A 133,522-nucleotide genomic window follows, 5' to 3' on the forward strand; every position below is an offset into this window, starting at 1 on the left:
CCGCCTCTTAGACACATCTTTGTTAGTCTGTATCCTCAAAAAGAAGAACAGGAGTACTTGTGGCACCTTGGAGACTAACAAATTTATTAGAGCATAATCTTTCGTGGACTACAGCTCACTTCCTCGGATGCATCCGAAGAAGTGGGCTGTAGTCCACGAAAGCTTATGCTCTAATAAATTTGTTAGTCTCTAAGGTGCCACAAGTACTCCTGTTCTTCTTTTAACTTATACTGTATGTCAAGCAGCTTTTAAAAGGCATATATGGCAAAGCAATATATGGAACAGATTGCTGCGTATTTTTAAAATAGTTAATTAAAATTACACCCCCGCAAAACTTTAAATGTCACTTTAGAAATGAAAAATAGAAACACCACATTTAGGAATGATTTAAAAATGTAAATATGCTTTTATCCAGTATCTTATTATTCATCAGGCTAAAACTATAAAGCATCATTAAACCGACGTACGCTATACTACATGGGAGTTTGCAGGTCAAAAGAGGGGTCAAGGCAACCAATATGAACAGTTTTCACCTATATACAAAGAAAGCATTAAAAGAAATGCAGGCATGTAAATTATTTGAGCTACAAACAGTTTGAAGTGGGCCTTTTACTACTGTTTTCCATCAGCACTTTTCAGTGAATTATCTTCCTTTTCTTCAGGAATGAGTAATTAACACTTGGGAAGAATGCTATTAATAAGTAAGACAATTACCCAGAGAATCCAGTCCCTGTGACGAGATTGGATGGCAAAAATGGCCAGGATAACTTTGACAGTCAATGCATTTCAAATTAAAGGCCTAAGGTGGCAGTCCTCATTTAAGCACAACTTCCATTCATTCCAATGGGAGTTACAAGACACCATGATCAGGCCCTAAGTTTTCCCCCACATATAGAAGTGAAGAGTATTGGTGCCACATAAGAGAGGAGTATTTTACAATTATGGAATGAGACGTATGTAGAATTATAGACATCAGCCATAGGAAACATCGGTTAGCTCCTCCAGTCCTACCCTTTACCAATGCAGAATTGTTCTCTACAGTGCATTTATTAGTACTTTGTCCAATTTAGTTTTATATCCTGCCTCTGCACAGGGGGCTGGACTGATCTCTCAAGGTCTCTTCCATTCTTACATTTCTATGATTCTATGAAAAGATGGGACTTTCCCTTAGGAGACTATTCAACAGCTAATACACCCTCAGAGTTAGGAAGTAATGCTTGATATTCAATCTATATTTTCCTTTTCTTAATTTCATCCTCTTGCTCTTAGTTATTCCTCCTCACTCCCCAAATACACCACACTCAATACTTCCTTTCCCTCATCAATGTTATTACGAGAGTGAAATAAATTACAGTGCATCAGCTACAATGCTGACAGCTTCTAGTGCATAGCGTTAGCAGTAAGAAATCAAGTATTCTAAGGTTTATAATTAATTTCCCCTACTTATAAGCTATAGATCAATTAGCAAGAAGTGAAATTGCAAGAGTGAAGCTTTTAGATTATCATACTTAAGGTTGATTTGTAGCTTTCTCTATACTTCCCTAGCCATCATTTTTATAGTATATAGAAAAGGTCTACAAAGCACAAATTACATTTTTTTTAATTAACATGGAATTTTTAAACAAAGATTCAGGTCAGAATAACCAGGATACTGGTTATTTTTAGGATATCAAAGCAGAAAATGTATTTTGCAGATCTTGGAGAGTTGTGATAACATGGAACAAATTCTCTGCATAGTACATACATCTGCAAACCTGCATTTCACTAATTCACCCCCATGATTGGCACACACAAGACACCAGACTTTTCCCTCTTTTCAGCACACTTTTGATGGCAGAGGGCCACTTTATGCATCCGTACAATGCAGCTGAGAGGCATGATTCCCAGCATGGGCAGACAGACTCGTTCTAGCTCTGCTAGCGTGGGCTAGCCATGCGAGCACAGACCATATTCTTAACACGATTACTTTTACAAAACTAAGCAAAAAACAAAAAGACCCCTTTAAAAAGATATTGGGAAACAGCCTTTTTTTTTTTTTTTTTTAAACTGTAATCTTCTTTCACCACTATTTTAGTGGGCTGCATGGCTGGAATGAATTATAGTGCACAGCCAGGGTTTTCAGAAAAGGCCCTTCCGCCCAAGGAAAAGTTCAGTTGCATTCTGCTTTAATAGCATTTGGCAAGCTTACACTATTGTTTTTGTACAAACAGAAGTAAATTTGATATGAATAAAAAACTGCATTTAATGTGAATGAAACAAAAAGCAAATTCTGTAATCTTCAAAAGAAATTATATACTTGAATGATTAACTATGATGTATTTATAAAACTAGAATAATTGAAAACAGGATTTTAAGGTGATTCATGTAGACTGTGCTGAAATATTTATTATTGCAAGTCCAGAAGATCTGTCTGGGTTTTGTCACTGGAAATGTCTAAACTCAGTGTCCAGATGTTTATTTAAGTTGCTCCCACATAGTTCTAATGTCAATTACCAGAGGTTATCAGAGAGCATCACTGTGTATCTTCCTTGACTAATATTCTCATTTCTTCTGCATCTTTGATGTTTTCTTTCATTAAAATTCCTGGCCTACAGCCACAAAAATCTGCCGTGCTAGCAAAAAAATGGTCTGCAGACATGACATATGATGATGCCCTATGTCTGTGCAAGGATAATATTTATCATCAGCTATCATTTAAGTAGTATTATAATCAGTACAGTGCCATTTTGAAACAGCTAAGCTGAATAATATGAAACTAGGGGCTGAGAACTTATAACTAATATGAGACAACATAAGTCAGTAAAGAAAATATTATTTCACATAATGAGGATTTGGGGAACCCATATATCTATCTTTTTCCTTATGTGGGGGGAAAAAAAACAGCTGAAGACAGAGGCATTTCACACATAATTAGGAATGGCTCTGATGGCTCTGTAACTCCAGAAAACACAATTGCGCCAAGAAGCTCTCCTGAGACACTTAGGAAACTGTGGGACTTTCATAGTAACCAGGAGGCAACAGAGCATTCCTAATCTAACAGAGACTTAAACACGGCTGTCATCTTACACACAGTCCTGAGGTCTTTCCTAAATTCAAATGCAAATATGAATAATTACTGTCTTGCTGGCTAACAGCTTTCTTTGAAACCTCATTTATGCTCTTCTTCCCCTTGGAGTTCAGCCAGCTCATGTGAGTTATAAATAAGACCTTATCAAATTCATGGCAGTGAAAAACGCGTCACGGACCCTGAAATCTGGTCTTTTGTGTACTATTACCCTACCCTACTCAGATTTCACAGGGGAGACCAGCGTTTCTCAAACTGGGGGTCCTGACCCAAAAGGAGGTCATGGGGGGGGGGGTGTTGCAAGGTTATTATAGGGGGATCATGGTATTGCCATCCTTACTTCTGTGCTGCCTTCAGAGCTGGGTGGCTAGAAAGCAGTGGCTGCTGTCCAGGCGCCCAGCTCTGAAGGCAGCACCGCCAGCAGCAGCACAGAAGTAAGGATGGCAATGGGCGGCCGGGGAGTGGCAGCTGCTGGCTGAGGGCCCAGCTCTGAAGGCAGCAGCACAGAAGTAAGGGTAGCAATACCATACCAGGCCATCCTTACTCCTATGCTGCTGCCGGCAGTGGCGCTGCCTTCAGAGCTGGACTCCTGGCCAGCAGATGCCACTTTCCAGGCGCCGAGCTTTGAAAGCAGCACTGCCACCAGGAGCAGAACACAACAATACCACGACCCTCCCCTACAATAACCTTGCAATACTCTCACTACCCTCTTTTGGGTCAGGACCCCTACAATTATACCACCATGAAATTTCAGATTTAAATTATGACATTTATAATTTTCAAAATCCTCTGAGCATGAAATTGACCAATGGATTGTGAACTTGGTAGGGCCCTAGTTATGAAAAATGAATTGCAATTAAGGCTGTCAAGCAATTAAAAAAAATTAAACGTGCGATTAATCATGCTGTTAAATAATAGAATACCATTTATTTAAATATTTTTGGATATTTTCTACATTTTCAAATATATTGATTTCAATTACAACAAAGAATACAAAATGTACAGTATTCACTTTATATTTATTTTTATTACAAATATTTGCACTGTAAAAAACAAAATAAATAGTATTTTTCAATTCATCTATTACAGGTACTGTAGTACAATCTCTTTACTGTAAAAGTGCAATTTACAAATGTAGAATTATGTACAAAAAACCTGCATTCAAAAAAACAATGTAAAACTTTAGAGCCTACAAGTCCAATCAGCCCTACTTCTTGTTCAACCAATCGCTCAGACAAACAAGTTCATTTACATTTGCAGAAGATAATGTTGCCTGCTTCGTGTTTACAATGTTACCTGAAAGTGAAAACAGGCATTTGCATGGCACTGTTGTAGTTGGCATTGCAAGAAATTTACATGCTAAATGAGCTAAAGATTCATATGACCCTTGAGGCTTCTACCACCATTCCAGAGAACATGCGTCCATGCTGATGACAGGTTCTGCTTGATAACAATCCAAAGCAGTGCGGACCGATGCATGTTCATTTGCATCATCTGAGTCAGATGACACCAGCAGAAGGCTGATTTTCATTTTTGGTGGTTTGAGTTCTGTAGTTTCCACATTAGAGCGTTGCTCTTTTAAGACTTCTGAGGCATGCTTCACACCACTTCCCTCTCAGATTTTGGAAGGCACTTCAGATTCTTAAATCTTGGGTCGAGTGCTGTAGCTATCTTTAGAAATTTCACATTGGTATCTTCTTTTCATTTTGTCAAATTTGCACTGAAAGTGATCTTAAAATGAACAATATGTGCTGGGTCATCATCCGAGACTGCTATAACATGAAATATATGGCAGAATGCGGGTAAAACAGACCAGGAGACATACAATTCTCTCCCAAGGAATTCAGTCACAAATTTAATTAACCCATTATTTTTTTTATTGAGTGTCATCAGCATGGAATCATGTCCTCTGGAATGATGGCCGAAGCATGAAGAGGCATATGAATCTTTAGTGCATATGGCACATAAGTTTGTTTATATTTACGAGTGTCGCAAGATATTTGTTTCTCTTAGCGATTGGCTGAACAAGAAGTAGGACTCTATTTTACATTGTTTTCTTTTTGAGTGCAGTTATGTAACAAAAAACCTACGTTTGTAAGTTGCACTTTCATGATAGAGATTGCACTACAGTACTCGTATGAGGTGAATTTAAAAATACTACTTTTGTTTATCATTTTTACAGTGCTAATATTTGTAATAAAAATAATATAAAGTGAGCACTGTATACTTTTCTAAGTCCCATTCAAAGTCAACAGGATTTAGGCTTCTAAATCACTTCAGCACTTTTGAAAATTATATCCACAGTCCCTATGACAAGGAGCTTACAATCCAAAGCAAGTGACAACTGCAGGGACAGGGATAAATCACATACAGACTTTTTTAGCAAAAAAAAATCTTAAACTATCATCATCTGCCCCTCAATCTGTGCTCATCCACTTCACAATCGAGGAGTTATTGGAGCTCTACATGGCTGCCACAGAACATCAGCTCAGGCCATGGCTGTTGCCAGCCTTCTGCAGTCTGGCTCAGACCCTCCCATCACTGCCAGTCCTGGAAGGACAGAGCTTTACGCAGCTGCCACGTACTCCCCCAGCAGCTGGACGCTGTCTATACAGGGACCTTGAATGTCAAGCCTTAGTAGGCATAAATTTCTCCTTACTCAGGCCTTTCACACTGCACTTCCAGGGAGGACTCAGCAACGTATTATGAAAAAAAAAAATCACCAAATCATAAATCTAAGTAACATTGTCATGGAATTGTGGATTTCCTGCCACAGAATTGGAATTTGTGTCACAGATTAGATAGGGCCTGCGGTTTTACTGTAGCAGTGGGGGAGATGGTAGAGCTGCAGTTCAAATATTGGTACAGAAGAGGAGATTATGTTATAACCAGCTCTAGGCTAATCCCATCGCCACTGGGCAGTCTTTTAATAAAAGGGTATGATGTCACTACCATGAGGGTTTCTCTTAAAAGACATTTTATGATAGACAGCAAAAGTATAAACAGAAATATTTCAACGAGATGGGCAGTCAGCAAAAGTATACAAAGGGAGTCTTATAAAGTGTTCATCTTTAGACTAAGGTTAGATTTTGGATTGCAACTATTTAAGTCTGTTACAAATACACCATTATATTGACACCTTGATCTAATAACTAACTACATTAATACCATCTGTGTACACAGAGAGGGAAGAAATACAAATATCTAAATTAAACATTATGGACTTCAGTGATCTCAGTGATTACTTCAATGAATATGCACTGATTTACACTATGTGAGGACCCAGTCCATAATGTCAAATTTTAAATGTAAGCTGGAGGGAAACTACTTAGTACAAATTCCTGTAACTTCCCATGGTAAGAAATAACTCTCACCTCGTACTGGTATCAACCATGCCAGTTGTATTTCGCAGTTTTAAATATGAGTATTTCCATTTTCCTGGTGAATTTTGATCCCAAAAAGACAAGGTGGGTTAGGTAGTATCTTTTATTGGACCAACTTCTGTTGGTGAGATACACAAGCTTTTGAGCTTACAGAGAGCTCTTCAGGTCTGGGAAATGTACTCTCTGTCACAGTTAAATACACGGTGGAACAGATTGTTAGATTCTTGTAACAAGCCAGAAATCCAGTGCGTCTATTCAGTCCATGATTTTTAGTATCTAGCAAAGTTATGAATTTAAGCTCCTAGGCTCATCATTTGAAGGTGTAGTGCAGGTTTCCTTTGAGAACGAGGTCTGAGAGGTCAGATGTAGAGTTATCACTTTGTGAAAAATGTGTTCACCCAGAGGTGATCACTCAACATCTGGCCACTCAGACTCAGAGAATGAATCTGTAAGGGAGGAAGTCAGCCTGGTCATGGGATTTCAGCCAGAGACACACCACAGCGCAAGAGCAGGACCTGAGGAAGTGGATGTTGAGGGTAAGCCAGGCTAGGAGTTGGCAGAACAGACCTTGTGATGGAAGAGAAAGGAGCAAAAGAGTCAAGGGTGGAGGAGCGTGAAACATGGAGAGAATCAACAACCATATCGACAAAAGAAAGGGATGAGAGGACAAGGAGGAAAGGGCTGAAAGCAGACGAGAACTCATTAAAGCTGATGGACTGGATATCTCAGAAAGGCCAAGAGACAGGGCACACTGGAGGAACTGATGGGTGATGTGAGACCACCAGATGCTGATTTCCCACATGATTATCAACAGAGAGATCAGAGCAAGAGCACTGCTAGTTGAAGACCTAGGTAAGTCAACGGCCTTTTTAGTGAGTGAGAGAATTGAACCAGGGCTGCATGGTACAATGAAGAGAGGAGGGTGAGGAAACTTCCAGATGAAGAATCAGGTGGGTCATCAACGTGGAAGCTGAAGTCACTAGAGAGAGATAACAGGAGTCAAAATCAGAGAAGGAAGCTGATGGGGAAGAATTGGGTGGATGGTAGATGACAGCAACACAGAGGGAAGAGGGAAGAGTCAGATGCAGGGTTGTTCACAACAGAGAGTGGGAAGTAGTGAGAAGTTGGAAGCAGCAGGCACAGAAGGGGAGAAACTCAGCTCCCTCACCATGTCTGATCCAGGGCAGGAAGTCAGGCCTCTATAGCTACGTCTGCACTGCAGCCGTGGTGCGATTCCCAGTGCTGGTTGAGACTTGCGCTAGCTCAGCTCAAGCTAGTGCACTACAAATAGCAGTGTGGATGTAGTGGCATGGGTGACAGCTTGAGCTAGGTACATGAACTTGGACCAAGGGGGTCAGGTGGGCTTAGATTCGGGTGGCTAGCCTGAGTTTCGGCCCATGCTGCAACATCCACACTGCTATTTTTAGCCACTTGCTGGAGAATGAGCTTGTGTGAGTCTGTCTACTGATGCTGGAAATCCCAGCTGCAGTGTAGACATACTCTAAGAGAGGGCAGCTGCAGAGCCAGTGTCAGGTGAAGGATTCTGGTCTCTGTGAGGGACAGGAGCCTGGAGGGAGCAAGGTATGGAGAGGTCCTAGATGGCTGTGATCTTTTTAGAGATGGAGTGGGTGTTCCAGAAACAAGAAGAGGAGAGAAGAAGTAGGATAGATGTGAGGTTAGGAATGATTGACTAGAGGGGCAGAGTAGTGGTACAGATGTGTGTGGGAGCTGGAGAGGATGAGGAAGGACCAGAGCTGGAGCAAATCTCATCAGAGATGAAGAGGCAGAGGAGTGAGTGGACGCGAGAGCTGGATTGGTGCTGGTGGGAAGAGGGGCAGGGAGAAGAGGAGCAGGTAGAGCCGGTAGAAACTGTAGACAGGTGATGGTAACAAGGATGGGGAACTGGAGGCAGTGGGGCAGGGGGTGAGGAAGAAGGATGCTATGATGCAGAAGAGTGTGATGGGAGCCTTGGGTGGCAGATGGATAAAGTTACCAAAAAATAAAAATAAAAAGATACGGGGGGAGATACTGGGCCAGGAGAGACTCCCTGGTGCTTGCAGCAGCTCTCCCTTCCAGGCAGCTATATTGTGTTGCCCAAGGGAGGGGGAAGAAGGCAAGCCTGTTGCGAGCTGCACAGCTGGGAGAGTCAGGGAGGGACAGTGGGGGTGAGGAGTATACTGGGACAGAAGCCTCTTCATAGTGCAAATACTGAATAGGGTGCAGCTGAGATTTAATAGGTTAAACTGAGAACCTGAAGTGACAAATATTGTATCCAACAGAAACTGAAGAGGGACTTCAGATATGCAAAATCTAACATCAGAGCATCCTTACTCTTAAGAGAGACCTGAGATCTACATTGACTAAGAGCTTGACATTTGGTGTTTCTGAGCACCTGCTACACCTCATTGACTTCAACTGAGGTTGAAAAGTTTTAACATTCTGAAAAATCAGATGTTAAATGGTCAAGACTACGGGATGTCCCACCTAAAAGATGAAAACTTCAGCAGTATCCCTTAATAGCACAGTCAGACATTGATTCATGAATGAATGAGTGCCACTTATGAGCCGCCAGCACTTCCTACACCACCTGGCTTTGTCCTTGGGAGATTCTCTGCCTGCCCCCCGAGTCAAGAACTGAGCTTAGAAAAAGCAAACAAGATCACAGTTTAAAGTGGTATGGTTCCAAGAATCACCAGAAACTAATGCATAAGTAGGTTTAAGATTAGTGTGGGTAGGGCTTACATAATTAAACAGGAGCAAAATTCAAACTCTTCTGGCAAGTTTGCTCTTAAAACCCACAGGGTCACAAATTAGACATGCTTCCACAGTTCCATCCCTTTAAACATGAGACACTGAGGAGCAGAGTGTCTGTTATTCAATCTTTCAATATACAGGATTCCCCAACTTTTAAACAAATATAACCAATTTTCAGTCAGTTTGCATTCTAATATAATCTTAAAAACCTGAAGATTCAATATATGTTTTCCTAACCAGTTCAACTGGGTTATTCGTGTACTAAAGTCACCAGCAGAATCAAATTTTAAAAGCATGCATAACAGAAGTCAAAATGCTGAAAGTTTTGGATCTAATCGGATGCTTCATTATTCCAGAATGTACAAAACAACTATTCTCACTACATCCTGCAAGCCAAGGCCCTTTTCAATTAGCATGCTCCAGTTCCCTTAAACAGCAACACAATTTCAGAATTATCCTTTAGACAATCACCTTGCTAGCTATGATTTAGCTTGTTACTTATGTTTGGAAGCTAGAAAGAAATCTGATGTTCAGGGTCACATATTTGAAGGACACAATGCTTGAGGCTTCAGCAACATGCATCTGTACACAAGACAGGTAGCTATGTATGATTTGCACAAAGTGTGTTTTATGGGTGTGAGCATACTTTTACAAGTATGGCACTTTTATGGAAAGGCCCTTAAGTTTCCAGATGTCAGTCATTCAAAGCAGACTACACTATAAGTATGTTTAACGCTAGTGGACGAACGAAAGTCTTTTTACCTGCTATGGCTTGAGTTCTCCGACAACAGCTAATGCTATTGCCAATAACTAAGTCAGCAGCAGGGAGCTGTATTCCTTATGCTTCAGAGGAATCTCAGAACCCAGGTCTTGGCAAGTAAAATAAGGAATTTTCTATTATTTTTCATCTGAGCTGTATTTCTTTGTAATTAAGAAAAGCTTTTCACTGGTGCTCTCCACCTTCAAACTTCAGTTGAAACAAAGAAAACGCTACTGTGTTTGAGAGATTTTTGATCTTCAATGGTTGGATAGTTTGCATTACTGAAAAAACACGCAAGACTTTATTTCCTCTAATGAAACTAGAGGAAGGATCTGTTCTATTAATTTCAGCAGACAATGGTATTCCAAAAGTTTAATCAATGTACAAAAATAGTATGGAGGAGAAAAAAAAAAACACCAAGGCCTTTAATAGAAAATATTAGTCTTCAAATTAATTAAATCTCTAGATTTGCTTAACAAGGGTCACCATAACTGGAAAGAACGTCCCTTAGAGCCTGAAGAGGATTTGAGTTATTTTATAACTCAGAGTTCTTATCTATTCACAATAGGTTTAAGGGTGGAAAAATATATTATTCCTTTTACATTCATTTTTCCTCCAACTACAAGCATCTTCTTGTAGGCACTTTGTCACTGCTTACCACAGTATGCTGAACAGCTACTTTAGCTGAGCTATATAAAGCCCATTGGGCAATTTTCAGAGGCACTGAGCACATTCTCAGTCTATGAAAATCAGGCCACAAACACCAATATCGTTTGTACTCAAACTATTAATCCCTTCCCAGAGCTGCAGTGCCACATCTCCTCTAGCAAACACAGCAATCTACATGGTCAAGAATCCTGGTTATCGAGTTTTTAGAAGGGTAGCACAAGAAATCAATTACACTGTCCATTGCCAGATATTTTCCTTTTTGAACTCAGTCTTCCAATGAATGGTAGTCTTCCTCATCCCTCACTTCTCTGTATTTCATTGAAGTTTCCCCTTCAGGTTCATACCTTACCATTTTAATATTCAACATTTCTGCTAGTTTTTGCGCAGCAAGTTTGGCTTGTGTTTCCTAAAACAAACACACACAGGAAAGAAAGACACAAGTTAAACTACAATTTGTTATTCATCCTGGGTATCAAGAAATCTACTAGCTGAAAAATAGAAACATTACAGAGTAACTCGCATGATCACATTAAGTCTCATCCCAGCAATTCCTAATATTTGCAAGAAACAGTGGACATTTCCTTAAAATATCTTTAATATTTTGATTTAGAAATTATTTCATTTTATTACTTGAGCAGCAGCTTCTCATGCTGCAATTCTTATGTAAGACCTGCTTCCACTTGAGCAAGATCAGGCCTATGTAGAGATGTGGCCTACTAGAGTCATCACATGACTGAGAAACAGAACTCCCATGTTCCAAACCCAGCTCTGACAAAAACTGTGGCCTTTGGCAACTCCCATAATTTCTCCAGTTCCAGTTTCCCCCTCCGTAAAAAGGGGAAATAACATTTACCTAACTCTCAGGAATGCTGAGATTATTAATTAGTAAGTGCTTATAAAATATTAAGCAGTACCGCATTGAAATTAAATAGCCCAACACCAACAAGTTTTAACTAGCTGTCCAGTTTTAAACATTATCAGTCTGTCATCATATGGAATTCAATGCCAAAATCCAGTGCCAGATCTCTGTTCAAAATGAAACTTCCTTAACTTCCAGTGACTACAAAGAACTTGGTCATTGCCAGTTACTGTGGGAAGAAAATCAACTGCAATTACTTGCACACATTTCAGATCTATAACACTGGGTACTTCTTTTGCCTTCATTAGTATGAATGGGGTATCCAGCATACGCTAGTGACTGGTATGCTAGTTACTGAGTATACTTTTTGAGTTCAAATCACAGAAGTGACAAGTAACACTGTAATGAATTGATCATTACTATATGCAAAGAATAATGCTAAATTTTATTCACTGCTTGATAAACAGCCCTAAAGAATGAATTTGGAAAAAAACCAAAAAGCGGACAGAATCAAATAGAAAAATTAATCTGACCTTATAAAGAGTCTAGAAGTCTCAACTGACTAACATATGAAAGGCATAGCCTTTATACTGTGGCTTCCCAGAATGGTCCCAGCAATATAATTACATTTTCCAGACCAAACAGTACCACTGATTCATACCTCATAAATTTCTTTTTGCTGCATCTGAATTGCTATTGATTCTTCTATGGATAACAATTGGGTAGGTGCATGATGAAGTGGTGGCAGCCGGGCTGCTGTGATGTCATCCAGATGTTTCTTATCTCTAAGACATCTTTCTTCTTCAGAAATCGAAGACCCAAGTCTCCTAGGTGAACGACTAGGTGAGGAATCATGAGATGAGCCACTCCACTCAGCTGGTAATCTAAAAGAGATCAAATGTGAAGTTGCGACCCATATTTGCAATGTGAATTTAAGACAGTTTTTAATTCTAGAAAATAGTCATTTCTGATACAGAAAGACTAAGAAAGAGACAGTATAAATCAGGTCAGATTATAATGTACCACATAAGTGAACAATAAGCCAAACTTTCATAGTGCTTCTTCATGTAAAAAGGTAATTAATTTTCACAACACTTTTACAAGGAAGAAAACTTTACCAATGATGAAAAATTCATGGAGAGGTTAAGTGACTTCCTCGAGGCCACACAGTAAATCACTGCTTCAGCAAGGATTAGAACAGGGGTCAGCAACCTATGGCACGCGTGCCAAAGACGGCACATGAGCCGATTTTTAATGGCACGCTGCTGCCTGCCGGGGTCCCGCTCAGCCCGCTGCTGAACCCCGGCAGCAGGCTGAGCGGGACCCCAGCAGGCAGCAGCGTGCCATTAAAAATCCTGCCCGACCCAGCCNCCCGCTTCCAGCCTAGGATTCCGTTCACCTAGGCCGGCAGCGGGCTGAGCGGGGCTTGCAGCTGGAACCCCGGCTAGCAAGGGGCCGGCAGCCAGAACCCCAGATCGACAGCTGGCTGAGCAGGGCCGGGGGCCGGGACCCCGGACTGACGGGGGGCTGAGTGGGGCCAGCACCCCAGACCGGCAGCAGGCTGAGCTGCTTGACCTGCTGCTCTTTTCCCCTCCCTCGCAAGGGCCATCGGCGGCAGGGAGGGAGAGGAGGCGGGACTCGATGCAGCATGCTGGGGGAAGTGGCGGGGGCAGAAGCAAGCTTGGTCCTGCTGGCTGCTGCTGTACAGCAGGCTCCACCAGCAGCCAAGCTTCCTCCTCCCCCGCCTCTTCCCCCAGCATGCTGCATCGAGTCCCGCCTCCTCTCCCTCCCTGCCGCCGATGGCCCTTGCGAGGGAGGGGAAAAGAGCAGCAGGTCAAGCAGCTCAGCCTGCTGCCGGTCTGGGGTGCTGGCCCCACTCAGCCCCCCGTCAGTCCGGGGTCCCGGCCCCCGGCCCTGCTCAGCCAGCTGTCGATCTGGGGTTCTGGCTGCCGGCCCCTTGCTAGCCGGGGTTCCAGCTGCAAGCCCCGCTCAGCCCGCTGCCGGCCTAGGTGAACGGAATCCTAGGCTGGAAGCGGGCTGAGCAGGCCGGTGGCTTAAGATCAGCATTTTAATTTAATTTTAAATGAAGCTTCTTAAATATTTTGAAAACCTTGTTTACTTTACATACAACAGTAGTTTAGTTATATTATATATAGACTTATAGAGAGAGACCTTCTAAAAAACATTAAAATGTATTACTGGCATGTGAAACCTTAAATTACAGCGAATAAATGAAGACTCGGCACACCACTTCTGAAAGGTTGCCGACCCCTGAATTAGAATGAAGGAGTCCCCAGCTCAGCAATGAGTCCATTACAATATGCTGCCTCTCTCAATCTACTGAACACTATCTACTTCAATTAACTTCCCTGAGGTTGAGGACATTCATTTTCTCACAGGAAATGCTCCAGCACATTGAAGGATTGTGCCCTACTTAAGTACAATTTGTCTCTACACACAGGTTTCGAATACTAACCATAAAAATCACATACTACACAGACACCTGGAGTCACTCTTTCCTGACTTACTCTGTGATATCTGAAGTTTTTAATCAATGGAAAAAAATGAACTAGTGATTTCATACAGCTTGTAATCTTCTAATACTTTCAATATACTTTGTAGTGATCTGCAGCTACAATAGGCCCATCTTTTCAATTACATGAAGACACTGTGATGATGCTCCATCATGCATATCAATTGTTTCCAGTATGGCACCTAGAAAAGGTGCAAAGCTATCATATCACCAACTTGTAGCAAATATTCTTTTGGGGGGAAAAAAAATCTCTGCCAGAAGTTATACTTCTAGTTCTCTGTTTCTGCTTATTTTCTGCCCATAAAAATGGCAATGGCTGGGAGTCAGGGAAACTTCAGGTAGTCACTGTTGAAGTTTCCAGACAATTTTGCCAATACAGAAATTAAAATTCAGAGTGATCCTGAAAAGCCACCTGCTATTACAGTTCAGTTGTAATCCTAAAGGAATATTTGCCAGTTAAGTAATAGCTTTGTAGCATGGACCAAAAAAAACCTTTAAGGGTTGATGATGATTATTTATTACTTATTTATTACTTGTGGAATCAGGCGACTAAGTGACACATTTTAAGATAACTTTTGAATCAGGATTTTAGCCCCAGTCCCCAGATGTGGGGGACTAGCACATTAAACTAGCATGCCACTAAATGCCATATGTCTTTTTGATCATCTAATTCTGTCAAAACAAAGCAAAAAGCATTTACAGTCGCCAATTTTATATAGAGAATAGTTAGTCCCGCTATTTATGAGAAACTTCTATATTCTGCAATACTTACACGTTGGTTTTAAATTTATTTTTAGATCTTGGGTTCTTAGCTCTTGATTCTAGAACTTCAATATAATGTGGTTTTTTTGGTGTCACGGTGGGAAGGCTTCCAAAGGGATTATTCTTAAATTTAGCAATGTTCTGTTCTTTTTCTGATTTTCTTTCACTGTTATTCCCATCTCCAACTGCAACTCTTTCAAAGGCATCAACCAGCATGTCACCACTGTTGCCTGAAGCATCCACTGCACTTTCTGTTTCACCCAGAGAACTGTATTTAGGTATCTGCTGATCAATTTTCATCAGGCTGATTGAGGATGAATTCAAATTGGATTTACTTTCCTGAGATTTTGCATGGTCTTCTATCATACTCTCTATTTGATCACGTTTTTTATAGCCCTTTGCAGAAGCCGTATGTGTGTCTCTTTTCTCAGTACATTCAGCTTCCTTGTCTTGCAAAACAGTTTTAGAAGCTTTGTTTACATTAGTAGCAGAGTTTTCATAAATAGATGAGAAAACTTTATTTGTTGATTTGTGCTCACTCAGGGCAACTCTTTGCTTGTTTGTATTAATCTCCTCTTGTTTTGTCTGAAACTCTAATCTAACAACAGACAACTGATCAGTTGTCCTCCTTAATTCTTCCTGTTGTGCTATGGCAAGCTTCAGCTTTTCAACAAAATCAGAGATCTTTTTACCTTTATCTGGAAGTCTATAAATAAACGTCCTAAAAATAAGAAAGAAATAGTTACGTGACAAGCCTCAAGTCTTATTTCTGATATTCACATATGTAATATCAGATGGATAAATTTAATAGTTTCATGAAAATATTAAAACATTGCTGGTTCCATGACATAAAACATTCTGAAAACATTAGATTCTAAAGTTTGCATAAATGCATGACATCTGTAGTTTTATAAGTTCATGACTATAGCAGAAAAAAAGTAATTATTTTGCCAAACAAGTGAAGATTATTCTGAGCTGAATTAATGGATAGCAAATATTTTACAGTGATTTCATTTAAAAGATCACAGAACTGGGAGGGGAAACATACAAGACAGAAATGAACTGTGCTATAATTACTGAAGATATTTATCAATTGACTTTAGAACTGTGAACATATGTAAAATTTGAGTATACTTCTTAAACTGTTGTCTTGACAGCCTTACCCAGAATACTCTTCACAACTCTATTATGTTATCAAAGCTATCTGTAGCAAATTAATCATAGAAGTGTATGTGTCTGAAATTCAACCTAGAAATTGATGCGATTCTGACACAAATGAGTAGCATCCACAACCAGTAAATTGGGTCCAAGGAAGTTTTACTAACTTACTAACAGGTAAGCAGCGCCGGGCCGGAGCCCAAACTCCTCCTGCACCCCACACCACAACTCCCTGCCGCACCCCACCTGCGCCCAAACTCCCTGCCCTGAGCCTCCTTGCCCTGAGCCGCATGCTGCACCTCGCACCCCTCTCTGCACCCTGCCCTGAGCCCCCTCCCGCACTCCACACACCTCCCTGCACCCCTGCCCTGAGCCCCTTCATACACCCCAACCCTTTCTCTGCCCCAACCTCTTGCCCTGAGCACCTTCCTGCACACCGCACCCCCTCCCATCCCACACTCCCTCCTGCACCCCAACCCCCTGCCCGGGTTGCAATTTCTCCACCCAGATGTGGCCCTTGAGCCAAAAAGTTTGCCCACCCCTGCCTTAGAGAATAGGGCTAAAATTGCACATTTGTGCAGGATGCATGTTTGTTCTAGTTCTTCCTTTTCCCCACTCTTTAGTCTTCCTTCCCTGGAAGGGGGAAAAAAAGAAAAAAAAAAGATATGTCTTTTTACTAAGTTAGCTACCTCACTGTCATTTTTTAGAGGGGACCAGGCACTGGAGTTTTTACCTCAACATAGCTAGTCGTAATCAATCATAGCCCCACTAATTGGGGTTTACCTCAACTAGCTATGCGGAGGTATAAAACTACTTGTGTCTTGTCTCCACTACAATTTTACATCAAACTAGCTATCTCGATGTGAAACAAGACATCTTTTTTACAATGAAGACATAGCCTAAGATTAGATACACCTCTCTATATTCCCCCCATAAATTGTGTTCTCCTCCCCACTTTGGCCTTTACTCATTAACTCACACACACACACACCTTTTATTGAAACGAGACTAGAAAGCCTCCTTAAAAACAATGGAATTCTGTAGGTAACATGTCAGATTTGCAAATCATTAAAGCCTTGACCCCGCAAACATGTAAACATATGGGGTGGTTTTACTCATGTGAGGAACCCCCTTGACTTTGAATAGAGTCACTCATGTTTAAGTGCTTGCAAGATCAGGTCCTACTAAAGCAAAAGCATCATTTATCTATTGTTCTTCACTGGTTCTTGCTCCCAGGCTCAGGAAGGAATTTTCCCCCAGGTCAAATTGGCAGTAACAAACTTTTTCACCTTCCTTTGCAGTGTGTGGGTGCAGGTTACTTGCCAGGATTAGCTGGGTCTACCTAACAATCATTTCCCTGCCACTGTAGGTGCTTTGGGCATTCGTGCACCTCAGTCCCACCTATTCCCTGCCTGTGGCACCTATCAGTCTCGTTTCCTGTAGACTGTAATACTTTGGTCACTGGTATAGCGTGTGGGTGCTAGGAGGTGGTGGTAGCTTGTGATATGCAGGAATCAGACCAGATGATCCGGTCATCCCTTCTGGCACTGAATTCTATGACAGTTTGATCCTGTAGTGCTTGGACTCCCAAATCCTTCTGTCCCTTATCACTGCACTCGCTGTACTTGGCACAGCCCCTGTGAGGTGGCCCTTTCAATAGGGGAAAATCCTTATGACTATTGGGCCTGTTCTGCCCACTGAGTCCGATCTGTGACCTGGTTGTTATCCCTCTCGGAAGGGCACAGCTCCTGTCACCGTGGTATCCACCGTCCAAAGTGACAGCGGGGGGGACGGGTGCTCATGCAAAGTCATGGGCAGGATCAGGCTTCACTGTGTCATGTCTGCATGTGTTGGAGGTGGTGGTGGTTGGGAGGGGCGGGGGGGAACAGGAGACAGGCAGCTATGTGTGTGTGCACGTGTTAATGTAGGGGGGATGATAGCAGTGTGTTGGTCTTGCGGTAGCGGTGTCTCTATCTGTGTGTATGTGTTGGAGGTGGTGGAAGCTAGGGGCTAGGGGACAGGACACAGGACAGCTGTGTGGGGGGGGCACATAACAATGATGTTGGGGTAGCAGTGTGTCTATCTGTGTGCTGGAGGTGGTGGTGGCTGGGGGGGCAGGAGGCAGGGCAGCTCTGGTGTGTGCACGCAGGTGTGGTGGGGATGACAGGTGTGTTGGGGTAGCAGTGTGTATCTCTGTGTGTGTGAGCATGTGTGTTGGAAGTGGTGGCTGGTGGGGGCAGGAGGCAGGGCAGCTCTGTTGCGGGGGGAATGAGAGCAGTGTGTTGGTGTTGGGGTAGCAGTGTGTGTGTTGGAGGTGGGAGGGGCAGGATGCAGGGCAGCAGTGTGTGTGGGGAAGGAATGACAGCAGTGTGTTGGGGTAGCAATGTGTCTCTCGGTGTGTGTGTGTTGGCTGGGGGGGAGGAGAAGAGCACGTAAGGAGGCAGGGCACCTGTGTGTGTGAGGCGGGGTGTTGGGGTAGCAGAGTGTGTGTGTTGGAGGTGGTGGCTGGGGGCAGGAGGCAGGGCACCTGTGTGTGTGGGGCAGGGATGACAGCAGAGTGTTGGGGGTAGCAGAGTGTGTGTGTTGGAGGGGTGATCGGGAGGGCAGCTGTGTATGTGAGGCGGGGTGTTGGGGTAGCAGAGTGTGTGTGCTGGAAGTGGTGGGGGGGGGGGAAGGAGGCAGGGCAGCTGTGTCTGTGGGCTGGGGATGACAGCGAGGTGTTGAACAGAAGATGCACGAGGGCAGCGGTGAGTGTATTGGGAGCGGGCAGTTGGTCCCCGGCGGGAAGCAGTTACGCCGGTTACCGCCCCCCTCTGCCGCGCGGGACCGTGCGCGGGGCAGGACGGGCTCAGCTCAGCCCAGCCCCGGGATGGTCTCGCTCCCCCCGACCCCGGGCTCACCGAGCGGCCAGCAGCCTCTCCTGGCGCCTCAGCATCTCCTGCAGCTCTTGCAGGCTTCGGCCCCGCAGCTCCCCGCCTTCCCCTGGCGGCAATGACATGCTGCCAGCCGGCCGGGAATGGGCACGTGCCACTGCGGGGGGTTCCCCAACACCGGCTCCGCCAGCTGCTTCCGTTGCCCACAGGAGACCGCCATGTTACCGGAAGGGACGGTACGGCAGCGGGGTCAGAATTTGTTGAAACGCGGGTGTGCGCGCTGCTGAAGGCACCGCCCCTTCCCTAGGCCCTTAGCCTGTCGTCCCGCCCCTCTCTAGGTCCCGTTCTTCTACCACGTGCACACCCTCCCCTGGCCGGATGGGCCCCGCCCCCCCCACATCCCTGGCGCCTTCAGTGCTTATCGTCCACAAACCATCACCCCACCCGTGTCTCTCCCGCCCCCCGTCCTTCCCACCATCCCAAACGTGCCCAATCCCCCTCCTCTGCCCCTAAACCTCCGCCCACCTCCCCCCTGCCTGACCAGACACCCCCCTCTCCATAAAACCCCTGCATCCCCCGTTAGTCCCTTCCCCCACACAAGCCCCAGGCTCCTCCCTCCACTAAACTCTCCACACAACCGTTCTCCAAACCCTGATCGCCTCCCCCTCTACATGACCCTTGCTGGATCCCATATACACAAATATACCAACTCCTGAGCAAGCCTCACGCACCTCCTCCTCCTCCCAGGCCCCCTTATCTCTACCCACAACTACTTTGGGGTCTAATATCCCACGTCCCTGCCAACTGCACTCCTGCTTTGCACAGAACTTCACACTCACCTTCCAGCTAACCTTGTATAGAGTCATGCATTATAATGCAAATGTACTGTTTTTCTCTACCATAGATAAAACTTTGTGGAGCACTGTATCTTAAAAATAAACGTCACAGATGATGTTGGAAGCAAAGCCAGTTGTGAATGCAATCCTCAGTCACCCAATTGTGTTCTATCTGTTCAGACCAATGATGCCGCCAGCTTAGGGTCTGCAATATTTTTTCTACTGAGATCCTGCTGTCTCATTTTTCAACCTAGACAATCAACGATTAGATATTCATGTAGTGTTTTAATTCATTAGGGACAAATCCTGTTCATTCCTCCATGACTGCAGGAACGAAGACATAGAAGAATCAGTGTGGTGGTTTCACTGCTCAGAGGGCAGGATCAGGGTGGTTACCCAAGTCTGAATTGTGGGGACTTTTACAAGTCCCTCCACCTCCCAAATTAGCTTCTGGTAATGGCTTAAAAAGCAAAAAAGATGGGAAAGGACAGCATCTATACCCTCCCTTCTGCACTCTTAGCAGCCCACATGCATCAAAGTGGAAAAGTTGCTCCTTTCACTCCCCCAACCTTAGTGCTTCTGCAGTTAGAAAGCAGACCCCTACAGCTGGATAGAAAATTTCCTCATTCCTGAAGCAAGTCATTTTGTTAAACTTTCTAGTAGTACTTTAAATAAACAAACAAGAATAATAAAAATTAGCTGTCTACCACCCCCAGAGCAACATTTATATAATGTTGTCATATTCACTCAATTATTGTGCAATGGGGCACCCCTTGTAAAGTGACTGGTGTCAGAGAACAGATACCAGGATGAGACTCAAAATGGCAATTTTCAAATACATCTCTATTCCCCCAAAACATTAACACAAGACAACCAGCAAAATAGGAGAAATGCACTCAAGACTACAGGGAGTGGGACTTAAACAGCAGGAACCAGGAAGAGAGGGGTGGATTGAGAGGAGAAGGAAGGGAATTGAATGAGGATGGTAGGGTGGCGCCAGTTTCCTATTTCAAGCTGAGCGGTGCAGATGTTTGAAAAGATCTGTGGCTTGTGAACCACAGGTTGCTGACTTCTGCACTAAATAAATCAAGCGACCCAATTGAGGCAAAGGGCCCTGAGCCCATCAGAGTTCAACTCAAGATGGATCCCCCGTGTCACAAAGTCTGCATTCTTGAAAGTGGTCATTATGTTCATTGCAAGAAACGCATTTTGAAGTAAGCTGGATGAAAGAAATGGTAGAGAACAGAAGCAGATACTTGTGTCTGGTGTTCAACAATCAGTTTACTGAGAAAGTAGTGAGGGTCTAGATTTCTTACAAAAATTGATTATTTGCATTTTTCACTGGTAAAAATCTAGCCATTTCCATTTGTTTCAATGGACATTATCTTGTAGCTGACTATAGGAACTTATTAGGACTCAAGATTTTTAATTGTCAGGGATTGCTTAGTAAGGGTAAAGGTGGAGATTACAGGGATTTTTGCAAATTGACATTTTCTATTGACTATTTTTAGTTTGGCCACAAATTTACATTTTGAAAATACAGGTTTTTATAAAATGTAGTGACAATGGATACATTTCTACCTTTTAAAAAAAATTCCCAAATGAGAACAGATGATTTGAAGTAAACAAACATTCCTCTTCACAATGCAAGAGCTAAACCTTACAACACTAAAAAAAACAGAAGTGAAACTGACTCCATTGACTTTCAAACAGAGAAATGCAAAATCTAAACAAAGAACACAAGACAGTGTCCTTGTTATGTCAAACTTGTTTTAAAATATCTTTGTGCATAATACACAAGGTAAATATAGAACTTCAGACTCCATTGGTTTGCTTATTTTGTTTTTTCTCAACTGGTTGTTATGAATGCCATGATCTTTATTAAATCCACTCCATCTAGTAGAAATAATAAAGCCATTAGCTGAATGGTGGTTCCCAGGTGGCAGATTTGGGTCTTTTAAAGCTTATCCCAATAGAGGCCGCTTGGTCCAAGTACTAGTAAAGAGACACATTTCTCAGAGATTGTTAAAACAGTTGTTTTATGAACAGGATGAACTAAAGGCCAATCCCAGAGGGATTGGGGGAGGAAGCATGTTAAAATGACTATCCACCCCTTTGTTTGCTCAGCTGGAAGGTGAATGGAAAGGCTGAGGGCCAGGGGAAATGAGATTAATCAAGTCGGCAGCTACCCATTGGAAAAAAAAAACACACACACATGATCAGGGTGAGAAAAACCCAACTAAGTGACTATTGAGTGGATTGTATCAGTGCCTGCTGCCCCCAGCCCAGATCATCCCCTCCTGCAGAAAATCTTACAGGAGAAGGAAAAAAATCTCTGTTTGCCCCATTTCTTCCTGATCATTCTGTCAGGGGAGGCAGGTTTGGCTCTGACAAATAGGCAAGAATACTCCCCCTCCCCAATTTAGATGATCCCATGGAAGCTGTAATAGGCCAAATGAAGGCTCTATTCCCCTGCATCTGCTCTGAATTCTAGCCCCTCCTCTGAACAACTCCCAGTAACCCTTTAGACCTATAAGTGGAACTTTTTTAACTTACTCTTTACACAGCCAGAGGCAGGATGATGCATATCCCTCAGCTCACCCCCTGCTGCCCTATCTCTGCCTCTTCTCCTTGTGCAAACCACAGAGAAAGAGGTGGCAATGTCATGGAAAGAGAATGCCTCCTTTTTCTGTAGGGGAACAGGGAGACACACATACAGAGGGTTCTTTTCATGCACAGGTCTAGCCGGGATGATCTATAGGTCTATCACTATTATACATTGAGTTGCTGCTGTGTAACTTCAGTTCAATCATTATTACATGTGCAGAAAGGTAATAGCATTTACAATTTATATTTCTAACTCTAAACTGCAACACCACCATGCAACAGTAGGAAAAACGGTGATGGAGATGAAATCTCATGTTGCAGATTACCAACATGAATCATCAGCAATGACATGCTGGATACAAAACATGTGAGAGTTCTCTTATGGCATCACTCATAAGGATAATCACTCAGACTGTGACATTCATCTGTCTTTAGCTATCATCATTAGGAAGAATACTGAATATATGATGCCTGTATTAGGATAAGATTTAGAATTCCCTTTATGGTTTAAGTATGATCAGCAATTTAGGTGAAGGTCATCAAGTGATCCAGCTATAGAAAAGAATAGGGTGAATATACATTCCTGGTCGAGTTTGATCTTGTCACTTATTCAGCAGAAGCCATTATGGATGCCTAGGAAAGCAGACGCAAATGCTCAAAGGTAGAAGTGGATCTGAAACCCCCTCCTCACTCGTACCCCTATCTCCCTGCTATGAACTGGCATTCGGAGCAATTGTGGGGAAGGGGAAGATCATGCATTCTCAGGCCTTGCCAGCTGAGAGTACAGAGAACTGTTTTGCAGGAACGAAATGCCCCAAACAGCCTTGTTTTGAAGACAAGTAGATGTCATCAGACTGAACATGGTCAGCCTAATACAATCTAGGGACTTTGGCCACTTCTTTTTCTACTGGGGTTCAGAAGTAGCATATTTACATTGCACATGAGTAGGGGTGCCAATTTTGGTTGGACGTATTCCTGGAGATTTCATCACATGACATAATCTTTAATTCCTGGAGACTCCAGGCCAATCCTGGAGGGTGGCAACCCTACATATCAATAGTATTTTCACAGCTTGTCTTGAAGAAAGTTTTCTTTGTATTAGAGCATGTTTTGCCTCCACATTAGAGGGGAATCTTCCATTCACCTACTATTTTCTTGAACACTTTGATCAGCACTCATATAAGGTGCTTAGTATTTCACAGGATTGGTCCCTTTGTTTCTTATAGTGGTAGACTTTACTATGCTCCCCACTTTGGTTATTGTCCCAAGAGAGGGTACTATCTAATAACAGCTGACAGAAGGCTATAGTCTGTTTTCCATCATGTCTGAAGTCAAATGCAATTTATTCCTCAATAGTATAAGAACAGTTGCTATGCAATTCAGTATTGTTTGTATGGCAAACATCTTGGAACCTACAAGAAGATCCAATTATAACAAGAGCAAAAGAGAAGAAAATCCACTCTTCTGATAAATAAATTAGAATAAATGAGGTGACAGATGAGACAAGGATAGGAGAGAGGAATATTGCTCTTTATATAGGGAGACTAGGCTTTTAAGTAATTAGGCAATGTATCCTAAAGTATATTGTTTGACATATTACCGATATACAAGTCATTGGGGACATTCCGATAGAGATAGATATTTGCATGTGTGAATTTTTAATACTTCTGGAAGGTACCAGACTGAAGCTCTCTCTCTATCCACACCAAAAGATTTTGTGGGGGGGGGGGGAAGGTGGGGGAATATATAGGAAAAAGGCTACAGCATTAAAGCTGGTCAACGTTTTTCAACTAAAAGTTTTATCGGAAAAATGCAGATGCATTGAAATTTTTGATTTACCAACTGGGAAGTTCTAAAAAAATAAAAAAGCATCTTAATTTAAACTGATATTTCAAAGCAAAACTAAAAATGTTAAATTTTGACTCAAAATGCCATTGACTTTTGGGTTTTGGAAACAAACATTTTAATTTTCCATTTCTATTTTTTTCTGGTATCTCCTACTTAAAAAAATTAAAATAGATGTTTCCATCCTCCTCCCCCGCTGGTGTATGTTCCTACACTGATGATGGTGAGATCTCCTGAACAGCCTATGGGCTTAGTAAAGGGCCAAATCCTACACTCCTAACTTTGTATACTTTTTACCTGCCCATCCACTCATAAAAACTCCCAAATATCAAATCAGGGACTTAACCCCCCTGCTCCCCCCAAAAAATCCAATCCCCCACTCAGAAAATCCTGGAATTCTTCATGAAAGCTTAGAAGCATTAAAACTTCCAGATATTAACAAGATTTTATTAGTGCATTTTGGCAATTTACAGGAAAACCAGAGTCCAAGTCTGAGAGGCACCCCAAAGCTATCAAAAATGCCCATATAAAAGTACACCTAAGAAGGTATTAGCTAAGCTATAACACTTTGCTTTCTTAAGATGAGTTCTGTAAACTAATAACACTGCTCATCATTGATTAGTCCCTGGTTCTAATCTTCGCTATTGCTTGCATATTTATAAGACTTTTTTGATGCAGTCAACATATTATTTGCGTTATTTAAAATATGTTTTTAGAAGACAATATACACATTAATATGTCTGATTAATAATGGAAATTTAAGTTATAAAAAATGGGCCAATTTATTCTAGTGGTATAACTCCAGTGATGTCAATGGAGCATCATCTCTGATGTACTCGGGAATCTATCTTCATCTGCCCTCGGTTTAGACAACAGAATGGATAGTCATTTTTAAAACAGGTTTTTTTTGTGTGTGTGTTTGTTTTTTGAGGGAGAAGGGACCACTATGCCAGTTGTTGTGTATCCAAAACAAGTCTACAGTTCTCTTTTCTTTAATAAGAGCCTCATCTACTTGATCCTTAGCTCAAAGAGCAGTTTTCAGTCCTAAACAAGGGAGTGATTTCCTGTTCTCAAGAGTACATCTGCCAAAGGAAACATTAACAAGAAAGTCCAAGAGCCAAACAAATCACTTTCAAATTCATACATGTTTTGCACCTAGAAGGGTTTGTAGGATAAGTTGTTTCTATGATTTTTATGGTAAACTTCTGTTATATTCTAATTAGTGTTGAGAAACTAGAGTTTAAAAATTCATATAAAATACACAGTATTTATTGCATTTATCCTTTTCAAATCCTACATACCATAGATATTAAAATGTACAATGTAACTATTATTTATACAGTGTATATGCAAACTGAATCCCCAAATGCTTTTCTGAGTTAAATACAAGACAGCTGACAACATGGTTTAAATTACAAAAGAATATGGGGTATGAACACTGTTTTGTGATCTAAATCAAGTGATATAATTTACTCTTACATATTCAATGCACTTTATAGGACCTAGCTACATGGATCTCACTGACTATTCCAGAAACCCCCTAATTTCCAGTGTTGTAAGACACATGTATCCAAACCAGTGTTGACAAACAGGATATTGAAATATGAAAACACTTTTACAGTTTGACTTAGGTATATATACTCAACGGCCAGAAGGACCCACTGATCATCTAGTTTGACCTCCTGACAGTGGAACTATGCTGATTTACACCAGCTGATGATCTGACCTTAAATCTTTAACTGTTCTCTGAGTAACAAACTTTTTTCCCCTCTCCCTCCTTCGTCATCAAGACCACACAGTATCCATCAATCAAGTCTGAACAAAATTCAATTATAAAATCCTTGTCTATTCTTTTAGTCAGTGATTTCTATGCAGCATATCAGATATCAAGATGTCCTTAACTAGTACATAATTTCTTCAGTCCTTCTCATTTGGTTTAGAAATTAATCCATATTTCAAATTATTCTATAAATCATAATATATTTTTTAAGAGGAAACTTCTACAAGGAAGACCCAAGATCCAGTTGCTCTGAAGCAAGCCCAGTGCACTTTCACAGTCAGAGTGGTTGATTTTTTGCTTTACTCAGAGTTAATGAAGCTTGTATGACATTTTCAGAAGAGATTCCATTGAACCTTTTGAAAGCATAATGAATTTCCTTTTGATATTTATAATAAAATACAGCCCAATGTTTCCCCCATTCTCTCACAATCTCCAAGCAAAAGCCATTTGCTGAGAAACTCCAAAAAATGACTGTTGTTTCTGAACCTTTGCCTATGTAACTAACTGCATTGGGCTCCATTATGACTTAGGGGGGAAAAAGCTTAACATCTTTTGTAACCATGCACCTTTCACCCATCTTTTAATTCAGTCTTCATCCAGCCACCTGAAGTTTAAAGATTGCTCCCATATAATAAACCAGCCTCATCACATGATCAAGATAAACTGCTTGTGGAGCCATCTTGCCATGTAAGATGTAAAGAGATGCTTGTGTAATGAACTATGGCTGCGTACCCATGAGGACACTAGAATCACAAGTGGGATTCAATTAAAAAATCTTCAGCATCAAGATCACAGGCACCTCTCACTTGAACAAAGTAAAAACAATGAGGGCCTATCGACACTTGAAACACTAGAGCGACATAGCTGCAGCGTTGTAGTATTTCAGTGTAGGCACTACCTGTGCGGATGGGAGGGATTCTCCTATAGGCGATCCACTTCCCTGAGAGGCAATAACTGAATTCCATCAGCCTTGCATTGTCTACACCGGGGTTAGGTCGACTTAAATACATCTCTCAGGGGCGTGGATTTTTCATACCCCTGAGCGACTTAGCTGGGTCAACTTAACTTTTTAGTGTAAATCAGGCTAAATTATAGTCTGAATGGTTGCTGCTATCAGCCACCAGAGGGAGTCATGATCACATGCACTAGGCAAGCATACCATATATGCACTGGGTATACAAAAATCAACCACCATCAGAAGAGTTCTGTGTAGCTCGAAAGCTTGTCTTTCGCCAACCAAAGTTGGTCCAGTATAAGATATTGCCTCACCCACCTTGTCTCTCACTATCATCTCTGGCACATATTAATGAATTTGAAGATCCTGCCAAGTTTCACTTCTCATTTATAATTCTGATAAACTTCAAACTGGCTGTAACTCAAACTGGAATCCCAGTTCAGCCAGCTTAGTCTCTCAGAAACCACCAGGGCACCAAGTCTCAGGCACCATAGTGTAATTCAAGGAAAGATCCTCTACACAAGGTTAAACAACAGTTACCACTGATGTCAGGGTGTGAGTAGTTTCAGTGTACTTGCTACCTGGTCACAAGACAATTCCTCTGGTTTGCAATATAAAAATAGCTCCTCATTTCAGGGGTCTATAGAAAGTAACCCATTTTAATCAAAAGTAGGGGGCCTTGTCCTCAGGCCCTTTCCCAGTGGAGCAATTTCTATCCTTTTCACTAGGAGAAAGATTTATGCCTTCACTGGTATTAATGCAGAATCAGTATTTTAGGATTTTTTTTTAAATTAAACATTTAAGAGCTACTTCTATGGTAGCACAGATTATAATAAAACACTTTAGATAAGCAGATACTATACAGATCTCCATCCAACTGTATCTGAAGTAATTTACACATTCCTTGATTTTTTTGGGTGGTGGGGGTGGGGGAGGAAACAAACAAACAAATACTTTGAATTTTGAAAGTAGTATAATACTGAACTTTGCTTTTTAGAAAATGAACATTTTCAGTGTTCAGAAGTTGAAGTCCAGGTTCACTAGGCCCTAAATCTGCAGATTCACACACACAGTGAGATCTACTGTGCATATGAACTTGCAGAATTGGTGCCTTAGTTGATATTCCATTCCATTGCTTTGATCTCTTCGAACAATTAATGTTTCTGCAAGTGTTCCAAACTATCCACACCAGTGCAGACACTTGTGATTCTGTCCTGAAAAATGTGCTATTTTATTTGCCAGTTACAAAGTGCAATTTCAAGACAAACTTCTCTTACAAGCATCCAAAAACATGAAAAACTTGGGAGTAAGCAAGGCATTTATTAGATGTAGATTATTGATCATTTTAATTAAAACACGATCTCTTACTTTGTTTCTGCAGCTGGTGCCAAAGTTTAAAATCTTGGGTTAAGGTTGGGGAACACATTCATATTGTGAGAAACCCTGAGGCATGCCTAGTGTCCTCCAGTAATAATATGAAATGCTAGAGCAACATTAAGTAACAGTACATTTTTTAAAATAAATGCAGCTGTGACTAATATAAAGTCACTCTTTTTAAAAACTCATTTTAATAAAACCATAAGAAAACATTTAAAAATAAAATTAGCATTATTTTTTAAACTCTGGGATTATAAACAAGATCTGAAAAATCATCCCTGTATTCAAATACTCACATGTAGAGTAGATAGAGTAATTTCTGCTGGCACATGGAAGTTGGGCATGAGATGTTAAGCCAAATTTTGAAGAAATAGGCTTCTGAATCAAAATCCAAAATCACATAATAGAATAATGCAGCTACTGCCCTTTGAAGGCAAAATTCTGCTCTGTAGTTAACCATTCCTCTTTCCATGGCAAAATGGACCAAGAACAAATCCAAATCCAAATGTAGGGCCTTGACTACAAGACTTGGTCCTGATTCTACAAACATTTATCACTGAATATAATTGCTTACAGCTAACTAGTACAAACCAAGGTCTCAGTCCAACAAAGCAGTGAAGCTTTAGTGCTTACTACTGAGTAGTAAGCAATATGTTCACTAGCAAATGTTTGTAGGATCAACTTCTTTGATAGTTACCTAAGGTACACAGCTCCGCTATAAACATTCTGCAAAAGAATGTTGGATACTAGTGCACCTTTTTGGGGCAAACAGAACCCTTAGGACTGTAACAGGTGATCCATCCAAGAAGAAAAGAGGTGGCTTGCAAATCAATTCCCTTTTACAGGAGAATTATAGATTATATTAGATTGAAAATAAAATAAATTACAGTTTAATTTTACAGAAAGAATTACAACACACAATCAGAAAAACTATACAACTGTACAACAGTCTCTCCTTCAATGTGTTTGAAATATGACAAATTGCACTATATAGCTTCCTCTCAAGAAGCAATACATATTGCATTTTCACGCTGCTCTTCTTCCACAACCCCATGCAAAACACTGTCGTCAGCAGCAACTTCAGATATGGAGCTACTAAAAAGCTGCACACAAAAAATGTTGAGCAAAACTCTCGGCTGCTGGTCTTCTCTGTGGCTGCTTAGCTTAATTCTTATAAGCTGCAAAAGGCACTTGCTTATTTGTAAGGAAAGCATTGACTTGTGTGTTTAAGATGTATTATTCTTCACAGTAAACTCCAGGACTCTCTTGAATGGGGTGTATGTCCTCACAGGTCTTGAAGTTTCAGGAGACCCTCTGCTGTCGATGTTTGTACTACTAAGAGAGGAGAAAGACATTTTAACTGTCAAAGTCTGTGGTGTTCAGCTTGTTTTGCTTGACATGTCATTTTGCGCAGCTAGACTGTAAACTTCACTGCAAAGAACTTTTGTCTTGAAGGTTCTTTTTGATACTGGCTCTAGAAGCTATAATGCACGTTAGATACACGCCAGATATCTTTTTAAATGTCACAAAGAACTCTTGATAATCTTATGCCAGATACTAGCAAGTTTGAGATGTGAGCATCAACAAATCACGTATTAGACTATATAGCAACACAGGTGCTCTAATTTAGCATGCTTGAGTCTCCCTAAAGCCATAAAAACTAATAACATGGAATTAAAAAATAAAATTGACTGTAAAATGTTTCATAAAAACTAAACTAGGTAGATGTCACGGATAAGTTTCGAGAATGGGAGAAATCTGATAGCTATGCAAAGGCTGCTTTGAGATCTAAAGGGGCCTCAAAAAGCACCACAAAGAAGGGTTTGTCAGCTTCATGGTGCCATTAAATTATGCTCTAGCTCAAAGTTGCCAAACAAATTGAAAAACGGACATGGTAGTTTTTATATTAGGAGGGCAAATTATATTATACAAGATAATTTACTGATTTCATGTGTCTACCTGCATTCCTCAAAATTAAATATTTATTTTGCAGGGCTGTTAAAATGGATTAATGTACTGCTGGGTGTTTTAAAAATGGCAAAGCTATTGGGGTTTATTGTTCATGGACAATTATTACTTTTTAAGCGAGTTTTATCCCCCTCCTAATGCAAGTGCACAGAGCCTTGGTTATAGCAGAACAAACATGGTTCCACTGAAGCATGTAAGAGAGAGAGTGTAGCCCATACAAATGGGCTGTGAAGACACCCTGCCCCTCAAATCAAAGAAAGCAGTTTAGATAAAGGCTCAGGAGATAAAACATAACTACGCAGATCCACTGGCCAGTCCCCATGTAGGGCTGGGAGCATGTACAATAACTACAGCAGCCTTAAAAGGAACTCTACTGCCACTACTCAACTTTTAGAAGGAGTCACCACTTTTTCCTCCCACCCCTGAAGCTTGTATTAGTCAGGCTTGGAACAGGATTCACCTAGTTACACACACGTAGTTCAACAGTTAATATGTTAATAGTTATATTGTAATAGCTTTCAGAGGCGCTCTTACAGCGAACAGTGGTCAACAATATGTTATTTCCTATATTAGGTTCCTGTAGTATTTCAGATAATATCTAGCAATTTGAAGCAAACACTGACTTTTTAAAATAGTGATGGACCATGTATGTTTTGAACACACAACATTAGCCTAATTTGAATTATGGATCAGCCAAATTCCAGTACTGCCCAACATACTAGATACTTTATGCAACCCAACTGAAGTGCTAAAGTTATGCTGCTATGTTCTGCTGCACTCACAGTAGGAAAACTTGAATGCTATTTTTCCTATAGGTCACAAGAACAATGCTTTGATATCCCCCAAAAGGTGGAACTCTAGGGGTCTATGTTTAACTCCCTGCTCATTTCAACCTTTTGTAGTTAAATACTCGAGGAGTCTCTATCATGCTCCATCATTTAAAAGAAAAAAACATGTTTGTTGTAGGTGTCAGAAATTAAGTCAATGGTAAATATCATTTCTATGCTACACACCACTCTGTATGCTATGAAGAAAAAGATCATTAAATAAAGGTACATTAACTATTAGACTGCGGATAAGTTCTTGAGAAATTACTGTTGGTAGAGATATAAACTATTGTTCCAAATCCACATGCTGTTTTAATGGATAGGTTTATTGACAGAGTGATTTTCTGCAGAGAACCCTTTCCAGTAAATTAGTGGAAACTCTGAATACCTGGATGGAAGATCACATCCTACTCCGATCTCTCTTGTTTCTACATTAGTCCTTGGGTGGGTTTCCATTAAGTAGTCCAACCTGTCTTGTAATTCTTTATTCTGGAAAAGAAGGATTTTCTGCATGACCTTTCAAGTTGCATTTTCCGAGAAGACAAATAAGTTTAAATGATTTCAGCTCATTAACATTGTATTCTCTCTTTTAATTTATGAAGTCCAGTATAAGGCTTTCTTCATCAACATTCTAAAAATATTATTTAGAATACACAAAATTTACTTATTTTTGGAAAATAAAGTTACTGTGACTGTAAAACATAAGTCAATCAATGACGTTCATATAGAATGCTAGATTTTTTTAATGTCTCTATAGTGTAAATGCATAACTATGTTACAGAAGTTCAACATGAATGTAAAGATTATTGTTTATTACATGCACTCATGATGATCCTGATGTCACAACTATTTCTGTTTCCATATTCAAGACCAGTTACTACATACAGTGAATTTACATAAAGAAAATATCAGACAGCATGGTTCTAACTTTAACAGTTCTTGTAAATCACATCAAAACTATTTTAACCCTTAAAAGATTAAAGCTAATATAAGTCCTTACCTCGCATTCTAGGAAAGAGATTTTTTCTAGAAGCTGCATTATAAACAATTCCTTTTGCATGATCTTTTTCTTCAGTATTTCGATCTGTGAATGAAAAAAAATAAGGAAGATCTTAAGGCAAAGAGGTAAAAAAAAAAAAAAAGAAGACTTTATTCCATAAACAGAAACCAAAAGTCATTGGATTTCAGTGTGCAGCCAATATTGTACTTTCTGTTCTAGAATGTGTATATATTCCAAAACAGCTTGAATTCAAAAGGGTCAGCTTGGATGGTTTATACCATGATCACAGACGTGCACTAACATGTCTTATGGCAGATGCCATGATCATACATGTGTACTAACATGGCTTCTGACACTTCGTGCATTTTTAGAATATGGAAAGTAAACAAAAGTTTTCAAGTAACAGCTAGCTGATATAAAAATATGTAACAAAATGAAACAGGAACTCCATTACGGGGTTCAGAGAACTCTGCTCTCAGGGGTTTTGAACTCACCCAAAACTTTTATTATATGGTTGCTAATCTCTTGCCCTTTTTGGGGGCATTTATTTGGCATAGCATGAAAATTAAAATATTTCTATATGAAAACTTTTATATTTCATAGTTGGGGGAAAAAGTCATTACCAACAATTGCTTGTCAGAGTGATGATAAAATAACAATAAGAGGCCTCCTCAATAGTAGTGTGACATTTTCTGTGCTCTGTAGGGAACATTAACTGATATAGTGTTAATAACTTAAGATTCTCCCCTTCATTAGGGCAACCTTTCACCACTCAATTTGTGCAAACTTGTCCTAAAGCTAATTTACCTAGCTACAAGACTATTTCCCTTGAGTAGTGGGATCCTTGCATATTCTAGAGCCACTGTAGCAATTTTTATCACACGTCCCTCCCAGCCACCAATGCAATGGATGTGGCCAGAGAAAGATGGGCATAGCCAGGATGCCACAGAGCTCCCCAGTTGCAGTACCAGTCCATTGGTAGCTGGCTCAAGGCTGTTCTTAAACTGGGGGGCTGGTTTGACTCAAGTAGCCTCTGAAAGCTTCTATTGTCCCCCCTTTTGTCTATCTGCCAAGTTGTGCTGATGCTGCTTGCCTGCAGCTGAGGTTCTGGCCCAATATGTGCATTTCTGTCTCTTGTGAAGGAGTATTTTAAGAAACCTGTTGACTGATTGCTTAAGTGAGTTCCACTGAAGTCGATCTGAATGTTGTTTAGAACAAAACACGAGTAAACTACTCCATTTTGTGTTTTGAGCTGACAAGATTGAAGAGATGAGCACTGAAGGCTTTGCAAAAGTACATTCTAAAAATCTAAAGGAGAAAAAGGAACGCTGCTTGTTGTGCATGTGTGAATATGAACTGAATGATGTAGTTTCAGGCACGAGAGAGACAGAGACACAGCATTAAGAGTGACAAAAGATAGCCCAGGTTACAACGTACGTTACAAAAACTACACTTTTCAAGAACAGTTTCAGATTAACTAGTTGTGCCACTACAGTGGACCTGTCATAGCTTTAAAACATTGTTTTAAAACCATTCATGATACGGCTGAACCGTACTAGTCGTGATGGTTGTTAGTACACAGTTTCTGTAGTATAGGCTAGTACAAAGAGGGAATTTTGGAGGGAGGCCTGAGAGGAGCAGCAATGGACATTTTCCAGTATTTACTACACGTATGTAAGAAGTGATACCTGAACACTGTACATAGAGTGCTGCAATGCAAAACCAATGCTACATTCAAAGTATATGAATTACTTTGTTGCTCCAGATTTGTATGTTGTTTTAAAAGGGCCATTGTCTAGACTTTAGGCCTGAAATTTAGGTTATTAGTAATACACTAATATGTATTAGTAATAAATGACTTAATACACGAGACTGTACCCCTTTAAGAACAAAATGACACTACTTAGTTATTCATCCTATTAACAAATATTTTAAAATTAGTTTTTAAGTTATTAGTGATATTTTCTAAACTGTTTAAGGATTCCTTAATGGTGTGGATGAAGGGACACGGACAAGTTTTATGTTACTAGAACCATTCCCCTATATTATTAAAACTGAAATTTCTTTTAAATCTAGTTTTATTATTTGCTATATATACTTTGTTTACTTAATTTTTTTTCCAGCACAGAGAATAATGATGAAGTCAGATTAACTTTTAGGTAAAGCTCGTAGAAATTTTTCAACGAAAAGATTTTTGGGTGCAAAACAAACAAAAAATAATTAGTGACATTTTTTCACGGGCTCTGCTTTCAGCTTCTGAATGCTGTAATGTTTTGCTTCCACTGCCTGGAAATACTTAAGAACAACCTTTTCTAGTGGTTTTCGGAAAGGTCACATTTCTGTTTACATCCCAACTATATTTTGGAATTTGAGTCAATGGTGCCCCTCTAATATAAAATACAATTGTTGGTATAAATATAGCTTTTAATCTAAAAAGAATATATTTTAAAGGCTGCAAGTCATGTCCAATGTGCAGCAAAAGGGCCGATAGCCAACAGCATTTACTGGATTCTGCACTCTGTATGAAGCTAAATCACGTCAGGACTTAAACAATTAAGTTCCGGTCCACCTTTACTGAATAATCAACCACTTAAAAAAAAAAAAAAAAATCAAAAGATCACATTAACAACTGGAATCTGGTTTCACTGAAGTCAGGATGAATTTTGATGTTGGATTTCCATGGAAGCAGAATCAGACATCAATTTAGATTTTTAGCAAACCTAGGCCCCATTCCTGCCTACTTCTGCATTTAGTATGTCCTCCTGCTCATGGAGTGCCCCATTGACATAAGTGATTTTACTGTTAACCACAGATGCTGGAATACAACATATGAAAAAAAGTCATGCATGCAGATTCTTCTTTAGACCGGCTATACTAGTATACAACCTAGCACTGTGCAGATGAAGGAAGGGGAATGCTACAGGATCTGCCGCACAGCAAAGCTGGATATGCCATAGCTCAAAAACCTAAACATTCCCCGCCCCCCAATTAATTCAATAGTTTGGGCTGTGAGCCAAGAAAAATTACATAAATACCTATAACTATGTTGCCATAAGAAAATTATACAAATACCCATGAGTAATAAAAATAGGTATTTTCTATAAAATTCTCATTAAACTAAATGGATTTTACCCTGTCAGATTGCTGAATGGCCATGACCTTTACATATAAATTTTTAAGGTAAAAAACTATTTATTCATAGAAGTGCAGTAAAGTTTTATTTTAATTAATTAAATTAAAAAAAAAACAACAGCCAATCAGAAGGCAATGGAAGTTCCAAATAATTCAGTTTCCCACTTATAACTGTCACTGTGGTACACTGGAGAGAAGGTGTTTGAGGTAATATCATTAACATGCATCAGAGTAAAACAATTTCCAAAAGCCTGGCCAGCTTTCTCTCTTTCTTCATTTCATCTTTATCCCTTTTTAACATTATTTTTTATTAAACTGTTTTTTGCAATGAAAAACACCTTTCTATGTAAAACTCTCTAACATATCTGAAAATAATCAATAAAAAAAGTTTCAGAGAAAGAGGAAAAGAATCTGAAAAATTCAATTTAAATATTAAATACAATGACCATCACTTTCACAAAATATCCATTGCAAACCAATATAAAAAAAAAAAATCAATGAGTGCAAAAAACCCCAAAACAGTTCTAAAGAGAAAGACCTGGAAAAGGTTAGAGTAAAACACAGATGAACAAAAACAAAAACAAAAATGCAAAGAACTTAAAGCATAAGATTTGTGAAGACAATAATAAAAAGAAGTACAGCCACCATGGGTATTTATCTTAATAAAAGTGATGTGTCTAATTTGTATTTTTAATCATTTATTTTCAATAAACGTGTCATAAAAAGAGGTGCCAATTCAGTTATTATTGAAAAAAAGGCATGAGTAAATTCCATACTGTAAATTTTTCAACTAAATGATAATGATAAAATACATAGCAGTAAAGAAATGCTATGATCAACTCATCCATTTCTTTGCAAATAGGGGGTTTATTTTCAGTTCAAGCTAGTGCTCCTTCATCTGTCTTTCACTTTAAATAGCAGACTCTTCTCTGGCTAAAATATAGTTCCATTAGCATTGTCATTTAAAACTAGAATTTAAGTGATCTTTTCAGCTTTCATATCTTCATAGAAAAGTAATGTTTATAGCACCTGCAGACACTTGACAGCTATTGATCCTGGTCTTTAATTATTGCTGTGTCTAACACTATAATTATAATTATAGTTCAGCCAGCATTCTTATTATAAGTGGGTTTAGTCTTTTCACAGTTTTGAAAGTGGACTATATGGTGGTATTTGGCATTAATATTCTGTTCCCCGGCCATGCACAGAAGGAAATCATTTTGGTATCAGAGATCTGTATGTGTAGCGAGAGCAGAGGTTCAGCTTGAAACCAAGTACAGCTGTGTAATCAGAGGACAATTTTACCCTTACTGAGGCAGATCCTGTTACTGGAGATATTATACAGTAGTTGGTGCCAATTCTGATTTGTAAATTAATTTGGAAAACAAATGTTTTTATTTAGAGTAGTAATCTAATTAGACACCAATAAACATTTTTGAAAGCGAACTAGGGCCTTACATCTTTAACTTTTCATAACAGCTTATCTTACTGGTTTACATAGAGTGATTATAATTCAAAAGCTTTATACCATGAAAGATAAAATTGAGCAAAGAAGCTGGTTCAGTATCACACAGTTAGGTACAAGTAGATGTAGTCTGATTAAAATGGAATCAACGTATATATTCATATATATTCCACATCTATTCAGAGTTAACACTGTATATACAGATCTGAATGATCTGAAAATGGTCTCGGGAGATTACATCTAGAATTAAAAGGAACATATTGAAATCCAGAATGGAACATCAAAATGGAAAGCTTGATGGACTCTTCCACCTCTCCCCAACATGGTATTCTATGATTTGGCATCAGATTTACTGCATTTGTGTTTCAACGCAGGAGCCACTAATGGCTCTGGAGACTGAACTAAACACACCAACAGCAATATATCTTGGCTCATTTTAATATGGCTTTATGGCTGCAGTTCAATTCTATTAATCCTTTTCTTCAGTTCCTTTGGAGGACTGTGCTAAAATTACAGGAGTACTTGTGGCACCTTAGAGACTAACAAATTTATTAGAGCATAAGCTTTCGTGGACTACAGCCCACTTCTTCGGATACATATAGAATGGAACATATATTGAGGTGGGACTCCCACCTGTTCATGCTCTCTGTATGTGTGTATATATATCTCCTCAATATATGTTCCATTCTATATGCATCCGAAGAAGTGGGCTGTAGTCCACGAAAGCTTATGCTCTAATAAATTTGTTAGTCTCTAAGGTGCCACAAGTACTCCTGTTCTTTTTGTGGATACAGACTAACACGGCTGCTACTCTGAAACCTGTGCTAAAATTGTAGATGAGTAAATATACAAGTGTACAAGAAAAGCAAAGATTCCTATGGCCTAAAAGCATACTTGTTTATATCAGTAAAAACAATATGGGGTAAGATCAATAGAGGATCTGATTGGACCATGTGGATTACACTTGCAGTGAGTTGTTACACAAAATACCTAATTCCTCAAATCCTATAACACTGATATTTTATATATTATATATAAGTAACACTTAATTCAACCCAAGATTTTAGCTATGTTGACTAAAATGATCCTAATCCAGTAGGGGCGAAATACACCCAGCAGTGGACAAGCCACAGACGTCTCTCCACGGTGCAGGGAGGAGGACAGAGGTACAGAGGGACTTTGCACCCCTAACTGTGGCAGAGCTATTCTCTGTGCCAAATGCACAGAGGCCAGCATGGAGGATGAGCAGAAATGTAGCCAGTGAGCTTGCAGTTATTCTGACCCTTTGAAGGGGACAGTCAGGTCTTGGCAACTGCTGCAGTCCAGGACCTGGAGGAGCCACGGCCACCACAAAGGGGCTACAGAGCTGCTGAAGCCTTGTCCATGAGCTGATAGTGGATTTAGACCTCCACATCCCCTGGGTAGAATTCTCCACTAAGAGGCCATTCACTGAATCTTTGGATAAAAGGTGTTAAATTCCCACCCTATGGCCTTTCATGTTGGGAAAAGCCATTAAGAAGCAATCAAACCTGATTGTATAAAAGCTTTAGGGGACTATGATACCCCTGATGAGGAGATGCTACATTTAAAAGGAAACATGAGAAAGGAAGCAACAACTTTGGATGAGTATAAAAGATATATTAAATAAAGCATTAAATTAAACACAATACGTAGGTACAGTACATTGACATAAGTAACATTGCATAAAGTGAAAGTGTGATCTTCACTATGTGAGGAATGTAACAAGGATATTGGCTCAAATACGCACTCTTTCTGGTAAAATGTTTTTAAAATAACAGCAGTAATACTTCAATCTTCCATAGTGCTTTACATTTTGCAAAGAGCTAGGCAAACATTAACTCACGGAAACTAATCTAAAACACACACACAACATCCCAACACACAGAAAAAGAAGGTATTTGGCATGAGCACTGGCAGCGTAAAACAGACACACAGTATGTGGGGCAAAAGACCAAAAAGCTATGAAGTCAGAGTCTTAGGTTAGGTCTAGACTACCCGCCTGAATCAGCGGGTAGAAATCGATCTCTCGGGGATCGAATTATCACGTCTCGTCGGGACGCGACAATTCGATCCCTGAATCGACGTTCTTACTCCACCAGCGGAGGTGGGAGTAAGCGCCATCGACGGGGAGCCGCAGAGGTCGATTTTGCCGCCGTCCTCACAGCGGGATAAGTCGGCTCCGATAGGTCGAATTCAGCTACGCTATTCGCGTAGCTGAATTTGCTTATCTTAAATCGACCCCCCCCCTCCGTAGTGAAGACCTGCCCTTAGAGTAGGGATATCTTGCAGAAAGAAGTGGGTTTTAAACAGCCTGTTCAGGGCATAGGTGAATATGTATGGGGAGAGAAGGAGCATGACAAGTTACAGATAATCAGGCTGAGAGCCTGACAGGAAGGATGGCAGAATTATCCACAATGAAAGGTGTGGGTGAGAAGTGTGGAGCAGTTTGGGACAAAAATAATCCTCAAACTCTTCTCAGCCTCACTCCTGGATCCACTGCAATCTGGCTTCTATTCTCTGCACTCCACTGAAAGTGTTATCAACAACATCTAAAAGGACACCTTTCTGGCTAAGACTTGGAGCCTCTAATCCATTCTTATTCTTGATCTTTACTTAGCCTTCAGTACTGTTGGTCACTCCCTACTAGACATCCTGTCCTCCCAGGTGGTTTTCATGGGATTGTTCTCTCACCATTCTCCTCCCCCTCTCTGACTTATTCCAGTTTATCCCATAGCCCCTCTCTGGTGGAGCCCCAGAGGGCTCTAACCTAGCACTTGACACTATTCCCTTTACACCTTCTCTCAGCTGTTCTTATCTTTTCTCACAGGTTCCACAAACATCTCTACACAGAGTCACAACTGTTCCTCTCTTCAGACCCATACTAGCCCATCAAGCATATCTGACTATTTCTCCAACACTGTGATTTGTATTACAGTAGAGCCTAGAGATCCTAATCAGAGCTCAAAGCCTCACTGATGTGCATCCCCTAAAACATTCTGGATGGCTAGTCATCAGCTCAACTTTAATATGGCCACTCTAAAGCCCTTTCTTCTTCTTCTTCTCAATGCTTGCCATCTTACCTCATTTTCTGTTGTCATTGACCACACACCCATCCTCCCTGTCCTGCAACGTCAAGGTCATCTTTAACTCTCAATCTCTCACCACACATCCAGATCATCATCAAATCTTGTATTGTGTCTCTCCACAACGCTTAGAAAATCCAACCCTTCCATTTCATCCCATCATTGAAGATGCTTGACCATGCTCTTCTCTCTCACCTTAGATACAATGACTCCTCAAATTCCCTTCCTTGCTAAAACAGACTGTCAATCCTCTCTTTGAAAAATTGTTCCCCTGACTTCTCCTGGCCTCGGCACTCAAGTTTAAACCTTTCACTTTTTGCTTCAAGGCTCTACCAAACTTCACCCTGGTCTACATCTTGGAACTCTACTTTGCTCTCTTTCATGTCAGCAAAGATGCTGGTTTTGACATCTACTTAATTTCTTTTGCCCTCTCCTGTCCTTTTCTATACTGCCCTCTGTGCATGGAACAAACTCTCAAATTAAGTGCATCAGGCTCTCACTCTCTCCTCTTCCCAATGTCTTTCACAGACCCACTCTATCTGAAGCTTCAAACAAGGTTGAGAATATTTTAAAAGAAACAATCTAATACAACTCCTTCCCCTGGGTCTCCCAGAGCGCCCTGTCTGTACTGAAAAGTTAATATTAGTTTTATACAATTCGATCTTGAGATGGTAAGAGACATCTGAGAGGAAATAGCCAGAAATGTAAGGTTAATGGTGGAAAATTTGATTTGGGCATCATTACCATAAAGCTAGGTATCTGAACCCATGAGAGTGAATAAGATCATTAAAAGGAGAAGCGAAAGCAAAGAACATTGCCCTGGGAAAAAGATGTGGGGAAGGAGCAGAAGAAGATCTGCAAAAAGAAATGTTGAAGGAGTTAACAGTGAAGTTAGAGGAGAATCAAGAGAGTACAAAGCAACAAAAAGCCAAGGAAATGAGAATGACAAAAAAAATATTTAAGAGAATGATAAAATCATGTCAATCTTTGCCTTTTTTTTAAAAAGGGATTATGTAAATGGCACAACTTTTACATTTTCTTTTTGACTAAATAGAATCCATTTTAGAGCTGGAGGCTTGAACATGTGTATTGATTTATCAGGCTGGATTAGATCCAGCAGTTATTTAAATTCACCCAAGATTTACCACATGATGATATCATCCAGTTGAAGTTATTTCTCAGTACATCACATTGTACATTTACATGAGTATTGTATATTATAAAAGCCATTTATATTTTACTGTTCATCTGCCATTAGTGAATCTGACAGCAGTAACATGGTGATACATGACAAACAAAAATGGACAAACCAGTTATAAACATGACGAAACTTATTACATTACAAACAATGGACTAAACAATACAGGACCGACAAGACATTATAACATTGACTAGAATGCTCAGCCTTTGTCATCTTTTTAGGAAGACAGTTGCTGTACAGGAAAGACCAGATTTCATTCTAGAGTCTGATGCTTCATTCAACTTTAATTTTTAAATAAGCCATGTTTATTGTATTCTAGGCATAAGAGCTGAGATTTTTTCAAGGGGCTCTATCAAAAATCAATAAGAATGAGCATCTTATTCCCTCCAGACTCAGATAATATCTTATACTTTTTTTAACGTCACAGTTTTAATTCTCTCTCTCTCTCTGTCTCTCCGTGTATATACATATATCAGTAAAAACAGATTTAACATAGTTGTAGTAACAGATATTAATACTCAAACTAGGTTTAGTGTAAGTTATTGCACTAATTTAGAAAGTCCCTAGGATGTTGGACTGTATAGCTTCATTTCTTAGATTCACTGAGGAATTCCAAATGTTTATGATTCTCTGCCATTTTTGCTTTGCAGTTGCTCTTCTTAAGCCATGTTCCCATATGGCTTTTCTTTCTATGTGTGGGCTCCTTTGTTGAAAAATATATAGATGTTGTATCCCACACAAGTATAGAGTTTTGTTAATAAAAATACAGCATCCCAGTTTGGATGGTGACTCCACCTTCCATGTTTCAGTGCTGCTTCTTTTGCAGTCTTAAAAGTATTTCCATATTAAAACCGGCGATACCATGTAATATGCCTGGAGCTTCTGAAATGTCTTGATTAAGCAGTTTTCAGCTGGTTATATAGCCTTTTTTGTCAAGATTCCTTCTCTTTTCCATTTGTGCAATATAATGTGTATCTTCATTATTCGGGGTAGGATTCACTCCTTAGCAGATGGTATACAAATATTCTCCCTTTCATGCCAATATCTGCTACAATAAAAAAAAAGGATATAGCTTCTTTTTCTTATGCCTGGCCGCCACTTATTTTCCAATGAATCTGAGACTAAATGTGGAGAACAGCTCGTGTGCCATGACCTGGAGACAGTTCAATTCAGTAGGTTAGGGGAATGTCATTCAAAATTTCTATTCTGTAGATAATTTCTTGCCAAGGAAAAAAACCAATTATTTCCCCTTTAAATCTCTCTTTCCCAAAATGCTCAGTTTCAAATTTCAAATTTATTCCTCTCAGTGATGAAATGCTTTATTATGTCTAATAAAGTCCCTTGTGTAATGAAAAGGTGATCTTGTTTTTATAGCATAATAATCAAAAGCAAAGGAAAGAAACTTCAGATCTTTTAAATTTCACCAGGTTGAAATTTAGCACATAGTCACTCAGTGTTTGTTTTAAAAAACTAAAAATAATTTGATTTAAATTTTTATGTCTCATTTTAAGTTCTTTTAAGTTGTTGTTTTTTGTAACTTTAAGTCCCTGAATGAGGTTTTTTGGGGGATGAAGGCAATTACATCTATCCTCCACCAATACAAGAGAAATAAAAGATCACTTTAAAGAGCAAGATTTCACCCAGGTCCCTTAGACACCTCTTTCAGTTTTTAAGTAGAAAAAAAAAGTGAGACAAAAGTTTGGCAGCAACACCATTATCAGGTCAGAAGCACTGCTATCATCTTGCCTCAGGTCTCATATGTTTGCATCTGCGTGCCCAGTTCTGTGTCATCTTATTGGTGGCTGATCTCTCCAGTGAAAGTGTTTTGAAGAAAATATTTCTGCCCACTTCAATGTGACAGTTTTGCCTAAGAGTTTCATCACCTTTGACCTTTCTTTCACTGCATTCAGGAGCCCTGTCTGGCTAATAACCAAGTGGTTATTTTAAGATGTATACACAGGAGAGCAAGAAACAGACTATTGATAAGAGTCTCTCAATTTTCCCATATTAATGCTCACTTCGATGTATTCACCGAGATCCAGATGATCCACCTTCTCTGACAGTCTGTCTCCTTTCACTTCTTTTCCTAAAAGCACCTGCACTGTAAACTTCCTAAAGTTGGTACAATTTCTTTTTTAAAATACGAATATGCCATGCCACCAAACATTGAGATTCTCCACCTGCCATGGTGGTGGGGTCTTTCACATGCAGCCATTGGCATGGTAAGTAAAAAGGAAGTACAGTGTATTGTGTGAGGGGGCAGGGCCAGAGGACTATAGGAAAGTAGTGAGAAACAGGTATGTTAGCCCCAGGCTAAACAAATCCCTGTTACCATGGTAAGCAAATGGTAGTTGCTCCAGGTTAATCAAGACACCTGGGGCCAATTAAGATATTTCTAGAAAGCAGTGGAGACAGCTAGGTTGATTGGGACACCTGAAGCCAATAAAGGGCTGACTTGAACTAGTTAAATGCCTCCCAGCTGTAGGAGGAAGCTGTGCTGCTGGAGAAACTGGGCAGGACAAACCCTATCAGGCACAAGGAAAGAGGCCCTGAAGTAAGGGTGAAGTAGATGTTGAGGAAGTGGGGGCTGCTGTGGGGAAGTGGCCCAGGGAATAGTACTTGTCCTGTTTCAAAAAGTCAGCTACAAATAGCTACTACTATTAGGGTCCCTAGGCTGGATCCTGGAGTAGAGGATGGCCCCGGGCTCCCCCCCTCCTCCCTGATTAATCACAGAGACTGAGAGACAACAGAGACTGTGTTGCTTCTTCCCACCTCCCTTGCTGGCTTATGATGAAAGTGGCTCAGTAGGCTATGACCCTTCTCCCTAGAGAGAGAAGGACTACATGGAGGGTTACAGTGAGCCTCTGAGGCTAGTGTAATCTGCCTGGAAATGTGGGACCCACTGAGACAAGTTTGGAGGTTTGTCACAATTGGGAACACATTTATTTAACAAGTAAGTTCTGCTTTGAGAAAATCTGTCAGTGTTAAATCATCTGCAATTCTTCCCTACTTATAACACCAGACTTTATTAATATGCAACAACAGCTGGCAAGAAAGTTCTCTAACCAACAATTATCTTTTTTGTGTCTCACACAGTAAAGAAACCCTATTAGGCTGCAAAATGGCTTTGTGTGGGATCAAATGCAAAGAGATGTTGAAGGTCACAGACTCCAGTAAACTTCCATTTCATCTCTAATTTAAACATTTATTTTCCTCTCGCAGTTTCTGTGCTTCTGTTTAATTTATGTCTTGAAACTACTAGTAGTTTGTCTAGCTCAAGCTGACCAAACTTTTTACTAAAGCATGTAAGATGAGGGTTTATTTTAAGATAGGGAGAACTTTGGAGAAAACACTCTCTTGGCATGTCAACACAGAAGTTGATCTCGGGCTTGATCTTTGGTCCTATTGAAGGCAATGGCAAAACTACCATTGAATTCAATGCCAGCAAGACTGGGGCATCTGTGAAGAGCAGGGTTTAATAGCATTATTTTATGGGACTCCTTCTGCATCAACTCTTAGTCACTTTGTTCATCTTCCCTCACTGCTTTCCTACATCCATGCTTCACTTCTGACTGCTCCTTTTGGACATGTCTAGACTAGGGTTGACCACAACCTGCTAAAACTTTCTTTTAAATCTTGGACACTGTCTACACTTGTGTTTAAAAACGTATTAGGGAAAGTGTACTAGCTAGCATATTTCCTAATCTAGACAGCGTCTCCGTCAGCCCCTTCTAGTTTCATGCAACCCTTCACGCTTGTAGCATCCCCTTCATTATTGTTTGCCGAGTGCCCTCAGGCTCCTCCTACAACAGAACTGAAAATCTACCTATTATGTGGAGCACTCTAGCCATAAAAACTCCTTTCCAGTCAGTGCTTGCTCAGTTTTGGATGCTTCTCTCTCATTTATTTGGCACCTTCTACAGGTGGGACACAGAATACACCTCTACCCCGATATAACGCGGCCTGATATAACATGAATTCGGATATAAAGCGGTAAAGCAGCGCTCCAGGGGGACGGATCTGTGCACTCCGGCAGATCAAAGCAAGTTCGATATAACGTGGTTTCACTTATAACGCAGTAAGATTTTTTGGCTCTCAAGGACAGCGTTATATTGGGGTAGAGGTGTCTATGGGATTTCACACAAACTCTTGGTACAAAGGTAAGGGCTAGCACAAAGCTGCCTCTATATAGGAATAACAATGGAGCTAGGCTGAAAAATTGTACTTTTTCATACAGGACAATCTTATGGCAGAGGGAACAAGAATTGGGGAAAATAGGAAAAGAAATTGGGTAGAGGGGTCTAAGTTTTGATATTTGCTTCTCAAGGTCCCTCAAATCCTGGTGTGAACAGTGAAAACAGATCCCCACAGGGTTGATAGGTCTGGTGGGAAGACTGCACTCCAACTTTGGGGCACCTGGTACCAGATCTATCTCCTATTAGAACCTACAGGAATTGGATCAGGCAGAGATGAGGCACTACCTGGCTGACTAAGCTGTACAGTCTCCTGGGATCTAACAATCATCCAGTTGGGATGGTGCCATATTAAAATACTTCTATGGCCCCCATTACGAGGGTGTCTGAGTGCCTGACAAACTTTATTGTATTCATCCTCACAGCACACCGGTGATACGGTCATAAAGATGTTCAATTCAGACCTCAACTATCCCTCATTTTAAAGGACACCATTCATCTTAACCTCTCGCCACTTATATTCCACACAGATTTGTTGCTCCTTCACTTTTACTGCTGAAAATAATTTATCAGAATAAATTTAAAAAAAACCTGAGTTTATAGTGTTCTTTACACTGAAAGAATGAATCTCATAGCATTTAAGTCTACATTTGGGTGCTGAGATGTAACAAAAGCTTATTCTGTAGTCAAGCAAGCAGATGCTTACCTGAGGTTCTAACTTAACTCTATAGATTAAAGCTTCTTGTTAAAAAAAAAAAAAAAACATTTTCCTTCACCTGATAGAAGCATTGTTGATATTTCAACAATCCATCTAATTTAAATACCACATACTGCTGTTCTGGGGTTCCTAGAGTAACCTGTTTTCTTAAAGTCCTGCCATAGTGATGTCAAATTGCATTATAAAATAATTTCCTAATTGTAAAATACTTTGTCACTCGTTTTCAATTATACTACTTAAATGGATGTTATCATTCTTCATAAGATGAACACATCCCTATAAACAGTAGGATGGGTTTTTGTTTTTGAATAGAGACGAGCCATGAATGTACTGCAATAATGACTAATAAAGTACCTTAATACATTTTACTTTCCCAAGTTACTAGCTATTTCCTTTTCCATTATCTAAATATTTTAAAAGACTAACAGAAGTGGCAGTTCAGGGTATACTCTGTTGAACACATTTTCTGAACCTTACCTAACTATGGAGCTCTAAAATCTCCCACATTTAGGAGATACATTAAGTATGTTTGCCATCATTTAATTTACTTCCAAACCAGTGGTGCCACAGTCGTCTTAGACACCATTTCCATGGTGTCCATTTCTTCAATGCCCCACCAAAAGCAGAAATTCTGGTGCTGACATCTCAGGTATCTGTCAGCAGCACTGATTCGCTTACGCAATGAATCCACTCCAAGAAATTCTGTTTGAAGCTTTGATTTCAGAATGGACATAAAAGCATGACATCTATTGTGTTTTATCTATAGGTAAATCAAGTATTTAAAGGGGGTACACAAGCAACTGGGTGGGGACATTAACACCCACCTCTTCCCCATTATGGACTGTTCCTTTTTTGCTGCAGTTCTAGTTTCTATCATATATAAGACTGCTTTACTCTAGCCTTTTGAATAAATACAACCATTTGAATACAGTAATAATAAAAAAAAAAGCAGGCTGACATCAATTTAGATGTAGCCTGAAACACAGTACTTCAGAATGCCTGGGAAAGCATAAATTAACCCATATCCTTATGCAGTTAAGGAAACAGGGCTCCCAAATCTATTGGGGAATCCATTAAGAACTGCAGAAAGTGGAGAATACAGCTCTAATTGTGCTCTGGGATGTGCACAGAACCCTGACTGTAATAGAACTCTATGTGGGCACAGCAATCCACACACACAGAGCTCATTGTAAGTTCAGGACCCAAGCTTGTATCTGGCATTATCTGATCTGATGAGGGATGACCAATCACAAACTCCTGCCTTGGGAATGCCAAAAACTGTTAGTGGTGAAAAAGAAGAAACAAGTAAGGGAAATTGGTTCACCTTAAAAGAAAATGAAAAAGAAGAAGAAGGTGCCACTGAAAAGGTCCATGTGAAGCTCATGATGAAACTGATTAACAAAGATGCCAATAGTTTCTTGTAGTTTTACATTCCTTATGGCTGTGGGACAATATGAATTTTCCCAATTGCCATAATTTTAAAAAAGAATTCAAGGCAACAGCCTTTTATCTTAACTAAGTGAAGACTTGCACAAGGGCCAAGAAATGACGTGGTAGGTGTCATATGACTTTCTAGTCTCTAGGAGGACTACAGTGATTAAGCTATACATCTGAGCAGAAAGCTTGTTTAAAAGCTCTGAGAATACCTTTTTGAATCAAAGATGAATATACTCTTCTATATTATAGGGATCCAACCAGACAAACTCACCCTTCAGTTATTTTACTGAAGTTTATGAAGTTACACTAGGAATGAATTTGGTCCAATATTTTTGTATGTTTTTGCCAAAACACTTAATATGGAAAGAATGTAGTTGTAGAACCTCTAGTGAACCAAGTAGGTACAATTATGTTGAGGCAAATTACTAACAAGTTGCACCCATGCAATTTAGTACATATTTCGCATTAAAGACCAAAAATTAGCTCATCCTATTTAGCATTTCTTCACAAATATTCCTGGAATCACCTTGCCTGCCCTGCATGTCATGGCTAAAGAGATAATTCTAGTAGTTTTGTGAAAGAAGAATCTGCAGGGTGCTTGTTTGCTTATCTATACTGAAATAAAATTCTAGTAATAATTCTTAATATGTTTTGCCAGTAATCAATTAAATAAATGAGCACTGGAGAGGGAGAAAATGAATCCTATCTATGCTGTGGTATAAAGGTTTTAACAACATGTTTGGAGTGGTTGGTTGATGTGTAAATGGTGAAGCCATGAGTTAGGCAGGTCATCCAAGCGAAAGTGCCAATAAAACCTTTATACCACGGTGTTATGCACTCAGTATATGCCACAAATTTTATACCCAGAAATAGATATTTTTGTATCCCTATGCCTACTCATTTCCTTGCTACATATTTTTGTATCCCTCTGCCTGTAAAATTAGGCTCCCTTAATATTAAATGTACAATTATATAGGAAAATTATAACTAATAATTAAAACATCTCTAAAAATGGCTGAAAACATCTTTTCCACGTTTAACACTATCAAACATTTTAAAATCAAACATCTCAAGACTAGAATGGGTTGAAAATTTTCCAATTTTGTCAATTTTTACTCTTCAAATATATTTTTGTGAAAATTGCATCAGAACCAGTTTAGTTAGGGGGCATTCATGATTAGAAGGAAGTGCTGCAGGGCAGACCCTCAGATGGTATAAATCATGATAGGCCCATGGAAATCAACCAAGAATCATTCCACAGGGAATCATTTCCTCTTTCAAGTGCCAAAAAAATCTTCCATACCTAGGCCTGTGAAATGCTGGACCTTACACTTGTCACTGCTTGAGATTGAACACTGTCCACATTTCAGGGAAGGAGGGGACCCATTTATTTAGCAGCATGTTTTTTAAAATGACAGCTTTTTGAAACTGCTCTGAGGTTGGGAACGTTAGAAGTAATCAGAGGAAAAGAGGAATCAGTGAGAAGAGCACGTGAGGCAATCAAAGGCACATGATAAATGCAAATGAGCAAATGCTCTACAATTTAGCATACGAGTTTCACAATACCATATGAAGTGCGTACATATGTATGCATGATGTATATGTATGTTGTATATTAATGCCTTTTATTTGCAGTTTTGAATGTAACGTCAAAATATAAATATTAAATTCTACATTTGATGTGAGGAAATGTTCAGACATTTAAAATTATGACTTGACAGACAGCTAACGTTCCAAGAACAAGGGCAAAACATCCCTATCCAGAAACCTATGTAATCATTGTGTGTCAACTCCCGATTAGCAGCAACGCTAAGCACTGTTTTTAGCAGCAGTGTAAACAAAAGTTAAAATGAATGTTCTCATCTTTGGAACTAGAAAAACAAACCAGGATAGAGAAATTTTCATACCAAAGCAGTAGTATCACAATACTGAATTAAGGGAGGAATTCCTATTCAAATCAGCAACAGCATCCATAATAATTCTCCATCACGTTGAATGTTTGTCCAAATCTAATTGAAGGTGAATCTTCAGAGTCCTCCTTGACTACAACATTTGGGCCCAATACACTAGTGCAATTTGGCTGCCCTATGTCACTCCAATTTAAAGTCCAAAACCCTATGCCATACCATCCCAGTCTGGCCTGCCTCGGACTCTAGCTGGCCTGGCTTCTGGAACAGTACTGGGGCACAGGCCTCTGGTAAATCAGAGCGGAAGACTGCTTTACCTTCCACTGGAGACCAACCCATCCCCAGCTGGCTCCAGGATTAGAGAAGCATAAGGGTGTATTAAAGCCACCTCTTCTGCACAACATGTTTCATAGATATATTACTAAAAGCAAATAATCCTTCAGCTTTTTCATTCCACAGACCACTTGTTTAGAGAAGGAACCAACCTCCTCACCCACCCACCCAATCCCCAACCCCCACTATTTGAGTGCAGCACTTCTCCATTACTCACTGCTTTATTCTGAAAGAGTTTCATTCCATGGACCACCTGGAAGGGATCCAGAACTACCATTGATACATGGACTATAGCCTGAGAATCACTGGCATAAACTGTTTTAACTTCCTCTTTCTGCTTTGCAATATACAAATGCATAGCTCATCCACTATTGATGCAGTAAGTATCATGGTGTAAGAAGGTAACGTGCTAAATAAAGCAGCAAACAACATGCAGGGCTTTTGGTAGTGGAACAGGCAGAAGGACTTAGAGAGCTCCCTCCTGGGCTATGTATTCAGCGTTATGGCGTACAGTTAAAACCTCCAAGCAGCTGTTTAGGGAATATATTGTTTTGCTAGAGCTCACCTCTTCAACCATATGTTTGACTTTCTTCTGTTGGCAATGGACCATGTCATCCAGATGTTTGATTCGTTCTCTAAGACCAGCTGCAACCTCTTCCAGATGCTGTGACCTGATATAAGATATAAGAACTAAGTAAATATGTAGGAAGCCATGCAATGTAAACAAAAAACAACCAAACAAAAAATAAAAAACACAACACCAAAGTAAATCAAGAAAAGGAACCTCGTTAAATAGGCCAAATTCCCCTGACAAATGTCATTTCCTATATTTGTCTAAAGTTCATTTTTATGGTTATCTGTTTGGTCATTAGTCATTGTCAGACACCACCCACTTAGCTCACCTTTACCTTACATATCAGAGCTGCCAACATTTAGAGAAGTTTCAAATTTGTTCAAACAGAATGATGATCTGGTATCTTCTAAGCACTCAGCCCTGGAGAGCTGCATGCACATTATGGTTCGTTTCAGCACTTACAAACCATTATCTGATTAAATCCCCACTTCATAACCAAAAGGCAGATATTAACCCCATGTTACAAATGAGAAAAGTTAGAGTTCACAGAATGTCCTCACTGAGCTGTCCTACAGTCCAACATAGGATGTGGTACAGAAATTGTTATTTTTTTTAAATGTTGTGAATATACATACTAAAGAAAAAGGTGATTAAGATATTGATTGCAAGGATCCTAGCAGCCTGATTTTGGGTGCTCAGCCCTTCTGAAAAGAGTCAGGCCTTTGTCTTTTATATCTATTTTTAAAAAGCATCACAGATGTGCATGAAACTATACTGACCTAAAAACACATATTTCTCAGCAATGCAATGTACTCTACCTAATCCATCCTGATTGCAATCAACTTCTCTCACAAATAAAGCTGAGAAGGATGAGTTTTTGCAAAATAAATTCTCTTGCAGTTTTCCTACATAAAATAAGGCAAATATAATTTGGGAAGGAATTATCCAGCTGGAATATATTACCACCAAAGATTCAGGTTTGGAAAACTTAACAATGCTAGAAATCTCAGGAAGGAGTAAAAGCTCACCTCCGTCTGTCTGAATGGGTTTGAGATTTTGCTCCAGATATCTGGACTTCATGTTGTACCAGTTGTTTTTGTAGCTGGTGGCGTTCCTAAACAAGAAAATGTTATTTCTCCATTTCTTCACATTGTAAATTTAAACTCCATTAAGTATATTTTATTGTGATTTAAAAAGGCCCGTAATATGTTAAACAAAAACAGAGGCCGATTCAGCTACAAGTTATTACTATATTACAAGTGGAGCATGTATTTCCAACAGCCAAGAAGCACAGAATGGAAAAAACAAAGCTTGAATAAAGAGAACCTTTGTTTTCAGTATTCAGCACCAGTTTGCCAGTGTCAAGGGGCAGCTTTGCTTGCAATTTTGTAGGTAAGTGCGACTCTGAAGGATAAAGACATGTGAGCTGACCCACAAAGGGACTCCATCCTTCTAAAATTATTATAGGTCAAAGATATGATTACATTTAAGGTCTTGGATGCAGAGATTAAATGAACCACATGACCATTGTTGATTATATGAATATCAAATTTTCTATATTGTTCCTCCAAAAGGATCTCCTGATCCAATGTATTTTGGCAGAGATAGGCAGCGTCTCCCTATTTTTCTCCCAAAATGTCCCTACTTATACTGTTCAAATGTTACCCAGCATGAGTGCTGAGAGGATCCGTGCACATGTAGGGTCAAAGCGAGTTTTGCCATTCATGTCAATGAGAGCAGGATTGGGGCCTTAAATAACAGCCAAATATTTAAAGAGCAACACAAGCATAACAGCAGGTGTTTAGCACTGACTGCATAAATTAATGAACTAAAGTAAAGTAAAAGTACAAATGTATTTCCTAACACCAAGGACCATAATGTACCATTTTACTCATTGAATACCACCTTGTAACTATGAATAACTCCACTAATCTCAGTGGGACGACTTGTAGAGTAAGGAATTACAATCTGGCCCAAAGTGATTTATCCAACATTACTGCTAACTGTTAATATAAAATAAATGAAGCTATGTCACAGCTAGATCTTAAACTGAGAAGAGTACACCTAAGTAGTTATAATCCAGTCAATGCACTTCTGTTAGTTGGGCAAAGAGGACATTAATATACTACATATAGTTTAGACAAGGGTTAGTAATTCCATCTAGCCAGCATGTGTGGGTGGTGATGTTTGTTTCTCTGTATTAGCAAATAATTAGTGGTTAGATTTAAATTGAACCTAAAGCACAACAAGAACATAGCTTTTAAGAATTGAGTTTTATTATGTTTTAGGATTAAAATAACCAAAACCCTACGTTCTTGTCACCACTCAGGATTTCTAGTGAGTCCTTACTTCTGCATTTCTGTCTTTTAGACAGTAAATTCTTTGGCAGGGATTGTATTCATTTTCATATACTGAACAATGCCAAACACGCTAAAGGCACTAAACAAATAATATTGCAGACTCCATTACTGAATATAATGGAATCTCAGACTAATAATTACAATGAAATTGCCTTTAGATGACACTGAGGGAATAAACCTGTTTCAGACATCAGGGAACTTCCAACAGACAAGGTTCAGATAATAACTGTATGTGTGAGTAGAGGCACTGCACTACTACTAGACTTACATTAGAACAATTATCTCAAAACCAGTATGAGTTTCGCCCTGGAACAAAGTCCAAAAATTAGAAGAAGGCAGGGCAGGAGATATAAGGAAGTGACAGAAAAACTGCTACAACTCGTTCTACAGCAGTGCTGCTAACGTCATAAGAGATAAGTGTCTGGCAGCATTTCTGCTTCCAGGGAGTTACAAGTCAATTGTAAAAATATGCTCAAGGCTGCAGCATGGTAGACCCTGTCTGAGCCAAGGAGAAAAACATTTGACAATATTGAGTGCAGAGAAGTAAGGAATAACCTTTTTATAGATCAGAAGTAGACTAAAAACTGAAAATCTGGGGTCACTGTCAGAGTATTTTGAAAAATAATCTAAAAATAAGTGATGTGCATGGAAACATAGTTGGTTATTACATGCACAGAAAGTTTGACATCAAAATTCAAAAGGAATTTTAGTCGGAAGTCTTAAGAGTTTCATCCTGATATGCATGAACCTCAAGGTGCAATTCCAGTTAAAACTAATTACAAGAATAGGTTTTTTCCCCGATGCATTTAGATAAAAATGTTTTTATATATATGCATTTGTTAGCCAGGTAAGCTGTACATTTCAAAGATTTTATGACTGTAATGAATAAAGGACCATAAAGGATCCAGAAAAACTTGTACAGGCTATTAGGAGATATAATGTGGGTTTTTTTTAAAACTGTCCTTTCAAAATAAAGATTGGTCCCTTACGTGCCCTTATGTGTCTCAGCTCCGAGGCAGCCCTGAACATTTTTGCAAGTGACAGCTCCTACAAACAGTAGAGTGGGCAAAGGTGCCAACTTGCCATCATGTGCCCTCAGCAGTCCAAGTGCTAAGAGCATGGACGGATGCAATAAAGGGTTTTTGATTTTATTAACAGGAAGAAGATAGAAGTGGTGAGTGGGGGAGAGGCCTTTGGAGGAGAGGGATGTTGATCCACAGAGGACTGAAGAAACAGGTGCACTCCTATACAAGTCTTGTGTTTCTGCTAAACAGAGCGTAGATATTGGCACCCATACGTTAAAATTCTGTGAGCAGAGAAAGTTACCTCTTCCATGCGCTGAATGAACCGATCCAGCTCTCCAATCCTCTTGTCTTTTTCCTGTATACTTGTCTCTGTAATTTGCATCTTCTTATTTGCCTCCTCAATGGCCTTTAGAAGTCGATTTGTTTCTGCCTTTGAACAAACAGATTTATGTTCATATCCACAAACAATCAATAAAATTGATGAATGAAAAGTAAGGAGCTGATTTCTGTGCTATAACAATGGGGTTCGTTTTTTTTTAAAAGTACACTCAATAAAGCCAATAAATCTGGGTGCCTAAGAACAGACTGTTTTTGCAAACCAAACATCTACTTATAGCATCAAATATGCGTTTTGTGGCACACAAAATTTGGGTGATCAAAATTGTGGAGTTACTTTTAATATAGGGCTGTAAGCCTACTCAGCAATCAGCTTTAAAAACAAAAAATGTTTGCACACCACATGAATATTTGTTCTCTCCTCAGTGGATACACAAGTACTCAGTACCGAGAGAAGAAAATGTGCTATTCCCAAGAACAGTATGTTTAGTTACCAAAGCCTGTCACTTTTAACTGCATTTATATCTGTATCACATTAAGGCTTGAGAGATTGAATTCAGTCTCGGTGGCTATCTGGTGTTAGATAATCTTGTTGTGATTGACCAGAAATATACAAAACAACATGATCAAAGGAAGGTTTTGAGAGGATTTCTCTATTGAAATTAATTTTTTTCTCTTGAGATTTCACTAAAGTCACAGGATTTGTGCTTTGCATTTTCTTAGACCAGGAGTAGAAAAACATCCACTTCATTTTCCTTTTGAAATTTAAATTTTTACTGTCCATTATGTTTAGACACCCTCTTTCTTCAGCTATAAAGCTCTAATGACTATGAAAGTTTAAAAGTTGCTGTAACAAGGCATGAAAGGAAAAGAAACTGGCGTACAAATAAATGTAAGACTTCGATTCTGGTGTTACATTTGTCAATATAATTTAAGGACTGTACTTCAAACACTGAACTGAAGAACACTCTTACAGACGGGCTGTACATACTATTAGAGTTTCTCTCTCGGCTATATGTTTCTGTTCTTCTTGTTGTAGTTTTTCTTCATACTGGCTGTACAGTCTTCTGGTCATCTCTCTCATTACATCAGCATTGGCTTCCTGAGAGCATTCTACCTATAGGAGTAAACAAAAGAGAACTTCTACAGCTGAACCATCTCCAGGTGAAGCATTGCTGGAGACAAGAAAAATGGAGCTCAAACAAACCAAAAGGTAGAGATGTAACTGATGTTTATAGTTAGAGACGTCCCCTAGTATTGTTACAAAAATATACTCTACTACTAAGCCTGGTAGTCTCATTTACACCAAATCCACATTACAGCACTCTGGCAGTGTAAAGGGGCCTTTCAAAGGGGTGTAAGTTACAATTACACCAACTTTAGAACCCCTTCACACTGCCCGAGTTAAAGTGCTATTAGTGAAACCCGCTCACATACTTGAAGTTTGCTCCCTGGTATGAAGAATAATTTAAAAATTCTCTAATTTTACATGAGTGTAGCTTAGAAATGAGCCTGAACCAAAACACATATTCAAATGCCCATGAACTTTGCAGTGATCAAAATCCAGATCCAATATTTACACTTTGAGCCCATCTGTGCTGTAGATTGAAATAAAAGCTAAATAAAACAGAACTAAACAAAATAGCTTTGCTAGGACTTGATTCTCCTCTTACTTGCTCTGCTGCAAATCTGGAGTGACACCATTAAAGTCATGGGAGTTACCCTGATCTAAGTGAAAGGAGAATCTAGGTCTACAAAGCTGTTAACTTTTAGTGTTATTTACATTGGTGTTAATCATGGTAATAAGAAAAGAATCAGGCACTTAGTGTTTAATGCTGGTACTCTCAGTGCTCATGCTTATAAAAGATTTCTTTTTTGAGCATCTGGGTTATCTTGTTTCAAGGACTGCAAGATTTATCAAACCCTTACACTGTCTTACTCAATGGGAACAAACTGTTCAAAGCTTATTGCTCTGCATAAAAATAAAAAGATATTTGTCTTCTGAAAAGGGACAGATCTCTCGGAGGGATTCCATTTGCACTGTAGCTGCCTTCTGTGGCATCTGACCCAAATCGCTACATTAGGACAGAGAGCAAGTTTCTGCCAATACAATCAAAAGGAACAGGAATTAAATCAAGTTTCATTAAAGTATACACTGAACCTCCAGAGTTACAGTAATGTGATTAGAAACAACAAACTAGGAAAGCAGAGTTGAAACAGTTCAACCCTAACCTCCCTAAAAAGTGTCAAAGTGGAGTATAATTTCTTGTGCCACCTCTCCCACATTCCTTTGTTTACAATTTGGGTGGCCACTGCACTAACTAACAACATTCTCAGGTGAGATTATAAAAGAAATGATTCAAGTAAACAGAGAGAAACAGACCCGACTGACAGTAATAAGGGAAGTTGGTATTTTTTGCCTTTTCACAGCCAACCCCCACAATGTCACAGCCTCGTCTTACGTGCCCCTCCCCCCCGCCAAAAAAAAATTAAAAATCAGATCCTGTGGATGTTTCTGCATATGACTTAACAATCAGCTTTCACTATGCCAGCGTGTGCTTAACTTTTAGCACATGATCACATTCCATTGATGCCAACTTGCTTGACGTTAAGCACATGCTTAAGTGCTTCACTGAATTGAGGCCTACAAGGCTGAATTTTGTCCTGAGTCATCACACAGAGATTTCCCTCACTTCATGTTTGGGCCAGGACCTGTCCTCAAGATTAGGATAAACTACAAATTTCTGTTTTGAAATCCTGATTTCTTTTCCTTTACCCTCTTCCTTTGATTATCCTTTCCTTCTTTTTATTCCCTACAGACCACAGCAGATGCAAGCAACAAATCTACTCTACGCAAACCTTGTAAAACTATTGTTGAAAGGAAATTAGAACATAAAAATACATTAGTAAGCTCGTACCCTCCCCCCTTAGTGTGATGGATCTGGGCCATCTATCACTATGCACCAATGTAGGATACAAAAGCCCCTAAGATAATCATCTGTTTCTGACTTATTTAAATGTCAGTAAGTCAGTGGTCACCTAATTTCACGGAAGGGATTTAATGTATTTTTTAAAAATATTTCTGATACTGCACGATTGTTCCAAATTATTTGAAATGCTGTTAACTGCTCCGATATGATTTAATGGAAGCTTCCAAATGCAAGACAGTTGGACTCATAAAAAAAGGCCCATATGATAACTCCAGCTTGCGTTTCATTCCCTTGTGCTTACCTGAAAAGCTGTCCCACAACTAACTTCTCTTTTCAGTGTAATTTGCTGTTAGGGTGCACCTCTGTTGCCCAATAAATACTGTACATGTGCACAAAACAACAGATTTCTGATGAAAAATTGTGAAAAGTACAGTACTGGCTGTCAATAACACTCCATGGATGGTCGGTGAAGAACTCCACACAAATGAGGCCAAATCTCTTTTTCCAAGCAATTAATCTCATTGCCTCAGCAATGTCCTTATTGCACAATATGAATAAGGGGAGTTTACATACTGTACCTTTAGTTTAAGTAGCTGATTTTCAACTTGGGCTGTTTCCAGCTGTTTTTGCTTTTCTTTCAGTTTTTCCATGGACCGCTCATGTGTGTGTTTTAAATTCCTTATTTGATCCCTTATATCTGTGTTCTCCAAACTAACATCCACTAAAGTTTTCTAAAATACACACAATGAAATACACAATTTGAAGTAGTAATAACAACAACAACAAAAATCATGATTTGACCAACCTACCACAAGAGGCTTTCTGCAATATTTAGAATATTTTAGAGTTTACTTTTTTGTTGACATAGTATTAACATAGTTAATAGCTTTAGCCCTTTAAAATTATGGTTTCCAATTATTTGCTTTACCAAAAAGAAAAAAAAAAAAAAAAAACCTCTCTCTCCATAGGAGCATGTTCATTCAAATGCAGTCCCAGAGAGCTGTGATCCAGAGGAAGTGACATGCATGCATTACAGTGCAAACACCTCTTCTGTTTTATACTGTAATATAACTGAAGTGAAATGTTGGATTTTCCCCTCCATTCTTCCCCTCTCCAAATGCCAAATTTTAAGATAATAAACCTGAAAACACTGAAGTTTGACACCAGGGGACAGGAGAGTTGAGGAGGCTAGCTGGGATGGATGCCAAGCTGAAAACATTTTTATAAACAAGAAAAATGACTTTTGTATGTTTACAGGAGTGGCTACTCAATATTTGTAAAATTAAAAAAAAAAAAAAATCATTGAAATTTCCGTCAATAGAAAACAACAGTGGGACAAAATCATTCGATGTGTCATTGGTTTGTAAAATATGGAAGAGTCTCAGTTTCACCTTTAATTTTTTATTAAGCAAAGGCCAAGGACTTTCACCAGCTGCAATGGAGTGAAACAACACTTTACTGTATATTATAGTACAGCCTTTTAGCCAGCAAAACTCCTGGATTTTTCTTAAATTCATCATTTATCTGTTTTAAATGTTCTTAGTGACATTTGATGGTTAAGATCCGAATGTGTATCTAACCATCATCCATCCCTCATGTATACTGTTAAACTGATGGCACAAGAGGGAGTCTAGGATGGTGGCTGATGGATCAGGCCATCCTCTTTGATAGAGCTATTAACAGCATACCTGCAACTCAATTGATGCTGATGTCAAGGAGCTGTTCATTTCACTGAAGCTGTCCAAGGCTGCAGCCTGCACTTGCATGTGACTCTCTAAGGATTCCTTTTCAACATTTGTTATCTGAACAGATTAAGAAAAGATATTAAAAAACAATCCTCAAATTTTAAAATTCTTTCAAAAGGATGATAGCTGCCACTAATTTAACACTGGAGAGACAACAGGTTAAAAACAATGGGATTAAAAGGAGTTTTAATCTCTAGGTAAAATTCTCTATTGGAAATCTTGTGTTAACCAAAACTTCATTTTAAAAGCTTAAATTTTGGCCTTGGAAGCAAGCTATGCTGAGATATAGAAGCAGTTTTTCAGTGTCTTCTCACAATGTGTGCCATCATGCACGTTAACCACAGCAAGGACTTAGGCTCTAACGCTTGTGGTCATGAAAAGAGAACTTTCCTCTAGCTAAACTTGGTAGAAGAAATTCATCCTTGTGCAGAAGGAATTCATCCCTTTTGGTGCTTAATTGGGGCTTAACCGGTGCATGGGCCTCGTGTTGACCTGTGCACAGAGGCAAGTTTCACCCAATAAGAACTCCTGCAGAGTTTGTCTCACCTTGAAGTTGTACTTTGCATATTTTTAAATTTTGCCTGTTTTCAAAAAGAAAAAAGGTTCTGGTTTATAGAAAACATTGTGCATCTCTAGAAACTGCAGTGAGGATCTCCATGAAAGATCAGAACTGAAAATGCATATAAGAGCATTCCAGCAGGTGCAACAATACTCGTACTCATTTATTGTTATTTAGATAGCATGGTAAATTTTCACAATACTTTAGAGTAGCTAAAATATACTGACCCCCAAATTGACAAAGTCTCTGCCCTAAACAGTACACAAACCAAACACACACAAAGAGATACAGGACAGCTGTTTATTAGCTGTCTGTGTCTTCAGTGCACAACTGAACAGGTAGGAGTAGGAGGATGTTTGACAGCTGTTTACTGGGAAAGCTGCTTTAGGCACACGGGGTGGAGTGCAAGAGGACATACAGTCAGGAGTAGGTGAAGGAAAGAAATGGAGCAGCTTAGAAAGAGGCTTGGGTGGAGTGCAGGGAGCACGACGTGGTATAGGAGGAGACGAGACCAGGAACACAGGGAAGCAAGTAAAAAGCTTTGAAGATAAGAAGCATGGAGTTTAAATGTGAGAGTGAGCAGTGAGGAGGAGCCAACACAAATATTTACTATGTTTGAACTTTACAGAAGAAAAGCTGATCAACCAACCAACCATAAGGTGTCTAAGAACATAAAGGAAGATACAACAGACCAAACAGTATCAATGATTATGAACCAAGGTCTAACCTTATCACGCACACAAGCAAAAAAGGTCTACCTCTAGATAAAATACACAAGCATTGTGAACCAACCTTCATAAGTATTTGACAATTAGCGTTTACTAGCCAAGCCATGCACCAACTGGGCCAGAGCATACAGGAGAAGCCAGTGCTCAAGGCTCACTTCAGAGAGGTGTGTGTGCACAATGTAAAAAGTGACCAAAGAAAGACTGTTTGGGACAGATTGCAGATGAGAGGGGAAATGGGGAGGATCCAGAAGAAAGGTTCAGTGACCAAGGCCAGGATTTCACCTGTGCATAGGCAAGAGTTTTAACAATAGGGATAAAAGTAAGGGGCAATTTTTGAATATGACAGAGAGAATTTATAGCCAGGGCCCAAAGGTGATGGGAGCAGAAATAAAAGGATTCTAAAATGTTGCCAAGTATGAGAGCCTGAGTGTCTGGGAAGACGGTGGGGTGTCAAATCCACACATAAGATAAGGAGAAAAGGAGGTTTAGGGATAAAAAGTTCAGTCTGGGGAATGTAAAATGGTGGTTAAACACCCGGAAGGAACTATTGAAGAGACACTGGACTACGCACTTAACTATCACTGTGCCATTCCCTTGAAATGCCACACACAATTCATTTGACTGAGCCAGGATCGCATGACCTGAAAAGAGCTACATGTTACTGCTCTTCCTAACTACCCAATTTATGGCATTGTGATCTATTGACAAGCTAGATTTACCTGAGAAATGATCCTATAATCATTAACTAGAAGGGAGAAGCTCAGAACAGGATAGATGGAATTCCATGGCACACCTGACACACTTTACAAAGACAAAAGTGGTGTGTCAAGAGGGCTGTCCAGGGCCCAAGGCAACCTTTATATTATTGTAGAAGTCCAAATAAATAAATAAATAAATCCATCCAATAATAGATCCCAGAGACATTTATATTTCTCCCATATTTCAGACCAAATCCTGATCTCTTTGAGGTCAAAGCAAAAACTCCCATTGGCTTCAAGGGGATTCCAAACCTACAGAGATCATTATGCACACTCTAGAATAATGACTTGCAGAAGCTAAAGGCTCCATCAGGATAGCATTAGAGCACATATTTAAGTCCCACTAACAAAGTTAAGCATATGCTTAAGTGCTATCCTTATTAACAAGGCTTTTCTGAATCAGGGTCATAGAAAGAAATGTTGCAATTGGCATCTATAGCATAATTGTTGAACCAACCAGATTTTTGAACTAAAGAACTCAGTTTGTATGATTCAGGTAAGAACAATTTTTAAAGTCTGTGGGGGGGGGGGGGGGGAGGACAATTTTCCTGACACCTGTCACTATTATTGCTTCAGTGGAGCTTATGACTGAAAGGGTCATCATGAGCTACCATGGAGAGGCTTCAGCAGAGAACTGAGGTTGCAGCACTTTTATGGCAATCAAATATATTTAAATACTGTAGTAAGTTACAAAGGCTGGAATTTAGTTTACTGGAATGACCCGTTGAGTTGCAAAAGTGACCTCCAGTAAGCAATAGACATCAGATTCTTGTATAACCCACAATCAGTTAATTTGTCAGCCCACAGGACAATAGCTTTCTATGATAAACACCATCCTTCAGTCAGTATTGGAATATTAATCATACATAATCACACAGGCAATGTAATCAACAGTAGTCTTTATTTACAAAAAGTAGGTAATGGGGTGGTTCCATCATGCTCCTTTACATGATCAAACCTGAAGAAGAGCTCAGCGTAAGCTCAAAAGCTTCTCTCTCTCACCAACAGAAGTTGATCCCATAAAAGATATTACCTCACCCAACTTAACTCTCTAATGCTCCTTTGCAGACAGAAAAAGCCTCTGCCCTGTTTTCATTTGCTTGAAAAATACAAAGTACTGTGAAGGCATGAAAAATAATGAACATAAATGGCTCTAAAACATGATTTGTTTCATGCTACATACTGTCTTTCATAAAAAATGTTTATAGGTAACCTTGTTTGGTTCACCTCTTATGACATCATTATAAATAAATGTGAACTTACTGTCAATTCATTTGTAAGTTGCTGTATTTTCCGTTTCATTTCACCATACTCTCCATACATTTTCTTTCTTACTTTTTCCAAAGTTGCTCTCACCTGTAGTCAGACAAATTATAAGCCTTGTTATTCAGCCTTTATTACAAATATAATTTAGATTAGAAACCAGACAACAATGTGCTCCAAAGACCAGGCTGGCTCTAACTTTTTTGCCGCCCCAAGCAGCACAAAAAAAAAAAAAGCGCCGCCCCGCCATAACCCCCCCACCACCGAGTGCCGTGCCGCCGAAACCCCCCTGCCAAGCGCCGCCGAACAGCCGCCGCCCCCCGCCGTGCTGCCGAACACCCCCGACCCCTGCCAAGCGCCGCGCCAATGAAACCCCGCCGAGCGCCGTGCCGCCGAACAGCCTCCGCCCCCCCCGCCGAGCTGCCAAAACCCCACACACACACGGAGCACAACCAAACACCCCCCGCCGAGCGCCATGCTGCTGAACCCCTCCCCGCGGAGCGCCACGCCACCGAACACCCTCCACCGAGCGCTGCGCCGCCAGACACCCCCTCCCCTGCCCCCCGCCACCTCAAGATTGGCCGCCCCTTACCAGGTGCCACCCCAAGCACGTGCTTGGTTGCCTGGTGCCTGGAGCCGGCCCTGCCAAAGACCAAGATCACCTACAGTGATCACCATTGCTAAGCCAATGCTTGCTCACTGTGACATTTGTAATTCCCTGGCAGAAGTGTCTTAGATACCAGGGTGTAGTAGCTGAGGGTTAATTTACCTTTTAAGGCATCTATCTGTATAAACACTCATTTGCATTAATTTAGAAACATAATTTCATCACTAGATTCTAAAAAAATAGGCTATTCACCAATTTGATTTTAATACAAAAATTAAACATAACTGCAGGTATAAAAATTGTTATTTCCTTTATGTATTTTTAACACTGGAAACAAAACTGAGTTAGCTACATTAATCAAACATGAACAGAAGCAACTTTCTAGCTCAGGATTAACTAGTGTTTACAAAGGCCACATCTAAATATATAAATGTTCACTTACATGCTACCTTCCAGCCACATAGTTAGAGGTTGCCCTTTTCACTCAGTCATATGATTACCTATCAGACTGATTAGGTATAGTACAACAGTGAGCATAGTTGGGCTTATGCACAGCTGGAGTCAGGTGTGGAGGCACTGAAAGGCGGCCGCATTCATGTGTACGTGTAGTGGGGTGAAGGCCCACTCCAGCCCTGAATGAGTTGGAAAACCCCTGCAGGGGACTGGGGCTGAATAAAGGAGCAAAACCCCGGCTGATTGGGGAAGTGGCTGCAGCTGGGGCCACGCCCCAAACTGAGCCACTGGGCCTTATAAGAAGGCCTGGGTAGCCAGAACTGAGCAGTTTCCCTCTGACAGGAGAAAGAGACAGGCCTGGCTACAGGAAGGACACCTGGGGACTTAGAGTAAGGCAGGGCTGGGAAGCCCTAGGCCAGCAACTCCCCAGGCTGTAGGGCCTGGTCCTAGGCTCATATAGGTATTGGGATTGCAGAGGGACAACCTGAGGATGGGTAAAGGCAGCCAGTCCAAACCCCAAATGAGTTGCCTGTGATGATTGGCTGATAGACTGCAGTCTGCCCCAAGGCGTGGGGGCTAGATGGTGACTGGCACTAGCCACAACTAAGGTAACATTGGGATAAGGGGTGGGGGTTCCCCTGGGTGGGAAGACCCAGAGAGAGAGTGGGGTACTGCCAGGGGGGCTGCACCCATGTAAGGGCACCGGGGTTGGGGAGGGACATGGGGGCCAATGACAGGCGGGACACCTGACCTGCAGAGGGCGCTCTGGATGCTGGGTGAGCTAATTCCCATGGATGTCCAGCAGGAGGTGCCGCAAGAGTGAGTCTGTGCCTGATTACAGTGTATATGTAATAAAGGGGTTCTCAGGACAAATTTTTTGGTGGCCTCAGAGTGTGGCCACCAACTCTTGCTTATGGCCGGTCTCACACTTTTTTTCCTAAAATACTTAATTAGCTTTAGGGAAAAAAATGAATATGCACATACACGTGTCCAAATCATTGTTATTTATTGCTAGCTAGTAAGTCTGTTGTGAAAAGGTATATTAACAAACATACAACTGTCACTTTTCACAGCAGACTTACTCAGCCCTGCCAAGCCTGGGGCCAGGGGAGGCAACAGGGGACTAGAGCCTGAAGCCCTGCCGCCGGAGCCTGCTGCTGCGCAGCCAGAGCCCAGGCCTGGGGCCTGAAGCCCCGTGACCAGAGCCTGCCACCCCAGGGGTGAACCCCAAAGCCTGAGCCCCACCACCCTGGGAAGGTGGGGAACTCACTGGGTGCCTGCTCCTCCAGCGTTGTGCCCCAGGTTTCTCCAGAGGGGGGCAGGGTGACCCCAGCAACCAACACCAAGGGAGGGCATCCAGGAGCAATAGGGAGGGGGAGGGAGGCTGTGGCTGCAAGAAATGTCCCTGGTGGTCACATTTGGCCATGGTGGTCGCATTTGAGAAACGCTGCTGTAGGGGGGCACTCTCAGAAAGGAGTTTGTGCTGCATGGCCATGCCCCAAACTCTGTAGTCCTGCCTCCTTTGGAACATGCACAGCTGAAAGCACAGGGAGCGCTCTCTCCTTCCCCTGCCACACACCATTCCTTGTTCTCAAAAAATAACTCAGTAGAGTTTCTCCCCACTAGTGCACCTACCTAGAGAGCTCTGATTTGACCCAATATTTTTAGTCTAGTTTAAGTTTAAATGTTCAACATCACCTTATATGCATATATGTAGTGAAAACAGACTTTGATTTAACACCTCGTTGTGCTGCAAAAATGCAAGTCATCGGGAGGAGGGGGAGCGAAGCTAATGAATTAGTTTAGTTGAATGCAGCTTTACAGAGAAAGAGAGAGGGAGGATCACACCTACCCCCAACCTCTATACATAAAATACTGCCAGAATCAAAGCCTAAAAATTTGTTCTTGTCAGCCTTTTATATTGGCTAGATAGACAGGCCAGCCCTTTTGCCTGTTTTTGAGAATCTGTTCGGACAACACTGCTGCCATCCTTTTGATTGGAGGACACACTCTTCATTTTAATACTTGTCTGGACCTAAGGCTTTGATCCAAATAATAAGTGTGCATTTACATAGTATCATACTTCAGTAGGCACAAAATGACTGGGGGAGAGGGGGCCATGGGGAGGGATCTGAAGTTTTTAAAAGGACATGTCTGGGAGCTGGCATACTATATGAGAAAAAAGGCCAACAACGCTGACAGCACTAGGGCAAACCCAGCAAATCCAAAGACAAGCTGTATAATTGTCCAATCAAAGTTCTTTGGGGCAGCATCTGTCTTTGTTATGTGTAGGTACAGTACCTGCCACAATGGAGTCTGGATCCAAGATTGGAGCCCCTAGGTCAGTGGTCTCCAACTTTTTTACACCCAAGATCACTTTTTGAATCTAACGGCAACCCAGGATCTAACCTGCTCCTTACCCGAGGCGGCGCCCCTTCCCGCTCACTCCATCCCTCGCTGTCCCCCACACTCACTCACTTTCACTGGATGGGGGTTGGCATTCAGGAGGGGGTGTGGGCTTTTGGCTGGAGCCCAGGGGTACGCAGTGTGGGAGGGGCTCTGGGCTGAGCCTGGGGCTGGGGGTTGGGGTGCAGGAGGGAGTTTGGGGTACAGGAGGGGTTTTGGGGTGCTGGCTCCAGGCAGGGGCTCAGGGCTAGGGGTTGGGTTGGGCTAGGGGCAGCACTTACCCCCGGTGGCTCCGTCGGCAGTGGGTGCAGGGAGGCTAAGGCAGGCTCCCTGCCTACCCTGGCCCCACACCGCTTCCGGAAGGCACCCCTGCAGCCCCTGGGCGGGAGGGGGACACGTGGCTCCACATGCTGCCCCTCTCTGCAAGCACTGACCCCACAGCTCTCCCAGTCAATGGGAGCTGCAGGGGCGGTGCTTGCAGGCAGGAGCAGCACACAGAGGGAGACCCCTGCCCCCCGCCCCCAGGGCAGCGCTGGCTGCATCCGGGGGCGGCGTGGGGCCAGGGTAGGAAGTCTGCCTTAGTTGCTGCAACGCTGAGCCGCCAGAGATTGCAATCGACTGGGAGATTCTCAAGGATTGACTAGTCGATCGCGATTGACCAGTTGGTGACCACTGCCCTAGGTGCTACTGCAATAACAATACCACCACCATTTTGGCTCCCATCATTGTAGCATTTAAATATCAAGGCAGTAGGCTGATAATGGATCAGCTCTGCTCACTTGTCACTGCCCTGCATCCTGTGTAGTCACTTACACCAGTCAGAATGAGAGCATTTGACACTTGCTTTTCACTCACTTATTACTGGTGTAAATGACCATACAAGGGGCAGGTCAATGGTGAATTGAGCCCAGAATATTTAGAAAGAGGGCAAGTTTCCTTAACTACAAGAAGCCACTTGGTAAGAGAGAGTCAGTGATTCCTGACTATTAGAAAATGGCCTAATACCATATGAAGATATAGCCTGCAAGTGCCTGTAAGCAAAAACAAGCAGGTATTAGGAATCAACATTATTACATCCCCTTAAATTGTTAGCCTGACTCACAGCGATCCTCTCCTTTATATGAAAGTTGATCTGTGATGAAATGGGGCTGTTCTTAATGTTTCCTCTGAATACTGTGTGGGTGCCTCAGTTTCCCCTATGCATTGCTTAAGTCTCCAGTGTGCATAAATGACCAACACTCTGTATCCTGGCAACAATTGGCTGGGGCCCTTCCCCCCTGCAAGGGAATAGCTAAAGGTGAACAAAGAGATCGGGTGACCTTCTGACCCAGGAAAAAGACAAAGGCCAGAAAGGAGGGGCTGGAGGGGGTTTCAGTTGGGAGCTGGCTGGGGACAGGAAGCTAGTGCAGACAGGGTTGGGCCCCAAGATGGACCCGGCTGAGGGATCCTGTTCTCTGTACCTACAAGCTCTGTTTTAGACCATGTTCCTATCATCTAATAAACCTCTGTTTTACTGGCTGGTTAAGAGTCACGTCTGACTGAGAAGTGGGGGTGCAGGACCCTCTGGCTTCCCCAGGACCCCACCTGGGTGGGCTCGCTGTGGGAAGCACACAGAGGGGCATATACTGAATGCTCCAAGGTCAGACCCAGGAAGGGGAAGCCGTGAGAGCTTCTTGCCCTGAAGACAGTCTGCTCCGAGGGAGAGGAGGCTCCCCAGAATCCTGACTGGCTTTGTGGGGAGCAGTTCCAAAGCATCGTCCGGGGACTCCGTAACGTGATCTCTTGAACTTGAAATCAGTAGAGCATCATCTGCACTGGCCAGCTTCCATAAACTGGCTTCATGGGTGGGATGGAGTAAAGAGAGAAGGATGGATTATTTGCTTTGTGCTAATTAGTGGAATTACTAACTAAGCTTAGAGAGTCAAAAATCAACAGATGAAATGTTCAGTGCCGCAATCATGCAGGAGCTAAAGTCAGTCTTACCAAGGCTGCTGAATTTACATTTCTCTTTCAGGAGAGCTGTTACTTATAGTTACCTATGGAAATGTTAGTTTCTCTTATTAGCCAATACTATCTGTACAGTAAAATTTGTGCAAGAAGCCACTGTTATTAGGCAACCCCTTACCTTTAAACTGCCCCAAAGTGTCCTTAAATGAATTGACTACTTTACCATTTTTAGTAGCCCACCCAGAACTGGAGAGGATGGGTTTGCTCAGTCTTTCAAGTGCTGCTTAAACAATTTTCTATGTATTTGATTTCAGATTATAAGGGCTTTGGAACAGGGACCCTATGACTTGTTTGGCAGCTTATTTGCTGAACAGAAGCAGGAATGTAATGTTCTGGTCAGTGTGTGCATTAGGTTTCCCCCTCGTTCCCAACCCATGGAGAATGAGAGTCTGTTACAGTCCCCTGCTACAGAACAGAGGTTTTTTTGCTCAGGGTGTAGAGACTCAATAAACAACAACATTATAGAAAGGATATTTGAGAACATCTTTTAAATTAAAAAAATATATAACTCACATCTTTAATGTAATTCATCTCTTCTTTCAGCTGATGAGCTGACCACCCATAAACCACCATTTCTTTCTTATGGTTATTGTCAGTCCTGTGCACCACACCATACACCATGCCATCAGAGAACTTCCCTGTAGACATTCCATTCGGTACATGGTAGGGTTGCTAGTTAAAAACAAAAAAACAAACATCTTTTACCCTAATACTAAACACAATAACAAATTCAAAACAGAAAAAGGGGGCATGCTACAGACCTGCACAGAAGGACACAGATATTCCTTAGGTCTTATATACTTGCATCATCAAGGAATGAGAGAAGTTTCATTAGTCTTAATAGAAATTACATGTGTATGTACAACTAGAGGACAACAGACTGGATTTCTGGGTGAGAGAAAGTAATGGGGTTATTAAAAAAAAAATTAATTGTTCAAGACATTGACTTACTTAAATTCATCCCTGGAATTTGCTCTTTTATACTTGTGTATATGTATGGTTGGGTTTGGAGGCTAGGGGTAAGTAGATGTGTAGGCATAGCCCATAGCAGCTGTTTTCCTTTGCCTGGAGCTGCTCTCAACTTTTGTTTATAATTTACTTTCAAAATGTTTAGTTAGCACCCTTTAAAATAAAAATATCCTGGAGGAAAAACCAGGAGACACGACATGTAAGATGTTTTATTGTTCATTTTAAAACTTTTTCATGAAGAAATACATGATAGATGCAGTTTTTATACCTTTCTTATGCGAGGTCAGTGCAAGAAAGAATTACAGTACAAAATATTTAGAAACTTATGAATAAATGTGGGTCATTTATACATACAAACCCTTATTTAACGTAGTTCTCAGGAAACATTTGAAATTGAAACTTTCAATTTAAAAAAGGAATACATTAACTGCATTTAGAACATGAATTTTAGATTATAGTGGTTTGATATTTAGTGCTCAAAAAAACAAAAATCCGGACTTGTTTGTACTATAATTTGTTTAGATTTTAAGCAGTTCAGTTCACATTTGAAGCTTTTTTTTAAAAAAAAAGATGGCATACTTTCATGGTATCCCAGTACTTTAGATTCAGGTTCTGTTTCTCCTGCAGGATTTAGTAACATCATTGGAAGACTTGAAGTAGGGCAATGAGCTGCATGATATTTGCACATATTTGTGTAGGTGTTAGGAATGTTATCAATTCTTGTAAGGGGGACACAGTACTCGGAACTCAGGTCCTGGTAGGTAAAAGTACAGAGAAAGTTAAACTAAAAAATAGATATGCATGTGTGTGCCCCAATTTCAGAGGAACACTGTGTCCCCGATTCAGGCTTTCAACACCTCTGAAAAGAATTAGGTACAAGGTGTCACAAATTGGGCACCCAAAACTGAAGTGCACAAAATTAATGAACACTGCTGAAAATACGGCTGAAAAATATTTATGCATCTGCTTAACTCTATGCACATGAACAGTCTCATTAAACTCCGCACATAATGTAAATGTTTGCAAGATCGGGGCATAAATCATTAAAAATTACAAACATACATTTTTAGTTTTTTTCCCCTCTCTATATACTTAGCAGGACGTGGGTAGATTTGGGAACATTCCTGAAGGTTGCCCTCAGTCCCTCAGATAAAGATTTTGTAACTAAATAAATATTCCCATTCAACAATAAAAGCTTTTAAAGCTTTTAGGTGTTGAAACCTATTAAGTTTTTAACACCTTCATCACATTTCAACAGTAAATATTCTCCTTCCCCATCAACTGAGGGATGAGAAAGCTGCAGCTCAATTTTCAATCTCTTATGATGTCACATCCCACTAGCTCTCCAGTTCTTTAGATAACACAGAGAAATAAAGACCAACCCAGCATGCTATTTCTAGTGTAAAAAAGCTAAAATGCTGGTGGGGGATGAAGAACAAAGGGGATGATTGGAGTTCACCTTTAAAGTACTAATGTTAAAGGAACCAAAATTACATCTCCTAGAACTATTCATAAGGCAATGAGCTGGCAACTGTAATACATAATCAATTTGTACTGTATTCTTAGGCTAGGTCTACACTACCCGCCTGAATCGGCGGGTAGAAATCGATCTCTCAGGTATCGAATTATCGCGTCTCGTCGGGACGTGACAATCGATCCCTGAATCGACGCTCTTACTCCACCAGCGGAGGTGGGAGTAAGCACCGTCGACGGGGAGCCGCGGAGGTCGATTTTGCTGCCGTCCTCACAGCGGGGTAAGTCGGCTCCAATAGGTCAAATTCAGCTAAGCTATTCGCGTAGCTGAATTTGCGTATCTTAAATCGACCCCCCCCCATAGTGAAGACCTGCCCTTAGTCACAGTACATGAGTTAATCTCTCTGTTTAGAGACTGTTTTTAAATGATGTCTTGTACTGATTTTGAGCAAGCTGGTTTGTCTATATTAGATAATCATACTCTACATTAGCTGTGCATGTATCTGGGAAAACAACAATATTTACCACACAAATGAAAAGGAAATATTGCCGTAGCTTTGACAGTTAAAAAAAATTACATAACTGTGAAATATTTCCAAGCTTCTGTTACCCTGATATTTTCTCCCCAACATCGTATACAAACTATCACCCAACCCCCTCCCATCACATTAAAAGAACATTAAAGTTACACGGTCAAGCCCTCCAAAGTTAGGAAGTGCCAGAAATAAGGTTGCCTGTGTAACCTTAATTCAGACCCTTGTGCATACGCATTATAATACATTATCTAATTACATGCTCACATGCTGTTTTTTTTCAACAGGATCTCTACCTCATTCATTGTACAAGATGGACGTGCTTGGGGGATGAATCAGGATTGTGTAGTAAAGGTGGCTGTTGTCTATAAGACCTCTGCCTCATTTATTGTACAAGTTGGAAGGTGTGTAGTTAATAAGGCAAGGTGGGAAGAGAAGGATGGTCTCATGCTAATAGCAGTTGAATGCTGCCCTGGACAACTGGATTCTATTCCTACCTCTGGCACACAGAGTTCCGGTGTGATGCTAGGCAAGACACTTAAAAATCAAAACATTTCACAGGTAGTCATTACTTGTTGTGTTTCTCATTTTCTGAGTGCCCAGCTTGAGAACCTGGGATCTGATGTACAGAACACACACTCTGATTTGCTAAACTCTCACAGCTGCAACTGAAGTCAAGAGGAGCTGTTATCAAGTGCTATATACTGCTAAGTGCTTGAAAAAAAAAAATCAGATCTTAAACATCTCTAATTGAGCATTGCCTCACTACCAGGGCCAGTCTCTTTGACCAGACATTCCCAGTTCCTCCCTCCCTTCTCTTCATCTGGTCCATCTCTTCTCTCCCCGCCCCATTTCTCCCCTCCCTGTATTTTTGCCCCAATCACCCCACTCCCTGGCTCTTTGTAGCAATCTCTTTGCCCAACAGCCAGCCTCAGTTTCCGCCATGCACATCCTGGCTCCTTCTCATCTCTCTCTCCCCCAGCCCCCGCACTCATTCACTCCCCACTGCTTTCCAGTCCCAGTCTCCTCCCTCAACCACCTCCTGTCTCCGCCTCCTCTAAGCAATGATCTCAGTGTTGTCATTCCTCCCCAAATGGCTCCCAGATTCCCCCATTTTCTTTCACCAGCTCCCAGTCTCCTTTTTCTCCCAACCCCAGCCTCCCAATCCCAGTCCCACCTCCACCTCACAACTCCCAGTCAGTTTCTCTCTCCCCCTTTCCTCCTCCTGTCCCAGGAAGTCTCCTTGTCCCAACTATTCCTTTGCTTCCTCCCTGGTACAGTTCTTCTCCCTTCTGCATTCCTCCTCCATGCTGTCTAACCTCATTCTGAGAAATGACTGAAACGTATGAAAAATTCAGAAAGCCTTTGACAAGATCCTCATCAAATGCTCTTAAGCAAATTAGGGAGTCATGAGATAAAAGGAAAAGTCCTCTCATAGATCCCTAAAGATAGGAAACAAAGGGTGGGACTAAACATTCAGTTTTCACAGTGGAAAGAGGTAAATAGTAGGGTCCCCCCCAAGAACCTATACTGGGATCAGCGCTGTTCCACAGTCATAAATGACCTGGAAAAGGGAGTAAGAGTGAGGTGGCAAAGTTTGCCAATAATACAAAATTACCTTATAGTAAGCTGTTCCATACCCCTAAAAATCACTTTTGTTGCCCTTCTCCATACTTTTTCCAATTCTAATATATCTTGTTTAAGATAAGTCTCCAGAACTGCACGCAGTATTCAAGGTGTGGGCATAGCATGGATTTATACAGTGACGTTGTGGTATTTTCTGCCTTATTATCTATCCATTTCCTAATCGTTCCAAACACTGTGAGCTTTTTTGACTGCAGATGGACGTTGAGTAGATGCTTTCAAAGAACTACCCAAGATGGCTCCAAGATCTCTTTCTTGAGTGGAAACAGCTAATTTAGAACCCATCATTTTGTATGTATAATTGAGATTATGTTTTCCAATGTGCATTATTTTGCATTTTCAACATCATTTTATTGCCCCATTACCCAGTTTTGTCAGATCCCTTTGTAACACTTCACGGTCTGTTTTGGACGTGTCTATCTTCAATAAGATCATAAGAACAGCCATACTGGGTCAGATCAATTGTCCATCTAGCCCAGTATCCTGTCTTCTGACAGTGGCCAATGTTCTTATGTTCTATAAAATCATGAATGGTGTGGAGAAAGCGAATAAGGAAATGTGATATACTCTTCCATAGAACACAAGAGCCAGGGGTCACCCATTGAAATTAATAGGCAGCAGATTTAAAAAACCAACTATCAGGAAGTATTTCTTCACACTAAGCACAGTCAACCTGTAGAACTCGTTACTAGGGAATGTTGTGAAGGCCAAAAGTACAACTGGTTTCAAAAAAGAATGAGGTAAATTCATGGAGTATAGGTCCATCAATGTTTATTAGCCAAGATGATCAGGGACACAACCCCAAGCTATGGATGTCCCTAAACCTCCGACTTGCAAGAAGTTGGGATTGGACAACAGGAGATGCATCATTCGATAAATTGTCCTGCTCTGTTCATTTCCTCTGAAGCATCTGCCCTGGTCACTATCAAAAGAGAGGATAATGGGCTACATGGACCACTGATCTGACCTTGTATGGCCCTACTTATGTAAATTCAGCATGCGGCAAACACCCAGAGCATGGAAAATTTCAACCCAAATGGTTAAAGTTTCACAAACTTATAAGCAACTGTAAAAAGAGTCTTATAATGGGAAATGTTGGGCAACCTTAATAAAAAATGGTGCTAACAACCTCATCTACTACACAAACGCAAATGCACAGTATAGCGCAACTATAAATATACAATTCCACGTTAAAAAAAAATATCACAGGCATATTTTTGTATCCCAGTAATCAAAGCTACATAATCACATACTACTCTACCCATCATTTAAAAGCCATTTGCTTTTTGAAAACATAGAGAAAGCAAGCTTGTTTTACAGGAACTGGGTGGGACATGATTCAACACTGGCTTTTCATTTCCTGGGTTGTACAATTCGTTTGGTAGTTTCATATGAACTCCACCCTAAAATAATTACTTGCATTAGAGCATTAAATAATAATTTCCGTCTCCCCGACGCCCAAGACAGTAATCATTTCAATTGTGGCAAATTACTTCAGAAAGTAATATGTTTCTAAGGACCTGAACATTATCTATGTAATAGCTACTGCCTAGCAACTATAGCTTTCAAAGTCACACAATTAGTTCATTATCATTTTAATGGCACTGTAGTAGCTGAACTTGTTGAGCCCCAGCAACAAACTTCTACCGGTATCCAAAATGGTACAGGCCTCATTTTAAAATCTCGCTTATAGGCATTAACATAGAGATTATGCATAGAGCTGTACAAATGACTGATTTTTTCCAGTTTTCTGGCAGTTCCAAAAAGACAGAATTGTTTGACAAACTGAAAAGTTAAAAAAAATTGCTCTGAATTTTAAGATTGGTTTTAAAAATTAAATAAAATGAGGACCTTTATATGAAATGTCGTTTTGAATAGAAAAAAAATGAAAATATTTTGTTTTGAAAATGTGGAAACAAAATGTTTTTAGATTTTTTTCTTCCTTGTTTTCAACAGAAACAATTCATCAAATTCAACATAAAATCATGAAATGTTTGGGTGGATCCAAATGACAATTTTTTGGCAGAAAAATTTTTCAGTTGGAAAATTTCAACCAGCTCTAGTTATAAACTTTCTGGCCTCAACTGGGCTTTTCCAATGCTAGGCAATGTATTTGTGCAGAATGCCTTGGGAAGATCTTTTCTGGCAAAGATCTAGTAGATTCAAACTAACCAAGATCCATATCCATTCAAACCACACGGTCCCCCAAATACACTTATTTCCCATTAACACACAGGAGAGTAGATGTACAATTCCATTGTGTGGTAAATATAAATGTGACATGTAGGTATATATATTACACAATCACTGCTTGCACCTCTAACCATGCCTTTTGTTATCACCACCTGCTCCAGGAATTGTGCCTCCTTTCAGGCTGTTCTGTAAGTTTAGAACAGTGTCCCAAGCTTCCTCCCTCTCTCACAAGAGAGAGTTCAAAAATTCCCCTCGTTTGAAAAGCATTCCACATCTAATAAGTACATGACATTGTACATTTGTTCTCTGCTTTACACTGTATTGTTTTGGTTTATGTAATTCCTTCATATTGTGAACTCCCAAGGGCAAGGATCGGTTACAGTTTTGGCACAGTTTTCCCATTGTTCAATGCTGTACAAATTGACAGCACTATCTAGGTTATATTCTCTTTTACTGTCATTTTTCTCTGGTCTTTTCCCTCCACTCAAATCTCTTTCCACCCCTGCCTTTCCCACCTCCCACAAAGAAGTTGGCAGTTCTATCATTTAAAGTTTATTTTTTCTAAACTACTTGTAGCAGGGTATAAGGGCACTACCTGGCCATTGTGTTAATCACAATTCAGCTGCCTGTTTCACTTGCACAGCTACTCAGGGGAAGGGCTAGTGGAGTGGCCACTTGGAAGGCAGAAAGGAAAAAATTCCTTGGGGAAGTTCAGGTTCACACCCAGGGGTCAGAGAATGTCTTACCGATTATCTTGACTTATTTTACATTCTTGCTATAAACACTTGCCACATTAAAGGAGAGGATCTTGCTGACTGCAACTATTTTTTCTCATGTTATTCCACCAGCATGCACCTGACATTAAACACCTCTTCCAATTTGCGTTCTCTGAGCACTTACTTACCCCCACCTCTGGTCTGTGTTTCTCCATCAATATTTTATCTTTTTTTCTCTCCCCCTTTCTTTCTTGTTGCCCTGTCATACCTGCTCCCTACCATATTCTCTTTCTCCCAAATCCCCGGTGTCCCCCACTCCCCAACCTAGCCTCATAGAGCACTAGAGCCTTCACAGGCAGTAAAATCTGTTTAACACGTGTTTACAGCCACACCTGTTCCCTATTCCAATGCAGAAGGGAGCCAGACTAGTAGATCCTCTCCCCCGTTCATGTATTCAGTGATAAAGGGGTGGAAATGGTAATCACCACCTCTCTCTGCTGCATGGTCAACGGTGAGGCAAGCGATAGATCTCTCAGTTACGGATATTAAAAGTCAGTGAGTGTCTTCAAAATGTTCAGGACCAGATGAGCACTGGCTAGGATCATTGCACTCAGCTGCTGAGCTAGCTAAGCAAAAAGTTGTCAATGCTAGTGGACTTTAAAGCCAAGATCCAGTCTAACCGCCCCCATTTCTGTTCAAAATCATCAACTACTGCTAGAGAAATGTAAAGGAAAGAGTTTTAGCTACCACGGCATTGCCACACACTCATCACTGTGATATCAGAGCACTTCCCTGAGCAGACACTACAGAAAAAGCGCTGAATTTTATTTAAAGACTATTCTAGGGTTACCATATTTTGTGCCTCCAAATGGAGGACACTCCCTGGGGCCCCGGCCCCGCCCCCAGCCCCGCCCACGCCCCAACTCCGCCCCCTCCCAAAGTCTCCGCCCCCTCCCCTGCTTCCCGCGAACATTTAATTCGCGGGAAGCCTGAAGCAGGTAAGGGGGGGGGGAGGAGGCGCGGCCCAGGCTGGCCCCCCGGCGGCACTAGCCTGGGTCGCCTCGGGCCCTGGGGTGCCGGCCCCGACCGACCACCCCCCGCGGGCCCGGCTCCCAGCCCCGCGCACCCCCCGACCCCGGCTCACTCCCCGACCCCGGCTCCCGACCCCGGCTCCCGGCCCCGGCGCCCCCCCCCGGCTCACTCCCCGACCCCGGCTCCCGGCCCCGCGGGTCCGGCCCGGCCCGGCACCATGCCCCCTGCCCCGGACAAAGAGGCCCCGGCCGAGCCTCCCGATTTTCCCGGACATGCCCGGCTTTTGGGGATTTCCCCCCGGACGGGGATTTGAGCCCCCAAAAGCCGGACATGTCCGGGAAAATCCGGACGTATGGTAACCCTAGAAGTTCTAACATGCTAGCTGCTGACTTAAAATTACAGGCTTATTTTGAGTGATTTCTGAGTCTGTGCTGCAATGTAAGTTAGTAGTGAGAATATACCATTTTCATGCACAGCAAATGCTACATGAATCTATCTACGGTAGCTTCCAGGGACGTGCTTTGACTCAATGTGCAGTAGCACAGACACAATACGTCAGGTTATGTCTCATAGCATATCCCAAAGAAAAGCAGATAATTATTTATTATTATTCAGTTCCTTGCACTATTTTAAATAGACAGACACCCAAGATGTTGCAAAATTCCTGCTAATTACCAGATGTCCAGTTTATCTCTCAACCCAAATAATAGACAGTTTGGTATGAAGCAGAGCCACCATAAAAAACAGTATGAGGTGCAATAAAGTTCTCCTCAAAGCATAAGTGCTGCTTTTTGCTTCCTCTTTTATAGGCAGCCATGATGCCTATTAATCTACATGTACAATAAGAAACACGTGCCAAGGAGAGATTTTCCCCCAATCCATATCCAATATTCCATTTTAAAATCAAAAGATACAGTCAAGACTTTCTTATCACTCCACATTCCTCCTAAACAAGAGCTCAAAGTACACTCTAGGCATCCTTTTTAAAAAAAGAGTAAACCCATCTAATTTAATGATTAAGACACATCTTGGTGCATTTGGATCAGTGGTTCTCAACCTATTTATCATTGTTGGCTGCATCCAATGCTACCTATATGGCCCTGAGGATGTCACATGGACCACAGGTTGAGAACCACTGGTTTGGATACACAATAACAACAGATTCATGTAGGGGTGGGTGGGGTAAATAAGAACTTAAAAGTTTTAGCAAAACCTAATTGTTAATTACCTGTAATATCTCAAATCAATTCCTTTGGTAGCTAGTAAAAGTAGTTAAGATATGTTTCTTATTTCTTCCTATTCCCAGAGCATCTGCTATATCAGTTCTGTCTCCCTTTTGTTTAGAATACAAGTTACCAATGATATAGGACAGTGATAATGTTCACACAGTTGATTAAGTTACAGATTTCCTGTAAAGAAGAATAGCATCTTTATTATATCTATTCCATCAGCCAACATTGCTCTACTGTGATGAGAGATTATTATTTTTCTTGATATTACTTTGGTGTTCATGAAACTCATGTTACATTCAGCCTCCTTTGCAGATGCTATATTATATTTTTAAATGCATTATTGATATGGAAAATGTGCCAATACATATCTTTTCAAGCATTATTTCTTGAAATGCAGCCTATATTAAATATAGACTGAAAGAAATATACAAGTTAACTTCTATGATTCTATACAATTTCCAGGAACTGTAGAAAATTCAAAGAGTACCACAATTAGCAAAAACTATCACATATTTATCTACCAGTGAAGTAGCTGATTTTATAACATATACTGTAGCCTAGTAGTACCTAGCTATTACATACTGCTTGTCATCAGTAGATCTCAAAGTGCATCACAAAGTTTACTTTAGTGGTGCTCAACCCTGGAGAGTCTATGTCTCATCCAAAGGAGGTGCAAAGAACCCAAAAATAGTCAGACACACATCATGAGATCATATTAGTGCAACTCAAAACCACTTCTTATTAAAGGAGTATCAGGTAGAGAAGTCTACAACCCAGTGCCATCCTACGGTATTTTTATAACTCTCTGGCACTGCCTTTGACACAATACTACCCCTCTAACTCTTATCATTCCCAAGCAGCTGGCAGAGATGGGAAGGGAACTTGGGAATTATCCGTTTGCTCATCAATATTTCTGTTGCCTTGTCACATGGAAAGCATTCTGCTGATGCAACTGTTGTGTTTGCTCCAAATCAGATCTGTAGACTCCACAAGAGTTACATGTGGTTCAACAGTCAGGTGGAGCTTCATAGATCAGAGTAGGGCAGTGTCACAGGGCATGCGACCTCACCCTTTCTCTTTGCTAGCAGTCCTCACACACTCTTAAGTTCACAATAGCATATTTTATTTATGTCTCATGCAGTTTCATGTCCCATCACCATAAGGCTTTACCCAATCTTCAATGTACTCCTTGACCGAGGGGTGACTGTCTCACTTTTGAGATCCTGATCTTCGCCCTTCCTTCCAGCCTTTGCCCCTCTCTTCCTGTTTTTTTAAATGTCCCAACTGATGAGCTGAATCACCTTGTTAGTTGTTTAGTCATCCAGTCCCTAACCAATTATCTCCTCAATTTGGGCCATGTGGGGATATTTGCAAATTGCATAGAGGGATGAGTCAGCCTTAAACTAGTGACAGGTTCTTAGGCCTTCTCACTGCATTGTTAGCTTGAGCTGTAACTTGAGTTTTGCACCTAACCTGACTACAGTCCACACAAAAATCTCTAGCTCAATTTAAATGGTGCTTGAAGCTCATGCTAGTTAGAATGGGAATGCAGTATCTTGAATTACAACAAGTCATCAACTACTAATCCAATCACTCTGGGTATGTTTACACAGCAATTTAAGTCCAGGCTCAATCTAACCTCCACCTTGTATCCACACGGCAAATGTGCTAACCTAGGGCTCATTCCCAGGGTCCCAGGCAATGTTCCCTCTATTTTTTTCCATCCATGTGCACCGTGGTGATGTGCGCCACTAGCAGAAACAAAAAATTTAAAAATATATTTTTAAAAAGTTACTATAGGTATAATTACTCCAGCCAGGACAGGTTAGGCATTTTAGATCTCACTACTCAAAGAATTAAATTTAAGTGTAAGAGAAATAAAAATTATGAAATGCATAGACCAGTCAAAAAACTAAAATAACACACTTTGAAAGAGTAAAATTGTACGCGCACACACACACACACACACACACAGTGTGTGTGCTGGCTGCTGGGGAAGTTTCTGAGAGACACTGTGCACTGTCTCTTTAAAGCACTCACTGAAAGCTCTTCTGCTCCTGAGCCCTGTCCCCGGCTCTGCAGAGATTGGGGGACACGGGCAAGGGAGGGAGAGAGAGAGAGAGCGCGCGCGCATGCACACGCACACTGGCTGCTGGAGAAGTCTCTGAGACACCATGCGCTGTCTCTTTAAGGCACTCACACCACCCAGAAGGCTCCTTGAGACCTCAGACCGCAGCACTCTCTCCTTCTCTGAGTCCTGAGCCCTGTCCCCTCTCCCCTGCTCTGTGCTCTGTGGGGTACAGGGGTGAGGGGGGAAGGGGACACCCTGACATCAGCATCCTCCTCCCCCTCACTTTGCACAGCCAGCAGGAGGGTCCCAGGAGCAGCTACATGAGCAACGTGGCTGCAAAACAGCAGTGGGGAGGGGCATCTGAACACACGCTGCCAGACATGCTCTGCTAATCAAGTGCGCGGCACTTGAATCACTCCTGGGAGGCTGCGCGGCTTAGAGGGTACACAGGCCAAGACCCTTCAGGGCTGGAGGGTCTCAGCCCATAGTAAGTTGGGATCTACGGTCTGAGTCCTATTGGTTTCCTGTGTGCATATGGCTTCAGCTTGACTTGGGTCCTAGAAGTGCTCCTGCGTATCCCAGAGTTCCTGGCAGCAGAGGAGCATGCAGCCAGGGAGCGCCATTACTATCTGGCCAAGCATGCTACCCCTTTCAGCTCCTCCCGCAGCAGCAGCTCTGACGACTCCTCACTGCTGTGTAGAGCTTGCCCAGAACAGGGAGCAAAGTTGACAGGGAGGAGGTGGCTCCCTGTCACTGAGATGTTGGATTAAAAATGCAATGTAGATGGTCAAGCCCAGGATTCCTTGCCACAGGTCAGCTGACTTAAGTCCCACTCGGTGTACGTTACTGTGTAGACATAGCCTCTGTGAAGGTATTGTTTTGCAGTGTGATCACTCTCAGTAGGCTTGAGTGGAGCAAGTTGAGTGTACTAACTGCAGTAAAGACAAACCCTTAGATGCTACAGTATGGAACAAAGATGGGTATAAAATTCAGTCAGTGCTCAAAATAAGGTCTTGTCTACACTATAGAGTTTTGCCAACAAAAGTTTGTTGGCGATCAAAAAGCACTATAACAAGATTGTTATTGCATGTTCACACTACCTCCCTCTGTCATCAGAGCACGTCCACAGTTGGTGCTCTAGCATTGTGGGTAGCTATCCCATTTCTGCAGCTAGGACTTGTGGGAAGGCGGAGTGGATCGCAGCACATCATGGGGGCAGGTTCAACATCCCATGATGCATTATTTCCGTCCCAGCATTCCATGGTCTTCCAACTGCATTTTGTGACATTTTTCATTGGCCTCTGTTTACTATGCGCCTGCCATCTCGGTGTGAAAGGATGGATCCTGCACTGCTCCTGTTGTGGTCACTGTTATGAACACATCGTGGATGGTCATGCATTATATCACAAGCTCCCAATCTGAACAGGAATCAGAGTTGTGTGACCTGCTGTGTGCCATGGAAAGAAACACCAGATTAACTTTTGGCATTCACGGAGCAGCTGCACACAGTGGACTCCTGAGCTTTTGAGCTCAGGAAACAAACACTGAGTGGTGGGATGATGAACAGTGGCTACAGAACTTTCAGACGTGAAAAGCCACCTTCCTGGAACTATGTGCGGAGCTCACCCCAGCACTACAGTACAAGGACACCAAAATGAGAGCTGCCCTCTCGGTGGAGAAGTGCATGGCGATCACAGAGTGGAAACTGGCGACTCCAGTCTGCTACCAGTCGGTCGTGAATCAGTTTGGAAGTCGATCATGGGTGTCACGTTAACATGAGAGTGAACAGGACCATTAATCACATCCTGCTACAAAGTACTGAGACTCTTGACAATGTGTGTGAACCAGTGGATGGCGTTGCAGCAATGGAATTCCCTAATTGTGGAGGGGCAATAGATGGAACGCATATTCCAATTTTGGCCCTGAACCATCTAGCAACAGAGTGCATCAATAGAAAGAGGTACTTCTCTATGGTATTGCAGGCTCTTGTCAGTGAAATGCCCATGGTGATCCACATCAACGCAGGCTGGTCCGGGAAGGTACATGGCGCATGTATCTTCAGGAACACTGGCCTGTACAGAAAGCTGCAAGCAGGGACTTTCTTTCCAAACCAGAAGATTTGCGGGGGGAGGGGAGGAAAGAGGGCGATGTTGAAATGCCCACGGTGATCCTGGGAGATCCAGCATACCCCTTACTCCCATGGCTCATGAAGCCTTACAAGGGAAACCTGGACAGCAGCCAGAAGCACTTCACCAACAGGCTGAGTAGGTGCAGAATGACCATGAAATATATATATTTGGCAGATTAAAAGTGCATCTTTATGGCAGATTAGATCTAAGTGAGGAAAACATTCCCATAGTCATAGCTACCTTCTACCTAATCTTTGCGAGGAGAAGGGTGAAAAGTTTGACCAGGGGTAGAGCGCAGAGGCAGATCACCTGGCTGCTGATTTTAAGCAGCCTGATACCAGGGATATTAGAAGGGCACAACAGATGGCAATTCGAATCAGGGAGGCTTTGAGGCAACATTCTGATAATGAGAACCAGTAATGTATATTTCTGTTCACTAATCTGTTCATTATTTTGAGTTTTCTTATTTTGCCTAACACTTGTGATGTTTCCCGAGTGGGATTTACCATAAGCAATTGATTTAACTGCATGCATATGTTTTACTACCAGCAGCTATCACTACATGTGGGACACAAAGACTGGTTATCTTTCAGAGAGTTTGTTTTTATTAAATACCAATTAACATATACAAAAGGCTTGGTGGGAAGGGAGTTAGCAATGCAAGGCAGTAGATGCTCTCATAGCTGTGCTCAAGTCCAGCTTTCATTTTGGAAGCTGTCCAAAGGGGTGGAGTGAGATGTTCCAAAAAGTTGGAAGGAATGTGTGGGAGGAGTTTGGAGAGGACATGGAAAACAGTTCTGTGTTGGCTGGGGGGGGGGGGGGCGGAAGGGAACGTGAGCACGCATCCGTTCTGACTGAAGTGTGATTAGGAACTTCAGCATCTCTGTTTGCTTCTCCATAACTTATCATCTGCTCATGGGCCTTTTGAATGTGCTCCACACTCTCCTTTCTATCCCATCTTTCCATTTCTCTCCCTGTGTTCTCTTTTTTCTGCCTCAGATGATTGGAGCACCCCGCAGAACATGTTCTCCTTGCTCCACCTTGGTCACTTCCTTATCTGATGGAGGCGCTCTGCCAGTGTGTAGGTGGTTCCCCTGAAGGCCACATCTGCATAAACACAAGAAACAATAATACACAGAAGCATGATTGTTAGTGCATGCGCAGCACTGAATCATTACGTTAAAATACATCTCTTTTCACATATGAATTGTTTCTCACTGTCCCTGGCAAGCAACAGCTCGGTGAATACTCTAAACATGGTGAGTTTGGCCCGGAGGTGGGGGGTTGGGCATTCAAGATGGGGCAAAGGATCTAAGCTCTTTTTTAAGGTGATCACTGGAGGCGAGTAGGGACAATAGTGTAAATTCTGCCACCATTTTCCACAGGTGGGGATCACTGAAGCAGATATATCACTCCTGATGGTAAACAAGGATGCAAGGGTGCATCTACTTCATGCATGCAGCTTCAGATCTGGCTACTATGCTGTTTGCCTGTGTGCCACTTTGGTCCCTGCACCAGTGATTGTCGATTGGCCCGGGAAAGTTTCCTACCACAGGGAAAGGAACAAAGCAGCTCTGCCAAAGAACCTTCGACAGAGAATTGGCAAATACCTTCAGGAAAGTTTCCTAGCAATCTCTCTGGAAGATTCCTATGAAATCTCAGTGTGCATCAACAGACTGTTCCATCACACTGCTTAGCTGCACAGGGAATGAGAAACACACTCAAACACACTTGTCTTCCACATTTCTATCCCTTCACCCACTTCTACAGGATACAAGGACACCTATATGTCAAATAAGCGAGCGGCATCAGCTGAAAAAGATCACTTACCAGGAGTCTGCTCTCCAGCATCTTGCTCGCCGGAGACGGAGTGCTGGGACTAGCTAGACACCTCCTGCATGGAGAAGAGTTCCTGATTTGCAGCACCACCAGATAACCCTGCCGTGGGCTCCACATCATCCTCCAACTCCACCTCTACGTCCATGACTTCGTCCTCAGGGTTAGGTCCACTGTTCACCACCTCCAGCCCTGTCGAAGGATCCACAGGGCTCTTGGCAGTGGAGATGGGGTCCCCAGGGGGGATGGCGTCCAGTTCCTTATAGAAGCACCAGGTCTTCAGCTGCAACACTTGAGCAACTGTTTGCCTCCCTCACCTTATGGTAGACCTGCCTCAGCTCCTTTATCTTCACCCGGAACTGCGCAGTGTCCCGATCGTAGCTCTTATTGCACAAGCCATAAGAAATCTGCCCATAGGTGTTGAAATTCCTTCAGCTGGAGCGGAGCTGGGACTGGACAGTCTCCTCTCCCCATATACTCAGCAGATCCAACTGCTCCAACTGTGGTCCAAGCGGGAGACCATTTGACCCATGGAGTCACCATGGTCAGCTGGGAGACTGTGATGTGAGCTCTCCACACTGAGCAAACAGGAAGTGGAATTTCAAAAATGGCCTTTAAAGATGGAGGGATGGATGCTTGTTTACCTAGCTGCAGGGCAGCGGACCGTTCGAACTGCTGACCTGAGCAGTCAGGATGGGCATTGTGGGACCTCCTGGAGGCCAATTACAGTGACAAAACCAAGCACGGTGTCCACACTGACATTTTGTCGACAAAAATTTTGCCGCAAAAAGCTCCATGCCTCTCATCGAAGTGATTTTATTTTGTTGCCAAACAGGAGAATTTTGTCAGTAAAAGTGGCATTGTAGTGTGTACACCTCCCCTATTTTGTCAACAAAAGCTGCCTTACTTTCATATCCAACACTAGTATTTTTCTGAATGTTTTTTCACAATATCCAGTATTTAAAGACAATACAACATTGTGCTCATACAGCTTTGCTGTCCAGTGACTGTCATGCTGTTCCTTTCGGTTCTTGGCACTGCACAGCTGTATTTGCATACTTTAATTGTTAAATTGTTAAATGCAAGCCTGCAAACTGAACAGTCACCTAACTCCTGTCTCTATTATCCCCATTTATAAAAGGCTATAGTTCCCTTCTCACAAAGGCGTTCTGAGGATTAGTTAATGTTTGTAAGACACTAAGAATAAAGTTGAGTCAGTCCAATATGGGAGGATCAACTCAGATATTTGATCATGATATCTTGAGATATATAAAAGTATCTTATCATTCTTCAAATAAAATTTTAAAAAAAGAATAAATAGAGCCCTGTCTGCATTCCCAGTTAATATGCAACCAGATAGGGTTTATACAAGCAATCATTACAGTGACAATAAAATCCATCAGTAATAAATTACAAAATTCTCTTGAAGGTACTAGGTGAAAATCGATTCACAGTCAATAATTTGTTGCAGTTGTTTGTTTATATGGTGATATGCATTTATCTATCTACAATGGCCACCAGACACCATCTGATGGCATGAGGTGTAAAATGCTCCTCATGTTTTTGAATATTTAATTGCAATGCCCACTGCCAACTAGATATATACTCTTGAATATTATCAATTATTATTGACAAGAATTACTTACCTTTGAAAAACTATCAGACTGTTATAACTCAATGCAATAAGATCACACAGCTGGTAGATAATTCTGAACTTAACTAATATAAATCATAAAACAATATGTAGGAAGAATCCAGTGTCTTAGGAATATGAGTAAACAAACTTACCACTTTGCCTTCTAGACTATACAGAGGATTAATACAGTTGCTCCCCCTTAATACCTTCTCTGGTATAAAACTGCCAGCCTCAATTTGTATTAAATTTGCAATTTGAATTTACAGTTGTAGAGGGAGAAGGTGGGAAATCTCATTTGCTTCCTTTAAATTCAAGGCCCTCCAGTGAAAAAGACTGTCAGAAATAAAAACCGTCTCAGCTCTGATCATTCATGGGCCTCTGACACTTCTTTTCATTATTGTTTCCCACATACTACAGTTAACATATATCCTGCTCAAAAACAAACTAGAACTACTCTTAATGTGGGTGGACCCTACATCCATTGCCCTAATTAATTAGTAGAAATTCCTTGGGTATCAGATACAAATGAGGAGAGGATTTAAAATGGCAAAAAGTATTCCACATGCTACAACTACTCAGTTTAAATATTATGGGTTTGATTCTAATTGACACTAACCCATCTTCGAGTGAGTGTAAGTCACACTTATAGCCACTTTAAGACCCCTTTAACAGCACCAGAGTGATGTCAAGGGGCTTAGTGTAAGTAAGAATCCAAGCCTGTATCTTTGCACAACTGATATTTGATAAACCCCTTATATTTTGACAATTTTGAACAAAATTGAAAGTAGGGAAACATTTGTCTCTTGCTGAATCAGGCTACAGTTACGTTAATTTAGAGATACTATTAAGTAGTTGGGTTTTGAGGTGATCCTAGTGCCGCATCACAATTCAAGCATTATTCTGCTAATTTCTTGTTTCAGTTTGGTTTATTAAAGTGTTCATGTGGTCAAATAGTAAAAGATGCCCAGCTTTCCTTTAATCCTGGCTTAAGACAGGATAAATATATTTATGGCACTAAAAATGTGGCGCCAAGTACTTTTTAAAAACGTGTTTAGGTGCCTAAATAACTGTAAAAATCTGGCCCTTACAGCTTGGTCTTGCACCCCTAAACTCACAAAGTTTTGCCACTGCTTCTGTAGGAACAGAACTGGACCCTTTGTCTCTTTCTCACCACACTGCTCTCATACCATTTTCTTTCCAGAAGAACCTTGATTTCCTTCTTTTGTATTTTCCCCCATCAGTATTGGTCTAACAACTTGCACTTCACTTTTTTTTTTTTTTCTTCAAAGGTCATAGGAAGGCCAGTTCAAATACACATTTTTAAAGCCCCAATCTTGCAAAAACTTAAGCATGTGCATAACTTTACACACAAGTAGTCCCACTGAAACCAGTGGGGACATTCATACGTTTAAGACTTTGCAGGATCAAACCCTAAGATGCTAAACCCTTTGAGACAAGGATCTTGTCTTCGCATGCACTAGTATGGTGCCTAACACAATGGGGCCCTGATTTTGATTTGGGCCCCTGTTACAAATATTAAATAATAAAATCTTGAAAGTACCTCAGCTGCCCATCACCTAGAGCCTATGTGCTGCAAAGCTGTTCTAACCCTTTTATCTCCAGGCACAATTTTGCTGCCCCCAACTTCAGAGCTCACCCATACCTCAGTTTTGGGCACGATATAACTTTTATGTGAAATATCAATTTTCTTTTCTTAAATTTGCAAAGATGTTGAAATTCCCATCAATATTAATCTCTGTTTCATCCCTTCCACAGAAACTAACACATTCTGATTGTTACCAATTGCATGCTGGTAAATGCCAGCCTACACGCAATGCACTTACTTTTTTTGTTCTTTCCAGTTTATTTGCTCCTTGTTCAGAAAATGAGCCTTCATCAGGTGGCACTGTTAGGCGTAATCTACAGACATTCATCTAGAAAGGAAACAAAGGTTTTCTTTCAGTTTTAAGAATGCTAAGCAAAATCATTTTAATAGACTCCTCTGTAAAATAAGATGTACTAGCTTTCGAGTTTTCATCCATGCCACAAACAATGGAAAAAGTTACTTTTTAATGGCTGGGGTTTTTAGCTGGCAAGAACTAATTCAAGGAGAACATTACATACCTGAAATAATAACATGCTGTTGACTGAAATGGGGTTTTGCTATGTTCACCCAAATGACATTGAGAATTGAAATACACTAACACTGAAAATAGTTTTCTTCAGTTTCTCTGCTTTGATTGCAATTTGGCACATCTTTGATCTTTAAAATGGGAGATTCAGTATCCAAGAACACAAAATGCTTTCTAGAACAGATCCTGTTTTTATGTTGAGGACATACCAATAGCTTGATCCTGGAAACACTCATGAGTTTAGTTCCACTGAATTCAATGAGATTAATCACATCGGTAAATTATGAAAATGGCTAAAAGTTCATAAACTCTTTCATAAAAAAGTGTAATCAAGGTCCCTCTTCCTACGTGACCTTGACAAACCACTTCCTCTTTGGTGAAATGGGGTTAATAATACTGTTTTCCCCTCACATTGTTTCCCTTTGTTGTCTGTTTAGATTGTAAGCTCTTTGAGGCAGGGGCTGTCTTTTACTACGAGTTTGTTCAGTGCCTAGCATGACAGGGCCCCAGTCTTGGCTGGAGCCTTTAGGTGCTACAGTAAAAAGCAAGAATGATTCCTAAGCAATAGATACCAACTGCTGAAATGCAAAACACACTCTGTTCAAACTAAAATCCCAGACACTCTCTCTGACATCTCCTTGTGGATGTCTAGCTGTCAGCTCAAGCTCAACATGGCTAAAAGAGAGCTCTTAAATTTCCCCCTAAAAAGTCCTCCCCCTCTCTCTCAGCCACTATGGACACCACTACAGTCCTACCTGTCACTCAGGCCCATAATGTGGGTATCATCTTGAACTCTGACCTCTATGTCTAATTCTTCACAATTCTTTGTGCATAACATGTCTAAGATACAGCCTTTCCTATCCATCCACACAGCTAAAATGTTCCTCCAGGCCCTCATGCCTCAATTACTGCAACATCCTTTTCTCTAGCATTGACAAATGCAATCCTGTTTCACTCATATCCACTGAAATTGCTGCTGCACAGATCATTTTCCCAGACTGTTGCTTTGACCATTTCATCCCTCTTTGCATCCCTCCATTAACCCCCCCATGCTCTGTCACTATGAACATAAGCTACTTGTCTTCACTTTCAAGGCCCTTTAGATCCATTTAGATCAGTGATACTCAGACCTCAGTGGTTCAGGAGACAAATTAGCGATCAACATTACCCAGAAGAGACACCGTAGCGTGAATTCATTGTTTAATTTACTATAGTGCTATATATTCATATTTCAACAGTATGACGGGAAATATTTAGTTTTTACTCTCAGCAAAATGACTGACCATGTATTATTTTATCAACTACAGTTGATTAATAACATTGTAAAAACATCCTGATTGGTTAATAATTAAATCACAGTGTTTTATATCATCATGTGCTGCAAAGAGCTGCAGGAGACACATTAAATAGCTGCTTGTGGCTCGCAAGCGAGCCTCAGTCTGAGTATCACTGATTTAGATCTTTAGATCCATTTGCAAAATTTATATATATTAAAAAAAAAAAAAAAAAAAAAAAAAAAAACACAAAAAGAGCTCAATGCCATTAATCAGCATTCAATACCAAACCTACAACAAGAAGCCAAAGTGTATGTGATGGAGGAAGTTAAATTTGGTAAGGAAACATTTTAATTTCCAGTTTCCAAAGGAATTATAATAAACAATGTGATTTATTTTTAATGATGAATACAACCTTGACTGTGTCCACATACACTGGCTTTTGACATTGATTAGGTGGTATCTGAAACTGTCATTAGAAGAGAATTCCAGATTCTTCCTTTCAGCCATTATAACAGAGAATTTTAGGACACTTCCTGTTTATAAGTTAATAACCATATGCTACGCTACTGAACTCCTTGACTTTGGAGTTTATTGGCACAAAATACGATTATCAGGAAGCCCATTATACACTTCTTCTCACCCCTTTTTCCCCATCCCTTTAATTTTCACTTTCCACTGTTCTTTCCTCCCATCAACTTAGCAAGGTTCTTCTCCCTAATACATATTTGTTTACAAGCATGAACCAGAAGGGAGAGGTTGGCAGTCTTCCAATATAAGCAAACAAAGACAAACATTTATGATTGTTCTTGTGGAGACAAGCACCTTCCTGACCTGTAGGACAACAAGGGAAGACAAGGGAATTTAGGGGGTTGCAAGGGAAGGTGATGAAAGAAAGGAGGCCAAATCTTGCTCCCACTGATTTCAGTGGGAGCAGAACTGGACCAGACAGCATTGAATGCAATCTCCCTTTCAGTGATCTGACAACCTGTATTTCTTTGATTTTAGGTATTTTTCTTGTTCACTGACAAGAGAACGAGAAACAGAAGCATACACCATCTTTGAAGCAGGCAAAGAGCTTGGCATTCAACACAGGAGCCAGTGAACATAGAGAGATTATAGCAGTTTATTTAAATATTCACAGTACAGTTATTTGTCAGTAATCATACTGAAATTGTACAAGTCCCCGTACACTGATTAGTGAACAGTGACTGTCTGCCAGAGTACAGGTAATGGGATTTACATGCTATTTGGTTACTGCACCCAAACAATAATTATGCAGACCCACAATAAGAGTGCAGGAAACTGAATAACTGGGAAGAGTAATAAATTAGGGTTAGCAAATGTACAGCATCCCCAGCTCTTTGACTGGTTCTTTCATTGGCTGAGACCATTCCACTTTGGTATTTATATTTTTCCTTTCTCCTCTTTTCTTTTTCTTTAAGTTTAAAAAAAATTCAGGGTAGCACCCTTTTCATACTTCATTCTCTATTATCCCCCCAAAACATTACTGTATTTATCTTACCATAACACCTAGGAGCCCTTCTTTTCTTTGCCCTTCACTTCCCTATCCCCTCAGCCTCATAGCAGTACGCATATGCACACACACTCCAGGAGATCATATTTTCATCAGTATTTCTGCCATGAGTACTGCAAGCAGCAAAGTGAAACAAACTTTACTGTTTCGCATTTCAGCTTGTAATGCTCACAGAATACTAAAGGCCAGACTGTTGTAGAGTTTGTCAGTTGACAAGACTGGGATCCTCCATCAAATTCTACAGACCCTTTAGGAGACATAGATGAAGAAACTGCACGTCATCACCCTGCAGAAATGGAATTTTACCAAACAGGACTGTACTCAGACTTTCACAATCACCATATATCCCCAATTAAATCAGAACCCATGCACCAATCCCAACATATCTGCAAATGCCACAGAAAACAAGTACACATTTTCAAACAGAACCAGTCACTAGCCTTTTGGAGGAACACCAGCCTGAGGGTATGTCTCAAGGGGCACACGAAAGAAGTAGCTGCATGGCGCCATAAAACAGATTGGGCATATACTCACACAAATTTCACTTGGGATCCCAGATGCCACAAAGCATTGAACCAACTCTCCATTCAATTTTAATAGAAAATGTAATTGAAAGATTTTTCACACAGCTACATACGCATGCAGCCAGATCCTCAGCTGATGTTGCCTCTTAGGGAGGTAGTGCTTTGCATCATTTGTTCGCAAATTTATTGGCCAAAAGAAGGAACAACTGTGATGGGCTCCAGAGGGAATCAACCCCAGCTCTCTTCAGCTGTAGGGATGGTTGCAGAAATTCCTCAGAAAAGGACGGGGTACCTCAGATAAAGACTAGGGAGAGACTGACCTAAGTGCTGGGTGAAGGGGGGAGAAATATCACTGAGCTGAAGAAGAAACGGACAGAAACACTGGGATTATGTGGAAAGACCCTTTCAGTTGTTATAACAAGTACTGTGTTGCTGTAGAGCTTGTAGCTTAGACATACTCTGAGTAGGCAGCCAAGTTAGGGACTGGAAGCACTGGCCCATCTACCTCCATGTCATCAACAACAGGTTAGAATTACATTGATCGTATCATGCTATACTATTACTGAACTCCTGGTAGATGTAGGGGTGTAACTTTGGTTTTATAAAGAATCAGGAACAATCTAAAAAAATCCATAACTTATAAACTTTATAATTAGCAGTGACCACAGTTTTAAGAAACTACTCAATGATTAAAGTAATCCCAATTTGACCAATACTATGTGCCCACTGTTTACTCTGTGATAACCACCAACCCATGAGCAATATTCCCAGAGCTACTCTGGATGTCATCTGTGAGACTGATGCACACACAGGGAAGCAAAGACTGGTTCACTCCAGCTCTTAACATTAGTTTGCCAAATGGAATGGAAGTTAACAATTGGAGACATGCTTATCAGCTTCTAAGAAGCTAGTAGGTTATCACCAATGATAGTTTGTTGCAATATAGAATTTAAAAAGAAAACACTGAAGGTTAGTTTAAAATTTTAGAGTATATTAAAAAATATATAGGGCCCCACTTCCACAATCCTTATTCACATTGAGCAGCATACTCCTTGAATAAGCAGGGGTCTGCTTTACACAAGTAAGAGTAACTGATGCAAACCCTGAACATTTTGACAAATGTTCTGCAGACTTTTTTTTAAAAAAAAAGCAAAATACTAGTGAACTATGTAGAGCCAGAATGCCAGCAATAGGGTTAGAATGACCAAAATGATATTTTTTTAAGCAAAATAATTAATATTTGTCTATTGATAATCTGTCCTATCCTAAAATCTCCATACTGCTCCCACAGGAGTAAGATGCTCAATATTGACCCAGCTACTGAAAATGGCAAAATTCCCACTGACTTTAGAGGGTCTGGGATCAAAAAACTGGAGAGGTTTCCAATTATGCCACCAAAGATACAATTGCTTCTGGCACTCAAGTGGTTTGGGGACTGGAATAAGACAAGACGAGAAACAAGTCTCTAATTTCAGTCAGTGCAAAAAGATTAATCTGGTGATAAGGGACAACTGACAGACAATCCGTGGAAAAAATGTAATTATAGCCATCTTAGATTCATCTCTAAGATAATATGATTGATGATATCACATTTTCCTGTGATAGATGGGACTAGGACATCTTGTCTTGGGTGTAATTTTACTTAATTTGTTATTCTAAGTGTTTTCATTTCCTTGTTTCAATAACCATGTTTGGGAGCTAACATTTCACTACAAAAGAGAAAGGTACTATTCTAAAGAGTTTTACTTGCAAATTAATTCTGTTATTCCCACTAGAAAAAGGTACTGTATTCTTACAAACTACCAGAACTACGTATGTTTCCTTTGTCCTATAATGTGTGCTAGAGTAGATTAAGTTAAAAAAAAAAAAAAAAGTGTATTCTAAAATATACTCTCAATAGTAACCTGTTTAGAAGAAAGATATCAAACATGAAACTTATTATGAATAGTGAGGATGAGAATCACTTTATTCTAAAGAATTAGGAAATAAGGCCACATTATACCATGTAACTCTCCATTAAAATATCTAATTTCCTTATTATTACTATAATAATAATTGCAGTTTTCAAAGCTTTCTAATTTTCAGTTTTAACAACTTTGCTTCTCACCCACCATGAGTCTAAGTTTGTGTTCTCCTTATATTTGTGATGAAGAGTGAATTCAGAGAGTTAACTGGCTCCTAGCATACAAAGGCAGATGACTTTGTTACAGCAACTTCACCAGTCTCACTGGTTACTGTATGCAACAGGTGTCATGATAACATTCCTCACTGGTTTTGTTTTCCTCTGATGAACAGGTGGGTGTTGCTGTTAGATGAACAGAGAACTATTATGTATTCCAAAAACAGTCCAGACTTGAAGAAGAGCTCTGTGTAAGCTCAAAAGCTTGTCTCTCTCATCAACAGAAGTTGGTCCATTAAAAGATACCGGCTTTGCCTACACTAGCACTTTTGTCAGCAAAACCTTTATTGACCAAAGGTGTGAAAAAACACCCCCCTGACCGACATAAGTTTCACTGTCAAAAGCACCGGTGAGGACAGCCCTATGTCACTGGGAGAGCATTTACCACCGATATAGCAACTGCCACTCATTGAGGGTGGTTTAATTATGCCAGCAGGAGAGGTCTCTCCCATTGGCATAGAGCGGCTACACAGGAGACCTTACAGCAGCGCAGCTGCAGCAGTACAGCTGTGCCGCTGTAAGGTCTGTAGTGTAGACATACCCATTACCTCACCCACCTTGTCTCTCTAAAAACATTACAGTCACACAACACTGGTTTGTAATGACAAGCTCATCACCTGATCCTTGTTGTTTTTATTGCCACTACAGCAGGTAAAGAATGTGTGTCCTCTCATGATAACAGCATTTGTTGTTATACTACTGAAAAAGCTATTTAAAGTAGGGTGGGCGTGGGAACATTCTTGTCACTATATCTGCCAGAATTTTAACAACATTTAGAAGAGTTGCCAAGCAGATTCATACATCATCATTACTGATCTTATCTTGATTGTGAAACATTCCAACATATTTAAATATTGTTCTATTTAAAAGACTCATGGGTTTAAATGAGCCTTTTAAATAGCTAGCTACATCATCTAAGGCATTCATTTAAGCATCCTTAATCTGTAGTCATCTGAATGTGAAAGTCCTTGATTCTTTAAATCCAGCTGGATGTTTACAAACAACCACACACAGAATGGCACACCTCCCCTCCTGGAAAAACTAGAGCCACAATATTATGACTAGTAAAAGAAAACCTCATTGTAGAACCCACAAAATTTGACCCTGTTTTAGATTGGAACAGAAACAAAGATGAAGCACAGATGGGGGTGGGGGGAGAGAAGTCTGCCAAAATACAGAGAGGGAAAGTTTGTGCTCTAAACTAATTAGTGAAGATTAAAACAAAAACAAAACACACACACACACACCATTATTTTGCAGTATCCTGCAATATTTTCTTTGAACTGTTCTTGGAAATTGTGCATTGTCAACCTTGATCTTGCTGTCAAGTGTGTTCTCTCTCTAAAGTATAAACATTAATTTTGAAAAAAAAACGTAACATAAAAAAGAAAAGCACAGGTCCAGATCCTTAAAGGGAGTTATACTCCTAAATACTTTTGAGGATCTGGGGCACAGTGGGTGTTTCTCTTGAGACCAATACGCTTTCTTTTACAGCTCTAGTCTTTGCCGTGGATTAAAATATATTTTCGCACATTTTTCCTCTAGTCAAAAAGGAAATCATTAGTAAACTACATCTTCCTCTAACCATGTATAGCTAGAGGCCAAACACTGCTGGGCAAATATATGTTCTGCCCTTTAAAAACAAGCCTTATTAAATTATGTCCATTAAACCAAATCACACTTCTTTCTGTCATTTGCTCTCTTCTGTAGTCTTTGCCTAAGCCTGCTGGCTACACGGAATAGAAATGGGGAATTAGACTTTTGCCCTACATTGTAAAAACTCCTTTAGCGAATGGGGAAGAAGAAGAGAGTCGTGGACTTCTGTTGCGCTCTCCAGAGAGCAGAATGCCTGTAGTCTCTCCATTCCTCAGCGCCAGCACTGGCCGAGCCTGGGGTTGCTAACCGGACCCCACGCTCTAGGGCTCACGGTTACCATTGGAGAGTCAGGATTTGAGCAGCCGATTGAGGTGGGATGAGGGTGAAACAGCAGAAAGTTCCCTAAGCAAAGGCGAGTTTAAGGCCATGCACCCAGCTCTACCCGAAATCCCAGCTAAGCCAAGCGGGGGGCAGCCCCCGCACCATGCCACAGACGGAGTCTGACCCACCCGGTGCCTGCTCAGTGCCAGTGGCACAGTTATCCCGAGGAGCGGCCCCAGGCCCGGCTTCTCCCCCAGCTCGGGGTCAGCAGCACCGCGCGGGAAGCAGCCCGGGGCCGCAGCGGGGAGAGGGCTCCCGGGTGACTCACCCGCTTCTTGCCGGGGCCGCTCTCGCCGGCGGGCGGCCTGGGGACGGTGGCGGTGACGGTGAGCGCGGAGCTGTAGCGCAGCATCTTCCTTGGCCGCCTTCCCCTCTCACTGACTCGCGGCCGCGCTCCGGCCAGGGGTGGCAGGTGCGGCTCCAGCCAACGCCCCGGGGAGGGGCCGCCGCGCCGGCGGAACGAGCACGGTGCTCCCCGGACTCGTCAGGCAACCAGCGTTTTATCACTCGGCCGGTGTCTAGCCAGCAATGCCGCGGGGCGGCCGGCCTGTGTGTGCCCGGCGTGTTAGCGTAGGGGTGTGTGTGTGTGTGTGTGTGTTCACGGGGCATTGGTGTGTACTGCAGCTGTGTGCACAGGTGCCACGGGGCATGAGTGGGTCTGTGCACAGCAGGTGTGCGCACGGGGTAGTTGTGAGTGTATGTACAGCTCTACAGTGTGTGCAGTAGGCATTTGTGGGTGTGTGCATGCACAGCAGGTGTGGACACTGGGTAGTGTGGGTGTGTGCATACTGGGTATTGGTGTTTGCACAGCAAGGGTGCGCACTAGGTATTTGTTGGTGTGCGCATGCACAGCAGGTGTGTGCACTGGGTATTTGTGGGTGTGCATGGGTCACTAGGTGTGTGCACTGGATATTTGTGGCTGGGTGTGCACAGGTATGTGCATAGCATCTGTGCACTGCAAGGGTATTAGTGTGTGCACAGCTCATGTACACAAGTTATTCCTGTGCGTGCACAAGTTATGCACAGGGTATTTGTGTGTGCACATGTGTGCCTAGCAGTGTGTGTCACATGTATTGTGTCAGGGTGATGAGTATGTCCATCTCTGCATGCATATGTCTGGCGTGTAATGCAATTATGGGTGTGTTCCAGTATGCAACAGTTGTGTAGTGTGTATGCTGCATGTATGGCGGGCTTGTGTGACTACATTGTCAGTGTGTGCTTAATAACTGATTAGTGCATTATTGTGCACATTGCATGTGTATATTTAAAATGTTAGTATGTGCATAAATATTGTATCTACTTACTGTGCTGCCAGATGCATGCAAGTGTGTAGCATGCACATGTGTTTTGTCTGTTAGTTATTACTTGTATTGCAGTAGCATCTAGAAGCCCCACTCATGGACCTACCATAGATTTATATCATATTTGCGTACAGTGATTGTTCATAGTGCATAAGTATTTGTATGCATATAGTATGGAAGCATAGTGCATGTATGCAGAGTGAGTGCTTGTGTGTATGGATGTGGATATTGTGAATGCACAGTATATAAATATATATGCATTGTATGGCTATTGAATATATACAGTGTGCATATACTTGCATGTATTATATTTATTTGTGACAGCCAAACATTCCGTCTTTTACACTTAGTAAACAGTATAAAGGACATTTACTTACAGTGTTGTAGGTGTGTTGGTCCCAGGATCTGGGGGCGGGGGGAAGGTGGGTGAGGTATTTTTTTTTATTATTGAACCACTATCTCTTGGTGAAAGAGGATGCTTTGGGATTCCACAGAGCTCTTCTCTTGTTTCTTTCACCAATAGAAGTTGACCCAATGAAAGATATTACCCCATCTGGTTTTTGTGTCTCATGAATTATTTATGTAGTCCCATAAAATGATATAGCATTTTACTGACAAATAAGATATGGCCCATTCCCCAAAGAGTTTAGATTCTAACAAAGGAGGAGAGGGAAGAGAAAGCGACAATAATAAGGTTTATATACATACAGTGGGTTGTTGTAATCCCAGGTTAGGGGTTAGTTTGGTCTTTTAAGCTTATTTAGCTTAAAGTCTTTGATTCTTGTTTTTCCTGTTTCCTCTTTCTGACTTCTTTCTTATTCTCCCTCTCTGTGCTTGTGAGAATAGAATTCAAGCAATTATATAGCCTGGACAAACACCGACATATTAACTGTCAATAGTAGGGTGCACAGCAAATGAGACAAGGGAACTGCAAAACCCTTGTCTCATTCACCATGTAACATTGTGTATGTATACACACAGTTACTTTCTTAGGCTGTGTGTGTCTGCCATATGCAGTGTAATCATGATAATAGGATGTTACACCTGAGGGGCAAAAGTTGCAGAAAAATATACTGTATTTGAGATGTATGTAATAATATATTTAAGGATATCATTAGATTTGGTGTTTTCTGATTTCAAGAATGCTAAAGAAGTGGAACTAATCTGAAATGGAAAAAGGAAAACTTTGCAGTGAACTATCAAGGTTTCACCCCTTCTGCCTCGAGTGTCCCCCTGCCCACCATCACCCTTCCCTAGCCCGATATGGAGAGCCATCTGCAGAGCTGGGAACCATGTGGACGGAGAGGAGTTGCACAGGCTTTTGATAAGGAGTAGTGAAGGTCTCAGGTTGGTAGAAGTGGGCTAGGGAGGAGCCATCCCATCCTCTCCCCATACTCACACATATTCCCTGAAAAAGATAATATAACTTCTTCAGAGTCCCTCCAGAATGGGAAACTCTCTTCAAGGTGATCAGAGGAGCTGTGCTGTGAGGGAGGGGACTACAAGGCCTCCATACAAATGGCCTTGGGTTCCTGTGAATAAGCAGGTTTGAAGGCCAGACCAATGGCTCTTCCCACACAAGGAGCAAGTAAAACTTCCTTCTCTGATTAATGAGGAGACAACTGCAAAGAAATGCTTCCAGCTCACCTCCCATGGGTGTTTCTGCAGGAAAGGGCAATCAAGCCTTGAATTAACAAAGGCAGAGTTTACGATGCTGTGAAGTGTATATGTCTATGTGTAGGCATTTTAAAAGGCTGGATTCTTCTTCAGCAAAGAAGCGCCACTCATATTTCAGGAAAGAAAGGCAAGTCACTGGCAAGGTGTGAAGGAAGTAAGCTGTGGAAGGAGGAGTGATTGTTTGGCAATGCCGTGTCAAATGGAATTATAATGCTGTAGGATCCACATCAAAGCATGGACACACACGTGGGTTATGAAGCCAAACAAAATCCCATTTTTTATTGCTACACAAAGGACTATTCTACACTAGAATCACTACAGCGGTGCAGCTGTACTGATATAGCTGCTCCACTGTAGCACTGTGAGAGCAGACACTCTATGCAGATGAGAGACAGCTTTCCCATCAGCATAATTACTCCACCTCTCCAAGTGATGTTAGCTATGTCAATGGTCGAGTTTCTCTTGCTGTCCACACCAGTGCTTAGGTCTGTGTAACTTGCATCACTTTTCCACACCCTTGAGTGACTTAGGTTATACCGAAGCAAACGCCAGTATGTACAAGTCCAAAGGGTGAAGTGTTATACTTAAGTTTCTGAAGAGCCTTCACTTGCCAGTGAGATTAAAGGATATGCAGCCTTCATTGTCCCTTAGCCCTGAAATTCATTTACAGCAAAGACTGTCAAATGAATAGAATCATGTAAGGTATTTAAGACCCCAATTCAACAAGATATTTAAGCATGTGAGTAGCCCCACTGACTTCAAATGTAATAGTGGAAAGTGTTTCTGTATACGTATTTCATTTTGCTCAGTTCTCACTACCCCTTCTCTAGCTTATTGAAATTATTTTCAGTTATTGTAGGAAGGAATTCCTGGGGTTAATCTCTATTTATATGATACTTTTCATATTTATATGAAAATATTAATGAGAATATGGAATTGTGTAACTGGATTGCATGATTTCTCATTATCTACTGTACTTTTAACAATTATACTACTTTAAACTTACACAGAACCTTTCTGCTGAGGTTCTCGTAGTGCTTTATAAGCATTAATAAAGGCTCAAAACACTCCTGTTAGAAAGGTGAAGAATAATAACACAATGATATTGTAGTGAGTGATTTCCTGTGTGAGAGATAGGAACCAGAAAAGAGAATGTCCCACAAAGGATTAGTCGCTCAAAGCCTCATCTGGAGTGGGTCTGAGCACCTGCAACTCACCTAACCAAACGACAATGCCAATAGAAATGGGATTCAACTGCATGAAGTTGTGCGTACATGTAATTGTACACACTTTCACAGTGTGTGTTTGTGGGACTACTCAGCAGGAAACACTGCATCAGGTAGATGTTTTCAGGATCTGGTCCTTAATGATCATTCTTGAGCAACATGCAGTCTAACAAGAAATACAGCAAAGGTTTTAAAGCATGACTAGTGTTTTTGGTTGCCCAATATGTGATATTTTGAAGAGACCCAATTATCAGAAACCCAATTATCAGTGCTTGGCATACACCCTCTGAAAAAAAATCAAGCAGCTTTAAAGTTCTTAGTCCACTAAAGATTTTAATTTTGGGAAGATTTTGCTATTGGACATTAACACACACTCTCTTTCTGTGTATATAGCAATTGTACATACACACAGAGCACTGGTTAGATAGATTTAATAACATTTAAAAGTGTAACTTATAGAAGTATATAGATATACATGTGCAACTTCATCCATCACGGATATGTGGCCACCTCCTGGGGGCAATGTGGTCAAAAAGCATAATGCTACAAGTTCTTAGGGCTTCAGGTTTTATGTTCTATCTAGAAGATGAAATCTCTAGTGACATGTGTGACACCCTGACATCCCAGTATTCACCACTATCATGTAATTAGGATATGTTTTATACAAAGTATGCCTTGGGAAGTATCATTCTAAAAGTCTTGACCTGCTAGACATTAATATCTTGTTGGATTGTATGTGCTATCATGTATGTGAAGTTTTGAAGTTTGGCTATGTATGTGTTACTGAAATATGTTGTGAAGTTGAAAACACCCACAAAGTAGCCTTTCAGATACAACAGTAAAAAGGCCAAACAATGTTAATGGCTTATTGAGGAAATGCACACAAGCACAAGGATTACCCCAGGAATTGTGTACAATAGAAACCTCTCAGAGATAGCACTACACAATGGGAACTGTTTGACCCAGGTCACCGCAAAAGAGCTTTTCAGCAAGTGTGAAGAAGCTATAAAAGGGGGAAAATGGCATCATGCTGGGACCTCACTCTCCCTACAACAACACACCTAGAACAAAGACTGAACAGAGGGGAAGTGATGGTCCCAGGCTAAAGGGCTTTATAGCCTGTGTATGAAAACCTGGAAAACCCAAGCTGCAACGCCAAGGCAGCTTGTGCCTTAAGAATCTGCCAGGCTGTTTATTACTCAGGGTGCGAATTTGCTAATTCATATCCTACCTATCTAGTATGCTAAGCTCAGTTTGCGGATTTGTTTATTTACTAGGTAATCTGCTTTGATCAGTTTGCCATCACTGATAACTACAAAAGGATAGATTTTTAAATGATTAATAAACTTATTTTATGTTTTAATCTAAACCAGTGAGCTTTGACGGGAGTGTTTGGGGAAAATCTCTGCTTGGTTACCACAAGTATGCATTGTTCTCTTCACATTGAGGGAGAAGCAGACCGGGTATTAAACCCATATATTGCCAGATTTAACCAGGACAAGACGGTACTGCTCTGGGATCCCAGGCTGGGAAGCTGGTGGTTAGAAAGCCTGTGTATAACTGCAGTTGGGTGTGTCCTTACCTGTATGAATGCTGGTGAAAATGCAGGCTGGAGGGCTTTGCAGCTTGTCACAGCAGTACAATGTAAGAGGGAGCCCAGGCTGGTGGGTCGGGGGGCTCAGCAGTACCCTAGTTCCAGGTGGCACCCTGGGGGGGAACCCATCACAGCACGGTACCCATTCCCACCACACTGTGGCATTGTTTCAGTACTGACTCAACAGGAAGATTAACACCTGCAGACTCACCATCTCCACTTCTTTTTCCTGTAGCATTTAGATTATCCATGTAGTTCTCTCCTCTAAGTACAACCAGGCCTGACAACCTGCTTAGCTGTAAGAAGTGAAAAGGTCACAGACAATGGTGATAAGTTGAAGAGTACAATGCAATGATAGAAGATACTGAAGTATAAACACTGGCACAAAATAAATGAGTAAAGATTTACGCCCATAAGCATACACAAAACAGAGGTGGTAGGACAGTTTAGAAGATTAATCGCACTGTTAAACAATAATACAATATCATTTATTTAAATATTTTTTGATGTTTTTTACATTTTCAAATATTGACTTTAATTACAACACAGAATACAAAGTGTACAGTGCTCACTTTATTTTTGATTACAAATATTTGGACTGTAAAAAACAAAAGAAATAGTATATTTCAATTCACCTAATACAAGTACTGTAGTGCAATAACTTTATAATGAAAGTTGAACTTACAAATGTAGAATTATGTACAAAAAATAACTGCATTCAAAAATAAAACAATGTAAAACTTCAGAACCTACAAGTCCACTCAGTCCTACTTCAGCCAATCGCTCAGACAAACAAGTTTGGTTACAATTTGTAGGAGATACTGCTGACTGCTTCTTATTTACAATGTCACCTGAAAGTGAGAACAGGCGTTTGCATGGTATTGTTGTAATTGGCATCGCAAGATATTTATGTGCCAGATGCGCTAAAGATTCATATGTCCCTTCATGCTTCAACCACCATTCCAGAATACATGCGTTCATGCTGATGACAGGTTTTGCTCAATAACAATCCAAAGCAGATTTCAGAGTAGCAGCCGTGTTAGTCTGTATCCGCAAAAAGAACAGGAGTACTTGTGGCACCTTAGAGACTAACAAATTTATTAGAGCATAAGCTTTCGTGGGCTACAGCCCACTTCTTCGGATGCAAACAGAGTGGAACATATATTGAGGAGATATATATACACACATACAGAGAGCATGAACAGGTGGGAGTTGTCTTACCAACTCTGAGAGGCTCATTAAGTAAGAGAAAAAAAAAAAACTTTTCACGTGATAATCAAGATAGCCCAGTATAGACAGTTTGATAAGAAGTATGAGAATACTTACAAGGGGAGATAGATTCAATGTTTGTAATGGCTCAGCCATTCCCAGTCCTTATTTCAATCCTGAGTTGATTGTATCTAGTTTGCATATCAATTCCAGCTCAAAGAACAGGAGTACTTGTGGCACCTTAGAGACTAACAAATTTATTAGAGCATAAGCTTTCGTGGACTACAGCCCACTCTCCAGCTCAGCAGTCTCTCGTTGGAGTCTGTTTTTGAAGTTTTTCTGTTGTAAGATAGCCACCCGCAGGTCTGTCATTGAATGGCCAGACAGGTTAAAGTGTTCTCCCACTGGTTTTTGAGTATTATGATTCCTGATGTCAGATTTGTGTCCATTAATTCTTTTGCGTAGAGACTGTCCGGTTTGGCCAATGTACATGGCAGAGGGGCATTGCTGGCACATGATAGCATATATCACATTGGTAGATGTGCAGGAGAACGAGCCCCTGATGGTATGGCTGATGCGATTAGGTCCTATGATGATGTCACTTGAATAGATATGTGGACAGAGTTGGCATCGGGCTTTGTTACAAGGATAGGTTCCTGGGTCAGTGTTTTTGTTCAGTGATGTGTGGTTGCTGGTGAGTATTTGCTTTAGGTTGGGGGGTTGTCTGTAAGTGAGGACAGGTCTGTCTCCCAAGATCTGTAAGAGTAAAGGATCATCTTTCAGGATAGCTTGTAGACCTCTGATGATGCGCTGGAGAGGTTTTAGTTGGGGGCTGAAGGTGACAGCTAGTGGTGTTCTGTTATTTTCTTTGTTGGGCCTGTCTTGTAGGAGGTGACTTCTGGGTACTCGTCTGGCTCTGTCAATCTGTTTTTTCACCTCAGCAGGTGGATATTGTAGCTTTAAGAATGCTTGATAGAGATCTTGTAGGTGCTTGTCTCTATCTGAGGGATTGGAGCAAATGCAGTTATATCTTAGAGCTTGGCTGTGGACAGTGGATCGTGTGGTGTGTCCTGGATGGAAGCTGGAGGCATGTAGGTAAGTGTAGGTTTCCGGTATAGGGTGGTATTTATGTGACCATCGCTTATTAGCACAGTAGTGTCCAGGAAATGGACCGCTTGTGTGGATTGATCTAGGCTGAGGTTGATGGTGGGATGGAAATTATTTAAATCATGGTGGAATTCCTCAAGGGCTTCTTTTCCCTGGGTCCAGATGATGAAGATGTCATCAATGTAGCGCAAGTAGAGTAGGGGCGTTAAGGGACGAGAGCTAAGGAAGCGTTGTTCTAAGTCAGCCATAAAAATACTGTGGCATACTGTGGGGCCATGCGGGTACCCATAGCAGTGCTGCTGACTTGAAGGTATATATTGTCCCTAAATGTGAGGTGAGGACAAAGTCACAAAGTTCAGCCACCAGGTTAGCTGTGACATTATCGGGGATACTGTTCCTGATAGCTTGTAGTCCATCTTTGTGTGGAATATTGGTGTAGAGGGCTTCTACATCCATAGTGGCCAGGATGGTGTTTTCTGGAAGATCACCGATGGATTGTAGTTTCCTCAGGAAGTCAGTGGTGTCTTGAAGATAGGTGGGAGTGCTGGTAGCGTAGGGTCTGAGGAGAGAGTCCACATAACCAGACAAGCATGATGTTAGGGTGCCAATGCCTGAGATGATGGGGCGTCCAGGATTTCCAGGTTTATGGATCTTGGGTAGCAAATAGAATACCCCTGGTCAGGATTCTAGGCATGTGTCTGTACAGATTTGTTCCTGTGCTTTGTCAGGGAGTTTTTTAGCAGATGGTGTAGTTTCTTTAGGCAATCTTCAGTGGGATCAGAGGATAATGGCCTGTAGAATGTGGTGTTAGAGAGTTGTCTAGCAGCCTCTTGGTCATATTCCAATTTATTCATGATGACGACAGCACCTCCTTTGTCAGCCTTTTTGATTATGATGTCAGGGTTGTTTCTGAGGCTGTAGATGGCGTTGTGTTCAGCATGGCTGAGGTTATGGGGCAAGTGATGTTGCTTTTCCACAATTTCAGCCTTTGCACGTTGACGGAAGCAATCTATGTAGAAATCCAGTCTGTTGTTTCGACCGTCCGGAGGAGTCCATGCAGAATCCTTTTTTTTGTAGTGCTGGTAGGGGGGATTCTGTGGGTTAGTATGCTGTTCAGAGGTACGTTGGAAATATTCTTTGAGTCGGAGACATCGAAAGTAGGATTCTAGGTCACCGCAGAACTGTATCATGTTCATGGGTCTGGAGGCACAAAAGGAGAGGCCCCGAGATAGGACAGACTCTTCTGCTGGGCTAAGAGTATAGCTGGAAAGATTAACAATATTGCTGGGTGGGTTAAGGGAACTGCTGTTGTGGCTCCTTGTGGCATGTAGCAGTTTAGATAGTTTAGTGTCCTTTTTCCTTTGTAGAGAGGCAAAGTTTGTCTTGTAAATGTCTTTGTCTCCAAAGCAGAGTGGACCGAGCATGTTCATTTTCATCATCTGAGTCAGATGCCACCAGCAGAAGGTTGATTTTCTTTTTTTGGTAGTTTGGGTTCTGTAGTTTCCGCATCGGAGTGTTGCTCTTTTAAAACTTCTGAAAGCATGCTTCACCCTTCATCCCTCTCAGATTTTAGAAGGCACTTCAGATCCTTAAACCTTGGGTTGAGTGATGTAGCTATCCTTAGAAATCTCACATTGGTTCCTTCTCTGAGTTTTGTCAAATCTGCTGTGAAAGTGTTCTTAAAACGAATATGTTCTTGGTCATCATCCGAGACTGCTATAACATGAAATATACGGCAGAATGTAGGTAGAACAGGAGACATACAATTCTCCCCCAAAGAGTTCAGTCAAATTTCATTAACACATGATTTTTTTAATGAGCATCATCAGCATGGAAGCATGTCCTTTGGAATGAATGTTTGAATGTTTAGCATATCTGGCACGTAAATACCTTGCAACACTGGCTACAAAAGTGCCATGCAAACACCTGTTCTCACTTTCAGGTGACATTGTAAATAAGAAGCAGGCAGCAGTCTCCCGTAAATGTAAACAAACTTGTTTGTCTTGGCAATTGGTTGAACAAGAAGTAGTAGTACTGAGTAGACTTGTAGGCTCTAAAGTTTTACACTGTTTTGTTTTTGAGTGCAGGTATGTAACCAAAAACAACAACAACAAAATCTACAGTTGTAAGTTACACTTTCATGATAAAGAGATTGCCCTAAAGTACTTGTATGAGGTGAATTGAATACTATCTCTTTTGTTTATCATTTTTACAGTGCAAATATTTGTAATAAAAATAATATAAAGTGAGCACTGTACACGTTGTATTCTGTGTTGTAATAGAAATCAAAATATTTGAAAATGTAGAAAGATATAAAAAATATTTAGTAAATTTCAATTGGTATTCCATTATTTAACAGTGCGATTAATCATGATTAATTTTTTTTAATTGCAGTTAATTTTTTTGAGTTAATTATGTGAGTTAACTGCAATTAATCAACAGCCTTATTTAGAAGAATGCATGTCATTTTAAAAATGAATGACACGAATAGCAACATTACTGAACAAGGGGCAGGTCTCATGACTGCTGTGCAAGTGAGCTAATTAAGACAGGTAGCGGAGCAGAAAACAATAGACACACCCATTGCTACTACTACAGTTATTCAAGAGAAGTCATAGAATATCAGGGTTGGAAGGGATCTCAGGAGATCATCTAGTCCAACCCCCTACTCAAAGCAGGACCAATCCCCAAAATCCCTAAATGGCCCCCTCAAGGATTGAACTCACAACCCTAGGTTTAGTATGCCAATATTCAAACCACTAAGCTATCCCTCCACTAAGTATACTGCTAGGTATGTCAGAGAATAACAGAGTTCTCACTTTTTGTTTGGGTACAGCAAGTCAGATGCTTTATTTTCTCTCTATCAGTTGCGTACAGGGAGAGAGCTAAACAGGTCTCCCAACAGGTAAACAATTACAGCAAGCATTTATACCTTTTGTTACAGACAATAATGAGCAACAGCTGCATTTTGTTTATACATAAGTCATTCTGATATCTTGTTTTGCTCACTAATGTAGACTCTTAGTCTACATTCCATATTATCTACACATTATCTACACAAGGTCGCAACAACTTCTCACACAGTTCTTTCCCACTCGCCTCACACATTCCTCGCTTCTACAAATGTCGCGTTATTAGGGTTACAGTTAGCCTAACTCTTGCTAATGAACTGTCATGCATTGCATCCCCTTCCTGTAAGTTTTTTCCTCTGCTTCCACAACCCCCCCTTTTGTACTACTAGTACAACAAACATTTTCAAATCTCTATTTGCATTAAATCTCGGAATTCAGATTCTACATCAGATGCTTCAACCTTAGGGGTTTTGATTGGATGTAATAACCATGCATGATGAGCATGGACATGAAAGGTATTACTATTATTACGTTCTTTACAACAACAACAATAACATACTCCTACACTAGCTAACAACACCACAAGCAATAACATTCCATAGCGATAATATGATGGGGTTGTTGTAGGCTTAGTCATATAACACAATACATCATACTTAGTACATAAGGTGGATACTCTATAAGCTGTCTGAAAGGCATACTTTTCAACTTGATATATATTTTGAAGCATGTGAATTTGCCCTTGTACTTCAGAGATTTCAAAGGTTAGATCACTTCCAAAAAGCTACATGGCTTCAGTATTTTTCTTGTCAAGTGAGGTTTGGAAGTTGTGAAGGCAGAAACGGGCATGGAACGTGCATCATACACATGTACCAGAGTAGAGTATGCTTTAAAAATGATAGCGTGAGGAAGGAAAGCTAATGTGTTTATATGTACATACTGTATGTAATAGTTTTGGGGAACAAGGGACATTGAAGAAGTATTTTCCTTCTGCTTCTCCATAGGAAAGGGGACAAAGGAGACAGAATGGCATTCCTCAGTTCCCTTCTAGCTTTGTTTTGTGATATTGGGCTAGACCCTCAGCTGGTGTAAGCTAGTTTTGCTCCAGTGCAGGCAATGAAGCTACATCAATTACAGCAACTGAGGATCTAACTCGTTGGTTCACATCTCCACCACATGAGTCAAGGTGCAGCTCCCTGCTCCTGGGGTGCCCACCTCTGCCTGTAGTTAAAGCAGCAAGGAGCCTATTCTAATTGCTGTAACAGAGCATACACCAGTTGAAGGTCAAGTATAGTGGAGGTCAGCCCTCCCTCTACTCCCCCTTACACTAGTAATGAATGAATCTGGCATTTGTGCTATATAAGCAAATTGGCCTTAGCCAGCAAAAGAATCTGGCCCATTGTCTTTATCCTCTTTTTATACACCAAAAAGAATAACCAGTCCTACAAGAGAAACTCACTACAGTATAATGAGCCATATTCACCTTGGTGTAAGTCCCCTGATATCACAGGAGTCCCATCGGAATAAGCTTGGCCCAGTGATTCTAGAAGAAAATGTAGCAGGAATTTCCATCTTTATCAAAGATTCAAAGAAATCCCCAAAATTCCCAAAAGGTCACAAGATCAAGATTTCCCTGGCTTCCCCAATAAATAAGTCACTGCAATAATAGAAAGAGGAACATGGTTAATAAATTAAACTATGACTATCACAGAAGAAAATATCTCATTGGACCTAACTGGTGTGCAGTAATTGGAGGGCAGTTCACCAGGGGATTGTTTGGGTTCTGCCTTATTTTGGAATTTCAGGGAGAAACACCTACGAGTAGCTTTGTCTGGAGAGGCATTAACTAGAAATACTTTCCATTGCAAGAGTTTTGCCTACTGAGGCATTTATTTCCCCCATACACTATAACCCAGTTTCAAAGTTGTACTTAGCAGAGATATGGGGAGCCTCACAGAACAGATACATATGCTCCCAAGCTTTGGAGATGTTTGGATCTGTAGCTGGGATTTCAGTTCATCCCACTACATAGATGGGGCTTAGCCCCCAAATTCATATCTGGACTTGCACAAAGTGAAGGTGGGGTTGGTGCCATGGTTTTGGTCTCCTTCAAAAAATATTTTCAATTGTGAAAAAGTTTGTGTTTGATTGCAATGTAATCTGAAGCATGGAGAGAAGGGAGACTAAATAATCAACAAATAATTTACCAATAGTGCAATTTAGTGAGTAAGCAAGTTACATGGGGAAATGCACCTTTAATGAGAGATCCAGGAAATGAGATCACACACCCAAATAATTTGAAACTTTGCCATATGTTTTACCCGTAAACCTGATCAACCACTCCCAGGATTTCCAGTGCATCATCCTCGCTTGTCCATCTCCTCAGCACATGGGTTAGGTTTATTTCTCTTTCACCTACCTCTTTCAGCATTACAGCGCATCACCCAATTAGCAGGAAGCCAATTGTGGGTAGAACCACCCTGCTTCTGAGACCACGTAACATAGTACAAGACCCAGTTGTTCACCTTCAAGCCGTATCCCACACTCTGATAAGGGTCCAGCCAACAGCAGCCATCAAACCAGTAGGATAGGATTTCTAACATACATAGGCCTGGAGATGCCACAAGATCCAGATAAGCCTGAGGTACGCATAGATAAAATATTACTTTCTGAAAATGACACAGGGTTTGTCTACATAGGGAAATTGACCAAAACAGCTGTTGTGGAATAAGCTATTGCACAATAGCTATTTTATTCTGGACTAATTAATGAAACAGTAATTATTCTGGTCAATTTCAACATGTAGACAAGGCCTCAGGAACAAACAATGAAGGCCTGATCTAAAACCTATCAAAATAAGTAGAAAGACTGCTATTGGACTTCAACAGGCTTTAGATCATGTCCTCAGTTTGTTCCCAGCCCTCCCAACCACCAAGCTTCTTCCTCCATCTCACATTCCAAAATGTTATTATGATGGAGACACAGGATAAGTGAGTCCATGAGAAAGTGCACTGGATCCAAGTGTAACACGGAAACAACAGCAAACATTCAAATCAGTATCAAGTGCTGACCAGGGCATCTAAAAGATAACACTATCCAGAGCTGACCCTAGACCAAATGGTGCCCCAGGCGAGGAACGTCTTCGTCACCGCCTCCCTGCTCCATTTGTTCAACTTTTGAATATCCTATGAGATTCTACAAAGGTACAGAACATTCTAGGATGGGGCAGGCAAACTATGGCCAAAGGCAGCACACGAGCTGATTTTCAGTGGCACTCACACTGCACGGGTCCTGGCCACACGTCCGGGGGGCTCTGCATTTTAATTTAATTTTAAATGAAGCTTCTTAAATATTTTAAAAACCTTATTTACTTTCCATACAACAATAGTTTAGTTATATATTATAGACCTTATAGAAAGAGCCTTTCTAAAAACGTTAAAATGTATTACTGGCACACAAAACCTTACATTAGAGTGAATAAATGAAGACAAAAAGAAATGAAATGAAGACACCACTTCTGAAAGGTTGCCGACCCCTGTTCTAGGAGGTTAGTGAAAAATGAAGCCACATACGGAATACCTGAAACATGTTGCTTCAAACATTCTATTTTCCCTTTTGTCACTAACAACATGAACAGCACCCTGAGCCCAGCACCCCTCAAGCTCAGCACCCAAGACGGTCGCATGGGTCACCTGCCCCTAAATCTGGCCCTGACACTATCCAATGACAATTCCTAAAATTCAGACTTCATACCCTCTTCTTCAACAGTCTAGAGCAGTGTTTCCCAAACTGGCGGCCAGTACGTCCCTCGGCCCACCCCCCTTTCTGCAGTTCCCATTGGCCTAGAGCAGCGAGCCACGGCCAGTGCGAGCCACGATCAGCTGGACCTGCGGACGCAGCAGGTAAACAAACCGGCCCGGCCCACGAGGGGCTTTCCCTACACAAGGGGTGTCCCAAGTTTGGGAAACACTGGTCTAGAGAAATCCACTCCTTACTCCCTCTCACGCCTTTGCTCCGCTCAAGTCTCTGAACTAATTTCTCCCTCTGTATGAATCTCCCATCCTCATCTTTGTGGTTATCCATACAGCCTCTTATGATTACAACCATTTTCTCCTTATAGTACTCCCGTTCTCTCTGTGCAGTGGGTCACCCTTATTGGCCAAAGCTATCCTTAAAATCCACTTCTTTGACAGCGCATTAACAAAAATCCCTAAAATACAAAAAATAAAAAAATCACACATTTTACAAGATTTAGGCTAAAGATAACATTTTCTGTAGCATCAACTGGGAAAACCAATCTAAGCAACAACAAAAAAACATTGAATTCCCTCCCCCACTTTACCATTGTAATTTCCCTTGTAGATCTTTTTCCTATCATCATTCCACTATGGGTATTTTGTTATATTCTTGAGCTATTCAGATTCTAAGCTCTGTTGGGTGGGCACACCAGGGGTTTGCAGGGTACTCTTATCTATATAAAAACATGCATATTCAGAGTAGCTACCCAGGGGCCTGAGAAACTTTTTAAAGAGCATTTGGATCAAGTTTAACAAGGTATCTTGTTGGTCCTAATTAGGCTGGAGTAATAGGAGGGCAGATCACCTGTGCACTGTTTGGGCCAAGGCCTCTGTCATAACTGTAAAGGGAAGGGTAACAGCCCTCCTGTGTACAATACTATAAAATTCCTCCTGGCCAGAGACTCCAAAATCCTTTCACCTGTAAAGGGTTAAGAAGCTCAGGTAACCTGGCTGACACCTGACCCAAAGGACCAATAAGGGGACAAGATACTTTCAAATCTTGGTAGGGGGAAGGCTTTTGTTTGTGCTCTTTGTTGGGGGGGGGGGGAGTTCGCTCTTGGGACTAAGAGGGACCAGACATCAATCCAGGCTCTCCAAATCTTTCTGAACAAGTCTCTCATATTTCAAACTTGTAAGCACATCCAGGCAAGATGTGGTAGGTTTATCTTTGTTTTCTCAGCTTGTAAATGTACCTTTTACTAGGGTGTTTATGTTGTTTGCTGTAACTTTGAACCTAAGGTTAGAGGGGGTCCTCTGGGCTCTTTAAGTTTGATTACTCTGTAAAGTTATTTTCCATCCTGATTTTACAGAGATGATTTTTACCTTTTTCTTTAATTAAAAGCCTTCTTTTTAAGAACCTGATTGATTTTCCCTGTTTTTTAGATCCAAGGGGGTTGGATCTTGATCCACCAGGGAATTGGTGAAGAGTCTCTCAAGGCTACCCAGGGAAGGGAATCACAACATTGGGAGTGGTGGCAGTGGACCAGATCTAAGCTGGTAGTTAAGCTTAGAAGTTTTCATGCAGGCCCCGGCATCTGTACCCTAAAGTTCAGAGTGGGGAAGGAGCCTTGACAGCCTCATTTTGGGCTCTTGAAGAAACAGAACTAGGAGTGGCTTTGGCTAGAGAGGCAGCCCCTAAAGCATTGTATGTTGCAGGAGTTTTGCCTGGATGGGGATCCATTACCCAGAGGCTTTTCCCCCTAGTAGAAGGGGTACTGTGGTATCATTGCGTTTTAGGATTTGTGATGCATGCTTTGGCACAGATTAAACATTGCAGCATAGAAGGGTCAAAGACTTGGGATTGCTGTATTTACCCCAAGCCACAGGTGCTGCCACATATAAATAACTGAAAAACTTCCTCATTAGCTTTGTCTGACTCATGTATCTGTAACTCATGGCAATTTTATGGACGAGAAAGTGGACCCAAAACCTAATATTGTGTTTCAGTTTGAATAGATATGTTGTAAATTTATTTTACAACCACATTGTTATAAGAGAGAACAGTAAAAACAGATCAGAGAGAGTTGTTTAAAATAATGAATGGCTTAGAAAAGACCTGTCTGGAGCTCCTATTTTCCCTTCACCATAATACAAGACCAAGGGGATATCAGATAACATTAAAAGGCAATTGGTCAGCTTCTGATCTCATTTGCATTGATATAAGTCTGGTAATGGTCAAGAAGTCAAGGGAGTTACTTGGGATTTATCTGAGTGTAGCTGTAATCAAAATCTGGCTCCATAGACTTAAAATTTGAAAAAAGGAATTATTTGAATGCAATATATAATTAATCTGTGGAACCCTCTACTGTAGCTTATTACTGAGGCAAAGAACGTCAAAGAGAGGTTAGCCACCCAAGCATATGAAATTAGGCTATAGTCAGATAAAAGGATTTGTTTGCTAGGATGAAAATGACCAGGGCTATCAATCTGGGCATACCCTCATAGCCATAGGGGCAGAGAGAGATTTCTAGTAGTACAGTATTACACAATTGCGTGAGAGATGGAGAGGAAGGTTTGTCTTCCTATGATGAATCATTGGTAATTGGCCACTGTTGCAAACAGGATCTTGATCAGTGGACTATTGCCCTGTTCCATCCTGGCAACTCCCCTATAATTTAGAAAAATAGTAATACAGGGCAATCCTGCTCCCTTTGATTTCAATAGCAAAAATCCCATTGACCATCGCAGGAGCTGGATTGAATCTATAGTGGTAGGTATTTTGAAGTAAAATATAAACTGGAGAGATAGGAAACACCTGGTGTTTGTTTTATTTCTAGCTTATTATTAGAGTAAATATTTGGGGAGATGAGCACTTTAAAAAACCCTTTCAATTAACTGTTCTGTGGTATATCACTTGTTTATGTTAAATCATTTGGGATGCAAAGTTCAGCAGAAAATTCTGACTGCAAATTTGACAATGACCTCTTGTAAAGAAGGTAGGGCACGTTTCTCTCCTGGTTATTATGATAAGTTGTCTTCAGATTAGTGGAGGAGCATGCTCCAGTTTGTTAGTGTTTTGGTTTTCATATGCCGCTGCATAGTTTCAGAATTCAGATGAATTAAAAGAATAGACAGAAATTCACCGTTATGGAATATTCCAATAGAACTGAACGGAGAAGGAGAAACTCTGGAACACTCTGCAGAATTTAATTGAAGAATATTTCCCTGCTATAGAATTCTATAGTATGAGAAGCCTATAGAAAGGCTCTTCCACATAAAAGAGCATGCACTGCTGCTCCATAGATAAGGCTGAAGCTACCTTCCCAATCAAAGGCTGATTTTTAACAGGTCCTCCTTGTTACAACCTCCTCAAAAAATATCTGACCCCCTGGAATTTCAGTTGCCACCTCACATCCTAAGGAAGTTGGTAACACTCAGAAAGGAGATGAGAAGGGTTCGAAAATATCCCTTTTGTTCACATTTGCAATACTTTCCTCCCTTTTGGGGCTCATGATGGGTTGCATCCTCCACTGTGGTGCAGCTGCTGTGTGTCAGTGTAATGTGGTCTGACTGAACCAGCCAATTTGCAAATGCCTCCGTGTAAAGGTGACCTAGAGCTGATGTAGCATGGAAAAGAGGGAATGGCCAAGACCTCCTTATATTATACGGATCCTCAGCTGTAGTTTTGGCTCCCTGTGCCCACTGCAAACTGGCATAAATTACAGCAGTCTTTAGACTGGCTTAATGCAGTGCAGGGGGACCATATCTGGATGTTGCAGTGCCAGGGAGCTTATAAGATTTTTCATGATGGAATTTGATTGGTTTACAGGGAGTGGGGAGAAAGAGCTGAATTAATGGCTGACTTTTCACCTTTGGAGACTGTCTGGCTTAGACAGTAACTGAACATTTGACAATGACATCCTAGCCTGGGATTTTCAAAGAAGCCCTTAGGAGTTAGGGACCTAACTCCACATGAAATTCAGTGGGAGTTGGGCACTAATGACCTTCAGCTACTTTCTTTTTATGGATCTGTCTACACAGCAGTTTGAGGGTGCTTCCCAGCATGGGTGGGCAGACCTGCGCTAGCTCTACTGGAGGGAGCACACTACAGACAGCAGCGTGGCCATGGCAGCAGTGGCAGTGGCTTGGGCTAGCTGCCTGCCCCAGGGGACGTATTCAGCCGGCTAGTCCAAGTTGCTCTGGCTACACTGCTACGCTTGCTGCGCTAGCTCAAGCAGAGATCGCGCATGTATGGCTCCTCCATTGGGAAGCACCCTCCCAGCTGCTGTGTGGACGTAGCCTATGACACATAGATGCCCCCCTCACTGCAGTATCTCTGCACTTCACAACTTTGATGGATTTATCCTTACAATGTCCTTGTGAAGTAGGGCAGTGCTACCATACCCATTTTACAGTTCTGATGGCCTGTCTGAGCACAGGCCCAGGACAGCCACGAGTGATTCACTGTTCCCGTAGACTGCTGTGGGAGCACTCTAACCCATGCAGGGAGTCAAGTCAGACGGGGGGGGGCGGGGGGGAGGCGCTATCCCCGTATAAATGTAAAGTGTCATTAGCAACCTGATGGAAATAATCTTCCCCTCATATTTCTGTAGTGAAAGTGGAGTTCAGCCTGGTGCAGAGTGGCAGCACATGACCGTCTGCTCAGTATGAGTGATTTAGTAGTTGTAGCACTGTGGTAGCACCTAGAGGACCCAGTTAAGGTGAGGACCCAATATGCTAGGTGCTGTAAGAACACATTACAGTTCTGCCCTTCCCCTGAATGATCTAATAAACAATGCAGACAAAGGCTTGGTCCATTTATTCCCTTCCTTTCCAGCTGTAATACACAGGCCCCTCACCCATGTGTGAGAGATGAATGTCTTTATGTTGTGGTACTTTACCTGCAATGTAATTTTCCAGACTGTAGCAGCCAACAGACTGGATTAAGGTCAAATAATTATGAAGCAATGCTCTCTGCTACCACCTACTGGATAAATTGCAAGACTGACATTGATTTCAACAGGACCAGGCTTAGGCCCAAGGTCCAGAACTAAAGTCTAATGAAATATAACTAACACAAAAATGAAGTAAACAGAGGGCATTAATGGAAGAATAAATTAGCCTAAAATATCCACCTTATTCTCAAACTAACATTTACTTGCTTCCTTTGAAGTTTATGGATCTTTTATTGTAAGGCTTTGTTCATTAAGGCTTTGTGATAAGTACATCTTCCATTTTGAAATATCTCACATTAACACTTCCACAATTTGCATGCTTACTAGAGCTGGCTGAAATTTTTTATTCATATCCTTTTTTAAATGAAAAATGGCATTTTTCAAAACCAAAAACTTTCATGAACTTTGTGTATTCATCCTCAGCTGCTAGGAAAACACAGGTGCCATAAACAATAAGTGCAGGAGCCCACATCGCTGAAGAGGCAAGAAAGAGAAAATACATATATTTTGGGATTGATCCTCCCCTTTGCAAGGAAAATGCTGTTCAGAGTAACAATTCTTAGACTTACTTCCCTTCATACTGTGAAGTAACTGGGCAGGAGGGTGAGGCTTAAGATAAAGAGCTATGCACAAACACACTCTTCCATCATGCAGTGATTTTGTGCCAGTCATAGATCTGGGGCTGGCTCTTAGTTTATTTTTCTATCTTTAACTAGCTGGCAATCAGGAGGGCAAGAGACACAGGTCTCTGTGCAAGGAAGGTGATGGCTGAGTAGCCAAAAACCTAGAGTGGTGCCCTAGAGGGATGGGACCAGGGAAGGGGAATACAAGTGCATATGCCCTGAACTGTGACAGAGGGCCCTAAGAAACTCCTCCACTTTCACTTCAAAAGCCTGAGGGAAAGATGGGCTTTGCAGTGTGTGTGTGTGTGTGTGTGTGTGTGTGTGTGTGTGTGTGTGTGTGTGTGTGTGTGTGTGTGTGTGTGTGTGTGTGTGTATAATCTCCATTCTTTACCTCAAGGCTCATTAATCACTGAGCTCTGCCCTGAGTGAGATCCTTCCTCCTACTCCAGAGCAGAATCCCAACACAGCTAATGTCATGGTAGCATCTGATTAGAATCAATGCAAGTTCAATGGCAGCAAGATTGAAGCCTTGGTCAGCAAGGCTGTACATGACATACAATTTGTTATGTTATGTCTGATGAAACAGCTTAACTATTTGCGCTGGAACATAGTTCCTTACACAGCTTCTTAAACACTCCTTAAACTTGTGTGGAATCAGCTCTTTTATCACAGAAACACTTTGGGCTGAGCATTTTGTGCCAGCTAATGGCTGGTGTTGCCTCACTCCCACAGCCAGTCAGGAAATACCTTCCATGCTGGTCATTATTGTTTTACTCCTGGGGGCATTCTGTGCCAAAAAAATAAAAATTCTAGGCACACTGTTTTAAAATTCTGAAAAAATCTGCAAGTTTTATTTGTCAATAAATAAATGCAGAGGCTCCAGCATGGCAGTGCACAAAGGTGGGAGATCACCCTGCAGCCTCCCCACACCCACTCCCGGAGACATGGACTCAGTGGTGAGGCTGCACCTGACCCTGGCACAGCACAAGGCCTAGGCCTGCCCCAGAATAACCGTGGGACCCTGAACCTCTGTGCCAGGTGCAGCAGGTGTGGGGCAGGAAGGATTAACCAGGCAGGATTCAAGTGTGGAGGGATGCAGGTGTGAGGTGAGAGGATTCTGTATGGGACAATCAGGGTGCAGGCAGCTCAGTGGGGGGGTCTAGGTGGGGGGATCTGGATGCAGAGAGGCTAATTTGGGGGGGGGGTTCCAGGTGTAGAGGCAATGGGACTGTGCAGAGGCTGCCAGGTGAAAGTGGTTGGGGTTCAGTGGAGGGGTTTGGGTGTCAGCATCTCAGCAGAGGGGTCTGGGTGCTGAGGGAGTGGGGCTTTGTGGGGTGGGGGTCTGGGTGAAGCTAATTGGGGATCAGTGGTATGAGGGTCTGGATGTGGGGGCTCAGGGTAGTGCAGGGGTGTGGACATCATCAGAGTGGGGGTTTAAGTGCAGGGAGGTCTTTGGGGGGTGCTGTTTGTACAGGGGTGGGAGTCTGGATGCAGGGGACTCCAGATGCAGGGGATGAGGTTCAATGGGGTGGGATTCAGGTATGGAGGGCTAGTGAGAGCAGCTCCCCATACAGTGACCCCTCCCTCCCGCAGCTGAACAGCAATGGGGGCAGGAAGCAGGGGAGGATGCTGAGCTTCCTGCAGCTGGGGGAGGTTTCTAGGGGTGGGTCTGACACAGCCTCAACCACTCCTTGCAGGGGAAGAAGTCGGCCCATCCTCTCCTGCCTCCAGCCCAGCCGGGGTTAGCAACTAATCCCAGCTCAAGGTAGGAGCCAATAGCTGGGGTGTCCCCAGCCCTGTGGTGATTTACCTCTCTGCCGATTGCTCCAGGTGCCTGAAACCAGGGCCGGCTTTAGGCCGATTCCGCCAATTCCCCAGAATCGGGCCCCACACCTAAGAGGGCCCCGGCCGGAGCGCCAGCCTGAGCCCTGCAAGCCCCACAGCCCCGCTTCCCCGGCCAGAGCACCGGCCCAAGCCCTGCAGCCCCACTCCCTGGTCAGAGTGCCAGCCGGAGCCCAGCGACCTCGTGGCCCCGCAAACCCGGCCGGAGTGTGACAATCCGAAGTGCCGCTGAAGACTAGGAGCGCCGCCCCGTGAGAACAAGCCCCACGAATCAGGCCCTGCACTTGCTAAAGCCGGCCCTGCCTGAAACGAAGTACCTGCACAGCTAGGGAATGGTGTGTGACTGCTCTTGCAGCTTCCCTTTGGTTCCCTCTCAAAGTCATTTTTCTGCAGGGAAGCAAAGAAATATGCAGGGGCCATGAATTCTGCACACGCACACTGGTGCAGAATCCCCCCAGGAGTATTGCTTTAACCGATCCATGGTGACCAACCACCATAGTTTAATTCAATGGATTTCATTATCATCAACCACGTTAGGTGGGTTGCTTAGCTCTCAACTGAGGGCTGACAATAGGGTGACCAGGTGTCCAATTTTCAACCGGAACACTCGGTTGAAAAGGGATCCTGGTGACTACACTCAGCACCTCTGACTGGGCCATTGACTGTCCGGTTGGTAGTGCCTTGCAGCAGGGCTGGCAGGCTTCCTGCTATCCTCCACACCATGCGGCTCCCGGGAAGCAGCCAGCATATCCCCCCCCCCCCCCCTCCAGCTCCTATGCGTAGGGGCAGTCCGGGGGCTCCACACCCTGCCCCTGCCCCAAGTGCCATCCCCACAGCTCTCATTGGCCGGGAACCAGGACAGTGCAGCATGTGGAGCCACTTGGCCATGCCTCCGTGTAGGAGCCAGAGGGGCGACATGCCACTGCTTCTGGGAGCTGCTTGAGGTAAACAGCACCTGGAGCCTGCACCCCTGACCCTCTCCCGGACCATAACCCCCAGCCCCTGCCCCGATCCCCCTCCCGTCCTCCAAACCCCTCAGTCCCAGCCTGGAGCACCCTCCTGAACCCCAAACCCCTTATCCCAAGCACTACCCCGGAGCCCTCACCCCCCCACACACACACCCCAACCCCCTGCCCCAGCCCTGATCCCCCACCTGCACTCTAAACTCCAAGAATGGTAGGAGGGAGGAACAGCAACATAAAGACAATGGATTTGAAGAAGGTCGACTTTAGCAAACTCAGGGAGTTGGTAGGTAAGATCCCATGGGAAGCAAGTCTAAGGGGAAGAGCAATTAAAGACAGTTGGCAATTTTTTAAAGAGACATTATTAAGGGCACAAGAGCAAACTATTCCCACTGCATAGGAAAGATAGGAAGTATGGCAAGAGACCACCCTGGCTTAACCATGAGATCTTCAGTAATCTAAAAATAAAAAGAGAGTCCTACAAAAAGTGGAAACTAGGTCAAATTACAAAGGATGAATGTAAACAAACAACACAAGTATGTAGGGACAAAATTAGAAAGGCCAAGGCACAATATGAGATCAAACTATCTAGAGATACAAAGGGTAACAAGAAAACATTCTACAAATACATTAGAAGCAAGAGGAAGACAAAGGACATGGTAGACCCATTACTCAATGAGGGGAGAAAAATAACAACAGAAAATGTGGAAATGGCAGAGGTGCTTAATGACTTCTTTGTTCGGTTTTCACCAAGAAGGTTGGTGGTGACTGGAGGTCCAACGTAGTGAATACCAGTGAAAATGAAGTAGGATCAGAAGAGGCTAAAATAGGGAAAGAACAAGTTAAAATTTACTTAGACTAATTAGATGTCTTCAAATCACCAGGGGCTGATGAAATGCATCCTAGAATACTCAAGGAGCTGACTGAGGAGATAGATGAGCCATTAGCGATTATCTTTGAGAAGTCATGGAAGATGGGAGAGATTCCAGAAGACTGGAAAAAGGCAAATATAGTGCCAATCTATAAAAAGGGAAATAAAGACAACCCGGGGAATTACAGACCAGTCAGCTTAACTTCTGTACCCGGAGAGATAATGGAGCAAATAATTAAGCAATCAATTTGCAAACATCTAGAAGATAATAAGGTGATAAGTAACAGTCAGCATGGATTTGTCAAAAACAAATCATGTCAAACCAACCTGATAGCTTTCTCTGACAGGGTAACAAGCCTTGTGGATAGGGGGGAAGCAATAGTCTGGCATGACATTGTCATAAACAAACTAGGGGAATGCAACCTAGATGGAGCTACTATAAGGTTGGTACAAAACTGTTTGGAAAACTGTTCCCAAAGAGCAGTTATCAGTGGTTCAGTGTCATGCTGGAAGGACATAATGAGTGGGGTCCCACAGGGATCAGTTCTGGGGCCGGTTCTGTTCAATATCTTCATCAATGATTTAGATACTGGCATACAGAATACACTTATAAAGCTTGCAGACAATACCAAGCTGGAAGGGGTTGCGAGTGCTTTGGAGGATAGGATTAAAATTCAAAATGATCTGGACAAACTGGAGAAATGATCTGAAGTAAATAGGATGAAATTCAATATGGACAAATGCAAAGTACACCTTGTAGGAAGGAACAATCAGTTGCACACATACAAAATGAGAAATGGCTGCCTAGGAAGGAGTATTGCGGAAAGGGATCTGGGGGTCATAGTGGATCACAAGATAAATATGAGTCAACAGTGTAACGCTGTTGCCAAAAAAGCAAACATCATTCTGGGAGGTATTAACAGAAGTGTTATAAGCAAGACATGAGAAGTAATTCTTCTGCTCTACTCTGTGCTGATTAGGCCTCAAATGGAGTATTGTGTCCAGTTCTGGGTGCCACATTTCAGGAAGGATGTGGACAAATTGGAGAGAGTCCAGAGAAGAGCGACAAAAATGATTAAAGGTCTAGAAAACATGAACTATGAGGGAAGATTGAAAAAAAATGGGTTTGTTTAGCCTGGAGAAGAGAAGACTGAGAGGGGACATAACAGTTTTCAAGTACATAAAAGGTTGTTACAAGGAGGAGGGAGAAAAATTGTTTTTCTTAACCTCTGAGGATAGGACAAGAAGCAATGGGCTTAAATTGCAGCAAGGGAGGTTTAGGTTGGACATTAGAGTATCATTCCTTGCCCAGTCAAGCACCTGTATTTCCAGCAAATAACCTTGAGCAATACTGTCCTTTCAAAATGAACTCCCTGTTAATTGAATATGAATAGGCAGCAATACAAAATAAAAGAGGAGCAGTTGTTTGTTTGGAATGCTTGTGATTTTGCCTCCTACAGTTACAAACACTAAAAACAAACAGACAATGAATGTCTAGTATCAGTGTGAGAGACAAGGTGGGTGAGAAGGAAGGCTCTGGGTCGCTCATAAGCTTGTCTCTTTCACCAGCAGAATAAGATATTAATAATTAATAAAAGATATTACCTCAACACCCCTCCACCCCCCTCCTTGTCTCTCTAATATCATGAGACCAACACGGCTATACCACCACTGCAAACATAATACCAGTGTGCTCATTCTTTCTATGGGTATGTAAGTGGCCAGGGCCACCCAGAGGATTCAGGGGGCCTGGGGTCTTCAACGGCAGGGGGCCCCCGCCGCCGAATTGCTGCCGAAGACCCGGCACTTTGGCGGCGGGTCCCGGAGCGGAAGGACCCACTGCCGCTGAAGACCCGGAGCAGAAGAAGCTCCGGGGGCCCGGGCCCCACAAGAGTTTTCCAGGGCCCCCGGAGCGAGTGAAGGACCCTGCTCCAGGGGCCCCGAAAAACTCTCGTGGGGGCCCCTGCAGGGCCCGGGGCCTGGGGCAAATTGCCCCACTTGCCCCCCCGGGGCGGCCCTGTAAGTGGCATCTGGACATTTCCTGTTCTAGCAGTTCAGTCACATCACCATAAAAGGAATCAGAGATCTCATACCATTCAGCTGACTGGTCAGTTAGTGTGTAAAAGCTGGTGGAATGACTTAGCCACACACACACACATACACGCAAAACAGTTGCAATCAGCAACTAAGAAAATGACTAAGAAAACCCCAAGAAAATGATGCACAAAGTAAAACCACCATAGATAATACATAGGGGAAAAGAGAGGAAATTCCCCGGTTTGGGGCTTTTATTCTATAATTAATGCCATCTCCCTTTCCCCCACAGCTTGCCAAATGGCTAATATTATATTCCTTTCCCATAGCACCTGTGGAAGAGTTTGGAGAGGATGAAATGAGATTAATCCTTGTTTCTCAGCGATCAAGTTCTCCTGCATCCTGTCCTGGTGGACACGGATTCTCACAACACATTTTTTTGGTGGTCTCAGTGTGTGGCCACTACCTCTTGCTGGTGGCCACTCTGACAAACCCGTCTCTCTGTCCTTGGCTCCCACGGCCAGTCAGCGAGAGCCCGCCCCAAGGAAGGTGTGTCAGGAACTCACCAGCTGCTTGCGGAGTCCCAGGCTCCCCGTGCCTCAGCCAGGTGGGAGTGGGGGAGCTGCCCAGAGGAGCGCCTCAGTGATCGAACATCCACAGCCACCTCCACCACCAAGAGTCACCTCTGGCAGCGCACCAGTCGGCTCCCCATGTCTCCAGAGGTGCTGCCTGGAGCCCCCGAGGAGGCTGCGTGGTGCAGGGCGCTGATCCCTGCTGGCGGTGCCAGCACAGACACCAAGGCAGCGCATCTCACTGCCCCTAGTAACAGCTGTTCAGGAGCAACTGCTGGGCACTGCAGGGAGAAGCTGCTGCTTTACTCCCACCACCCCCATCTCTGCTCATGCTTTGAAGGCTGTTGTGGCCTCAAAAAAATCCGCTGGGGGCCGCGTTTGAGAAACGCTGGCTTACATCACCTTGAAGTCTAGTTTGGTAGCACTGTCACCGAGCACTTGGCTTCCCAAATGCACTGAAATCGAGACATGGTTTTAGGAGCCGATTTTCAGAAAGTTGAGGCCCAAGTCCGTGCACATATGCAATTGTGGGCCTACTTTGTGTGCACTATTATCGCCATTGCATGTACAAACTGGGTTCTTCATGCATGTATGAGTAATGCATGTAATTGTAGTGACCACATCCATATATCATGTACACAACTGCATGTGCATTACCCAGGTTTCAGTTTTCGGAAACTTTGGTCCTTCGTGTTTGTGAGCTTGTTAATTGCTCAGGCCCTTTGCCACCAAAGATCCTAGACGGAGACTAATTTTATGAGGCTGTGCAAGTATATAGAGACGTATGTGAATTCTTCATCATTCCAGCTGTCACAGCTTTGTAGCCCTGCGAAACAGGCTAGATTTCTCTATGAGGCAGTGTTTTCAATGAACATGCAGTAGTACTTACTCAAGTATGCATATATTTAAATTAAACCTAATTAACCTTATGCATGTGTCACCAACCCACTCAGAAGAAGCAAGATTCCTTAGCCATTTTTTTTTCAAACTTATAACGAGCACCTTCCTGTCTAAAGGAAGGAGTTGGGGCTCTGACTAGAACAGAGCATACCTGCTTCCCAGGTAAGGATTCTAACTTGCACTGTAGTCCATTCTCTCAATGGTGAACCAGGGCTGTTGATCAGTGGATAGCCACATGGTAACAGCCTAGATTTCAGCGATGGAATCCCTGGAATGGAATACCCCATGCCTGAGGAACGAGAGAGGCAGGCTGTCTTTACTCACTTGACAAAAGAGCCTGTCACAGTTAAACAAAGCTGGTGGCTCTTTGGCTGTCACACAAAAGGGTCGGGTTTGTTGGATGGTCTCCAGGATAGAGCTCATGTGTCCCCCCAGAACAATCAAACAGAACTGGTATAAAAGAGCACTTCATCTCCTCCTTGTCTGCTAGCTCCTTGAAAGCCCATCCTTGGGGTCAGAGCAGTGACCTGCCAGCTCCACGGCTATTTTGCACACTACAAAGGTGTGTTGTTTAAATACCCTACTGGGACTCTGAAGTTAGGAACAGGAAGGGCACCTTTCCTTCACTGGGCATCTCGCACCAACTTTAATACCCCAGATATAGAAAGGGATCACATTTTCTGTACACTAAATCATCTTGGCCACTAGTGAGGCTGGAGGGGAGGAGGCCAACCTCCATTCAAAGATCATTCTCAGGACCAGAGATGGGCTCATTCTCTCTCCACCTCAGATTGTTGGTTGAAAAAGGCTCCTAAAATTGCTATGGTTTCTGCCAGAGCAGCTTGACTCTCCCTGCTGTCAGTTCACACTCATGAGACAGATTGAAAGGAATCACTGTCCCCAACAGACAAGAAATTCTGGCTGGGCCAGTTAAAGGTGGAGGAAACAGTGACGTAGGAGTGGCAGAACAGGAAACAAATATAGCACTGACTGGAGGGACAAAACCCAGGTCAGTGCAGACAAAGCAGGCTAGCATCAGGGAAAATTTCTCCTTCCTGTGGCTACGCTGCATTGGTTCCAAGTTCAGAACTTCCTTTGAAGTTAGATATGCAATGCAGTAGTAGCCGTGTTGGTCCCAGAATATTAGAAGGTGAGGTAATATCTTTTATTGGACCAACTCCTGTTGGTGAGAGAGACAAGCTTTCAAGCTTACACAGAGCTCTTCTTCAGATCTGGGAATGTCACAGCTAAATACAAGGTGGAAAAGATTGTTCAGGATAAGTAGTTAACGTATTTCAAGGGACCATTCAAAGTGACGTGGCCCATTAATACATCTCCATTCATAGGCGAGAAAGGGAAGGTGAGAAAGGGCAGCTGGAGGGCAGGAATGGTTAATGGGTTATAGATTGTTGTAATAATCCATAAATCCCAGTGTCCCTATTTAATCGATGATTTTTAGTGTCTGGCAAAATCATCATCTTAAGCTCCCAGTATTGTCTTTTGAAGATGTTGTGCAGGTTACCTTTGAGGATGAACACTGAGAGGTCAGATATAGAGTGATCTCTTTGTGAAAAGTGTTTGCCCATGGGTGATACGGAGTTTGTCTTTTATCATTGTTCTGTGTGAGTTCATTTGAGAGAATAGTGATTGTCTGGTTTCACCCACATAGTTGTTATTGGGACATTTAGTGCAGTGGATGAGGTACACCACGTGTAAGACCCATGGATCTTGAAAGGTGCGTTGTGGAGGGTTTTGATCATTGATGTAGTGTAGATATTTCTACAGGTTTTGAATTTGTTCTTCTAGCAGAGTCTGGTGGGAGCTTGCATCTGATGATGAGCTTGAAGAGCTTGGGGGGTTATTTGAAGGCCAGATGAGGGAGCTCAGGAAGATTTCTTTCAGGATGTTGTCCCATCGAGTTTGGATTGGAATTGTTTAATTACACCTTGTATGGGTTCCATTGTGGGGTGGCAGATGACAAATAAGAGTGTGCAGTTGGATGGGGTTTTATTTCTGGATTGAAGCAGGTTCTCTTGTGGTATTTGGATGGCGTGTTCCATGATGCAATCTACTTCTCTGGTGGGGTATCCTTGTTTGGTGAAGACGGATTTAAGTGTGTTAAGGTATATATCCAGGACTTCGTTCTACTGTATTCTGTGGTATCTGAGTGCATGGCTATAGATAACAGACTCTTTGGTGGGATTACTTGATCTGTCAAGGTAGCGTGTGGTGATTCATAAGTTTCTTGTATATAGTTGTCTGTAGGAATGGATTGTTGAAGTTGATCGTGGTGTCCAGGAAGTTGGCATCTACTTCCTGAGCAAATTCAAGAAACAAATAATCATCCCCCAGAGGTCTCACCACCTATAACCCTCTGACCACTACATACAACTCCATATATGCTGAGCAACTCTGCAAAAGGACTGCAGAAAAACTGAGGAACCACTGGGCTTCACATACTTCACAAAGGACCACCTCAAACACCTCATCACATGTTTCCTTACTCTGGAAGAATCAGGAAATGTAAGAAACCCAAAACAACTATCAAAAAACTTGATCACAGCCTTCCAACACAGAAACAAAAAGCAGAACCAACTACAACAACTCCACAACTTACAGAATACCACTTCTGGGAGAAACCATGACACTAGGACCCACCACATGGACAGTACATAACATTCCAACATCATCAAGACTATCCCTAACTGGAACTGAATTAGCTATACTCTTCCAGGGATTGAATTTCTGCCCCCACCACAGAACCTGATACCATACTAATACATGGAGAACTAAAAGAATTCTGCCACCAACTCCGCCTCAAAAAATTCTTTCACAACAATGATGAAACTACCCACAATAACCAGCTCCCCCCAGCAGAACTATCTGAGTGGATACCCCACTGCAGATGAAACCCACTCATGATTATTACATTGATTGCTTCAGGAAAAAAATTGACTGTGAAATCCTTAACAAACATCACATCCACCACAATCTCTCTACCGCCAAGAGGACAGCTATACAGTCCCTGAAATTAACCACCAGATAGTGATCAACCACCATCCATCAATAAAACTCTGTCTAGAACACTCCCATGCTTACTTTGACTTCCTGGACACCACAATCATCTTCAACAATGGAACCCTACAGACAACAATCCACTTATTACCACATCCATAGGCACAGATTCCATGGATGCTCCAGGGCTGGAGCACCCACAGAAAAAAAAATCTGTAGCCAGCTCCTTCCTTCTCCCCCAGCACCTCTCGTCCGCTGGCAGCCCCTCCAATTAACTCCTCTCTCTCCCTCCCAGTGCCTCCTGCCTGCTGCGATCAGCAGGAGGCTCTGAGGAGGAGGAGCGAGGATGGGGCACGCTTGGAGGAGGGGCCGGAACTGGGTAGGAAGAGGTGGGGCAGAGCAGGGATGGGAAGAGGAAAGGTGGGGGTGGGAGCTTGGGGGAAAGGGTGGGGTGGGGACAGGGTAGGGGACCACACCTACCTGTCACAGACTCAGTAGCCACCCACACACAACAGACACCTTCAAAAGAGGAGCCTGGGACCTCAAGTTGATAACTTTGCTAGATACTAAAAGTCATAGGCTGAATAGGAACACTCATAGGTGCAGACTCCATGGGTGCTCCAGTGCTAGAGCACCCACGGGGAAAAATTAGTGGGTGCTCTGCACCCACCAGCAGTCAAGCTCCCCCCTCCTCACCTCCTTCTCCCCCCCCCCCCCCCCCCCCTCCCTCCCCCCCCCCCCCCCGAGTGCGCCGCTTCCCACCGCCCTGCCAGCTAACAGCTGTTTGGCGGCACTTAGGACTTTCCAGGAGGGGAGGGGGGGAGCGGGGATGCAGCAAACTTGGGGGAGGAGGAGGCAGAGAAAAGGCGTGGCAGGGGCGGGGACTTGGGGGAAGGGGATGGAATGGGGGTGGGAAGGGGGCGGGGACTTTGGGGAAGGAGTGGAATGGGGGCAGGGTGAGGGTGGTGCAGGGGCAGAGGAGGGGAGGGGTCAAGCAGCCATGGGGAATAGGGGAAGTCGGCGACTATGGGGACACTAGATTTATGGTTTATTACAACAATCTATAACCCACTAACCCTCCTCCCTCCCACCAGCTGCCTTATTCCCCACCTCCTCTTCCTTTCCCCTCTATGACTGGAGAGGTGTTAACAGTTCACTTCACCTTGAATAGTCCCTTGAAATATGTGTTAACTACTTATGCTTAACAATCTGTTCCACCTTTAGCTGTGACAGTCTGAGTACATTTCCCAGACCTGAAAAAGAGCTCTGTGTAAGCTCAGCAGCTTCTCTCTCTCACCAACAGAGGTTGGTCAAATAAAATATATTACCTCACACACCTTGTCTCGCTGAATTTCATGAATATGGCTAGTGTGGAATATGAAACAGAGGCCCAGATCCTGCTTCCTGCTACAGCTCCTTTGCAGTATTTTAGAAAACTAGCCTGCTGATTATTTCCCCACCTTGGGGGAAATCACAGGAGGTATAGACTGGTTCAGTTCTACCCCCTCCCCAATGACAAGGATGTGGCTGGGGGGAGAAGATCTATGCTGGAAGACTGCTGCACTCTGACTAATCTCCAGGTGGCAAAATGGCCCCTTGTGGGCTAGTACTGGTTGTCATAACTTAGAAGAACCCCGAAGCTGTTCTAAGTTGTACCAGCAACTAAAACAGTCCTAAGAGGTGGGGTGCTCAGAACTCACTAAGCTTAGCTCATCTGAACCCAAGGTTCAAGGCCACAGAGTGCACATAAGACCTCTGAAGTGCAGACTGGAGAGAAGAATTCTGTCACTACCTTTCAGGAAGCTGGGACTGCCTGAGAAAGGATGAGGCTCTTCTCAATCTGAAAAACATTTATCCATGCACAGACCTCCCATTGTGATCCCCTCTACCCACATAACATTTAATAAACTCATAGTTCAGACAGAAATTTTGACCTGGATTCTGAGTCTAATTTTATCTTAAAATTAGCAGGATAATAGACGCAATATTTTCTAAAACAACAAGGCACAATGAGTTGGGTTTAAAGTCAACACCATGGCCTTATCCAGGAAGTTTCCTGCTTTTGTTGGCTTGTGTTACAACTTTTGCATTGTTTTATTGTCTTTTTTAATTCTCCCCCATTCCTCTTTCTATACTAGTTATGACTAACACAATAAACCATTTTCTTCTTACTTCAGATAAACAAAAAAATTAAAATTCCCACTAACCCAGAGAAATCTAGACTTAAGTCTGCAGCTTTGTCTTTAAACCCCTCTCCATTGTGCATAGGATATTTCATGGACTGCCCGACAATGATTTGGCCTCTCACGGGGGTGGTGTGTTAGATCAGCCACCATTTAGAGACCACTGCAACATACCACAGAGGCACTGCAGAGTGAAGTACTGATTTGTAGCACAAGCTCAGTGGACCGATTTGCAGAAAATCACACTCTTTACATGTCCTTTACTTATTTTTTTATGAAATTGTTTACACAGGAAACCTCAGCCCAGATACAGTATCTGGTTTTCAAGGAGCTCTGGTTTTATGTTCCGTTTTCTAATCATGTTGACAAAGGCAGAAAGGGATCAGACAGTGAGTCAGTGGCTCAGCTGGGATTAGAAACCAGTATTCTTCTGGCTCCCAGTGCTTTACTCTAAACTACTGGACCACCCTGTCGTTCCTTTGTGGTCCAACTTCCTTTGTTTGTTTTTCATGTGTTTAAGAAAAGAATTAAGTGAAATCTAGGAACTCTATGTTGATAGCTCCTTCATGTCGGAGATATCCGTGAACCTATAATGATTCAGATCTATGTAACTATTTTCTGCTAGGTATTTATACTACACTTAGCACCATGGTAGCTAATGAGCTATGGATCTCTCATACATGATTGTATTTTCTTCTATCTTTCAAACCAGATCTGATATTGCGCCAGCAAAAATGCACACACAAATATTTGTTGACACCATTTTGTGAGCACCTGCACTTGCATGCTTAAATCATAGGAGTTGGATACCCAAATGCATGTCGTCTTTTAGTAAACAATCTGTGCACTGCTTCTTGCATAGAATTGTGAGGGAGAACAAAATTAAAAACATGCTAGTCCCAAGGTCATCAGCATTACACATTTATATGCCAGAAAGGTGCCGGCAGGCAGTGAGCCCCAACAAGTCAAGTGCAAGGCCTTAGTTGTTAACTTCAAAGTGAAAAATGGCTGGGGCCCAAAATATCTAAAAGACCATGTAAAGCAGTAGGGTGAGGACCATAGTTAATAACTCAGCTCCACGTGCACAATGGCACTGTCCACCCAAGAGTAATGCTAGTGATAGAACCTTTGCAGGATCTGGTCCCAGACTGTGGAACAAACTCCCACAAGAACTAAGATCCATCATAAACCTCCCCACCTTCTACTCTAAGTGCAAGTTGCACTTCTTGAAACTGCCTTCTGTAACATATGTACACACCCCTTTGGGTTTTTTTTAATTAAAAACAAAAACCTTCTCTGCCAGAACACTACATTGAACACAGAATTTTCATGTTGCGGAGAATGACTATGAATCACACATGACAAATGGTAATAATATTGCTTATGTACTCACTACTGGCAGATGTTCAGGTTTTCCCTGATGAGCGTGATATAAGAACATGAACAGAACAGCCAAAATGCACACAGGAACATACAGCAAGCCAGCATTCCCACTACCAGTTTACACATAGGAGCGCATGGCAAACCAGCAGTCAGCACAAGCAACATTTGTCTATGCGGGAGCTACTTTCCTGTGTGTTCTTAGGTGAATTTTTGCTAGAGGAGCATGCAGGAAACAGGCCCAAACATAGCCTGGACTACAAGCTTAGGTCAGTGCCATCTCTTCCCTCCCACCCAATCCCAACTTCAGTCAGATCTGTAGGGGGAAGAGGCTTGGTGACCTCGACTCCTCTGGCTTTCCCTCCCCAGCTCTTTGAGGGGTAGAGTAGGGACAAAACATGCAGGTCACTCAGGGCCTCTGCTCCTCTCCCCATCCACATGTTCTTCTTTACTCTCCATATTTTCTCCTCTCTCTTTCTTTGCCCCCAGGTCATGTTTCATCGTAGAGGGAATGTGCATTGCCAAGGGGGGTGCCATTCTTGGAGTATCAAGTCTCAGGAGGTGCTAAATCCAGCAGGTGGTTCAGTAATGCCAGTTGTGCATTATAACAGACTTCAGCTTTTCCTTAGACAGAAGAAATGCACTGACTGAAGACATCTTCTTTATCACCTCAGGGTGGTCAGTGCTGGGAGCATTGTAATTACCTTTTAACAGAAATTAAAAATACCAAAATAGAGGCTCAACTTAAATGTATACCCCAAATTAAAAACACATAGTAAGAGAACCAAAAAAGTGACATTGTAGCTAAACAACAAAGTAAAAGAAGCAGTGAGAGGCAAAAAGGCATCCTTTAAAAAGTGTAAGTTAAATCCTAGTGAGGAAAATAGAAAGGAGCATAAACTCTGGCAAATGAAGTGTAAGAATATAATTAGGAAGGCCAAAAAAGAAGTTGAAGAACAGCTAGCCAAAGACTCAAAAAGTAATAGCAATTTTTTTTTTAAGTACATGAGAAGCAGGAAGCTTGCGAAACAACCTGTGGGGCCACTGGATGATTGAGATGCTAAAGGAGCACTCAAGGATGATAAGGCCATTGTGGAGAAACTAAATGAATTCTTTGCATCAGTCTTCACAGCTGAGGATGTGAGGGAGATTCCCAAACCTGAGCCATTCTTTTTAGGTGACAAATCTGAGGAACTATCCCAGATTGAGGTGTCATTAGAGGATGTTTTGGAACAAACTGATAAACTAAACAGTCACCAGGACCAGATGGTATTCACTGAAGAGTTCTGAAAGAACTCAAATGTGAAATTGTAGAACTACTAACTGTAATTTGTAACCTATCATTTAAATTATTTTCTGTACCAAATGACTAGAGGGTAGCTAATGTGACACCATTTTTTTTTTAAAAGGGCTCCAGAGGTGATCCTGGCAATTACCTTCGGTAAGCCTGACTTCAGTACGGTGAAAACTGGTTGAAATATAGTAAAGAACAAAATTGTCAGACACATAGATGAACATAATTTGTTGGGGAAGAGTGAACATAGTTTTCATAAAAGGGAAATCATGACTCACCAATCTACTAGAATTCTTTGAGGGGGGTCAACAAGCATGTGGACAAGGGGGATCCAGTGGATATACTGTACTTAGATTTTCAGAAAACCTTTGACAAGGTCCCTCATCAAAGGCTCTGAAGCAAAGTAAGCTGTCATGGGATAAGATGGAAGGTCCTCTCATGGATTGGTAACTGGTTAAAATATAGGAAACAAAGGGTAGGAATAAATGGTCAGTTTTCAGAATGGAGAGAGATAAATAGTGGTGTCCCCCAGGGGTCTGAACTGAGCCCAGTCCTATTCAACATATTCATAAATTATTTGGAAAAAGGGTAAACAGTGAGGTGGTAAAATTTGCAAATGATACAAAACTACTCAAGATAGTTAAGTCCCAAACAGACCGCGAAGAGCTACAAAAGGATCTCTCAAAACTGGGTGACTGGGCAACAAAATGGCAGATGAAATTCAATGTTGATAAATGCAAAGTAATGCACATTGGAAAACATAATCCCAACTATACATATAAAATGATGGAGTCTAAATTAGCTTTTACTACTCAAGAAAGATCTTGGCATTGTTAATAGTTCTCTGAAAACATCCATTCAGTGTGCAGCGGCAGTCAAAAAAGTGAACAGAATGTTGGGAATCATTAAGAAAGGGATAGTTAGTAAGACAGAAAATATCATGTTGCCTCTATATAAATCCATGGTACACCCACATCTTGAATACTGTGTGCAGATATGGTTGCACTATCTCAAAAAAGAAATATTGGAATTGGAAAAGGTTCAGAAAAGGGCAACAAAAATGATTAGGGGTATGGAACTCCTTCGCATAACACAAGAACTAGGGGTCACCAAATGAAATTAATAGGCAACAAATTTAAAACAAACAAAAGGAAGTATTTTTTCACACAATGCACAGTCAACCTGTGGAACCCCTTGTTAGAAGATGTTGTGAAGGCCAAGTCTATAATATGGTTCAAAAAATAACTAGATAAGTTCATGGAGGATAGGTCCATCAATGGCTATTAGCCAGGATGGGCAGAGATGGTGTCCCAAGCCTCTGTTTGCCAGAAGCTGGGAATGGGCGACAGGGGATGGATCACTTGATGATTACCTGTTCTGTTCATTCCCTCTGGGGCACCTGGCATTGGTCACTGTTGGAAGACAGGATACTGAGCTACATTGACCTTTGGTCTGATGCAGTATGGCTGTTCTTATGTTCTTAATTAAGTTTCAAGATTTCTATTAACTCTCCCACATCACAGACACATCCAACACAGGTAGGTGCAATAATGAGTATATAAAATATAGCGCTATATGGTTGACAGTCACATCTCCATAGCATTTTCCCCCCATGCCTGTATTTCTCTGTCCATTTGATATTCTTCATAAACTAACTCTGTAAGGGCCCAATTTAATATCTCTGAGTCTTTCTATTGACACGAGTGGGATTTGCAACAGCCCTAAATTTGTCATCTTGTACTGCATATCTTTTCATAGAAGTGGCTAAAACTGTCATTTACAAGGCTTTGGTTGGGGAAAATCACATCAATGTGAGGTTTTTATCCATAGTGAGAACTGCAGGATTGGGTCAGCATAGGATGGCGCACAGGGTTGGGAGTTCAGCCGTCTTGAGTTCTAATTCTAGTTCTACTACTGACTTGCACAAGTCATTTCACCTTTCTGTTTTAGTTTCCTCATCTGGACAATGGAGATAATCCCACGTACTTCAAAGAGGTGTAGTAAGGAGTAATTAGTCAGTGTTTGTAAAGCCTTTTGGAAAAGTTAAGTATTGTAAAAGTGCTATAGCTAAATTCAGGCTGCTTGAACTGAACCATTGCACAGTGACAGATGGACACGGTAGCTTTTTCTTGTATTATTCTGCATCCATTGAAAAATGCGCATACTACTTCATGCTCATATGGCTCTTGTTTGTCCTTGTACTTCAACAACCTGTAGTCTCTGAATATAGGACAGATCCGTTCATGTATCTGTGTGTATCCATCAGCACTTACGGCAAATGTAGCTATGAAGTAAGTATGAAACAGTTACAGAATTCAATTGTCCTGTAGTATAAAACTCTGCATATCTGACATGCACGTTCCCTAGAAGCAGCATCTAACAATTACCATTGTGAGAGTGGGCTTTTCTATTGCACAATTGAATCACTCAGACCACTCTGCCTGTACAATGAAAACTTGGTAAACTTGCCAGGCAAAGGTGCATGGAACAAGGATTGGACAGGAGGAGAATGGAGCAACTACAGATACTGTATACTATTTTATCCCAGTAGTTATGATACAGATACAAAGATTCAAAGATGAGAAGAAGATAGTCTATACAAATGTTTATATACAAAATGGCCAGCAAGTGTTCTGCTGGCTACTACAGCCCTAGCTCTTGCTCTCTTTTCTCCTCTCTCATGGGCTCTAAGTGCCTTAAGAAAAACAATTTTCCTATAAACCTTTCATTAAAAATTATTCTGTAATATTTTTCTTTTCCCTGGTAGCCAAACCCCCTAGAGCAAGTTGTGAAATGTGATTCTGAAATTCTGGCTGCAAAACTGGGCCTGAGTAATATGCCGAGGGCAATAGCTTAAATATGTAACTTAATCAGCACATTATGGAAATGTGAACAAACTAAATGCTTTATGAACCTTGATGATCACTAAAGAATGTTGCTCAGTCAGCAAAGGATAGGAACACGCTGCTATGTTACTGGATGAGTACAGTTAGCAAAAATTAAGTAACTGAAATGCCCAGCTCCACTAGTGACATAGGAAGTTCAAGCAGGCTAAATACATCAACATTTAATTACTGAAATATGCTGCTTGATCCTAAAATGCATACAAACTCAACTAGTGCCTAACTGGGCACACTCAGCAAAGCATACAGCTAGCACTATACAAATGAGAGTTGTACACATCTTCTAGAATATGTTACAAAATCAGCTATAAATCAGAACAAATTATTTAACTCAGTCAAGAAAGGAGAAAAGCATTTGACTTGAAAAGCATGAAGATAAATCAATGAAATACACAGGTTAACCAGTATCAGAGCGGTAGCCGTGTTAGTCTGAATCTGTAAAAAGCAACAGAGGGTCCTGTGGCACCTTTGAGACTAACAGAAGTATTGGGAGCATAAGCTTTCGTGGGTAAGAACCTCACTTCTTCAGATGCAAGTAATGGAAATCTCCAGAGGCAGGTATAAATCAGTATGGAGATAACGAGGTTAGTTCAATCAGGGAGGGTGAGGTGCTCTGCTAGCAGCTGAGGTGTGAACACCAAGGGAGGAGAAACTGCTTCTGTAGTTAGATAGCCATTCACAGTCTTTGTTTAATCCTGATCTGATGGTGTCAAATTTGCAAATGAACTGGAGCTCAGCAGTTTCTCTTTGGAGTCTGGTCCTGAAGTTTTTTTGCTGTAAGATGGCTACCTTTACATCTGCTATTGTGTGGCCAGGGAGGTTGAAGTGTTCTCCTACAGGTTTTTGTATATTGCCATTCCTGATATCTGACTTGTGTCCATTTATCCTCTTGCGTAGTGACTGTCCAGTTTGGCCAATGTACATAGCAGAGGGGCATTGCTGGCATA

At 41.8% G+C, this 133,522-nt stretch overlaps 1 protein-coding gene across 1 annotated transcript; it reads right to left on the reverse strand.

The window, feature by feature from the left end:
• Positions 1-9,602: 9,602 nt before the first annotated feature.
• Positions 9,603-94,853, reverse strand: LOC117883725 (myocardial zonula adherens protein-like). The gene is made up of 15 exons (XM_034783395.1): positions 94,607-94,853; positions 86,560-86,649; positions 67,765-67,923; positions 61,779-61,871; positions 58,414-58,527; positions 57,304-57,456; positions 54,787-54,912; positions 53,761-53,889; positions 51,103-51,188; positions 50,066-50,171; positions 32,011-32,094; positions 31,399-31,499; positions 14,795-15,505; positions 12,151-12,373; positions 9,603-11,036 (listed from the first exon to the last, which is right to left on the reverse strand). The coding sequence occupies exons 1-15, from the start codon at positions 94,688-94,690 to the stop codon at positions 10,896-10,898; spliced, it is 2,400 nt and encodes a 799-aa protein (XP_034639286.1). The 5' UTR covers positions 94,691-94,853; the 3' UTR covers positions 9,603-10,895.
• Between the last annotated feature and the right edge of the window lie 38,669 nt (positions 94,854-133,522).

This window comes from Trachemys scripta, chromosome 10, assembly GCF_013100865.1.
Source record: "Trachemys scripta elegans isolate TJP31775 chromosome 10, CAS_Tse_1.0, whole genome shotgun sequence".
NCBI classification, from domain to species: domain Eukaryota; kingdom Metazoa; phylum Chordata; order Testudines; family Emydidae; genus Trachemys; species Trachemys scripta.

Bases quoted from the DNA above. Each gene is read 5' to 3' on its own strand.
- LOC117883725 (XM_034783395.1), bottom strand. From the start codon at position 94,690: ATGCTGCGCTACAGCTCCGCGCTCACCGTCACCGCCACCGTCCCCAGG. The intron at 51,189-53,760 runs GTAACTTTCTCT...TTTCTTGTTTAG, and splicing joins TCATTCAGCGCATGGAAGAG to GAACGCCACCAGCTACAAAA. The intron at 31,500-32,010 runs GTAAGGACTTAT...CTTCTTTTCCAG, and splicing joins TCTCTTTCCTAGAATGCGAG to AATAAAGAATTACAAGACAG.